At 43.0% G+C, this 138,858-nt stretch overlaps 2 protein-coding genes and 1 non-coding gene across 12 annotated transcripts; 1 reads left to right on the top strand and 2 right to left on the bottom strand.

Moving 5' to 3' along the window:
* FAH (fumarylacetoacetate hydrolase) lies at positions 11,340 to 51,297 on the bottom strand. Its single transcript, XM_003356648.4, has 14 exons — positions 51,013 to 51,297; positions 45,974 to 46,084; positions 43,306 to 43,427; positions 42,722 to 42,771; positions 36,097 to 36,187; positions 28,192 to 28,289; positions 28,032 to 28,084; positions 25,920 to 26,019; positions 25,042 to 25,172; positions 22,523 to 22,598; positions 20,163 to 20,209; positions 17,702 to 17,803; positions 16,931 to 17,048; positions 11,340 to 11,564 (listed from the first exon to the last, which is right to left on the bottom strand). The coding sequence occupies exons 1-14, from the start codon at positions 51,091 to 51,093 to the stop codon at positions 11,485 to 11,487; spliced, it is 1,260 nt and encodes a 419-aa protein (XP_003356696.1). The 5' UTR covers positions 51,094 to 51,297; the 3' UTR covers positions 11,340 to 11,484.
* Positions 31,466 to 31,537, top strand: TRNAK-UUU. The gene has a single exon. It is a non-coding gene; the product is annotated as a tRNA-Lys (tRNA).
* On the bottom strand, positions 64,419 to 131,728 carry ZFAND6 (zinc finger AN1-type containing 6). 10 transcript variants are annotated; one of them, XR_002345773.1, is made up of 8 exons: positions 131,161 to 131,324; positions 95,225 to 95,385; positions 88,555 to 88,676; positions 79,752 to 79,922; positions 78,413 to 78,521; positions 77,258 to 77,358; positions 67,720 to 67,833; positions 64,419 to 65,341 (listed from the first exon to the last, which is right to left on the bottom strand). XR_002345773.1 is itself a non-coding variant. In XM_013988996.2 (8 exons), exons 4-8 carry the CDS (start codon positions 79,903 to 79,905, stop codon positions 65,193 to 65,195), a joined length of 687 nt encoding a protein of 228 aa, XP_013844450.1. In that variant the 5' UTR covers positions 79,906 to 79,922; positions 88,555 to 88,676; positions 95,225 to 95,385; positions 131,442 to 131,551; the 3' UTR covers positions 64,423 to 65,192. The 10 variants fall into 10 exon arrangements, 9 of the variants coding, with proteins under 9 accessions (XP_020954516.1, XP_003482264.1, XP_013844450.1 ...); XM_013988996.2 differs by lacking the exon at positions 131,161 to 131,324 and adding an exon at positions 131,442 to 131,551 and having other exon boundaries at positions 64,423 to 65,341; positions 78,413 to 78,581; XM_021098855.1 differs by lacking the exon at positions 131,161 to 131,324 and adding an exon at positions 131,442 to 131,529 and having other exon boundaries at positions 64,423 to 65,341.

Genomic DNA, 138,858 nt, shown 5'->3' with positions numbered 1-138,858 from the left:
CCACAGCTCACAGCAACACCAGATCTTAACCCATTGAGCAAGGCCAGGGGTTGAACTCACATCCTCATGGATACTAGTCAGGTTCTCAACCCACTGAGCCACAATGGAAGCTTCCTAATTCTCACCTTCTGCCCTCCAATTTCCTATTCCATTGGCCAGAAACACCAGAAGCTAAAGGACAGGGGACCCTGGGTAATACAGTTCATATATATCAGCAAACTAGAGCAAATGCAAACTAACCAGTACCACCCACCCCTCTCAACACCAGGCATCCATTCATCAACTCTGCTTGGATGGGAAAATATCAGTCCCCAACATCAAGGAAACACAGAGCCTCATCAACAACCATTTTGTCTGAGGTTGCAATTAATTTAGTCTCACTCCTCCCAGAACTTACATTGTAACATAGCCTCCTCCAGGCAAATAAATGAAACAATATAAAACACAGATACCTTCTTCTATGGCTGGTCATGTGGCCTAAGTTGAACACCACATTCTTTTTTTTTTTTTTGCTTTTTAGGGCCACACCTGTGGCATGTGAGGCTCCCAGGCTAGGGGTCTAATCAGAGCTGCAGCCACCGGCCTATACCACAGCCACAGCAACACCAAATCCGAGCCACATCTGTGACCTACACCACAGATTACAGAAATGCTGGATCCTTAACCCACAGAGCGAGGCCAGGAATTGAACCTGCATCCTCATGGATCCCAGTCAGGTTTGTTACCCACTGAACCATGAAGGGAATTCCAAACATCACATTCTTCTGCCACCCGTTCCACATTCTCTCCATCTTCTGGCCGCCCCTCTGCTGTTGGAGTATTGTATCCAGTGGGAGGAACCGAGTCTTTGTTCACAGAGGATCCAAATGCTTGGTGCCTGTCTCTTTTGGTTGTTGGTTTGTACAGATACCAAAGAGCATGAAGAGGCCTCGAAGGACTCCCTGGAAGCATTTCCGAGTCCTTGGGAGAAAAGAAGTGTCTAAGACAGCACTGCTTATGCTGTGTGTGAGGATAGATCCATCACTATCATTGGAGAGTTTGTGAGATGCTAAATTCATGCCCCTACCCCAGCCTGACAGAGAAGGATTCCCCGGTGAACCCTTGGGGAACCTCCTTGTCCCCACTGTATAGCAGCAACCCCTTTTACCCCTCAGATACTGAAGTAAGTCACCCTGACAGCACAGGGGTCCCCTTCGCCTGCTAGTGCAAGATGAGGACACCCAAATGGTTAGGACTTTCCAAACCCCCTAAGTCCAAGGTTACAAGGATGGAGTTCTCATTGTGGCTCAGTGGGTTAAGAACCCAACTAGTATCCATGAGGTGGCAGGTTCGATCCCAGCCTCCCTCAGTGGGTTAAGGATCTGGCATTACTGCAAGTTGTGGTGTAGGTCACAGACGCAGCTCGGATCCTGCATTGCTGTGGCTGTGGTGTAGGCCAGTAGCTGCTGCTCCAACTCGACTCCTAGCCAGGGAAATTCCATATGCCACAGGCGCAGTCCTAAAAAGACAAAAAAAAAATTCAACAACTGGGTTGTTAGGTATAATAATGAGAGGAATCACTTCCAGTTCCATTCTTCAGTTCCGAGACTGGCATCATCTAGCTGGGTGGGGGTGGGGTGGGGGAGATGCCACCACACACTGACCTCCGGTTTAAGGTAAATATGGTATATACGGTAAATACGGTAAATAGGTAAATAATAGGTCAGTCACCATAGCTGAGCCTTCCACAAGACATTCTAAATTGCACTCATGCTAGCTGCTTCCAGGTGATGAGGCCGGGGTAAACCAGTGAATTTCTTCGGCATGAACCCACTGCTGTACTTCCTTTACAAATGAGTTCTTTGGCTGAAGGTCATGTTTGAGAGATATGCTGAGATGAATGAAACACCACAAATGGTCAGCAAAGCAGAGGTGGCTAATCCATATCCAAAACATGGATCAATCCCCATCACCCTCCATGATGGAAGGGGTCCAGTATAATCAACTCGCAACCAGGTGGCTGGCCGGTCTCTTAGAACCCACCCCTGGAGAATGATGCTGTGTGTTAGGGGCTAGGCACAGACCTCATCCTGGGCAGGTTGCATATGCAGAAGTGATGGAAACCAATCAGATGAGCCTTAGCAAGGGAAAGCCCATGTTGTTAAAGCCGTGTTTGACCTGTTCTTTCCACGACGGTCACTTTGCTCACGGTACCACTGAGCACACACCAGTGTGGAGAGGGGAAGAGACTGACAGCCACAGTTGGGTCATTGTGTCCCCTTGATTATTGAAAGCCTTCTCTGTCGTGGATGCCTTTGGTAGGCATTTAGGTGGTGCATGAATAGCTTCACCTTCAGAGCTCCTTCAAAGACATCCTTCTACATACATCTTCTCCCCAAGACTAACTTGAATTCCCTCCTCCAATCTCATATAGTTGAGTTAGCACCATGCTGCTCCTATCAGAAGAATCTGCTCCGTACAGCATCTTTATCTGCCATGGACACTTCCTATAGCATTGCGTCCGCCGGGTCTTAAGGCTCAAGGGGTAAAGTAGCTTTCATCATAGCCTGGACTGTTCTAGAGCCTTTCATTTCTCTGGGTCCCATTCAAATCCAGTTATGATGTACCAGTGAATGCAGCAGAGTAGTACAATCCTGAGGTGTACCACTGTCTCCTGCCTGATGAAGGTGAACTCTTTTTTAATTATCTTTATTGATTGGGATGCAATAGGAAGTATTTTCTGGTACAGTGGTTCTCAACCTTTAGCATGCATCAGAATCACCTGGAAGCCTTGTTCTAACACAGCTTCTGGGCCCCAATCCCAGAATTTTTAATTCAGTTGGTCTTCTTATCAGTCCTTTAATTTGTCAGTCGAAGTCTTCTAATTTGTATTTCTAACAAGTTTCAAGGTCCTTGCCTTAGCTAAGAGACATTCCTAACATGCGCCAGTAACTGGCACTGCGTATTTACCTGACACTGCAGCCCTGCAACCCAGACCTTGGACCAGATCCTTAGCTGTGTCTGTCCTGTGGCTAAGGGAAAGGATTTTACCACTGCAGACATGCCTTCTGCTACTCCACCTGACGCTTCAGTTACGAAGTCAAGATCTGGAGTTTATCTATGGCCTTCTCTAGGGCCATCAACAGAAGCCCACCCATCCTAGAATCCATGTAACCATCAGTGTTTCCATAGCAACGAAGTGCCAATGACTTACTTCTCTTAAGGCTTTATTCTCCGCCCCCCACCCCCGCCCCAGCAAAGATGGGTTTATTGGGGAATAGCAATTTGGGGCTGCAACCATGGTAAACCATGTGCAAATCCCTGCACTGCAAGGGAAGAAGAAGAATGATTTTATAGAGAAAAGGAAGTTAAGAGGGCTATAGCAAACAGACTATGCGGCTTTTCATTGGCTGAGTCCTTGCCAGGAAAGAAGAGTCTTTCCTCTTCCTGTTGGGCTCTGCTATCCCTGCAGGGAGTGAGAACTTCCCCTTCTGGTCTCTCAATTCTATTTAACTGGGATTTAAATAGAACCATATCTTCTTCATCCCTTCAACAGGTGACAGACTCTTGCTCCATATCAGTAGTATTGTGAGTAATGCTGCTAAAAACATGGATCGAAGATCTCTCTTTGAAACAGGGGGACGCCCCGGATGCACTGAGCCTGAAGCACAACTGCTGAGGCTGCATGCGGCCGGCTCGCTAGACCTGATTAAAAAGCTGCTCAACTCTGTGCCCCTGGAGAAGTGACCATGGACTGCAGCAGTCAGTGTCTGGCCCAGTTTGTTCCCGTGAGGTATGGGGAGCTGGAAGCAATGCCTGCCCACAGCCCTGTCAGTGTGTGACTCCTCTGAAAAGCACCATTTAATAAGGCTTTATTCTCAAGCTGCAGTCCATCCTATGCCACCACTGATAATATTTTAATAACTGTGATGGCATCACATGCCACGGATTATTAATCCCCCCACCCCAAGCATGGAGGTTTCCCTGTGCTTATCAAACATGCAAGAAACCCAATTCCAGAATCTTATTTTCAGAGCCTACCAATTGCTTTGTTAGTCAAGAAGCAATCGAAGGAGCTCCCATGGTGGCTCAGCAGATTAATAACCCAACTAGCATCCACGAGGAGGCAGGTTCCATCCTGGGCTTTGCTCAGTGAGTAAAGGATCCAGAGTCGCCACAAGCTGGGCTCCACTGTCTCTCCATCCTTCTACACCAAGGCTCGGGGTGACCTTGCTAAGTCCTGTTGTACTCCCTTCTGCAAGAAAAGGAGTGTCCTCTGTCTGGCCTAATACAATAATTAAGAGGGACCACTGAACGCAGCATCCTTCACCCTAACTACACAGAGAAGCAGCTGGTTAATAAACCCTCCCCAATAATTATGCTCTATATTAGAAGCCACCCCCACTTCACAGCAGTCAGCCCCGCAGGTGGGGAGATGTTGGGTCTCACCCTTAAGGTAGAATGGGGGCTCGGGGGAGTTCCCGTTGTGGCTCAGTGGTTAACGAATCTGACTAGGAACCATGAGGTTTCAGGTTCAATCCCTGGCCTTGCTCAGTGGGTTAAGAATCCGGCATTGCCGTGAGCTGTAGTGTAGGGTGCAGATGCTGCTCAGATCCCTCATTGCTGCATTGCTATGCCTGTGGTGTAGGCGGGAGGCTACAGCTCCGATTAGACCCCTAGCCTGGGAACCTCCATATGCTGCAGGCATGGCCCTAGAAAAAGACCAAAAAAAAAAAAAAAAAGAAAAAAGAATGGGGGCTCTGGCTCGCTCTGAATATACACCAAGGAAAGAATTACCCCAGAGGCTGAAAGACAGGATGATAGCCAGGAGGCAGAAACCAAGGCTACATAAACAATGCTGCCAGGACCATCCTTCCGGAAGCACAGGAGTCTTTCCTTCTCCTGGATTCCAAATTCAGCTCTAATAAAATCTGAAAGAAGAGTTTGGTGTTGAGCTCATAGCTATGAAATAGGGGACTTTGTGAGGTGAGGCCAGACACATTTACGAGCAGCTATTGCGTAAAGGGTTTGGAACACAAAGATGAGTCAGACACAGCCCTACCCTTGAAAAGCTCACTTCCATGGGGCAAAACCAAAGCCTGGGTGTTCCCGAAGTGGCTCAACAGTTAACAAACACGCCTAGTAACCATGAGGACTCAGGTTCGATCCCAGGCCTCGCTCAGTGGGCTAAAGATCCAGCGATGCCATGGGCTGTGGTGTAGGTTGCCACTTGAGGCTTGGATCTCACGTTGCTGTGGCTGTGGTGTAGGCCGGTGGCTACAGCTCCAATTTGACCCCTAGCCTGGGAACCTCCATATGCCTCAAGTGTGGTCCTAAGAGGTAAAAAAAAAAGGAAGAAGACCAAAAAAGCCCAAAGCTCCAACCATCATTCCCTAATTTGTCAGCCTGAGAAAAGTGTTGCCCTAGGGGTTTGAAGTCGTGGAATCCAGTCTCAGCTCTGCCACTCACTTGCTATGTGAAATGAACAAGACACTTCATTTCGAGAAAACGATGTCCGAGACAGCTTGGGGTCCAGAGATGGAGGGAGAAAGCAATATTGCCTTCCCTGGGACCCACGCTTCAGAGGACCCAGCATATCACAAACAGACACACACAAACGAATGCATTCAAGATTACACGGGCCCTCTCTCCTTGGGACTCGGCCTGATGTGGCCCCCCCTGTTTCCTACTTTTCCTCTCAAGAGTAATACAGCCCAGGGGTCAGGGGAATGCCCCTTCACAGCTCTGTCTGGGCCGTGTCCTCAGAATAAACATGCCCACGTGAGTGCCACATGGCTGTGCGCTGGGTCACTGTCAGCTGCTGGAGCTGGGCGCTGCCTCCCTCCTGCAGGGGAGTAGAATCACCTTCCTAAGAGAAAAGGCTGGTTAGCACCTTAAATCCTTCCAGCATGAATGCAACTGATTCTGGCCCCAACCAGTGTCATGTCTCAGTTCTACCAAAAATTCATTTTTTGCTTGTTTTCCAGTTTGTGATTCTGGCATGGTATTTACAACAGCTGCCCACGGCAATCAGGGCATATTTTGTTAGGGGAACTAATTTATATTAACCTATATATACATAGAAGTCTTGACCTGATATAAATGGAGAGGGATATTAATTCTTTACTTTGGCAACCAGATGGGCATTGAACACTAGGACTGTGAATAGTTTTATTTTTATAAAAAGCATTTCGTAGGATTTAATTAAGTTTAAAAAAATAAATTTAAACCTTTCGACTTGATTTAAATGTTTGATGTGAAAAGTTAGTGTTCTTTAATTATAATTTGTATCCTCCTTTTAATTTTAATCGGTAATTTTGAATGTCAAAGAAAAATAACTGGAAATGACTATTAAGTAAATTTTTCAATTTTTAACAAGCAGGATTTTTATGAAAATATTTATGTTTCAGGAGTTCCTGTCATGGCGCAGTGGAAACGAATCTGACTAGGAACCATGAGGTTTCGGGTTTGATCCCTGGCTTTGCTCAGTGGGATAAGGATCTGGCGTTGCCGTGAGCTGTGGTGTAGGTTGCAGACGCGGCTTGGATCCCACGTTGCTGTGGCTCTGGCGTAGGCCGGTGGCTACAGCTCCGATTAGACCCCTAGCCTGGGAACCTCCATATGCTGAGGGAGTGGCCCCAGAAAAGGCAAAAAGACAAAAAAACAAAAAACAAAAAACAAAAAAACCAAAAAAAAGAAAATATTTGTTTTATACACTTTAAGTATAACTCAGCTTATAATAACTTATATTAGCCTATAATAAAGTCCAAATTATGTGAAAAGTTAAGACAGGATAATTAGTGATTCTAATGAAATAAGGCAAGGAAAATTAATTTAAAAAATAAAACGTTAGGAGTTCCCACTGTGGTGTAGTGGGTTAATATCTGGGAGATAATTAGGGACAAGGATTATATTGTATTCATAGGTCCACCCTTAAGTGACCAAGAATACAAATACAGAACCCCTTATATCTCAATATTTAAGAGATATAAGTCAAGCTGCAAACTGATAAATATACTCTATTCTCCTTCCTTGACGTACAAGTTTTTATAATTACAAAACAAAAATATTTGCAAAGCTATGGTTTTTATGTGATTGAACAACACTTCCGTGCTAATTTTTCCGTGTTAAAAGGCTCCCTGGCCCTGGCACATGGTGCCTGCTGGGCCTAGGGCGGTGGAGGGCCTGTGAGTCCAAACCCCACCCCCGCCCTGCTGCCCCTGCATAAACACCCTCTGTTAGTATGGCCCAGTCTAGAGAAACAGAGGCTGGAGCTGTGAGATCGCACGCGGGTTTATGCACCAACGGAGTGGCTGGGGGTGGGGAGGAGCACTGAGCAGAGAGAACTCAGGCCCTCCACTAATGGGGCAAGGGCTTTTTTATAGTTAGGGTTTCGTGAGAGAGGTCACAAAGTCTCAAGGAGAAAGGGGAAGGGGGCTTGGGAAACAGGGAAGGAGGATTTAGGTTATTAAACGTGGATTTTTCACAGTCCTTTTGGCTCTGTTCATTTTGAGGTTTAAAGCTCCCTCAATAATCTTGGTTCTGGGGTCTTCATCCGTGCTGGAGTCTGTCTCCTGTGTGTTTGGGCATCTGGAGTCTGGGTGGGATCTTGAAGGCATGGCTGTTTTATATCCTCCATTTGGTCTTCTGCCTCCAGTTTATAGATACCACCTAACACCCTCCAGCATAACCTCCCGCCGACTCCCATCCCTCCAGAAATGCCTCTGGGCTTGTTCCTCCTGGTCAGGTGATGTTTAAAATGGATCCTAGTCTCAGTTGCATATTCATCCATTTACACTTGACATAGGCCACGGGTTCAAACAGGAAGCATCAGTGAAGTGTGAATTAATAAGGAAAAGATGGCGATAATTACGGCCAATTTGCCTTGGGATGGCCATCACCCCATCTGTCAGCTCCATCTCTCTGATCAAAAAGTCTCTAGTTCTTAACATATCCTTGCTAAAAAGATAAAATTTAGCCATCAAAGTCATTTTTGTCTGCTTCGTGATTATTATACACAGATAGGTTTCACTGAGCTCAGTTCCTGAACTACAGACTATGAAATTCACCTGTCATCTGGGGCCAGCCAGGGGAAATTCTGGAGATCAAGGCTGGAAAATAAAGAGGCTCGTGTTGCTGAAGGTCAAGGTGAAGTAATCGCTGGAGAAAGCCCATGCCAGATTCCCTCTTAACCTCTGTCCCTTGTGTGTCTCGGACTGGCGGAGAGTTTGCTCAGCATCACGAGCCCCTAAGCCCATTAAATGCACAGTGAGGGGGAGAAGCATGTGATTTCCTGTGATGTCCGTAGCTGACAGCCGCATTCTCTGGTGCCCGTGGGCAAGTGGATTGATATTGATTTTAAATGACCTTTGTCCATGACCTTGGGGCCTCCAGTGACAATCTGCCATGTGCAATAACCCTTTAGGCCTACTTAGGTGAGAAGCTCAGGCAGGCTGATGCCAAGAGACAGAGCTAAAGGGACAATCCTGAAATAGGGTGGAAACTGGGATTTCAGGGGGGTCAGCAGGAGCAGAGGTAGCCCTGGGAGCACTAAGCCCCGAGGAATTAAGGGCAAAACAAAACAAAACAAAACCAAGGAAGACTGGCAATCCAGATTCAGAGAATACACGTTTGGATCAATCTTATCCAGACAGTAGGGCTCTGAGAGACCCTGGTGACTCTACAGGATTCCCAGTGAAATCAGCCAAGGAGTACCCACAGTAGTGCAACGGGATTGGCGGTGTCTCTGCACACCTGGACACAGGTTCAATGCCTGGCCCAGCACAGTGGGTTAAAGGATCCAGCATTGCCATAGCTATGGTGTAGGTCCCAGCTGCAGCTTGGAGCTGATCCCTGGTGGGACCTGCCTACACCACAGGGCAGCCAAAAAAGGAAAACAAAAAACAAACACACAAAAAACTTTAAAGCAGCAAGCATTGGAGAATATGGTGCCTGGGTGCAGTTTCAGGAAATAAAGTCAGCTGTGCAAGAGCAGAGTTCACCTTCAGAGCATGAAGACTGTGCATCCCAACCTGTGAGAGGCAGAGACTACTAACTGCCCACCCCCCAGCTCCAGGAGTCATTCTCCTCTGCTTTAGCAACCAAGCTCTGATGGTAAATGGGGGAAGCAATGTGTTCAGTTATAAGACTATATTCCTAGCCTTTCTTGCAATGAGGTGTGGTCTTGCGACTAAGTTCTCACCAATAAAATGTAAGAAAAATGAGGGACAAGACTTGGAAGTCTGCTCAAAAGGTATTCTGCTTAGCTAGAAGGAGGCCCTTCAGCCCCCCATCCTCCCAACCCTCACCTCTTTATTTTCTTTCTGTAGGCCTGGAACTTGGATGTATTGGCTGGAGCCCCAGCAGCCTTTTGTACCATGAGGCGACCTTGAGGTTGAAAACCATGTGCTGAAGATGCAGAGCTTGGGTTCCTAATGTTTGTGTTGCCATACAAACGCTAGACTTCCTGGCCACAAAATACTTTCAGATGAGAAAGAAATACCAGCCTCCTTAATGTTCCATAGACTTGATAAACATGTTTCATCCTCAGGGCTTTGCACTGGCTAGTAGCCCTCTGCCTGGAACACTCTACCCCCAGATGTTCATCCGGCTTGATCCCTTATTTCCTTCAGCTCTCCAGTGAAAAAATGCTAAGAACCTAAGCCACTAAGGCCTTCTCTGACCACAGTTTATAATAGCATCCACATCCCCCACTGTTCCTTAGAACCTCCTACCTTCCATCACACCACACATGTTTTCCTTGTCCATTTGTTTCCTGCATCCCTCCAACGGAAAGTAATCATCATAAGGGCAGAGGTTGGGGCTCTTCTATGACTGCGGCACCTCTTGTGCCTAGAACAGTGCCTGACACAGAGAATGCACTCAGTAAAGATTTGGTGAATGAGGAGTTCCCGTTGTGGTGCAGTGGAAACGAATCTAACTAGTATCCATGAGGACACAGGTTCAATCACTGGCCTCACACAGTGAGTCAGGGATCTGGTGTTGCTCTGAGCTGTGGTGTAGGCTGCAGGTGTGGCTTGGATTCTGTGTTGCTGCGGCTGTAGTGTAGGCTGGCAGCTGCAGCTCAAATTCAACCCCTAGCCTAGGAACTTCCATATGCTGAGAGTGCAGCCCTAAAAAGCAAAGAAAAAAAAAAAAAAGATTTGGTGAATAGATGGATGGATGGATGGATGGATGGATGGATGGATGAATAGCGTGATCTGATGGGCTGACTCTGCAGGCTCAGTCATCCTCTCAGGTCATGGTGTGGGTTCCATCAGGCCAAGATGAGTCGCTGGGCATCCTCTTCCACTGTGGTCACCAGGAACCAGGCTGGGATGGGGGTTGCCTGTGTTCAGTGGGAAGGGCAGAGGAGTTGGGGCAGGGCCCTCTTCCCTGACCCTGGTAAGCTTGCAAGGGGCGAACAGCCAGCCCCTGGCCTTTTTCCTGCCTTCTCATAGTTCAGGTGTGTGCACCCATGACTTGGGGGCTCAGCCTAAGGTTCATAATGTGCTGACACAGTTACAGGGCGCTTAAGCCACATCAGCATCCCATGTACATCCATCAGTCCACTCCCCAAATTACCAGATGTGAGGGGTAATGTGATGGATGAATTTATGTGTCCACTTGGCTGAGCCATGGTACCCGGATACTTGGTCAAACATTAGTTGAGATGTTGCTGTGAAAGTATTTTTCAGATGAGATGAACATTTAAGTCGGAACTTTGGCTAAAGCAGATTGTCTCCATAATATGGTGGGCTTCATCTAATTAGTTGACGGTTTTAAGAGATAAAAAGCCTGCTCTCCCTGAAAGAAGGGAGGATTCTGCCGCAGATGGCTTTCAGACTCAAATTGCAACTCCTCCCTGGGTCTGGAGTCGGCTGGCCCGCCCTGCAGATTTTGGAGTTGCTGACCTCCACAACCACATGAACCAATTCATTCCTTAAAATCAATGTCTTTCTATAGACACGCAGTCTATTGATTCTGTTTCTCTGGAGGACCCTAATATAGGTGGCAACCTTTTTCCAGATTCCAGGGACTACTGGGAGGCCTGGGATGTCTGATAAGAAAGTCCCACGCGGACTCTCAGCCTCATTAATAAAACCCAGAAAACTTGAAGTTCCCTCGTGGTTAAGGATCCAATGTCATTGAAGGGACTTAGGTCGCTGCTATGGCATGGGTTCAATCTCTGGCTGGGGAACTTCAGCATGCCATGAATATGGCAAAAAAACAAAATCGAAAACTGAAAACCAAGAACCAAAACTAGAAGACAAATCAGTGAGGGTCTGCCCAGGAAATGGTACATGCGGTGACCCACTGGCTCAACCCAAGAACACAAGGAGACACTGCACACTCACAGCGGGCTGGGCTCAGAGCATGAAGACAGAGCGATGGCTTTAATACTGAATGAAGAGCCAGGGCTACCGCCACAGAGGGGACCCTGGTCCTCCCAGGGAGCTGGAGGGTGGTGCTCAAGGCTTTGTTTCCAGGAGAACAGAGAGCACGTCACGCCGGCGAGAGGGCGGGCAGCACTTTTCCCGTACACTGGCCAAAGCCGACACGGTAACCGTCCCCCTGGCAGTGCCCTGCAACAGAGGAGGACAGGGGTCAGCCACGAAGCCACTGGGCTCAGGGGAACCAAAGCCCAAGTTGACACAGTGCCGGTCAGCACATGGCTGGACTCCAGGCAGGAAGGCAGAATGACAGAATATATATATATATATATTTTTTTCTTTTTCTTTTTGCTATTTCTAGGGCCACTCCCACAGCATATGGAGGTTCCCAGGCTAGGGGTCTAATCGGAGCTGTAGCCACCGGCCTACGCCAGAGCCACAGCAACACGGGATCCGAGCCGCGTCTGCGACCTACACCACAGCTCATGGCAACGCTGGATCCTTAACCCACTAAGTGAGGCCAGGGATCGAACCCGCAACCTCATGGTTCCTAGATGGATTCATTAACCACTGTGCCATGAAGGGAACTCCGACAGAATATATTTTCAACAAACAACCCCCACTGCAGCAGCGGAACTGCAGGAGCACCGAGATAGAACTCTAGGCTCTCCCTGTAGTCAGGGACCCTCAGAAGCACTGCAAGGATGGCTCCGTGGCCTTCTTCCTTGAGAGCTGCAAACACGGATTGGGGGGGGTCCTCCTCTCCACCCATCCCCCAGAGCTGGGGGCTCCATCAGTCACAGCTCCTTCCTGCGCTGGGTTACAGCTGCGTGGCCGCGACCAGCAAACAGCACCTGCTGAGGTCCAGAGTACAGACGCACAAGTACACTTTCCACCTGGTAGGAATGTCGGCCACTTCCTTCCCACTTTACCGCATGGAAGGCAGATGGCCCCGGATGGGGCGTCTCAAGCTCAGCAATAGTGACGTTTTGAGCCAGATGATTCGTTCTCATGAGAGGCCGTCCTGTGCACTTAGGATGTTTAGCAGCATCTCTGGCCACAATGCAGGGACAACCTAAATTGTCCCTCGATGTTGCCAAATGTCCCCCAAGATGCTCTGGTTGAGACCACTGGCCCAGAGGGAAAAGCAGTGACCCTCTGCACTCAGCTGAGGACGAAGCCCGGGATCTCCCCAGCCCCGGGCGGATGTTCTCCAGTCCGGAGAAGAGATGCTGGGGGCAGGTGCATTCAGACAGGGACAGAGGACCCCGAGAAGCCAGAGCACAAGGAAAGTCTGCACCCAAGTCAGAGCGTGTCACCGAGCCCTGAGCAGAGGGGATAACCAGTTCCCCAACCTTCTGGGCTGGGCTCCATCAACCACGGAAATAGAAGGAAACATTCACTCAACTCCTCTGAAATATTCTCTGAAACATTCGCTCGTTGTGCTGATCTCACTGGCCCTTCAGTGGAAACTGACCCTCTGCCCTACTCCCCACTCCATCCCACCACTAGGAATGAGAATCCATAGCGACAGCTTCCCAGAATGCCAGGCCTGCAAGCACACGGGGATGCACCCCTCACCTCCCAAAGGAGGAGACCCCGAGGTCCAGAGACAGGGGCCAGTCCCAGCTGAGTCAGTGGCAGAGCCGGGCCTGAAACCAGGGGTGTCTCTGCCACCAGAGCTTCCAGGCAGTCCTGACTGTCTTATGCAACTAAATGAAGCTAAAGGAAATGATCTGGGAAAGAAAACAGAAGGGCTTGCAATTGTAGGGAAGCGAAGTGATGCACTTTGCCTCCCAGGGGAGTTGGCTGCATTCCAGCGCTGTGTGATTCTGATCCAGCGATTGACCTCTCTGGACCTCCGAGGGTCCAACTATACATGGGAATTAAATGTGGCAGTGCAGGTTAAGTGCCGTGCTTGGTACCTAGCACACAGTAGGTTGCTGTTGTGGATGTTAGTATTGTCTTCAAACTGGCTCTTTGTGTCTTAGTTAAAGATTACTGGTAAATAGCCTTAGGCTACACTTCTGGGTCTAGGTGGATATGAGTTGATACACAAACTCTTTGCTTCTCTTACATTCCTAAGGAAATAGTCAAAGCAATATCAGCATAACAGAAAAGTCTGCTGCAATGCTAGAAACAAGCCAGGAATTTCTAAAAGAGATGGCACTTGTGCTGGGCCTTAGAAGACATGGAGGATTAAGAACGGTGGGAGCTGGAGTTCCTGTTGTGGCTCAGTGGTAATGAATCTGACCAGTATCCATGAGGATGCAGGTTCGATCTCTGGCCTCCTCGCTCAGTGGGTTAAGGATCTGGTGTTGCCATGACCTATGGTGTAGGTCACAGACGTGGCTTGGATCCTGTGTTGCTGCGGCTGTGTCATAGGCCAGGGGCTGTAGCTCCAGTTTGACCCCTAGCCTGGGAACCCCAGGTGTGGCACTAGTGACAGGTGTGGCCCTAAAAGACAAAAAGAAAAAAGGGCATGGACCCTGGAGCTCAACCACCTCAGTTCAAATCCTCGTTTCTATGCAACCTCATGGTTCCTAGTCAGATTCGTCTCTGCTGCACCACAACAGGAACTCCTAAGTTAAATGTTAATAAAAAGGAAAAAGGGATTTCATACTGGAGAGTATCCCTGACAAACTCTAGGGAGTCACTGGAGCCGAGACTTGAACACTCTGCTCCCCTGCGGGAAGGAGGACATGTGGGGAAGTGGATGGGGTTGGGGGGTCAGCGTGCCCATTGTGTCCCTTTGCTGAGATCACCAGTGTTGACAAGAGTGCTGTGCCCTCACCTGCCATGACCCCTCTGGGTCCCTCTTTCTGAAAGCCACACTGGGCTTCCATGGCTCTTTTCTAGCCCTCCTCCTGCTCCTCTGGTGGCACCTGCTCAGATGCCATCTTGTCACCTCCCTGCTCTCAGCACTGGTGACTGACTGCTCTCCAAATCGGTTCCTAACCACTGGAAATGTAATAGAGGATTCAGAAGTGCCACCAGCAGCCAATACATGCAGCTCTTCCTATAGATGAGACACTGTGCCGAGTGCATTACATGTAATAGACCTCATCTTCCTTACAAAGAAGGTTCTCTGACTAATAACCCTTAGAACATGGGTTCGATCCCTGGACTCGCTCAGTGGGTTAAGGATCCGACGTTGCCGTGAGCTGTGGTGTAGGTCGCAGACATAGCTCAGCTTCCCTGTTGCTGTGGCTGTGGTGTAGGCTGGCAGCTGTAGCTCCCATTCGACCCCTGGTCTGGGAACCTCCATATGCCATGGGTGTGGCCCTAAAAAGCAAAAAAAAAAAAACAACAAAATTTAACTTAGACCTCTTCTACTGCCGAATTATAATCTTTATTCTTGTGCCAGGGAATTCCACCAATCTATTCCCATTTCCCTCTTCTCTTGCCAACATGGGCTTCTTCAGATTCAAGGAACTGGCTTTCTCTAGCTTCTCTGCCTGGCCTCCCCAGATCCTTCTGGAGCAAAGCCCTGTATACAAACAACACGTCAGTGACCCTCGCAGCCTCCTGGCTCCTTTCTCCCACCTTCCCTGGCTCAAATGCCAAGAGCACTTGCACATCCCATCTGCCTAAGTACCGGTCTCATTTCTTCTGGGTCCTGGCCAGCTGCCGGGTCCACAGCAGCTTAGTTGGGAGCCTCTATTACAGTGACAAGAGAAAGCTGAAGCCACGATTTTCTCCTCTCCCATCCCATCTGCTTCCTTCCTTTTCTCAAACCAAAACTTCAAGAAATGCTTTCACTTGGAGTTCTCGTCGTGGCACAATGGTTAACCATGCGGAACCATGAGGTTGCAGGTTTGATCCCTGGCCTCGCTCAGTGGGTTAAGGATCCAGTGTTGCCATGAGCTGTGCTGTAGGTCACAGACACGGCTTAGATCTTGCACTGCTGTGGCTCTGGCGTAGGCCAGTGGGTACAGCTCCGATTAGACCCCTAGCCTGGGAATCTCCATATGCTGCGGGAGCGGCTCAAGAAAAGGCAAAAAAAGAAAAAAAAAAGAAAAAGAAAAAAGAAAGAAAGAAAGAAATGCTTTCAATCAACCCATAGGACCATGACCGAGGGCCTGCAGTAGGTCCGACAAGCACGAGAGGAACTCCGGAACAAAGCTGGCAAGGGAATCCAAAGACCCAGACTGCATCCTGGCTTCATCCGTGTGCGACTTTCGGCCAGTAACCTACCTCCTATCAACCTATATTTTCTACTCTGTAAAATCAGGGCAATGATCTTATGCAAGGGCTACTGTAAGGACAAAACAAAATAAAGGAAGTAGACACGGGTGGCCCCTGCAGATATTCCGTAACTGTTAGTCAAATTGGCATTAGAAAGGGTATCACAAGGCTGTAGAAAGAGGAGAAGCAAAACGAGTACCTATTGGTTAATGCTGGGTATCATTTGCTGCTGTCTTGAGCTCTGCTTGCATTTTCTCTACCAAATCCACTTCATTTAATCAACCTACCAGGAGTTCCCATTGTGGCTCAGCAGGTTAGGAACCTGACTAGTACCCATGAGGTTGCGGGTTCGATCCTTGGCCTCACCCAGTGGGTTAAGGATTTGGCGTTGCCATGAGCTGTGGTTTAGGTCGCAGACGCGGCTTGGATCCCACGTTGCTGTGGCTGTGGTGTAGACCGGCAGCTATAGCTCTGATTCAACCCCTAGCCTGGGAACTTTCATATGCTGAGGGTGGGGCCCTAAAAGACAGGGAAAAAAAAAAAAAAGATGAGTAAACTGAGCGTCGGAAAGGTTAAATAACTTGAGGATGGTCACAGGGCAAAGGGGACCTGGGGGTCCCACGTGAGTCTGTGTGACTGTGAAGCACGTGCTGCTGACCATGGCGGTGCCTCCATCTCCAGCAATAATACATGGGGGGCAGAAGAGCCCCCTGAGATGTAAGGGGTGCCCTAACCTCCTCAGAACGGGCTGCTGAGAAATCTCAGTCACTAACTCAGGCCCAGGGTCACAGGACTCGAGGTCATAGGGCACAGGGTCTCTGTACTGCCAAGTGCAGAGCAATGGGAACCTGACATTATTTTATAATTTCTCTCAAGCAGAAGGGAGACAAAACAGGACCTCTGTGGTCTTTTTGGTCCAGGGAGACTCAGGTTTTGTTTTGTTTTTTCTTTTTCTTTTTACAGGTGCACCTGCAGCATATGGAGGTTTCCAGGCTAAGGGTCAAATCGGAGATGCAGCTGCTGGCCTACACCACAGCCACAGCCACACGGGATCTGAATCACATCTGCAACCGCAACCACAGCTCACGCCAATGCCAGATCCTTAACCTATTGAGCGAGGCCAGGGATCGAACTGGCATCCTCACAGAGACAACAGTGTGTTCTTAACCCGCTGAGCCACAACAGGAACTCTGAGGCTCAGATTTAAAGTTCCAGGCAGCCAGGCCTGGGACACAGGCCAGAACAAGCAGACACAGACTTGGGGAATGTGGCCATGGGAACGAGATGGAACAGATGGCCTCCTGGCCAGACAGTGAAGACGGTGCAGCAGGCGAGGAGGAGACAAAGCCTGCAGGCCTCAGAGCCCTCACCTGTTATGATGACTTCGTCCCCGTCCAGCAGAAACTTCCTGGTCTGTCCATTCCCCAGCTCTATGGCCTTTGTTCCCCTCCACGACAGCTCCAGCATGGAGCCAAAGCTTTCTGGCTCCTTCACAGCAGGAAAAAGAAAGCATCGTACGTATTCACATCATGATGAGCATGAGAAATCCGGTGTGGATGGTGCTTATCAGGGCACCGGGAAGGGGCAGGAGACCCCTGGTACTCAGAGACCCCGCGTTGGCCTGCCTGCTCTGCTCACTTCATTCAGCACTCAGAGGGCGGCCAGACCAGCACGCCCCAGCCACTGCCCGCTCTGGAGGCTGGAGCTCACCCAGATATGGTTATGCCTGACTCCTCCCCATGGGAAGAGACTTCCCATCAGAAAGAGCCTGCAGTCATGACCTTGTAGGAGGTGCTGCTACTACATGCACCACCTCTAGTCATTGCCAAGGGCTGGGCGTGGGGGCACCTCATCCTGGGCAGGTGCAGTGCGAGATGGTGACGACCAGACACTGTGGCAGTTTCCTGACCCTCCCCAAGCAGATAGACGCAGCCTCCAAGCCCTGTATCAGGCTCTTTTGAAATACGGAGAAGAAGCCCATTCTGTACCCAGAGATGGGGGAAGCTCTGGGTAGGACAGAGGGTAAGATATACCTGCCTCAGTATGGAATTCCTTCTCGAGGAAGATCTGAGGGCCCTTCTGTCTCTGTGGGGAATATGGGTGCTCCAGGTGGGCAGCCCCCAGGGCCATTAGATACTCACCGGCCCGCTGATGGTTCCAGAACCCAAGAGGTCCCCAGGCTGCAGGTTGCAGCCATTGACAGAGTGGTGAGTGAGCTGCTGCAACATCGTCCAGTACATGTACTGCGGGCGAAGGACAGAGGTTAGGACAGGCAGAGGGCGGGGGGCTTCCCCCAGGGCCCGGGAGGCAGCCCGCACAGCCCACCCCACTCACTTGGCCCTCCCTGGGCTCTCCAGCCCCTAACACAAGGACGAGCTGTCCTCCCGCCGTTACCCAGGGCCCTTTTCCATCTCTCTCCCCGCCCCCTCACCAGCTACAGCCCCAGCACCTTTGCCCCTTCCAGCCCTCCCCTAACCCACCTTCTCCAAGAAGCCCCCCGGAGCAGTGACCTCACTGCTCAGACCCTCTATCTACAACGTGCCCGTCTGTCCATACTTACACCCTGTCCTGCCACTGCCCCTGAGCCCTAAGTTGACAAGGCCTGGGTTCTCATCACAGCAGAAGTTTCCCATGAGCAGAGACCTCACTTGCATTCTCCCACTATGGACGTTGGAACAGACACGGGGCAATGGGGCCGAAGGATGCAGACAGGACGTCAGAGCAGGTTGAGGAATGAAGGCGTGCTAAGGGAGGTGGGGCTGTGGGGGAAGGGGGCCAAGGACCGCATGTCCAACAAGAGGCTCAGAGGCTGCACGCCTGTGCCCCTCCAAGTCCACAGCTTCTCAGGCCTGCCACTCCTGGAGCTGCACATCCAGATAAAGGAAACCTTAGAAATGGATGCCTGCCCAAGAGCCCCCCCATGGAGGCACCTTTATTCCTTCTTAGCAACCTAATGCACCCAGAAATAAATCAGGAGACTAAAGGCAATACGAATACATTGATTTAGAGGGTGTTCAAATGGTCAACAGGCATGTGACAAGGTGCCCTGATGCACTGGTTTTTAGGGAGATGCAAGCTGAAATCGCAATCCCCCAGAACGGCTGAAATGAAAAGGCCAACAACATCACGTGGACCAGCTGAAATGCTCCTGTGCTGCTAGGGGAGTATAAACTGGAACAAGCACTTTGGAAAAGTATATGGAAGTTCTCCTTGGCTGAGTATGGATATATATCCTCTATGACCCAGCAATTCTATTCCTGGATATCCACCCAACAAACATGCACGTACATGCACCAAAAGACATGAACTAGAATGTTCACAGTAACTGTACCAAAAAAGTGGAGACTACCCAAATGCCCATCAAGAATAGAATGGAAAAATCCACTGTGGAACATTTATACAGTGAACACGACACAAAAGCAAGAATAATGAACTATCACTGCAAACAGAAACACAATTTTAAAACAAAAGAAGCCAGACAGAAAAGAATATGTAACATAAGATTCCACTTTTTTTTTTGTCTTTTTTTTTTTTTTTTTTTGCCATTTCTTGGGCTGCTCCCACGGCATATGGAGGTTCCCAGGCCAGGGATCAAATCGGGGCTGTAGCCACCAGGCCTACGCCAGAGCCACAGCAACAAGGGATCTGAGCTGCACCTGCAACCTACACCACAGCTCAGGGCAACGCCGGATCCTTAACCCACTGAGCAAGGTCAGGGATCGAACCCACAACCTCATGGTTCTTAGTCAGATTCGTTAACCACTGAGCCATGACAGGAACTCCCATATGATTCCATTTTTATAAAAATTTTAAAACAGAAAAAAATGAATGTGTGGTAATAGAAGTTAGGAGAGAGGTTCCCCTTATTGGGGACAGTGATGATGTGACTGGAAGGGGGCACTAAGGGGAGGCTAAGATCCTGGAAATTACTCTTCTCTTGATCTGGGTGCTGGTTGCAGAGAGATGTTGCTTTTATGAGAATTCATCAAGCTGTACACTTTCAATCTGTGCATTATCATTTTTATTTATTTTACTTTGTCTTTTTAGGGCAGCACCCATGGCATATAGAGGTTCCCAGGTTAGGGGTTGAATCGGAGCTACGGCTGCCAGCCTACACCACAGCCACAGCAACGCTGGATCTGAGACGCATCTGTGACCTACACCACAGCTCATGGCAACGCCAGATCCTTAACCCACTGAGCAAGGCCAGGGATTGAACTTACATCCTCATGGATACTAGTCGGGTTTGTTACTGCTGGGCCACAACTGGAACTCCCTATTTTTGTGTTTGCTTCAATTACAAAAATAAGTCACTGATCAATCCAGCCCATGGCAGGACAAGAGAAACCAGAGATTAGACCCTTACAGGAATATCTATTATTCTTCAAGAAAACCATTGGCCATGTCCATGCAGCCTCCATTTAGTGAGGTCTCTGTGACCTCCTGGCCTCTTTGGAAAGAAAAAAAGCCATGGAAGCTCTAGGTCCACATGCTGACCCATCATTATATCCCCAAATGGGTTCTATTCCCCTAGTCCTGCCAGGAAGAAAGATCTCCTTCCCTTACCTCCAAAAGCACAGTTTGCCCAGCTTCAAAGCTTACCTTAAAGTTGGACCTGCATATGGTAGCCGCTTGGCTCATTCCTTCTCCTGTTGTGAAGACAAGTAACACCGACAGAGAGACTTAATTCCATTAAATAAGGAGGACGGGAAATCCACCTTATAAGGTGAGCTCTTTTGTGACTTAAGCTTCCCATTGTCTAACGTGATTCCACCTAAAAAGTCCATGAGACAATATGCTCATAGGATATCAGGGCTAAGAGGCTTCCAGAGAAAGAGCTGGTCCAGGGAGGGCAAATAGATGCACACAAGACACCACTTTCTCCTCCCACACCCACGGCAGACAGTGCGAATTGATCACAGTACTGGTTTCCTCCGAGGTCAGATGTGGCCTCGGAATCCCTTAACACAATGCTCCCGGAAGCCAGTAGTCAACGGGGGATAGTGTGTAAGGTGAAACTTACTTGCCATACCCCTCAGAGCCCCTTGGACAGCTGGGGCCATCTGTCCCCTGCCACACTCCTCCAATGACGGACAATTCCTACTATACAATTTACTTCAACAATAGTTATTAAACAAGTACACACCTACTACCCACGAGGTACCATGCTACTGCTGTACCACTTCTGAACAGTGCTAATAATCAGAAAGCTCTTCTACTGCCCCATAACTGGCCTTCCTCCCTTGGCCCTGGCTTCCCTTCTGAGGCTGCATGCAACAGGTGTACTTCTCGACATCATGAAGGCTCAGGGTCCCCCCAGCCTGCCCCACCCAGATCCTAACTCAGAACAAGAACTCCATGCTCAGGACTGGTATGGGATCTTGAAAACCATCTGTGCCCTGGGTCCTCCCTCTTCTAGCTCTTTCTACATCTCCAGATATTTCTTCTTCTTCTTCTTCTTCTTTTTTTTTTTTTGTCTCTTTAGGGCCACACCCATGGCATATGGAAGTTCCCAGGCTAGAGGTCCAATCGAAGCTGAGGCCACTGGTCTATGCCACAGCCACACCAACGTGAGATCCGAGCCACGTCTGTGACCAACACCACAGTTCGTGGCAATGCTGGATCCTTAACCCACTGAGTGAGGCCAGGGATCAAACCCACATCCTCATGGATGCTAGTTGGGCTTCATTAACCACTGAGCCAGGACGGGAACTCCTGCACTTCTTGATCATCTTATCCCTTCCCCTAGAAGCTCAGGCAGGCAGGGTGGAAATTAGCATTTGTGGCAGGAAAGGACACTAGCCTAGAGCTTGTGACTCTTGACCGTAGTCTCAGCCTCACCATCAACCAGCTATGGGACTCTGGGGTGAATCCCTTTTTCCTCTCTGAGCCTCACTTTCTCAATGGGTAACATGAAGGAGTGGGGCAGCAGTCTTCCAGGGGTGCTACGGCACTTCCTAGCAGCCCTTTCCTGCATACTGCGTCCTACTCCTGCGATGGCAGCTCCTTCCTCCTGGCGGACACTGAGCCTGCTGCCAGGATCACCTCCATGAAGGGCGGAGCCCCTAGAACGTACAGTGGGAAAGCCCCAGAGAGCCTGGGGTATCTAAACAGGACAAAAGGAGAAGAAAATCTGGGAAGAAAAGAGACTGGACAGAGTGTGGCCTGGAGGGTCTGTGGGCATCCCCAGCCCTGGGTGCTCCCACCAGGAATGGAAAATGACACCTGATACCTCTCAGGCACAGGCGCTGTTCTAGACCTTGACATGAATCCACTCGCTTAACCCATCACAGTTATACCATGAAGTCAATGCCATCTGTATCCCAGTTTACAGATGACAAACTGGCACAGACAGATTCAGGAACGTGCCCAAAGTTGGGCAGGGGCAGAATTAAGACTCGAACCCCAGCTGTGGCCTGCACGGCCAGGCTCTTTACCACTAACGCTCCGCTGGCCTATTAATTAACGCAGTGTAGCCAAGCGGCCTCGGGGGACGTGGGCCCTGCCTGCCAGGTGCCCAGAGCTGACCCAGGTCAACACTGGGTGCGCTGGCTGTGGGGCCCCAGAGGGCAGGGCCGGGCCAGCGAGGACTGGCTTTCAAACGTGCCCTGGATGAAATGTGCCACCCAAAGGGAGCAGAGGCTGGCAGGCTCTGGCTGGGGAGGCTGGAGAGGGGATTCAAGCAGAGGGTGGAGGCCCCAGACTCCATGGTTTCTGGTCCTCAGAGCTGAGAGCCCGGTGACATGAGGCTAATGCCACATGGGCCCAGTGTGGCTCCCTTTGAGCACAAGGATGTCCCTTCCCCTCCACTCTCCTTTACACGAACCCCACGTTCTCCCAGGCCATGGAATTTGACACCCTCTCATCCCCACCCCCAGGAGCTCAGGAGCCACATACCCACCAAGTACTTGGGCACATGGGCCCTCTGGCCCCTGTCGCACCCTGCGATCCCAAAACAGTACCTTTCAGGGCGACAGAGAGGTTGATGTCGAACATGTAGGGCTGGTCGTGGCGGAGATATGGCAGAGGCTTGGGGTCCTGAGAGGGCAGAGCAGAGCACAGAGTCATGGGCAGGCGGGCTGAGCTGGCCCAGGCCGGGCCTGCAGCAGAGCCACGGTGCTCAGGCACAGAGGACCTGAGGATGAAGAGGCCGCTCCTCTCCAGGGACCAGCACTGTGTCCCGGGACAATGAGGGCTGAGGGTGGTCATATGAGCTGGGCTCTGGGAAAGAAGCCGAGGAAGAGGCAGCAGCAGGTCAAAGGTACAGAAGCCGCATCAGAGAGGTCCCCAAAAAGCTGAAGGAGCATGCTGGGGAAGTGGGGGATGGTGGGAAGGTGGGGACAGTGGGAAGGGGGACAGTGGGAAGGTGGGGAGAGTGAGAAGGTAGGAACAGTGGGAAGGGGGACAGTGGGAAGGTGAGGACTGTGGGAAAGTGGGGACAGTGGGAAGGTGGGGACAGTGGGAAGGTGGGAACAGGGGGAAGGTGGGGAGAGTGAGAAGGTGGGGACAGTGGGTAGGGGGACAGTGGGAAGGGGGACAGTGGGAAGGTGGGGACAGTGGGAAGGGGGACAATGGGAAGGTGGGGACAGTGGGAAGGGGGACAGTGGGAAGGTGGGGAGAGTGGGAAAGATGGGGACAGTGGGAAGGTGCAGACAGTGGGAAGGTCAGAGATGGGGGAAAAAGCAAGGCCCGTGGGAAAGGCCGGGGCAGCAGAAAGGGATGGTGGCCGGCAGGGACAGGCCCCAGCTGTGGAGGCAGATTCGACAGCCAGGCCAGAAGGTCGGCACCTTGGCCAAAAGCATTGTTTTCCCAAAGAGCAATATGTGAATCTAGTGGTACATGAGATAACATAGGGTGATTTGGTTTTAATAGCTCTCTTTCTTTTTAGGTTGAACTTGGTGGCAAGTGATACCAATGGGACATAAAGTTCCTTTTCTAAATACACTGTTAGAATTTTCAAATGGAAGCTGGAGTTCCCGCCGTGGTGCAGCGGAAACAAATCCGACTAGGAACCACGGGGTTGCGGGTTCGATCCCTAGCCTTGCTCAGTGGGTTAAGGATCCGGCATTACTGTGAGCTGTGGTGTAGGTTGCAGATGCGGCTCAGATCTGGCGCTGCTGTGGCTGTGGTGTAGGCCAGCAGCTGTAGCTCCAATTAGACCCCTAGCCTGGGAACCTCCATATGCCACAAGTGCAGCCCTAAAAATTTTAGCAAAAAAAAAAAAAAAAAAGTCTTCAAATGGAAGCTGCTTTTAGGCATTAAAGAAATAAGAGTTCAGAATTGGCAAGAGCCATGAGAGTTGCATGTAATGGTATTCAGGAAAGGCTGGCGTAAAGAGAGATGGAGCCCAGAGAGCCCTGGCAACGGTACAGGGGCGCCTGTGAACGGAGAGCTGGACCAGGGATGGAGCCTGGAGGGGACGAGCAGGGGGTGCAGCAGCAGGCTAGACAGTCCCCGTGGGGGTGGGCTGCAGAAGAAGGCACAGGTGGGGGCTCACCAAGGAGGGAAGAAGGGACATGTCTCAGCGACTGAACACAATGGCTGTGCAGGAGTGGTCAAGGAGGGAGCAAGGGGACAAGCATGAGAGGCCTGCGGGAGCTTCACGGGAAACTGGTCTGCAAGGACCTTGAGCACAGCTCCGTGAGACGGAGGCAGGGCTGAGGGGTGTCCAGGAACATGGGCGGGTGGCCTGGGTGAGGGAGCCTTGTGTGTTGGGGCGGGAGGGGTCGTGGGGGGAGGCCAAGAGCAAGGTAAGAAGCTCAGGGGAGGGGTGGGAGGAGGGGCAGAGGCTGAGCGCTCAGCTAGGGCTGCCCTCTGGGCTGTTGGAGCATCCTGGGACTCTGGGAGACATGGGGGAACAGGGACAGGTCATGTCAGAAGCCAGGGGGAGTGACTGCCTAGGAAGAGTAGGGGGATGCCGAGGCATCCACGCTGAAGAGGGCACAGGGCCACAGGCAACCACCAAGGTCACAGGGCACAGTGGTGAGACCACTGGCGGTGACCGGGTAAAGGCAGCTGCCAGGCTGCAATGGACTGAGGCATGAGGGCTGAGGCTGAGACGCCCCTGGATGGTGGCATGGGCACAGGAGGCTCTGGACCAGGACTCCTGGCTGCCTGACTCCACACTGCAATCTATCAGTTGGGCTCCAGGGGGCACCATTGCACAGAACACAACCTAGGGACCTGGGAAGTTGTGCCATGTGGTGATTCTGGCAGGGACCTCTTCTGCCAACTGGCCAGTTCTTATGGCCTCAGAGCATTCTGAAGTTTACAAAATTCCACGCTTTCCTCCAAGAACCATGCAGGGGGCACGGAAAGCACAAGGTAGAATGATTGATGCCATGCCTGCTTAGAGACCCCCAGCATGAGGCCATGATGGGGCACAGAGCTTACCCTCCAGACCCTCTCCATGCCTGGTGGGCAAACAGCCTCGGAGTCAGAGGGGCCTGGGTTTGGGACTTCCTGCACAGGGTATGCTTACCTGCTCTGGGTTGGGCACAGCAAAGGGCATGAGGGCATCCATGGGCACCACCCATGGGGATATGGTGGTTCCAAAACTCTTCCCGAGGAACGGCCCAAGAGGGACATACTCCCACTTCTGAATGTCTCGAGCTACAGGAGAAGGGCGGGGAAGGGCTTACAAACGCTGACCGGGTCTTGTACCAAGTCCCTCCTCGCCTTGACCGAGGGGCACAGATGCTCAGCACAGCCTCCCCCCACCCCTGGTGCTCGGGCCCCAACCAGGCTGGCAGCCCCAGGTTCAAGGACATAGGTGCTTTGAGGTCGCTGTGCCAGGTTGCAGCAAAGAGAAAGATGTCCCAAGGGCAGTCAGCACAGCTTCCCCTGAAGGGGCTGGAAGCTCATCCTTATACCTGAGGTGACACTTCCTGGGACTCGCGGCCCCATCTTCCTCTGTATATGGCCTCAGGGTTGACACAGGCTCAGAAACAGGGCTGCTTGTTTGAAATTTCAGCTCCACAACTAGCTGAAATCTCTGTGCCTCATTCCTCGCCTATAAAAGGGGAGTAATAATATGGCCCGATCCAAGCAGGGACTCAGGAGAAGAGTCCACGTGGGGTGTTCAGCACAGAGCCTGGAGCATAACAGCTCAGAAACGTTAGCTGGGACATCCAGTCTTATCCTTATTCAACTTACAAGAAACTTGGAGCTCAGAGCTGGGAAGTCTGTTTGATACCCAAGCCTGAGCTCTCAGCCACTGTACCACCTGCTGCCTTTGTCTGGCACCGGGCCCAGGCGACCATCCCTGGCATCTGTGAAAGTGTCCCAGGTACCCAGCCTTCCCCCAGAGCAGTGTGTGCACAGGAAACAGCTCCAGGAAGCCCAGCGCCCCATAATTACCACTCCAGTCGTTCATAAGGACCATTCCAAAAATGTGCTCGTGGGCCTTGGAGATGGGGATGGGCTCTCCAAGTCTGTTCCCAGGGCCTACAAAGAAAGCCTGACATGGGGGAAAGCTGATGAGAATCTGGCTCTGACCTGCTGCCCCAGGTCACTTCCCTGGAGGGCAAAGGTCAGGCAGTTCCAAACAGTAGCCGGGGACCTGGACAGCCACCGGGGCCTGGCAAGGCTACAAATCCACCATATTTCCAACATCCTAAAGGACCCCTGAGTGGACAGATAGCCACCCTGGGAAGCGGTGAGCAGCTGTATGCCAGTGCCTCCTGAGGCCCCCTCACGGCCCCTGAGCACCGGCCCCTGCATCGACCTCCTCCCACGCCTCTGCTCCTTCCCCTCCATCCCGTTCTCACTCTGCATTTTAAGCTTTGACAGCTACACAAGCCTTGTGTTTGTGTCATGAAAAATGAAAAGGCTGCCTCCATGATGCAGCCAAGAGAGTCTGTCACGGCAAACCCCACACCCCACCCCTCACCCACAGCCTCTGAGGAAACACCATCAACATAAAATCACAAGAAACACTGAGTTAGCAAATACAGACAGATCGCTCCCAGGGGAAAATCCAGGGTTAAGGAGTTCCCGTCGTGGCTCAGTGGTTAACGAATCCGACTAGGAACCATGAGGTTGCAGGTTCAATCCCTGGCCTTGTTCAGTGGGTTAAGGATCCAGCGTTGCCGTGAGCTGTGGTGTAGGTCGCAGACAAGGCTCAAATCCCGCATTGCTGTGGCTCTGGTGTAGGCCGGTGGCTACAGCTCCTATTTGACCCCTCGCCTGGGAACCTCCATATGCCGCAAGAGCGGCCCAAGAAATGGCAAACACACACACACACCCACAAAAAAATATCCAAGGTTAAGTTCCTGCCAGCCTCTGGTCCCAACATTTGCATCAATGAATCAGTACACAGCCTGGCTTTATGTGTGTTTCTATTTAAGGACACTTCTTTCAACATACCAGGCCAACCTTGGTGATATTTCAGGTTTAGGTCCAGAGCACTGCAATTAAGCAAAGATCTCAATAAAGTGAGGTTTGCCAGTGCTTATAAAAATTATGTTTAGGAGTTCCCCTTGTGCTCAGGGTTAAAAACTAGTATCCATGAGGATTTGGGTTTGAGCCCTGGTCTTGCTCAGTAGGTTAAGGATCCAGCACTGCCGTGAGCTGTGGTGTTGGTCTCAGATGCAGCTCAGATCTGGCCTTGCTGTGGCCGTGGTGTAGGCCGGCAGCTGCAGCTCTGATTTGACCCCTAGCCTGGAAATTTCCATATGCCACAAGTGCGGCCCTAAAAGGCCATAAAAAGAAAAAAAGAAAAAAAAAAAAAGACCACTGATCTTAGATCGCCATGATAGATACAATAATGATGAAAAAGTTTGAAATATTAGAAGAATTACCAAAATGTGACACAGAGACACGGCGTGGGCAACAGACTTTGCTTGACGAGGGGTTGCCGCAAACCTTCAATATGTGAAAAATGCAACATCTGCAAAGCACAGCATAGCAAAGTGCAGGAAGATGAGGTCGGCCTGCATGTTGTTAATTCGTGATCATGAACTCATGGCCACGGGCACTATCAGGTCCCAAATACAGCTTATCCAGTGCACACCTTTTCTCCACTGGGCACATCACAACTTTCTTGTGCTTAGGAACACCACACAGCAAAAAGCACGTCAACAAAAAGCACAAAATTCAAAATAACATGGCCCTGAAAAGACACTTGTTTGCATGATAGCGGTTGAAATATAAAGGCAGAGCATGGCCTTGCTCAACCTCAGGTGGGAACATGTAAATCAAATTTTTTGCCAGTCCATGCGTATCCTTGAATGACCCCCCAAAACTCTGAGAATATTGATTTCCGGGTTACAAACTGACTGCGAGTAGGTGAATTCACAAATACAGAATCCGTGCATAGTGAGGATGGACAGTACTTCTGAAGCCAGAGCTGTCATTGACGTGGCTGAGACAGGGGAACAGCCCATTGCTCAGGGCTGCCATCCCAGAGAGATCTCCTGCCCTAACGTGTATACAGACCCCAGGCCAATAAAACACCAAGACCCAGCTTACCATTTCCAACTCCATGTCCAAGAGTTTGCAGGCACCATACACAGGAGGCTTAGCTAGAACAGCATCAGAAAAAGGGGCTGTAGTGAGTGCCAGGCATGGAACTTGGTATGCGGGGACACAGAGCTGAGCACGGCGGGGCCTGGACTCTGGAGGCACTTACAGTCATCGGGGCGCATCTGTCCCATGGGCCTGCGGATTGGGGTGCCAGACACCACGACAGAGGAGGCACGGCCATGGTAGGCCACCGGTAGATGCAGCCTGATGGAGGGAAGCGCGAGAAAGCATGAACTCTATTACTCATGCAAGATAAATTTCACAATGTTTTAAAATTAAAAAGAAGTCAACAATCGACAGAACATTGTAAATCAACTATAGTAAAAAAATTTTCACTGTGAGCTGTGGTGTAGGTTGCATTCGCAGCTCGGATCCCACGTTACTGTGGATGTGGTGTAGGCTGGCGGCTACAGGTCCAATTCGACCCCTCGCCTGGGAACCTCCATGTGCCGTGTGGTGCAGCCCTAAAAAGGCAAAAATAATTTTTTTCTAAAAAAAAGGGAGTCAACGAATCTGACAAGTAACCAGGAGGTCAAGAGTTCGATTCCTGGCCTTGCTCAGTGGGTTAAGGATCAGGTGTTGCCATGAGCTGTGGTGTAGGCTGGCGGCTGTAGCTTCAATTTGACACCTAGTCTGAGAATTTCCATGTGCCACAGTGCAGCCCTTGAAAGAAAGAAAGAAAGAAGAAGGAAGGAAGGAAGGAAGGAAGGAAGGAAAGGAAAGAAGGAAGGAAGGAAGGAAGGAAGGAAGGAAAGAAAGAAAGAAAGAAAGAAAGAAAGAAAGAAAGAAAGAAAGAAAGAAAGAAAGAAAGAAAGAAAGAAAGAAAGAAAAAGAAAGAAGGAAAAAAAATGGGAGTCAACATACATACACGGTTCAAAATGAAAAGCTACTCCCAAGCATCCATCGGTTAATACATGGGAAAGCAGAACGTGGTCTTTACAAACGATGGATATTGCTCAGCATTAAAAAGAAAGAAAATAATGGCACAGGCCACAACGTGGATAAAGCTTGAGGACACTGCGCTGATGAAATAAGCCAGACATCAAAGCACAAATATTGCATGATTCCACATACATGAGGTACCTAAAGGATTCAAATTCATAGAGATAGAAAGTAGCATGGTGGTTGCCAGGGGCTGGTGGAGGGAAAATGGGGAGTTATTCTTTAATGGCTACAGTTTCAGTTTGAAAAGAGGAAAAACTTCTGGAGATGGATGGTGGTGATGGTTGCACAACAGTATGAATGTACTTGATGCCACTGAACTGTACACATAAAAATGCTTAGGATGGGAGTTCCCACCATGGCGCAAGGGGTTAAGAATCCCACTGCAGGAGTTCCCGTCGTGGCGCAGTGGAAACAAATCTGACTAGGAACTATGAGGTTACGGGTTCAATCCCAGACCTCACTTAGTGGGTTAAGGATCCAGCGTTGCTGTGAGCTGTGGTGTACATTGCAGATGCAGCTCAGATCTGGCATTGCTGTGGCTCTGGTGTGGGCTGGCAGCTGTAGCTCTGATCAGACCCCTAGCCTGGGAATCTCCATATGCCATGTGGCCTCCATATGAGTGTGGCCCTAAAAAGCAAAAAAAAAAAAAAAAAAAAAAAAAAAAAAAAAAAAAAAAAAAAATTCCACTGCAGTGGGGCTTGGGTCACTGCCGGGGTGTGGGTTGGATCCCTGGCCTAGTACCGTGGGTTGAAGGATCTGGTGTTGCCACAGCTGTGGTGTAGGTTACAGCTGTGGCTCAGAGTCAATCCCTGGTCCAGGAACTTCATGTGTCATGGGTGTGGTCATGAAAAAAATTTTTGAATGCTTAAGGTGGTAAATTTTTTATGTGCATTTTACATTTTTTTAAAAAATCAAAACGTCCTTAAATAGTGGGGAAAAGTGAGATTTTCTCCTAGTCTTGTCTCCAGCATCAATACGGTGCTGATGCAGACTCATGCAGAATAACAGCACCAGTTATTGGGGACATGCTGGCAACATGCTTTTCCTATCATTTCCCTTTTCATGTTCCCTCCACAACTGCCCTGCACAGCAGACCATGTTATCAGACAGCACTGAGCAAATGCAGGCTTGGAGAGTATCCGTGGCTTGGCTGAGGTGACCCAGGATGAAGTCCTGGTGGATGTCGGGATTCAAACCCCTGCCTCTCCAGCAGCAAAGTTCTGCTACTTTCCCTTTAGCCCCCTCGCTACCAAATACAAGGGGACCCTGGAACTAGATCATAATGCTCAGAACAGAAGAGTCACCCAGGGCAGCAGGAACACTGTCAAGAGCTGTTTATAAGACAGAAATATGGTGGAATTTCCACTGTGGCTCAGCAGTAGCCAACCTGACTAGTATCCATGAGGATGCAGGTTCGATTCCTGGCCTCGCTCAGTGGGTTAAAGGATCTGGCGTTGCCGTGAGCTGCGGTGTAGGTCGCAGATGTAGCTGGGATCCCAAGTTGCTGTGGCTGTGGCTGTGGTGCAGGCTGGCAGCTGCAGCTCCGATTCAACCCCTAGCCTGGGAACCTCCATATGCCACAGGAGTGGCCCTAAAAAGAGAGAAAAAAAAAAAAAAAAAAAAAAAAGAAAGAAAGAAATATAGGAGAGGAAAGGACTGCCAAGGACCCTAAGGCAATTTAAAACAGTCCGGAACTGCTAGGAATGGGCCAGCTGAACAAGCTGAGACCCATATATGGTTAAAATGTAGAACATGAGAACTAAAAGTTGAAAAAGGTTTTTGCATAACGAGATAAGTTAGACCCTGTAAGGGGTTGAATGGTGGTTCCCCAGAAGTGCATCCACATCCTGACCCCTAGAAAATATGGATCCTGAGTTGCTGGTGGCTCTGGTGTAGGCCGGCAGCTACAGCTTCGATTAGACCCCTAGCCTGGGAACCTCCATATGCTGTGGGTGCGGCCCTAAAAAAGGCAAAAAGACAAAGAAAAAAGAAAGAAAAAGAAAAAAGAAAATATGGATTTGACCTTATTTGGAAAAAGGGATTAAGTTAAGGCTCTTGAAATGAGGTCATCCTGGACCATCCAGTTGGGCCCTAGATCCAGTGACAAGTGTCTTTACGAGAGACAGAAGAAGAGACACAGAGAAGAGGTGAAGGCCATGTGCAGACAGAGGCAGAGCCTGCCACAGTGATGCCCAGGAAGGATGGCCTGCAGCCACCAGAGCTGGATGGGCCAGGAAGCTGCTTGTCCCCTAGAGCCTTCAGAGGGAGAGGGGCCCTGCTAAAACCTTGATTCTGGACTTGTGGCCTCCAGAACAGCAGGATAATAAATTTCCGTTGTTGCAAGCCACCCGACACATGGTAGTTTGTTACGGCAGCCCAGGAAACAGACACAGACCCACACCTCACATCACACACAAAAGGAAATTCCAGGGAGTTTCCTGGTGGCCCAGTGGTTAGGATTCTGTGCTTTTACCACAGAGGTCTGGGTTCAATCCCCAGTCTGGGAACTGAGGTCCCACATCAAGCTGTTGCTGCATGCCACAGCCAAAAAAAAAAAAAAAGAGAGAGAGAGAGAGATGGATTGTGATCTAAATTTGTAAAAAGTAAGACTGAAACACGTAGTAGGAAAAGAATACCCCCCCAAACTTCAAATTCTTGGCATAGAGAAAGCCCGAGCACGACATAGAAGTAAATGCCATAAAGAGAATGACTGACATGTTTGACTTTATAAAAATGTCAAGCTTCTGCATCAAGGAAAATAGCAAATAAAGTAAAAAGATGTCACACTGGGGGAAAGGATGTGCAATGCATCACAAGAAAGGGTTAAGTTCTATTAAATATGAAAGTCTCTCAAATTATTAAGAGAGCAGTGACCATGCAGAAAATTGGCAGAGAGTAAGCAAGATATCTGTGAAGGAAAATCTGAGCAGCTGACCATGGTTTTGCCTCTGAAGAGGCAAAGGAGGATGAAGGACACGGTGGGAGAAACTTGCTTTGTTTGCACTGTTTACCTATAAATTCCTTTTGCATTCTGGACCATTCATACACACCGATGATCTTTTGGCTGCTTTTAGTTTTTTAAATATTTGCAATTTTATTTTGCAGTATTTATGCTATACAAAAAGATATAAAACAAATAACCACATGGCACCAAAAGGCTTTCTAAGCCGATGAAATGCCCCCTTCACAGTCCTCCTGGACTCTTCCCTCTGCTTCCCGCCCCTCCTGCCCCGTCCCTAGAGGGAGTCACACCTGGAATTTGCTGTCCCTCATTCCTCTATATTTCCATACACTTTTACCACCAACTTGTATTTCCTCTTTTTTTCTTTTCCTTTCTTTCTTTCGCCACACCCATGGCAGGTGGAAGTACCCAGAGCCAGGGATCAAACCTACACACAGCAGTGACTGGAGCCACTGCAGTGACAATGCCAGATCCCTAGCCCACTGTGCCACAAGAGAACTCCCTGTCTAGTGTTCTTTGCATCTGGTGAGATAAATGCCAGTTCACTGTGCTTTTGCCTTGCAGAACCTCATCCAAAAAATCTATTTTGGGAGCTCCTGTCATGGCTCAGTGGAAACGAATCTGGCTAGCATCCATGAGGATGAAGGTTCAATCCGGGCCTCGATCAGTTGGTTAAGGATCCGGTGTTGCCGTGAGCTATGGTGTAGGCCGCAGATGTGGCTCAGATCCCACGTTGCTGTGGCTGTGGTGTAGGCCAGCAGTTGTAGTTCCAATTCGACTCCTAGCCTGGGAACCTCCATGTGCTGCAGGTGTGGCCCTAAAAAAAAAAAAAAGAAGAAACAAAAAAAAGAAGAAGAAAGAAAGAAAAAAATCTATTTGGTAAATTGGGGTAGACAAGTTTATTTACACAGAGCGATGTCAATGGTAAATTAAAGGGAAAAATGCAAATGTCAGTCAGCATGGTCTCATTTTGTTAACTAAAGAAATAAAATGCTCCTGCTGTAGAGCACACGGAGCTACATCTAGTCACTTGTGATAGAACATGATGGAGGATAATGTGAGAAAAAGAATGTGTGCACCTGGATCACTTTGCTGTACAGCAGAAATTGACAGAACATTGTACATCAACTACAATAGAAAAAAATAAAAATCTTTAAAAAAAGAAATAAAACGCATGTGTGCGTGTGTGGGTGTGCACACTTGGAACCTGGAGAGGTGGAGGCGATGGGGCCAACTACCACTCAAGTAAGGACCTCTGGAGAGTGAGCTGGGGGTCTCCCTCTTCTCCCCCTTTGTCTCTTACTGGCTTAAGTTATAAAATACAACTGCGTGCACTTACATTACGTGCAATTATTCAAACAACACAGAAGCTAGTCAGCAATGTCCATCCAGCCCCTCCCTTGAGGGGAGTAATGGTCTGGAGCCTATTATTCTGGACCTTTCTCTATGCACCTACCAGCCTGTGCAAATGTGTGTGTGTCTGTGTATGTGCATCATGTGTATGCATATATGTGTATGTATAAGAGTGTGTACGTGTGTCTCTGTATGTGTATTATGTATATGTATAAGGGTGTCTGCGTGTGTCTATGTGTGTATGTACATATGTGTATGTATAAGTGTGTCCAAGTGTGTCTGTGTACGTGTAGCATGTGTATGTCTAAGTGTGTCTGTGTGTACGTGTGTGCTTTATGTACGTATGTGTGTAGGTGTATGTATGTGTATGTAGACATGTATGAGTGTGGGTGTGTGTGTCTCAGGCTGAATAATAGGCCCTCAGAACATCTCCAGATCCTAAGCCCTGGAACTGGTGGGTGTCTACAGCAAAAGACACCTGCAGATGTGATGAAGTCAATGATCTTGAGATGGGGGAGAGTATTCTGGATTATCCAGGTGGTCCTTATAAAGGGGAGGCAAGAAGGTCAAAGGAGGAAGTAGAATAATTGCAAATGGAAGCAAGAGGTTGGAGTTATCTGAGGAAGAGGCCCCCAGCCAGGGAATGTGGGAGCCCTGAAAGCTGAAGAAGACAAGGGAATGGATTCTTCCCCTGGAGCTTCCAGGAGCAACCAGCACAGCCAGCACCTTGACTTTGGCCCAATGAGACTGATTTCGGACTTCTGGCCTCCTGAACTATGAGAGAATATATTCCCATTGCTTTAAGCCACCAAGTTTGTGGTCATTTGTTACAGCACAACAGGAAACTAATAAGTAGGTATGTACATATATTTTCATGTGTCTTTTTATAAATATGAGAACTCACTTAATATATCATGCATAGGAGTTCCTGTCGTGGCGCAGTGGTTAACGAATCCAACTAGGAACCATGAGGTTGCGGGTTCGGTCCCTGCCCTTGCTCAGTGGGTTAACGATCCGGCGTTGCCGTGAGCTGTGGTGTAGGTTGCAGACGCGGCTCGGATCCTGCGTTGCTCTGGCTCTGGCGTAGGCCGAAGGCTACAGCTCCGATTCGACCCCTAGCCTGGGAACCTCCATGTGCCGCAGGAGCGGCCCAAGAAATAGCAAAAAGACAAAAAAAAAAAAATATATATATATATATATATATCATGCATATATGCCTCCTGATCCTAAATCTTCCTTTCAATAGCTGTGAAATACTTCAGGTTGTGAACAGACCATAATTTTTCAACTCTTCCACCAGCAAGCATTCAGACTGCTTCCAGCTTCAGGCCCTTCCTTTAGAAAGACTGCTGGTAAACATCTTTATCCTTGAATACAAACATTTCCGTGGGATAGAGCCATGAAAGTGAGATTGGGCCTCCAATGGGATGCACATTTAAATTTTTAGTGTTCTGCCTTATGTATTTTATGTTTGGGTTAATCGCAGTGAGTATCTATCACCTTTATAATCAAGGATACACGCATAAAGAAGAAAAGGCACAGACCCCTTGCATCACACATAGTGAAAGAAAGCCTGTGTCCTCTTATCCTGCAAAAGCAAATGCACCGAGCCTCCTCCACTTGGCCTTGCTCCCTGCAGTCCTGGATTCACCTCAGCCTTGTTCTGCAACCTTGGCCTGGTTGCTTAACTTCTCTGGATCGTAACCTGCTCTCTCCCGTTTTCTTCCTCCTCTGCTCTCTTGGTTCTGAGAGAGCCTGCTCTTCCTGGCACAGCCTACCTGAAACACTCAGAAGTCTCTGCCCACTCCAGTGACTGTGCGTGTGGCCCAGGGCACCTGGCCTGGGCTGTGCCTCTGCCAACACACGACAAAGGGGCAGAAACTGCAGCTTTGTGTTCTAGGCCTGAGCAATGGCCTTGACTGGGTTTTAGGAGGCAGCCTCTAAAAGGCAAGGACAACTCAGGCAAGGATACTTCTCTGAGCCTGTTTCCCCCCCTGTGAAATGGGGCTACCAGGTACAGCCCTGGGGACCCACGAACTCCTATGAGGATCAAATAAATACAAGGAGCTCCCGTTGTGAGCTTGAGAAATACACAGCCCCGGGCCCACTTGAGGATTCTCATCCATCAGAAGATTCGAAGTACGGAGAAAGCTGGGATTTAAGACTTGCCCATATGGAGTTCCCGTCACAGCTCAGCAGTGAACAAACCCGACTAGTATCCACAAGGAGGCTGGTTCGATCCCTGGCTTTGCTCAGTGGGTTAAGGGTCCCACATTGCTGTGAGCTGTGGTGTAGGTCACAGACACAGCTCGGATCCCGAGTTGCTGTGGCTCTGGTGTAGGCCAGTAGCTGTAGCTCCGATTAGACCCCTAGCCTGGGAACCTCCATGTGTCGCGACTGAGGCCCTAAAAAGACAAAAGCCAAAAAAAAAAAAAAAGACTTGCCCATAGAACCTGGATTCACAGCTTACAAATAAAAGGATCTGGAAGGATCTTAGTGACTCAGGGGATCTAATTCCAGTTCTCTAGATCAAAGAGCTTAAAGGACTGCCCCACGATCCCACAGCTGGTCCAAGGCTGAGCCAAGAAGACCAGAGGCTGAGACCACCTTTCCCAGAAGTGGGGACATCATTACTGACTGATTTCTACCCCAATTTCTTTAACCTGAGAGGACCTGGTGGCCCTGGGACAACATGCTGCTGGACACGGGAAGGCAAACTAGAACTCAGCCAGACACTGGTCTGGGACATACCAATTGGGCATCAGTGCAGTCTCCTTGCCCCTGAACATGACTCCGACGTTTGTGGCGTGCTGCCGGGAGGAATAGAAGTCTGTGTAGTCACCTGCGGAGGAAAGGCCGGGAGAGGCCATCAGTGACCTGGCTGCTGTAGGACTCGGAGAAGGGCCAGTCCAGGGAGGGGCGGGGCGGGAGAACACAGAGGGAGGGCAGGCAGGAGCCAGGAGCACACGCCTAACATGTGTGCGTCCCAAAGCTCCGTGCAAAATGCAACACAAATTCGCCTAAGAATTTTAGAACTTCCAGCTGAGAAATGAAAAAGAAATAAGGACCCAAGACTTTCTGAAACAGACAATGTCATTTGCACATGAATGGTAGACACACACACCCCCACCCCTCCCTCCTACCCACAGGCCAGCTCACTAGGCTTTTGCTCAAGCTGTGCCTGCCAGGGGACCAGCCTCTCCCTCATGTCCCTGGTGTCCCCCTTGCCCGTGAAGCCACACTCTCCCTAGCAGGACCTCTCCTCCTCCCAATCCCCTCATGGGAGGGAGCCCGTCCTGGGGCAGGCTTGAGGGCCCACTTGTGTCCCGGTCACATGTATGCAGATCGTATCCCTCTGCTAGACTATAGCCTCTTCAGAGCTGCCCAGGCCAGGCCTCGTTTTGTTTGACTCTGTCTCAGTGCCAAGAACAAGGCTCATCAGTGCCCGGTGATGACCAAGAACTGAGCGAACCGGGTGGATGGCATGCTGTAGGCACAGGCTCCCACAAGGCAGTGAACTGCTCAAATACGCAGGAAAAACAAGCTGGGACAGCTTCCTATTTATTTTCCTAAACCTCTCCTTCCTGCCAAAACAAAAATTTTTTTTATCTTTATAGGACCTCACCCATAACATATGGAGGTTCCCAGGCTAGGGGTCAAATTGGAGCTGTAGCCGCCAGCCTACACCACAGCCACAGCAATGCCAGATCCGAGCCACGTCTGCGACCTACACCACAGCCCACAGCAACGCTGGATCCTTAACCCCTGAGGAAGGCCAGGGATTGAACCCGCAACCTCATGGTTACTAGTTGGATTCGTTTCCACCCAGTCACAATGGAAACTGCCCCCGTCCCAGAAATTTCTTTTAATAGATAAAGCTGTGTAGGCCAGTACCAATAGCCTAGACTAGAAATGGAATCGGTGAAGGATGGATGAGAGGAGAGAAAAATCTGCAAGGGTTGATTAGAGCAGGGGTGACCTGAGGCTTGTTCCTGCTTCCCATCTTGGTCCCAAGGCACAGAGACAACAGCTGAGATACTTTTTAGAAGAATAAATCCATGACAAGAAAACAACTGGGAGCTTGGGGTTAGTAGATGCAAACTATTACATTTAGAATGGACAAGAAATGAGGTCCGACTATATCCAGGAAACTATATCCAATCTTTGGGGATAGACCATGATGGAAGATACTATAAGAAAAGAAATATGTATATATGTATGACTGGGTCACTGTGCTGTACTGCAGAAATTAGCAAAACATTGCAAATCAACTATACTTTAATTTTTTAAAAAATACGTAAAAAGAGGGAGTTCCAGTTGCGGCTCAGGGGTAACAAATCCAACTGGTATCCATGAGAATTTGGGTTCGATCCCTGGCCTCTCTCAGTGGGTTAAGTGTCCAGTGTTGCTGTGAGCTGTGTAGGTCGTAGATGCAGCTCGGATCTGGCATTGCTGTGGCTGTGGTGTAGGCCGGCAGCTACAGCTCCAATTTCACCTCTAGTCTGGGAACCTCCACATGCCCCACGTGAGGCACTGAAAAAAAAAAAAGTAAAAAGAAAACAAGAAGGTACCATCAGCCAACCAGAAATAACAAGGAATCCCTGAAAGCCAAGTGGCTGCCAGAAAACAGCACAGCCCTGTGTGTACATGAGACGGAGAGAGAGTGGCAAAGAGGGTCTGGGTGATTAGCCTGTGCCCCCCAATTTCTCCTTTACCCAGCTTTTCCCAAGCAGCCTCAGTAGAAGAGGGGGCCCAGGTTGAAGAGCTGGTCCGGAGATCTGACTCAGTGCCTCCAGAGGACCAGAGCAGCCCCATAGCCGGGAAACAGAACCAGAGCTCCCCACCGAAAGTACATTCTGACCCTTTCCTTGGGGACGGCTACAGGAAAACCACACCCACAGACACCTAATTGGAGGCATTTTCTACGCAAATAAAGATGAGCACGAGAATCACCAGGCATCAGGAGAATCCTCACCGGGAGAGAGGTACCAATTCAACTCGCAAAAGAAATGAAAGGAAGGAAATAGAAATAATAGAGACACCAGAAGGAGACTGAAAAAGAAGCATCCTTTAATATACCTAATTTTAAAAAAAGAAAAGATGTTTCATCCATGAATCCAGAACAGGTTGTTTGAGGAAGTCCCCTCGTGGCGCAGTGGGTTAAGGATCCAGTATTGCCCCAGCTATGGTGCAGGCCGCAACTGGGGCGTGGGTTCAATCCTTGGCCCAGGAATTTTCTCATGCCACAAGTGCAGCCAAAAAATAATAAGTAACAGACTGATTGTGAAAAATTAATCCTCAGATCTTAAAAATGCAAAGTGTTCCCGTTGTGGCTCAGTGGTAATTCACCTGACTGTGGGTTCAATCCCTGGCTCAGTGGGTTAAGGATCCGGCGTTACTGTGAGCTGTAATGTAGGTCATAGGCATGGCTCAGATCCTGCATTGCTGTGGCAGGAGGTTGGCAGCTGTAGCTCTGATTTGACCCCAAGCCTGGGAACTTCTATATGCTGTGGGTGCAGCCCTAAAAAGAAAAAAAAAAAAAGGAAAGTGAGGAGTTCCTACTGTGGCATAGTGGGTTAAGAATCTGGACTGCAGCAGCTTGGGTCACTGCAGAGGTGCAGGTTCCATCCCAGGCCAGGCTCAGTGGGTTCAAGGATCTGGCATGGCCACAGCTGCAGTGTAGGTTGCACCTGTGGCTCAGATTCAATCCCTGGCTCAGGAACTTTCATATACTGTGGGTGCAGCCATAAAATTTTTTAAAAAATGGAAAATGAAAAGCGGCTGGACGGTGCCCCCGTCAGACTCAAGGAGGATGGTCCTGGGCTCCTATGTGCCCTCCCCTCCCAGGAGTCAGCCTGCTCAGTTCCTGTCATTTGACTGAAGCTGGACATGCTTCCCCTCGGCCCTCTTGTGGGATGGAAAGCATGCAAGACACAGACAATCATATATAGAAAAGAAAAGCAAAATAAAAGTCTGTGTTCCAGTTCTTCTCTTAAAAACAAGAAACATGGGAGTTCCCGTCGTGGCTCAGCAGTAATGAGCCTGACTAGTGTCCATGAGGTTGTGGGTTCAATCCCTGGCCTTGGTGGGTTAAGGATCCGGCGTGGCCGTGAGCTGTGGCGTAGGTCACAGACATGGCTTGGATCCCATGTTGCTGTGGCTGTGGTATAGGCCGGTGGCTACAGCTCCGACTGGAGCCTGGGAACCTGCATATACTTCGAGTGGGGCCCTAAAAAGACAAAAACAAAAACAAACAAACCAAAAAACCCAGAAACATGGAAGTGAGTGGGTTTTATTTGATAAAATCATAGGTCTGAGGGCCAGAAGGAGCCTGGTTAAAACTATACCTTCAGGTAGATAATTCTATTCTCATTTCATACATGAGTGAGGCCCACATATCAAACAACAGGCCCGAACCTACTAGATTTGATTTCTGACTCTGCTGTTTCCTGGCTGTGTGTGGCCTTGGAAAAGTTCCTTTGCCGCTCTAGAACTCAGGTTCTCCATTGGGAATAATAATGCCAATCACAGGCGTATCTATACAGTAAAGGGATTAATATATCTCAAGTCCTTATCATAGTGCCTGGCACATAGTAGGCCCCAAATAAAATTCCCTTCCTTGCCCCTACTGGGAGTTGCTGTTGCCCTGCCATGGCTGTGCCAACGGAATTGCTCCTTAGAGAGGATCAAGGCAGACGCAGAGACTGAGTCTTTTTCAGATAATAATCTTTTCGAAAGTTATAAGAACATGTCTTACATACTATAAAGTGCAGTGTAAGTGTAGGTCACTCTGGCATTTACTTTAATTTTTTATTTTATTTTATTTATTTATTTATTTATGTCTTTTGAGGTCCGCAGCCACCGCATATGGAGGTTCCCAGGCCAGGGGTCTAATCGGAGCTACCAGCCTACGCCACAGCCACAGCCACAGCCACGCCAGATCTGAGTCGCATCTGTGACCTACATACCACAGCTCATGGCAATGCTGGATCCTTAACCCACTGAGTGAGGCCAGGGATTGAACCCGCAACCTCATGGTTCCTAGTTGGATTCATTTCTGCTGCGCCAAGACGGGAACTCCTGGCATTTACTTTAAAGTAACACTTCATTGCTGCATTTTACAACAAGGCCCAACTGCCTTGGTAGGAGCCCTGGGCAGAACCAGCATAGCATTTCAGAACATTCCTGCCAAATTACAAGAAAATTAACAATTTCTGCCCCCTTGTTTGTTTTCACGATCTATATGCCAGTCCACATCATGATCACTTCAAAAGGATTGGAAAAGATGGTGTCCAGGCCAGGCTGTGAGGCAGAGACAGGAAGACCCCCACACACACACCCCGACACCCCGGCAGGTGCTTACAACCCAGTTTAGGGGGCAGCGCCTGCTGTTCCAAAAGGCTAAAAATAATATTGGAGACGATGTCATGTACTTGATACCACTGAGCTGGACACTTAACAATCATAAAGGCAGTCGATGTTACGTAACTGCGTATTTCACCACAATTTTAAAAACAGTTTTCAAAGACCTCCTGAACGACGAAGCTGATTTTCATTTAATAAAAAAATACATGTTATGAAAAAAGCAGTATGAGGAAAAGAACAACAGTACTACGGGGGGACATTCCAGCTGAGAGAGACACAGAAGACCTGCATGTGGTGTGATTCTACGCATGTGAAATTCTAGGAGAGGTGCGACTATGGGCACAGACAGGCAGTGGTTGCGCAGGGGTGAGAACAGGGGTTGTCTACAAACAGACTTTTTGTGGTGACAGAGTGTTTTCAAATGTGATGCCTACACAACGGTATATTGTCTAAAACTCATTAAAGTGTACACTCCCGGTGGGGAAATCGTGGAAAACGTAAATTACACCTTAGTAAGGAGTTCCCGTTGTGGCTCAGTGGTTAACGAATCTGACTAGCATCCATGAGGACACAAGTTCGATCCCTGGCCTCGCTCAGTGGCTTAAGGATCCAGCGTCGCTGTGGCCGTGGTGTAGGCTGGCAGCTGTAGCTCCAATTCGACCCCTAGCCTGGGAACCTCCATACGCCATGGGTGCAGCCTTAAAAAAGAAAGGACACACACACACACACACACACAAAAAGATGTTTAAAAGGGGAAGGGTTCAGGAAGTTCCCTTTGTGGCTCAGCACTAATGAGCCCAAGTAGTATCCATAAGGACTTGGGTTCAATCGCTGGCCCCACTCAGTGGGTTAAGGATCTGGCATTGCCATGAGCTATGGTGTAGGCTGCAGATGTGGCTCAGATCTGGCATTGCTGTGGTTGTGGTGTAGGCCAGAGGCTATAGCTCCGATTCAATCCCTAGTCTGGGAACCTCCATATGCCACAGGTGCAGCTCTTAAAAAAAAAAAAAAAAAAGCACAAATAAATAAATACATAAATGGGAAAGGCTTCAGAAATAAATCTGAAAAGATAAGAACCGGAGGAGGTCCCTGGTGGTCTTGTGGTTAGGATTCAGCCTATTCGCCCCTGCAGCCCAGGTTCAATCCCTGGTCTGGGAACTGAGACCCCCACATCAAACTGCTATATGCCACAGCCAAATAAAAAAGCCAGAGAAGAGAAGAAAATGAAAGGGGGTGGGGAGATGGGAGGAGAAGTCTGGGAGCCAGCGGCTGCTGAGCACAAGGCAGACGTTCCATTCTCGCCATCCCTGGATTTCAACTGGAGCCATGTGCTTCCAAGCACAGCATCTCCCTGCCTTTAATCCTCAAACCATAGAGGAGGGTCAGCAACACACTGAACCTGTGTGTGCCGGTCTTTGGAAGGAAATTATCCTCCCAGGCAGGCCTCCCGGGCTGTGCTAGGACACAGGCCCCAGAAACGGGGACAGAGGCAGCAGGAAGGCCTGCCAGGGCCTCCCCAAGGGACCAGCCAGCCTCTCAGCACCCGGAGCCCAGGCAAAGCCAGCAGGCAAGCACCCCCGGCTCCTGGGCAAAGATCTCCCCGATCTGGACTCTCTCTGCTTCAGGCCAAGAAAGTCTGGACAAGTCCAACTTCCTGACTCAAATGCCAGTCAGACATCCAGCCAGCGGCTCCAACTGAGGCCCTTCAGGACCCTCTGGCCTCTTTCCTCAAATCTGCTGACTCGCAGACTGAGCTCAGAGCATCACCCCACAGCCTCTTGAGAAGACAGAGTGATGTGCTGCACAAGAAGCCAGGTAGCCAACTGCAAATCTGGGCAGCCAGTGACTCCCCTAGGCGAGAGCACAGGCCTTTAGAAACGGCCTAGCTCCCCGATGGGGAGAGGACCCCTCCTCTGTGAACTCCCTCACCAGGAAGCGGGGACCAGCACCCCTGGGCAGCCACCTTGGCCCATTAAAGTCCTCGGTGTCCTGGTAAAGAGACTGTACTCACCTATGGCGGCAGGAAGATGCATCGTGGCGGAGGCCTGGGAGGTGAATGCGCTGAAACACAGAACGAGCAGCTTCAAGGTCAACAAGCAGCCAAGCGGGGCCCCTGCTCTGGTCACCCACCCACATGCTCAGCCCAGACCATTCCTAGAATCCTGCTCACTACTGCCAGTGAGCACATCCAGGTTGGCCTGGGGCCAGAGCTGGCTGAGATGGGGCCACAGCAGGGAGGGCATCCACCCACTAAAGGCAAGGTGCCGCTCTCCTGCTTCTTTGTTCCACTCTAGGAAACGGGCTAAATTAGCCCTGCTCTGGAACCCAGACATGGACACGAATGATGCTGATGAGGAATGGCTGAGTGAGCAAGGGCGTGGGCCAACGGGCCAGGCCTGGACTGGATACCCCACTCCAGGCAGAGAGGTAATCTCATTTGGCCCAGAGACATCTCACCAATATGCAGCCCAGGCAGGGGCTAGATGAGCCAAGGCAGCCAAGAAGTGACTAAGAATGTCCTCGATTAGCATGCTGTCCTCTTCTGCCCAGCCAAGTGCCCTTCATTCCACCAGCCAAGGTCCATGGGCTCCTTACCGCTTCCGAAGTTCTGTGTCATCTCTGAGCCTGGCTTGGCTGGCAGATAGTAGGTTTTGCAAGAATGCTCTTGCTTCCTTCCAGGCAGCCTGGCCCAGGCCCATGAAGCTGTTAAGAGTTGGCTAGGACCAAACACATGAAAAGATGCTCAATATCACTAATTATTAGAGAAATGCAAATCAAAACTACCATGAGGTACCACCTTACACCAGCCAGAATGGCCATCATTAGAGAGCCTATAAACGATAAGTGCTAGAGAGGGTATAGAGAAAAGGGAACCCTCTCACGCTGCTGGTGGGAATGTAAATCGGTGCAGCCACGATGGAAAACAGTATGGAGTTTCCTCAAAAAACCTAAAAATAGGAGTTCCCATTGTGGTTCAGCGATTAATGAATCTGACTAGCATCCCATGAGGACACAGGTTCAATCCCTGACCATGCTCAGTGGGTTAAGGATCCAGCATTGCCAAGGCTGTGGTGTAGGCCAGCAGCTACAGCTCCGATCTGACCCCTAGCCTGGGAACTTCCATATGCTGCGGGTGTGGCCCTAAAAAAACAAAAAAAATAAAAATAAAAATAGAATTACCATATGATCCAGTAATCCCACTCCTGGGCATGTATCCAGGAGAATACCATGACTTGAAAAGAAGATGTACCCCAATGTTCATTAAAGCAACATATACAATAGCCAAGATAGGGAAGCAACCTAAATGTCCATTGACAGAGAAATGGATAAAGAAGATGTGGTACATGTATCCAATGGAATGTTACTCAGCCGTAAAAAGAAAGAAATCGTGGCATTTGCAGCAACATGGATGGACACAGCAATTATCATGCTAAGTGACAGTGAGAGACAAACATCATATGATATCACATATGGAATCTAAAAAAAGGATACAAGTGCACTTATTTGCAAAACAGAAACAGACTCACAGACTTTGAAAAACTTATGGTTACCAGAGGGGACAGGTAAGGGGGAAAGAGGGGTGGACTGAGGGTTTGGGATGGAAATGTTCTAAAATTAGGTTGTGATGATGACTCTACAACTATAAATATAATAAAATTCACTGAAATATTTTTTTTAAAAAAAGAGAATGAAAAAAGTTTTTTAAAAAAAGGAGTTCCCATCATGGCTAAGCTGTAACGAACCCAACTAGTATCCATGAGGATGCAGGTTCGCTCCCTGGCCTCACTCAGTGGGTTAAGGATCCAGCATTGCCAGGAGCTGTGGTGTAGGTAGCAGATGCGGCTCGGATCTGGTGTTGCTATGGCTGTGGTGTAGGCCAATTGGACCCCTAGCCTGGGAACTTCCATGTGCTGCAGGTGCAGCCCTTAAAAAAAAAAAAAAAAAAAAAAAAAAAAAAAAAAAAAAAAAAAGAGTTGGCTAAAACTAAGACAGCGAGGAAGAAAGATCATACATGGGAAGCCCTTTGTGCTACCTCTCTGTTGACAGGAGAGGCTGACCAGCTTTCTGACGCCCTGAAATGAGAGATGTGTCCAAAGGACCTGGCACATAGAAGGTGCTCAATAAATACCACCTTCTTCCTGATCCACAGAATGGGACGATGCCCTTCAAAGCACCCAACCATTCAGAGGGGAGTAAATTCACGTCCATCATTCATATATGTGGGCTTCAGGCTGACGCCTAAATGGTGGTAACACAGAAGCACTGGGCCCAGCTGTCCATTCCTCTCGGGCTGCATCAACCAACCTGGAGGGCAGGGCTCGTGGTTCCCTCCCTTGGAGGGCCCAGCAGAAGCCTGGAACAGGCAGACGCTCAATCAACTTAAAATAAGGAAATGAACCAGTTACTGGAGAGCCTCACATCAGAGACAATCAGGAAAGACCCAGGACTGCAGAGAGCCTGACACTATTCTCACCTAGGAAGCCATCCTGTGGTGTCTCAAGCCTGCCCCATCTCATCCAAACAAAATTCCTGGGACCTCTGAAGTTACTACCTTCATCAGAAATGGAAGGCAGGAGTTCCTGCTCCATCTTGGGCGCCCTGGAATACAGGTTCGATCCCCTGCCCAGCACAGTGGGTTAAGGATCCAGAATTGCTACAGCTGCAGCCTAGGTTGATACTACGGCTCGGATTGATCCCTGTCCTGGGAACTCCATATGCCACAGGGCAGCCAAAATAGAAAAAAAAAAAAAAAAAAAAAAAAAAAAGATGAACTTCCCATGCTGGCCCAGCAGAGATGAATCCAGCTAGAATCCATTAGGATGAGGGTTTGATCCCTGGCCACATTCAGTGGTGTGGGGATCTGGCATTGCCGTGAGCTGTGGTGTAGGTCGAAGATGCAGCTCTGGATCCCACATTGCTGTGGCCGTGGTGTAGGCTGGCAGCTGTAGCTCCGATTCACCTGCTAGCCTTGGATCTTCCATATGCTGCGAGTGCGGTCTTAAAAGAAAAAATAAATAAATAAATAAACTAGAAACAAATAATGTAGGGAAGGCGGGATGGCAGGAAGAAAGAAGAAAGAAAGAGAGAGAAAGAAAAGAAGGAAAGAAAGGAAGGAAGGAAGGAAGGAAGGAAAGAAGGAAGAAAGGAAGGAAAGAAGGAAGGAAGGAAGGAAGGAAGGAAGGAAAATAAATGGAAGGCAACAAGCACTTTCTTGGTGGCATTTGCACTGAGATCCAGGACAAGCCATGTCACAGTGTCCTACCTGATCAAAGACATCTTGGTGTTTGGAGAGGACAGGCCCAGTGAAGAGGTGCTTTATGACACTGAGGTCCAGGATCTGGTCACCAATCGCCACGCCGATCCTCGGTCTTGACTGGGAGAAAGATGGTATGGTCAGAGCTGGGGAAGCCTCAGCCAGGCTTGGCTCATTTACCTGGGAAGCGCGTCTATTTAAGAGCATACACGTCCCCATTTGTTTATTTATTTACTTGCTTTTTCTTTTTTTTCTTTAGGGCCGTACCCACAGCTTATGGAGGTTCCCAAGCTTGGGGTCTAATTGGAGCTGTAGCTGCCAGCCTACACCACAGCCACAGCAACGCGGGATCCGAGCAGCATCTGCAATGTACACCACAGCTCACAGCAACGCCGGATCCTTAACCCGCGGAGCCAGGGATCAAACCCGCAACTACATGGTTTCTAGTCAGATTCGTTTCTGCTGCGCCACGACGGGAACTCCCAAGTTCCCGTTTGGATGGCCCTCCATGGAGAGGGGCTGAGGAACTGGATCCTTAGCACCATACCCCAGCTCCCTTTGCCTCTTAAAGAACTGAAACTGCCCCTGTGATCTCTGGCCAGGGAGAATTTGGTGCCGTCTCCACCTCTAGAATATGAAGGGAATGTTCTATGTTCCTTGAATGGAAAATAAATCAAACACACCTTGTGGTGGGGCAGTTGCTAGAAGCCTAGTCCAAGCCAGGTATCCAAGCAAAGTCCCCAGTAAAGTTCCTCAGGTAGCCCTCAGGTGAGTGCCCCTCGCCCCAGGCAACTGGATTACTTCTCAGGCTTAACCCAGGCGTTCCCTCGGGGCAATTCCTTTGCACAGTTCCAGGGAGTTTAGACGTCAGGCCACTGGCTGGCTCATCTCCAGCACGTGACTGCTCATTTCGGGGGCCATCTCTCCATGCATGTCAGCCCCTGGGACCAGAGGTAGACCAGAGCCTCACTCTCACCTGGCCCTGAGGCCCCAGGCAGACCCCAGTTCCACTGCTGGCTCCCTGGGCCTCAGTCTCTGCCCGGCTGGAATGTGTCAACAGCTGTGACAGGCAATGAGCTGGGCTACCTGGCCCCCAGTGTCTGCCCACTCGGGGGTTGTGCAAGGGCAGACCCTCGGGCCATTTCTCTGCCCCTGCCCCTGCCCTAACACCCAGCAGAAGGTAGGAAGGAGCTGACAGCACTGAGCAGCCTCCAAGCCCTAATCACCAGCACGGCTACCTGTTTCCTTGGCTGCAAGCAAAGGCAGAAGCGGCCCTTGGATCCCAAACCCTGACCTGAGGACCTGAGGGAGTGAGCCCCTCTATTTCAACTGTTGGGAGTCTTCTCTTCCGTGCTAGACTCAGGACCCCTGAGGTCCTGCCTACCCCGTCATTCACCATCCTTTCACTTTGGACAAGCTCTCGGGTCTGCCTGCTCAGGGCCTCGGGGTCCCATGTATAACTAGAGGGAAATAAATTAGGAAGAGATAGCCCATTTGTCTAATTATGAGAACCCATGAGCATCACCTCTGCATTTTTTTTTTTTTTTTTTGGTCTTTTGTCCTTTTAGGGCCACACCCATGGCATATGGAGGTTCCCAGGCCAGGGGTCAAATCAGAGCTACACCAGAGCCACAGCAACGCCAGATCCGAGCTGCATCTGCGACCTACACCACAGCTCACAGCTCACGGCTCACGGCGACACCAGATCCTTAACCCACTGAGCGAGGCCAGGGATCAAACCCACAACCTTATGGTTCCTAGTTGGATTCATTTCTGCTGCGCCACGATGGGAACTCCGCCTCTGCTTTAGAACGTTTGGTAATATCCCACACAGAGTGGCCCAAAGGAAAGCTTTACCCACCTCCCAGCTTGACAAAGAGGGAAAAGCATGGGGTTAGGGAGATCACGGGTGTGGAGTGCAGCCCCAAATCGGCCTCTTAATGGCTGTGAGACCTGGGACAGGATTCTTGGCCTCGCTGAGCCTCAGTTTCCTCCTTTGTAAAATGGGGACAACAGCACAACAGCAGGATAGAGTGTGAATTCCATTAATGAATATCTGTAAATCTCTTGTCATGAGACCAGACACAGGGTAGACAAAAACACTTAGATAGAAACATGAATGGACCCTCTGCTTCACACCAGCAGTACACCAAGGCTGCAAAAGCACTGAGGGGTTAGGGAGAGACTTGCTTTCCACCCTCCAGAAGCAAAAGAAAGCACACAGTGTGGTGACAGATAAGAACTGTGGCTGGAATTCTAGGGGGAGCTCGTTCAGTGAGGGTGCTTAGGCAACGTCTCTCCGAGGAGGTGACATTTAAGATGGGTCCCAAAGAGTGAGAAGAAATCAGCAGATAGAGAGCAGGAAATAAAAAAAAAAAAAAAAAAAAAAAAAAAAAAGCGGAGTTCCCGTCGTGGTGCAGTGGTTAACGAATCCGACTAGGAACCATGAGGTTGCGGGTTCGGTCCCTGCCCCTTGCTCAGTGGGTTAACGATCCGGCGTTGCCGTGAGCTGTGGTGCAGGTTGCAGACGCGGCTCGGATCCTGCGTTGCTGTGGCTCTGTCGTAGGCCGGTGGCTACAGCTCCGATTTGACCCCTAGCCTGGGAACCTCCATATGCTGCGGGAGCGGCCCAAGAAATGGCAACAACAACAAAAAGACAAAAGACAAAAAAAAAAAAAAAAAAAGCATTCCAGAGAGAAGGAACAATATGTGCTAAGGGCCTGAGGGAGGAAACTGCTGTAGAATGTTCCAGAAACTGAAAGGCAACCAGTGTGGCTGGAGAGAGCAGAGAGCCTGGAAGCAGAGGCAGGGCTAGGACCACAGGGACTTTAACGACTTGGTCTTCGGCTCCAGGCTATTGCAGCACCTGCTCCTCAGGCTGTCCCAGTCTGAGGAGAGAGCCAGGATCTGCTCTACTCACCCAAGAGCAACCCAAGATGGAGGGAGGGTGTCTCGTGTGTCTTTGATCTCCAACTCCCAGCCCAGAGTCAGGCCCAGAGCTGGGGTTCATAAGCGTTCACTGAATAAAAGAATGAATAAAATGAAAACTGGATTGGGAGTTCCTGCAGCTCCAATTCGACCCCCAGCCTGGGAACTTCCATATGCTGCACGTAGGGCCCTAAAAAGTAAAAATAAAAAAATACAATAAAATAAAAGGAAAACTGGGTTGATTCGCAATTGTTCCCCCAAGACTATGAACGGCTGGCCACCAGCATGGAGGAGAGGAGGCTTTGCCTTGGCAACTAGACCAGCCTGGAGAGGCAGCCACCACCCTTGGAATGGCCAGTGATTGCAGCGACAGCTTCAGACACAGGCTGCTGCACTTGAAGGCCCTCAGCCTTCTGGAATGCCACCTCCCAGCCCTCAGCACTGGTTTCAGAGGACAGTGGTACCCAGAGCTCCCTAGGGGCTGTCTCTGCCCATTCTAACATGAAACAGCAGGAATGTGGTGTCAGAAGGCTACTACTAGCCACCCTCTGAGAGGCGTTCATTCCAGAGTCTTCTGGAAAAGCAATTCAGAGCATCCTACCCACCTCTCACAAGGCTTCTGCCTGATGGACTTGTGCCCCGAGGGAAGGCGAGGACACTCTGCTGAGGGCAGAGTGTCAGAGGCCAGCAGAGGGAGGGCTCCTCTCCAGCAGAGCACATTGGTTAACACGGTTAAGGTTTAACATGCGTCATTTGCGGACTTCTAGGAGACTGTTAACTTTCTGTGTTCTTGCAACATCTGGCCAGGCCTGGCAGTTGTGCAACCACACACTGAATCTTTTAGACCTTGGCAAATGCTGTACTTGAGGCCAATGATCACCCACGGGGGGCAGGGAACCCACTCTTCAGGAAGGGGCTTCCTGCTAGAAGCTCCATCTAGCCAACAGGGCGAAGCAGATTCTGGGCTTCTCTGCTTTACAGAGTGAATTAAGACTTTACCTTGAAAGTTGGGGGCAGAAATCTAAGCCAAAAATACAAATAAATCCAAGGGAAACTGCTTTCCCCACTCTGGGAAGCTTCTTATATGTTTGTTGATAAACTCCCAGTTTTCAAAGATTTCTTTCTGCCAAGCAGACTACACGCTCTAAAGCGAAATTTCCTTTCTCTGCCTCAAAGGGCTTCTGAACAGTGAGGGAGCCCAGGGAGCCCTGGGAGCTGCAAGAAGACCAGCTGGAGGCAAAGAAACTTGACTTCTTAGACTATTAGATCCCAAGGCACTCACCCCTCTGAGCTACTAAAAATATTGAGTTGATCAGTATTTCCTGAGTTCTAGGGTTAGGGACTAACCTGGGAGTTGAGCAACTGGCCGTATAGTCTCTGGGGGAAGGAAACAAAGCCAAATGACTTTGGGGTTGACTGTGAGTTCAACTCCTCTGTAATAATAATCAAACTTGCTCTGTTTGCCTGAGGAGGTGATTCATATGTTTTCTCTTATTTTGCATTTAATTCTCACATAAACCTGTAGAAACTGAGGCTGAGAGTTTCAATAACTTGCACATCTAGAGGTTGCCAGGAGGAATATGAATCCACCAAGCACTCTCCACGATCTACGCAAAAGAAAAAAGGTGGGAGTTCCCGTTGTGGCACAGCGAAAACGAATCTGACTAGTATCCATGAGGATGCGGGTTCACCCCTGGCCTTGCTCAGTGGGTTAAGGATCCAGCGTTGCTGTGAGCTTCAATGTAGGTGGCAGACTTAGCTCAGATCCTGCGTGGCTGTGGCTGTGGTGTAGACCGGCAGCTGCAGCTCCGATTAGACCCCTAGCCTGGGAACTTCCATATGCCCGGGGTGCAGCCCTAAAAAAGCACACACACACAAAAGGAATAAGGCCCCTGCCTCCACCCTACCTCCCAACGCACCCCCAGGGGTGAAAACGAGAGACACAGCTCTCAAGGCCCCAAATAGCACTGGGGATCTTCGCAAGAAGTTTCTAGCATAGAAATGACCAGCTCAACGTCCTGCTTTATCTGACCAGGGCGGAGCCACAAAGAGGAGTGGGGGTTCTGGGCGAAGGGGACGCCCTCCCTCCCGGCGCCCGGAAGCCGAGCATGGCAGCTCACGTTGCCTGTAGTGGAGAAGACGCCGTAGGGCAGGTTGTGGATAGGGAAGTCAGAATCCTCGGCCACAGGGACGAAGGACATGCTGGCGAGCACCGAGCAGAGAAGCTGGCTGCGGGTTGCGGGCTGCGGGCGATCAGCGGGCCGGGACTCGCCGAGGTGGTCAGGCCGGGTCACGCCCCCTGAGGACCCCGCCCCATCAGGCCCGCCCCACCAGAGTTGACCCCTTGACCCAGCAGGGCCCGGCCCGCCCTACCCGAGGGCTCCGCCTCTCCTCGAGCCCCGCCCCTCCACAAGGCCCGCTCACCAAGAGGCCCCATCCCCATTAGCCCCGCCCCTCCATGAGGCCTGTTTCTCCGCAAACTCCACCCCTGGACAACCCCTCCTCCCCCTCCCACTCCAGTTTCGCTCATACGCTAGCAGCCCCACCTCCTCATTGAGAGCCCTCCTCCCCGAGTCCACCTCCCAGGAGGCCTTGGTCCAGTTGCTGGTGCAGGGTCCTCGGTCCTACCGAGAGCGATGCCAACCTGGCATTTAAGGCTCTGCCGGGGGTGACTTCAGCCTCGTTTTCCCTCGGTTGTGTGCCCTGCTTTTCAGCTCAACAAAAGTCTTGTTGGTTTCCTGGATACAGCAGACACTTTGACGCCAGATGCTACCTCCTGAGCTGGAACATTGCTTCCAGTCCAGTCCAGTCTTTTCTGCTTTCATAAACCATGCTAATCTGTCAGCTATGGCACTTTGACTTTATCAGTGAAAGGATCATGCCTGTTTGGAAGGCTTAAATTAATGAAAATTAATATTCTAAAAAATATCACTCACCTGGGAGTTCCTGTTGTGGCTCAGCGGTAAGGAACCTGACAAGTATCCATGAGGATGTGGGTTTGATCCCTGGTTCTGCTCAGCAGGTTAAAGATCCAGGGTTGAGGTGAGCTGCAGTGTAGGTCACAGATGCGGCTCAGATCCCAAGCTGGCTGTGGCTGTGTCTTAGGCAGGCAACTGCACCTCCAATTCCACCCCTAGCCTGGGAACTTCCAGATGCCGCAGTTACGGCCCTAATACACACACACACACACACACACACACACAGCGTATGTATATATATATATAGATAGATTATAAAATACCTGTTTATTGCATATACCAGTGTTAAAATGACATTGGCAAGTTGTTTGATGTTGGGCAAGTTACTTAACCTCTTTCTGGCTCAGCTTTCTTCCCTGTATAAGGTTGATAAAACTTCCTACTTCACAGAGTTGATATGAGAATTAAATTAACTGTGGAGCACTTGCACCTGACATACAGAAATTCTAGGTGTTTGTGTGTAAAGATTAAAAGGGGAGACTGAGGAGTTCCCATCGTGGCACAACGGAAATAAATCAAACTAGGAACCATGAGGTTTCAGGCTCAATCCCTGACCTTGCTCCGTGGGTTAAGGATCAGGCATTGCCATGAGTTCTGGTCTGTGGTGCAGACGTGGCTCGGATCCTCTGTGGCTGCGGTGAAGGCTGGGAGCTGTAACTCTGATTCGACCCCTAGCCTGGGAACTTCCATATATCACAGGTGTGGCCCTAAAAATCAAAATAAATAAATAAATAATAAAAGGGGAGACTGAGAAAAAGAAAGAAGGGAGGGGAAGAGAGGGAGAAAAAAATGAAGGAAGGGAGCAGGAGAGGAAAAACAAATTCACATCTTTTTTTTTCTGAAGAACATATATATTCTTTATTTTTATTTATTTTTTTAATTGTTATTTCCCCAATACAAATTTTTTTCTACTGTACAGCATGGTGACCCCGTTACACATACACGTATATATTCTTTTTCTCACATTATCATGCTCCATCAGAAGTGACTAGACATAGTTCCCAGTCAAATCCACATCTTAATCCTCTTTCCAACACTGGTAACTATATAGCTTAAAGGATGAAGATTTGTGATCCACCTCTGACAGTAGAGTGTTTAGCTTTGGGCAAGTCAAACTCTCCAGTTATCAGTTCTCTCATCTGTAAAACAGAGGTAATAATAACACCTACTCTACGATTTTTGTGCTGGTCAAATGATGCCTGGCACAGAGTTGGTTATTAATTAACTATCTTTTTTCCCCCAGGGGCATCCAGCCAGAAAGCTCACCATTCCTTTGTTTCTGGATTTTGCTTTTCTTGATGAAGACAATCAGAAAAGAAGAGAACACAACTATAAAGGTAAAGTGGTCCGCACTAATTGAAAATATGTTTATCATATAAATGCAAATTTCTTAAAAACCAAGTAAAATTGTTCGGTTTTTTTTTTTTTTTTTTTTTTTTTTTTTTTTTTTTTTTTGTAATTTTGAGGGCCGAACCCTCGGCATGTGGAGGTTCCCAGGCTAGGGGTCTAATTGGAGCTACAGGGGCCAGCCTACACCACAGCCACAGCAACGTGGGATCCAAGCCGCATCTGCCACCTAAACCACAGCTCATGGCAGTGCTGGATCCTTAACCCACTGAGCAAGGCCAGGGATCAAACCCGCAACCTCATGGTTACTAGTCGGGTTCCTTAACCACTGAGCCATGATGGTAACTCCCAAAATTGTTCTTTTAAAGTGAGTTAAAATTATAAAATATAGGCTGCACATACTTATCAATACACAAAGTGGCATTTGAAACTGATTTTCAATTAATTTGCTTGGGAATTCTTACCACATTAGAGTCAAAAGTTAATGAGTTAATTAATGGATACACAAGCAGAGCTGACTGAAAATAAATTTGAAGACAAATTTAAGCCAGAATCCTAGAAATTATTTTTAAAGGACCTTTAAAGTTTGCAGAACCACTCCAAGGTTTGTAGAAATAGCCCCTTCCCTGGAGTTCCCGTCGTGGCGCAGTGGTTAATGAACCCGACTAGGAACCGTGAGGTTTCGGGTTCGGTCCCTGCCCTTGCTCAGTGGGTTAATGATCCGGGCAACGCCGTGAGCTGTGGTGTAGGTTGCAGACGCGGCTCGGATCCCGCGTTGCTGTGGCTCTGGTGCGTAGGCCGGTGGCTACAGCTCCAATTTGACCCCTAGCCTGGGAACCTCCATATGCCAAGGGAGCGGCCCAAAGAAATAGCAAAAAGACAAAAAAAACAAAACAAACAAACAAACAAAAACCCTTCCCTTCAAAAACATTTTAAAATGGATAATAAATAGAAGGACCTAAAAGAAAATAAGTTTTACGTTCTTTGGCTACACTGTCTTGCCCCCATCTCCTCTCATCCACTATCCTCCTCCTTAAATCAGATTAAATTATCTTCTTTCTTCAAGCATACATAAGTCAACTGCCAGTCCCCAATTTTTTGTTTGTTTGTTTGTTTTTGTCTTCTTAGGACCGCACCCAAGGCGCATGGAAGTTCCCAGGCTAGGGGTCTAGTCAGAGCTAATCAGAGCTACGCCTGCCAGCCTACACCACAGCCAGGCCAGATCGCTCACAGCAACACCGAATCCCCAACCCACTGGGCAAAACCTGGATCGAACCCACAACCTCATGGTTCCCAGTCGGACTCCTTTCTGCTGCACCACAGTGGGAACTCCCCCAGTCCCAAGTTTTCAAAAAGTTCCTCTCTGTCTTCCTTTCTCTGTCCTCACCTCTAAAACAGCTCTGACTTTTCAACAAGATCAGCAGTAAAGTGTGTACTAGAGAGCTTTTAATTAGAATAAAGTATTAAAATGGTGATTGACTGATATAAAGAAAGAAGGGGTGGAGGAGGTTCCGTTGTGGTGCAGCAGAAACGAATCCAACTAGGAACCATGAGGTTGCGGGTTCAATTCCTGGCCTCACTCAGTGGGTTAAGGATCCGTCGTTGCTGTGAGCTGTGGCGTAGGTTGCAGATGCAGCTCGGATCCTGTGTTGCTGTGGCTGTGGCCAGTAGCTGTGGCTCTGATTAGAGCCTTAGCCTAGGAACCTCCATATGCCACAGGTGTGGCCCTAAAAAAAGACAAAAAGGACAAAAAAAGAAAAAGAAGGGATGGAAAGGGGGAGGAGAAGGGAGGGGAGGAAAAGGAAAGAAGAGAAAAAATAGAAAGGACGGAAAGGAGGGAGGGAGCGAAGGAAGAAAAGAAAGGGTGAGTTTAAGGTTTGTGTGTAATCACTCTTGTCCAGTCTGCTAGAATTTTTGAAATAATGTCACAGCCAGGGCCCTGGGAGCACACATGAGTGTTATCTGTGCGGGTGCTTCAGAAACACTTTTTTTTTTTTCTTTTTTGGCTCCGGCCAGGGCAGGCAGAAGTTCCTGGGCCAGGGATCAAATCCTCTCCACAGCACTAACAATGTCAGATCCTTTACTGCTAAGCCACCAGGGAACTCCAAGGCACACTTTTAGCCAGGCAGAATGATCCCAGATCCTAGAGCAGTTACAAAAGTAGGCAGAAGTCAGGCAAGCCTAAATTTTGCAGCGCTAGACAGAGAATATAGCCAATGTTTTATAATAGATGTAAATGGACTATAACCTTTAAAAATTGTGAATCAGGTATTCCCATTGTGGCTCAGTGGTAATGAACTTGACTAGTATCCATGAGGACTCAGGTTCAGTCCCTGGCCTTACTTGTGGGTGAAGGATCTGACACTGCCAAGAGCTGTGGTGTAGGTAGCAGATGTGGCTCGGATCTGACATTGCTGTGACTGTGGTGTAGGCCGGCAGCTGCAGCTCTGATTTGATGCCTAGCCTGGGAACTTCCATATGCCAAGGATGAGGCCCTAAAAAGACAAAAAAAAAAAAAAAAAAAAAAAAAAAAAAAAATTGTGAATCACTATATTGTGCACAGTAACATCTAATAGTGTACATCAACTAAACTTTAATTAAAAAAAAAAATCTCTGCAGAGTTAGAGAGGCTCCCCTGCACTTTGGCTTAGAGGGAGGAGAGGCTGGATGTCGTGAGATAAGAGGGCCTGAAACCAGAAGGCCTGAGATGAGGAGGCACTGCAAGTAAGGCTGACTGCTGAAGCCGCTCCCTGGGCCTGGAGGTGGCTACCCTGTGACCACCCTGTAAGGGGCTCCATCTTGCCCGGCCTCTTGGCCCTCATCTCCCGCCCCGAGTGTCTCTGCCAAGGGTGGACCTCGGTTTTGGTTAAATCTCCTCTGGGGAGGGATGAAGGGCAGTCTCTGGCAGAGATAGGTGATCTGACTCATTCTGGCAGGTTCTAGAAAGGGGAAAAAGAAAGAGGAGCATGTCCCAACTCTGTTTTGTGGTCTTTTAAGAGGCTTTCCAGGCAGCACCTAATACCTACTGAATTCTAAAGACTCTTTAGTGTCGAGACAATGAGTTATTTACTTGTTCTGTATGGCTCTGCCCTTCCCCTTAGAGGCAGGAACTCTTTTTTGATCTGTGTGCAGCTTTGTCAATGCCCAGCAAAACATGTGGCACAGAATAAGTGCTCGATAAATATTTAAGTAAATAATAGGAAATTGCTGACTAAAGGCAATTAATCAATAACCAAGGAGCTCCCGCTCACCCCCAACTCCCATGCTAGGCACTGGGGATACTTATTTACTGAGCATGTGCTCTCTGAGGGATGAGGGGCCAGGAGCTTCCACTGAATACACAAGAGCTAATGAAAGCTTAGATGATAAAAGCTAAGCCAAGAGAAAACCGAAAAACCTTTTGGAGGGAAGGAGGTGGGGCTGATATGTGCGTGTGTGGGAAGGGGTGTGGGCATGAGATAGTTGAAAAGGGAGTAAGATTTCTGAGTTTTAAAATAGACTTGCCAACCCACTAATTATATATAGTGTCTGAAAACACCAAATCTGTTCTCTGTTTGGAAAACAACATTGGAAGTAACTGGCAAATCGCTGTATTTTCTTTTCTTTCTCCTCTTTCAGGAGAGAGTGTGTTGAACATGTATATTGCAACCATAAAAAAGAATTTTAAAGAAAAAATATTGCCCATGATCCCACCATATCCTACAGTTGTCACTTTTTCATGTTATTTGCTCATTACGTTTGTATGTACATGATTTTTCCATCTTTGTAAATTTTACAGAGAGGCAACTTTTCAGTTTGTCCTTAGGTTTTTCTGCTGAATATTTTTCCTTGTGGCCAAATAGACTTCATTCTCATTTTCATTGGCTGAAGAAATTTCAGTGCTTGGGATCGTAATCGAAGTGGAGCCATGAAGACAGGCAGGCACCAAACTTTTCCTTTTCTTATACTGTTGCCAGAGGGTAAATTCCTGGGTGGCAGTGTGGATGCTTTCTGGACTGGAAGTGAGGGTTTTTGTTTGTCTGCTGCTTTTTTGGTTTTGGGTTGTTTTTGTTTGGTTTGGGGGGTGTTTTGTTTTGCTGTTTTGTTTTGGCTGCATCTGTGGCACCTGGAGGTTCCGAGGCTAGGGGTCGAATCAGAGCTATAGCTGCGGGGCTATACCACAGCCACAGCAACGTCAGATCCGAGCCACATCTGCAGCCTACACCACAGCTCACATCAGTGCTGGATCCTTAACACACTAAACAAGGCCAGGGATCGAACCTGTGTCCTCATGGATACTAGTCAGATTTGTTTCTGGTGAGCCAAGACAGGAACTCCTGTTTTTTTGTTATTATTTATTTATTTTTGCTGTGCCTGCAGCATACAAAAGTTCCTGGGCCAGGGATCCAACCACCCCACAGGAGTGACCCAGACCACAACAGTGACAATGCGGGACCCTTAACCCACAGTGAATTTTGGGACCTCCATTATGAAGGGCTGGTTTGAGCCTCTGTTGTGCTAAAATGCAGCAACAGCCACACTGTTGCCACAAGTGTGTCCCTGCCTTCTTTATAAGAGAACTGGAAAGGGCTTTCTGAATCAGGCACAGATGTCTTTGCAAGGCTCTGAGAGGCTGGCAACTGCCATTCAGATAAGCAGGGTGTGGACACTGCCTGCACAGGGAGCAGGGGAGTGGCCTTTCTGGAGCAACCTTCAAGAATCCATCCATTCCGCTTCTCCTCATCCTAGGAATTTCACTTGCACTTGAATCACTTGAGTCTAGTTCCGGGGTCCTCTAAACGTTGAACTTCCTGAAGAGAACAATGTCTCTTGTGTTTGCACATGATATGTGTCTCTCTGATGCTAAAATGTATGATATACATGCCAAACACATGGTGTCCCCTCCGAAATGTGTACAATAACCATTTTTGAGCATGAGCCTTAAGAAGACAAGGCATTTGCTTCATTTGCTTGGTTTTAATCTTAGTTCCCTTTTTGGACTACCCTGAAGCACAGCCAAATGAACCAGCTCAACCAAGGCCGGGTATTTTGCAAAACAAATTTCTTCCTCCTGCCCTCTTTCATTCTGTCTTTAGTCAGCTTTCATTGTTTCAGGTATTATAGTATCCCTGCTCTGATGGAATACTGCCTCAAAGCCTTTTTTTTTTTTTTCTGTCTTTTGTCTTTTTAGGGCCACACCTGCAGCATACAAGACCCAGGCTAGGGGTTGAATCGGAGCTGTAGCTGCTGGCCTACCCCACAGCCATAGCAACTCAGGATCTGAGCCACGATTGCTACCTACGCCACAGCTGATAGCAATGCCAGATCCTTATGGATACTAGTTGGGTTTGTTAACCACTGAGCCCCAACGGGAACTCCCTCAAGGCCATTTTGTTTTTAAGCTGGATCCAAAAGACCCACAAACAATAAGCAGCCTGTTAAATAGAGTATCACTGACAACTGACTTGATAATCATGTGTACCACACCATGGGTTTTTGTTTGTTGTCAAAGCTCATGCAGCTTTTCAGATTTTCCTTCCCTGTGATTCCTAATGGATACTTATAACTCTATGTTCTTGTATGAACACATATGGAAGTTTTCCCAACCCCATTTTTCCTTTTCCCATCTGAATTTTCAAGGTGTTTTTGAGCTACAGGCTGTGCATCCCATCCTGCACCCAGAAATGCAGAGAAATTTCGCCATTTTACATGTATTCCTTATCCAACCTGTTTGGCAGAGTTGAATAGATAATTCTCAGTGCCTCTCTCCCCAAACATTGCCTTCCTCTGTCAACAGTAAACTGCCGGGAGTTCCCATCGTGACTCAGTGGATTAAGAACCTGACATGGTGTCTGAGAGGATGCGAGTTCTATCCCTACCCTCCCTCAGTGGCTTAAAGATCCAGCATTGCAGCAAGTTGCAGCATAGGTTGGAGATGCAGCCTCAGCTCCATTTCAAGTGCTCGCCTGGAAACTTCCATATGCCACAGGTGTGGCCTTAAAAAACACAAAACCAGTAACTGTCAACTGAAACACGTATCTCGTAAACATCTCTGCTCCTTCCTTCGTAAGAGATCCCAGGAATGAAGCACCAAGCTTAGGCCTGCTTTTCTCTCACTTGAGGCTTCCAGACCCAAAGCTTTACTCCTTGTCTGTCATTTGCCTTCCCTGCTTAATATTCCAATCCCCCGCCCTCTCCCCCTTGCTGAGCAGACTGGGGACGTTCTGATTCTTCATGTCTGCCTTGCCCATATTCTCTTTTGAGGGGGTGGTTCAACTCTACTGTTTCCTCCATCGGTTCCTGGGGCTCCTGCCTGTGCATCGGGAGATAGCAGCACAGTTTCCCCAGACATGATACACTGGGCTAGACTATCGCTAACAGAATGCTCTGCGGGAGCTCCCCATGTGGTGCAATAGAAACGAATCCCCCTAGTATCCATGAGGATGTGAGTTCGATCCCTGCCCTCGCTCAGTGGGTTAAGGATCAGGTGTTGCCGTGAGCTGTGGTGTAGGTTGCAGACGAAGCTCGGATCTGGTGTAACTGTGGCTGTGGTGTAGGCCGGCAGCTGTAGCTCCAATTAAACCCTTAGCCTGGGAATTTCCATATGCCACGGGTGTGGGCCCTAAAAAAAAAAAAAAAAAGAAAAAAAGAAAAAAGAAAAAAAATGGAATGTTGTGCAATGAAGATGTTCTGTGTCTGCGCTATCCAACAGGGAGCCCCTGGAGCATTTGAAGTGTGACAAGTGAATGATGACTCAAAGTCTTCTTTTATTTATTAACTGATTTAATTTAAAAAGCCACATATAGCTAGTGGTTACTCTACTAGACAGTACACCTATAGATGGTGCTGTTTGTAGTGGTGTTGCATGGCCCTGAAATTTAACATGACTTTTCTTTAAAAAAAAAAAAAGGTGAAAGGTTTGCTATGCTACCTAGAAGTAAACCAAACCAGAGAGCCAGAAGCAGCAGGCCAGACATCTTCTGTAGGGGTCTCTACAGGGCTGTCCAAACTGACCATCAGAGGAGCATCACTTTGCGTTTTTGTTTTTTAACTAATAGACGCTTACAGAAAAATTAAGCAGGAAGTACAGAGAGTTCCCATATAATCCCTAGCCCAATAGTTTCCTCTGCTAACATCTTGGATTTGTATGGTACATTTGTTATTAATTGATAAACCAGCATTGATACAACTACCCTGGAGTGCAATTGCTAGATTCTAAGCTAAGACTACACGATTAACTTTAAGAAACTGCCAGGAGTTCCTTTCATGGCTTAGTGGTTAACAAATGAGACTAGTATCTATGAGGACGGCGGTTCGATTCCTGGCCTTGCTTAGTGGGTTAAGGATCCCGCATTGCCGTGAGCTGTGGTGTAGGTTGCAGATGTGGCTCGGATCTGGTGTTGCTGTGGCTGTGTAGGCTGGCAGTTGCAGCTCCGATTTGACCCTTAGCCTGGGAACTTCCATATGGCCCTAAAGAGACAAAAAAAAAAAAAAAAAAAAAAAAAAAAGAGAGAAACTGCCAGACTTTGTTCTGTCACGTTTCATTTCTATCACCCAGGAATGAGTTCTTGTTACTCCAATCCTCAATAGCATTTGATGTTGTCAGTGTTTTCAATTTTAGCTATTCTAATAGGTATGAGGTGCTATTTCATTTTAATTTGCAATTCTCCAGGGACATATTGATGAAATCTTCTCATTTGTTTATTTGCCATCTATATATCTTTGGTGTCCAGATATTTTGCCGATTTTTTAGATTTTTATTTTTATTATACTTCATTGATGTTCTGTCAATTTCTGCTGTACAACAACGTGACCCAGTCATATATATACATGTGTGTGTGTGTGTGTGTGTATATATATTCTCACATTAGCACATTTTTTAATTTTTTTTTTTTTCCTTTTCTTTTTAGGGCCGCACCTGTGGCACATGGAAGTTCCCAGGCTAGGGGTCAAATCTGAACTGTAGCTGCTGGCCTATGCCACAGACACAACAACGCCAGATCCAAGCCACGTTTGAGACCTACACTGCAGCTCATGGCAACCCCAGATCCTTATCCACTGAGCAAGGTTGGGTTCCTAACCCACTGAACCACAATGGGAACTCCGGGGTTGTTTCCTTATAGTTGAGTTATTTTTATATTTAGGGTAAATGTCCTGTATCAGATGTTTTGCTTAATATTTTCCCCCAGTCTGTGGCATATCTTTTCTCTTAACAATTACTTTGTAGAGCAATTTTTAAGTAGGTCTAACATCAATTTTTTTCTTTCATGAATTACGGTTTTGGTGTTTTATCTTAAAAAACCATCAAACAACTAACAACCTATATTAGAAATAGTCAGCCATACTGGTACGTTACTCAGAACTAAAGTCCCAATTAAGCAATTTGTATAATGATCTTTAAGGATTATCTCCTTTGACTTACTTACATGTGTTTTGGATTTTTTTTCCCCTAAATAAAAGTAGAATCAATCAATCATATGCCTAAAAAAAAAAAAATCACCCAAACTCTGAATTTTAATATGTTGTCATGAGACTTTGGACCTCAGGTACAGGAAATTGGGTTAATCATAATTCTTGGTTCATGACACTCTTGGCAATGGTTCACACATGGCCTGCTTTTACTTATGTTTAATATAAGTATCCCAAACCTACTTTCAAAAAAGTTGAGGTCTTGACCACATGGTACCACATCCCTTGCCCCTGCTCAGATGTCAGAATTTTACTAAACTTTTTTATGTGACCATGTTGTATGTTTTGAGACTTTCACAAGGGATTTTGTTTTTTGTCTTGGCTGCGCCCTCATATGGAAGTTCCTGGGCCAGGGATGGAACCCATGCCTCAGCAATGGCTCAAGCCACTACAGTGACACCAGATTCTTAACCTGCTGTGCCACAGAGGAACTCCTAGGGATCAGTAATTTTTTTCTTTTTTTACAGCCCCACCTGCAGCTTATGGAAGTTTCTGGGCCAGGGGCTGAATGGGAGCTGCAGCTGCCGGCCCATGCCACAGCCATGGCAGTACACATCTACGACCTACACCACAGGTTGTGGCAATGCCAGATCACCAACCTACTGAGCGAAGCCGGGGATCCACATGCTCACGGAAATGTTGGGTCCTTAACTTGCTGAGCCCTAACAGAAACACTAGGGGTCACTAGTTTTGATCACTGTATATTCCACTGTGAGGATGTATCCCATTCTATTCATCCATCCTTCAATACGGACTTGAGAGGCTTCTAGATTTTTACTTGGTGTAAACAATGCTATGAAAATTCCTGTACATCTCTTGCCTATGTTCAAGTTTTTCTTGGGGATACAGTTAGGAGTGAAATTTCTGCATTACAGAATGCGTGAAACTTTAAAAGATATTACCAAACTGTCTGAAGGACTGAAGCATTTTTAGTTAACATCCGCAAGCTTTACGAGATTATGTGGAATCCCTCTAATACTAGATGCTGTCAGATTTTTACATTTTTGCCAATTGAATGGGTATAAAATAGTGTCTTATTGTGGTCCTGATTTGTATTTTAACTTCTCCTGGTTTGTAACTTGGCTTTTCACTTGCTTTTTTTCTTTTTGCAGCCACAGCTGTGGCATGTGGAATTTCCCTGGCCTGCAACTTGTGGCAACACTGGATCCTTATCCCACCGAGTGAGGCCAGGGATCGAACCCGAACCCTCACAGAGACAATGTCGGGACTTTAACCCACTGAACCACAACAGGAACTCTCAGAATTTGTTCTTTTTTTTCTTTTTTGTCTTTTTGCTATTTCTTGGGCCACTCCCGCGGCATATGGAGGTTCCCAGGCTAGGGGTCCAATCGGAGCTGTAGCCACCAGCCTACGCCAGAGCCACAGCAACGCAGGATCCGAGCCGTGTCTGCAACCTACACCACAGCTCATGGCAACGCCGGATCGTTAACCCACTGAGCAAGGGCAGGGACCGAACCCGCAACCTCATGGTTCCTAGTCGGATTCGTTAACCACTGCGCCACGACGGGAACTCCTCTTCTGGTTTTCTAGTTGTCGTTGCTGTAAAGAAATGCAACTGACTTCTGAGAATTAATGATATACCTACCTACCTAACGAAGTCGTGTATTTCTGGTACTTTCTCTTTAGATAAGTTTAGGTTTTCTTGAAAAATGAACACGTAATGTACAAATAATGAGTGTTTCCTCCTTTCTATTCCTTGACTTCCTCCTTCCTTGACTTACTCTATTGGCTAGAATCTCCAACACAATTTTGAATGTAAGTAGTGAGAGTGGAAAACTAGCCCTTTATTTCTGACTTGAAAGAGAATGGATTTTCCTCATTTTGGAAGATGCTTGGTTTTTATTTGTTTTTCTTTTTAGGGCCACACTTGCAACATATGGAAGTTTCCAGGCTATGGGGGGAATCAGAGCTGCAGCTGTGACCTATGCTGCAGCTTGCTGAAACTGCAGATCCTTAACCCACTGAGTGAGGCCAGGGATTGAAGTCCCTTCCTCATGAATATGAGTCGGGTTTTTAACCTGTTGAGTCACAACGGGAACTCTCCGTTTGGTTTTACATAGAAACTATCGCCTTAAAGGAAATTCCTTTCTAGTCCTAATTTATCAAGAGTTTATCTTGAATGGGTGTTAAATTCTATTAAATACTTTAACTGGATCTATTGGGATAATCATTATAGTTTTTCTCTTATTTACAGATTTTAATGCTAAACATCATTACATACAAAGACTATACATACTAAGAATATACAAGTAGTAAATAAACAGCAATCTATATTGTAAAATATTATTTTAAATCTGCTTTACATATTTCACATTTTTTTTTAAAAGGCCAGCTGCCAGGTTAAGTTTGAAAGCCACAGGACAAATGGTCTTTTGGAGGTCTTTCTACTCCGCAATTTTCCAACTGCCAAGTCTGAGTTATGTTCTTTCAGTTTCTCTAATCTAACCAGAAAAAAACAAAACAAAACTTCTACTAGATGCTAATTCAGTGTGACAAAGTGCAGAACAGAGAATCAGATAAGAACTAGAAAATGTGACATCTGAGTGATAGAAAAGTTCTTGGCTTTAAAGAAATGCTGACATCTTCAACTCACAGAAATTTAAGACTACATTTATCATCAAAAGATCAGCCACAAATAGATGTGAGTCTGTCTCAAAACACTAGTAAAATAGAAAACTAAAGGACCAAAATGAACTACCAGAAAGAGTAACAGAGAAAAAGTAATACAAGGGAACATTATATTTTTCCTTTTTATTTAATCAAAGACTGGTGGATAAACATAAATACAGCACAATTACTTCAGATCATTCTTCATATTGTATACACACAGACCGATGAACGTAACCTGAAAGAAACCTGCAGTCAGCAATGAAATGCATACAGCTTTTCCTTCCCTCGCTCAAAAAAATTAAAAACACACAAACTTGGAATCTCATCAGCACACACTCTCTTGTGACAAATGATTCCGACATAAATAGTGGGTGCAAAGAAACTATATGCTAACATATGTATAACCTTTGTTAATGAAAAACAGAAGCAGCCATAATGATTAAGATACATTCAGTTACTGATAACTAGTTGTACCCTAAAGGGTATTATCAAAAGAGAAATCGTGCTGCAGAGAAAAGCTATATTTACATACACAATGAGAAAATAAACTGCAAGATCAACGCATGCATGTTTAATACTGGAAAAAAATCACAGCCCTCTGAAATTTCTCCACGTTTGTTATAAAAGCCCTCTGCACTCAACTAAAATTAAAATGATCTTAAAAGGATAATACTTGTAAAGTTTACTTAAGTCTTTTCAGCCACAGAAACTGCAATGGAAATAAATGTTCAGAGTCATTTTCAAAACAAAAACAAAAATCTATTCTTCTGATGACATGCATGATTAAAAGGTCTATGCAAGATACATTGCTCTACATTCCCAATGACTAGGAAAAAAAACCTCAAGTCAATTTTTAGTTTGCAGATGGTCAAAGGATTTTGTATTCCAGCAGGAGTTCAAATCTTCTGGATCTTTTCACCAACAACTACTGGATTTTCTTTTCTGATTTTCTCAGCAGCATCAGCTTTGTAATTGTAAGAGCAATTGTGTACATCTGAGTAACGGTGTACACCACAGTAAACATTTCCACACCGGCATTCAAACCCTGAAAGTAGAGTAATACATCTAATATGAGTTGAATGGAAGGTCTAAATATTAAATTCTTTAACATAATTAATGTTAAAAAGATCATGTATTTAGAGCAGCAATCTAAAGAATTATCCTAAACAAACAGAAGAAAAAGAGCAGTTTCACGACGTAATATAATAACACTCTCAAAATTCACTAGCCGATTAGCTTCATTTCTTGTTCCCACCTACAAATACAGGTTTGTTCCAAAACAAGTCATAACCACTTCCCTGAGCTCAAGCTTTTTCACCTGTGACATAGCCACAATTACTTCCTATCAAAATCAGGACTGCTAAATTGAAAATGCGAAGCATTTCTCAAATACTACAATGTGAAAAAAATAAGCATGTTGTCAGAAGGTAATCTTAAGATTTAATTAAGAAAGACGAAACTTCTGACAGAACTGTTAACAAATAAAACAATGTATTAGCTTTCCCTGGTTAACCTCCAATGGAGATGCACACTGTAATCTGGCTGAGTGATTAATAAGAGCATGAGATCTAGTCAGACTGCCTAGGCATGAATCTACTTATTAACGTAGGCAAATTACTTAGCCTACGTGAGCCTCAGTTTCTGCATCTGTAGCTTTAGAATTAGTTACTGTAAGAATTAAATGAGGAAGTAGTAAGTGCTTAACACATAGTAAATATGTAATAAGTGCTATTTTAGGGAAATGCCTAAAGAATTGAACCCAAAAGGGATATAATATATGCAGTATGGCTAGTCTTTAAATAAAACCAGTCCTGCACACTCAAATTCGAATTTTATGGTATGACAGAATTGTGAGAAATTTGATGTAAACTCCCTTTACATTTTTTTATAACTTCAAAAACATACTCTGTAATTTCATAATAATGAATGAAAAATGAAGCCAAGAATAACACTAGACTGACAAGATGGAACAAGATGAAAATTACTATGTCACAGCCTTCTAATCATGAAACCTAAGTTGCTGAGATTTTAAGACAGTACTTGATACTAAATATACACAGAGTTTGAAATGCCTTATTTGTTCATGTTTGTATTCTTTAAAAAAACACATTTGTCAAGGCTTAAGCCAGTCTTTTTTTTTTATATGAATGGTTTTGTTGATTATAAAAATAACACGCATTTATTTTAGAAAATCTGAAAAAAAAATAGGTCATAAAAGAGATTAGATGAAGATGAGCTAAACTACTCTCAAAATACTTAGGGAAAAATATATACATATTTCTTTTTTTTATTACTCAATGAATTTTATTACATTTATAGTTGTACAATGATCACCAGGCATGGGCCAATCTTAAACATCACTGATATCAGACTGTAATTTCCTTTCCTCTTTATCTCCAATCTACTCCTTAAACAGAGAAATTTTCTTAAAACATAATTTTATTCAAAATCTTATCACTTTTCTCAGCTCTTATGACCATTTTTTATACAAAGTATTCAGCACAATGCCTGGCACAGAGTAAACAATAAATGGTAGCTATTTATAAATGCAACAGTTCTCCACCAATTGGCCACAGTACACATCATTAGCCTTATCGCTCTGTCTGTCTGATGGTGGTATCCAACACCCATCTTCACATATTTTGTGCTCTATCTCCCATTTAATGATCCCTAAACATGCCCTATTCTTTCCTTTCTCTGAGCATGTGTTCAAGCTGTTTTTTTTTTTTCTGTCTGAAATGTCCCTATTTCCATCAGTTATGTCCTTCCTCATCTTTTAAGACCCAGCTGAAACATTCTACCTTCATGGTATTTTCTTTGATGAGTCTCTCTGCTCTTCTTCTTCCACATAATTATGCCCATCCTTGAATTCCCAAAGCAATGTGACTCACTTAAATGTACGTTCTTTGCCCAAGCAGTATTGCCAACATTTTTTTCCTCCCTCTCTTAACAATATTATCTAACAGCTCTGTTGTGGTGGTCAACATGTATAGATTACTGCTGTCAGCACAGGGCTATCACCACACATATATGACCTCTCTGAACCCTCCGAACCTATGACTAACTATTTTACATAGAGAAAGTACTTTGCAGCTCACCAAGTACTTAAATATTCTCTCTCACAAGATTTCAGCTCTCACAAGTCAGGAGCCACACCTCTGCCCTTTTATAGCATGACACGCTGACCTTACTTGTCTAGTACTCTCAAACTTGTCTGAAATGAGTTTTTAAAAGAAAAACTATTTGTCTCACTTCTAGGGATACGATTAAAGCTACTTTCATTTAAGAAAATTCAGAAGGTGAAGTATATCCAGTATTAACTCTCATGGGAACAGAAACAATCTTAATTGAAGCCAGGAATAGTATGTCATGCCTCATCTTAAATAAAATCTTAACTTTAAACCATGTGATTTAAGCCCTTACCAGTAAGTCCCACTTTCTTCCTGCACATGAAACAGCGATTCTTTTTTTGTTTTGGTTTTTCAAGAGACTTGCTTTGCTCTTCAGATGGCTGCTGTGCCGTATCTGATACTGAAGCTGACAAAAATAGGAAGATGGTAATATTTAATTATTCAATGAGGTTTTGATATTTGGATAGTTGTTACTCACTGCCCCCATCTGTTTATTCAGAAGGTAACTGAGTAATTTATTTATTTACTAGCATGGAAAGATAATCACATTATTTATTTACTAGCCTGGAAAGATAAGTTACAAAGTAGTTTATACAATGTTACCCCTTTTTGTTAAATGTATATATGTATGTTATGTACACATGTATACACACATACAGAAATTCTAGAATTATATTAACATGTTTTAATAGTGTCTCTAGAAAGTGCTACATTTTCTAATAATTATGTACTTGACCAATAAAAAAACATACAACACAAATACTACTTTGGTGTTCTAACGAAGTATGTAAGAAAATGGTTACATGCAAACTTCTAAATATTGTTGAGCTCAGAATGATGTAGATTTCAAAGAGAACAAGGGAAAAGAGGCTGAAATCAAGATTCAGTGGAATACTAAGTATGTTCAAAATTCTCAGAATGTTTATAAAACCTTTTAAAATGTTAGGAATAAGATAATAAATTGATTTAGGTAGTGAAACCAAGGACAGCTGTACTAAGATTCAGGTCAGATTACTGCCCTTAAATCCTAACTAATGTGACCCCTATCCCTCCCAATCCCCCCACCCCCTCACCCCTTTCACAACTACCCCTGGCTCTCCAAAATGCTGTTACTAGAGTTAGAATCTATAATGGGACCTAGGGGACATGGCACCTTGTTCTAAAATAGTGACTTGCTGGGGATCAAGTTCTTAACCTTTCCAATTTTATCACCAACTAGTCCTTCTTTAGGAATCTCCTACTCAATCAGCCTCTGGGACTATGCCGGGGACCACACTGTTCATACTGTTTACAACCAATTCAAAAGGGCTTTCTTCCTCTCATTTTCTCTAGGTCAAGTACCCTTTCTCGCAGGAAATCCTATCTCAATTCTCCTGCAGCTTTTCACTCTGATTACCCACAGTGAATTATACATATAATTAAATATTACATATTTAAAATCCCTTTACATAGTCTCTACCAAATACTGGGCACTTCATACGAGCCCCTTCTTTAATCCATGCTTCACATACTGCATCCGAATCATCCGCCTCACATGAAAATCTGTAAGATGTGCCCTCCAATGTTTAAAATTCTTTGACAACTCATCAGCCCCAGGAAAAATAAAAGGATTTTTCTCATCCTCTAGCCTCGTCTTTCATTTCTTCAATGACATTCCATGCTACCTTACAGTCATACTGAAGTATCTGCAGTTTCCCTGACTATACCAAATTCTCTCACCCCTGGGCTCTTGTAAAAGTTGAACTTTCTATGTGGTATACGTTTGCTATGCCCTTCTTGTCCTTCCTCCCTACCTAGCTAATTCCAAAATGTCTTTTTCGTTTAAGCTTCTATTATCAACTCTTACTCTATTCTGTCCTCAACAACTTAGAATATAGGAAACCCTACTATGCCCCAACAACACTTTCCACACTATTATAAATCCCCGTTTGACTTAACCTGGTCTCAATAGTGAGTTCTTTGAGGGCAGGAATCTGTCCTTTTCATCTCTGTTAGTAATACAGACCCCAGTGCCTCCTACCACATAGCAGGCACTCAATAAACTGCTGAACTGAACTAGTGTTGAGTTACTTACCTGTTGTATTTATATGTCCCATTTCCCCAACTACACTGTGAGTCTGCTGAGGAGAGGGATAGCATCTTACCCCCTGTTTGAACTTCAGCACCTATCACAGTGAACTATAGTAGTAGATGATCATATTTGATATAATGGATTCTAACTTGTTTATGTTAACACTATCTCATATTTTAACAATATATGACAAAAGGCAAAACACCACAAACCAACAAGTAAATATGCATGAATGAAGAACTCTGTAGTATGATTACTCCACCCAGACATTTTGAAGCTCGATGGGGGACAGTTCTACCAAAATATAAATTTTATTTTTATAACAGAACATAGATACATAAAGCTTTTTTTTTCTTTTTATGGCCACACCTACAGCATATGGAAGTTCCCAGGCTAGGGCTGAATTGGAGCTGCAGCTGCCGGCCTACACCACAACCATGATAACACCAGATCTGAGCTACATGTGAGACCTACGCTGCAGCTTGCAGCAACACCGTGTTCTTAACCGACTGGGCGAGGCCAGGGATTGAACCTGCATCTTCATGGACACTAGTCAGGTTCTTAATCTGCTGAACCACAGTGGGACCTCCTAAAAATTTTGGTTATTATTAATTTTGTAGCTGCACCCATGGCATGTGGGAATTCTTGGGCCAGGGATAGAACACGTGCCACAGTGGAACCCAAGCTGCTGCAGTAACAACACTGGATCCTTGACTTGCTAAGCCATAAGAGAACTCCAAACTTTTTATTTTTTAATAAATAAATATCCTTAGAATATATGCTCCATGAGAGCAAGCCTGTCTTATTTACTGTTTTATGCCCAGCCCCTAGAACACTATCAGATAAGGTTTGGCTGTGTGTAAAGAGGTCAAAAATAGTTAATTTGCAATCAGAAAAGAATATATTTATTATTTTTGAAGTCAAGGATCAGTTGGCAATCTAAAGCCATAAACTAGAGTTCAAACTTGAGACTGACCAATGTACACTACATCCCCATCAGATTAAGGGAACCTCAGTTTACCTAAAACTAGTGGCTGGTAGCTTGAATTAAAATATTTTCTAAAGGAATTCAGAAGATATACTAATGCTGCAAAAGTCGGTGATTCTCAGAAATTATTCCTATTTCCCCAATTTTTATGTGAGATTTAAGATCAAAGCATACCTTATCAAACTCTAAGTTGTGCAAGAGGAAACAATTCAATCTTTTATTTATTTATTTATTTTTTTGTCTTTTTGTTGTTGTTGTTGTTGTTATTGTTGCTATTTCTTGGGCCGCTCCCGCGGCATATGGAGGTTCCCAGGCTAGGGGTCGAATTGGAGCTGCAGCCACCGGCCTACGCCAGAGCCACAGCAACGCAGGATCCGAGCCGCGTCTGCGACCTACACCACAGCTCACGGCAACGCCGGATCGTTAACCCACTGAGCAAGAGCAGGGACCGAACCCGCAACCTCATGGTTCCTAGTCGGATTCGTTAACCACTGCGCCACGACGGGAACTCCCCAATTCAATCTTTTAAAAGGGCCATGCAATAGAAACCGGCTAAGGGCCAAAGGGATCATACTCTTACTGAACCTAAAGCCAAAATAAGGACAGTTTCCTCAGAACTAGCCTACTGGCCACTACTTTCTAAAGATACTTCAAACATCACTGGGCAGGTAAAATTAGTTTAACTACCCACTTTGAGGACCACATTCAAGAGGAACAAGGCCCTCTTGCTCTGGATCCTGGGGGAAAAATAGAAAGAAAAAGAAAAAGGAAAAGGTACACAAATATTAACAATGAGTACATAAAGCTACCTAGTACTACCTCTGTTTGGGGGCATATTCAAATGTAAGGTGAAAAATAAAATTTAACATGCGATGACATTAATAGGTACCCCTCGAACATCATCTTACAGTAGATACGTTATCTATGTAATATAATACATAGCCTTTCTTCGAAAAGTCATGAGAAGTCTCATTCAAGGATCAGACTAAGTATTCTGAGGTTGGGGACTACCTCTGCTCACCACTGTATATCCAGTGCTTACAGAGGCTGGTTGCTCAACAGACAGTGAATGAAGGTACATTCTACAATGACTCATTGAGATAAAATTCATTTCCCTTCTCTGGACCTCATTTTCTTACATGCAAAATAAGGAGGACTAAATGATCTTTAAGTTACTCTCAGCTTGAAAATCCAACAAAATGGAAAAAAAATTTTAAAAATTCAAGGGAAAAATTAGCCTGCATAGTGGCAGAGTCTAAAAAAATATAATGAAAATCATATATTTAACTTTATATTTTCTAGCAGGCATGTTAAGTAGTAAAAATAGATTATCATTTAAAAACATGACTTAAAAGTATTAACAGATGGAGTTCCTGCTGTGGCGAAGCGGAAATGGATCCAACTAGGAACCATGAGGTTGCAGGTTTGATCCCTGACCTCGCTCAGTGGGTTAAGGATCTGGCATTGCCTTGAGCTGTGGTGTAGGTCGTAGATTCGGCTCAGATCTGATGCTGCTGTGGCTGTAGAGTAGGCCGGCCGCTGTTCCAACTGGACCCCTAGCCTGAGAACCTCCATATGCCTTGGGTGAGGCCTTAAAAAAAGCAGAAAACAGGAGTTCCCGTCGTGGTGCAGTGGTTAACGAATCCAACTGGGAACCATGAGGTTGCGGGTTCGATCCCTGGCCTTGCTCAGCGGGCTAAGGATCTGGCGTTGCCGTGAGCTGTGGTGTAGGTCGCAGATGCGGCTCGGATCCCGTGTTGCTGTGGCTCTGGCATAGGCTGGCAGCTACAGCTCCGATTAGACCCCTAGCCTGGGAACCTCCATATGCCACGGGAGCAGCCCAAGAAATGGCCCCTAGCCTGGGAACCTCCATATGCCGCGGGAGCAGCCCAAGAAATGGCAAAAAGACAAAAAAAAAAAAAAAAAAAAAAAAAACAACAAAAAAAGCAGAAAACAAAACAAAACAGATTTCGGACTAGCCACGTTTCAAGTGCTCAACAGCTACATGAGGTTGGTGGCCAATGTCCTGAACAGAACAGGTCTATAAATGAGACCAGTTTGGTTTTTTTTTCCCCAAAGTCATGAAAATTTATTTGTTTTCCCTTAAAAGTTTTATAGTTTTAGCTTTTACATTTGGTCTTTCATGTATTTTGTGTTTTTTGTATGGTATGAAGTAGGGATCCACCTTCACTTGTTTTAATGGTTGAGAATCAGCTGTTGAAGACTATTTTTTCCCTACTGAATGATCTTGGCACCCCTGTTATAAAATCAATTGCCTATAAATTTCTGGACTCTCAGTTCTACCCTATTATTGATGTGGCTATCCTCATGCTAGTACCACGTAGGCTTTTTTTGTTTGTTTTTGTTTTTTAGGGCCGCACCTGAGGCATGTGGAGATTCCCAAGCTAGGGGTTGAATCAGAGCTACTGCTGATGGCCTACACCATAGCCACAGCAATGCAGGATCTGAGCCGAGTCTGTGACCTACACCGCAGCTCACGGCAACGCCAGATCCTTAATCCACTGAGCGAGGTCAGGGATCAAACCTGCAACCTCATGGTTACTAGTCGAATTCATTTCCGCTGTGCCACAACGGGAACTCCAAGTACCACATAGTCTTGATTATTACAGCTTGTATTAAGGTTTGAAATTGAGAAGTGTTAGTCCTCCAACTTTGTCCAGAGTGTTTTTTGGTATTACCACCCACCCTTTAAAAAAACTGGTCTCTGATTTTTTAAATCCATACAAAGATTTCTAATTTTTACTCCAAAGGGACTATTCCTTTCTGATTGTTCTGAATCACTGATCCAACAGTTCAACTTTGTATGAAGTAAACCTGCAGAGCTGAAAAGAGCATGAGAATTCAAATTCACTTTGCCATTCAGTGCAGCAATCCCCTCTAGCATGTTCCTGACGATAACTCAGCTCTCTTAAAATGCTTCAGTGATGCAGAGCTCATCACCTTAGTAGTGATTTCATTCTACTACTGGAAAGGCTTCAAAAGTCTCTTAGTCTAAGCCTCCTCTAACTCACAAATCACTGACAGTATACAGAATAAGAATATCCTTTGTAGTTTACAAATTGTATTTCATCTCCATTATTTCACTGATTTCTAATAACCTATAAGGTGGACATAAGTCTCCTTTAAAAGAAGGGAAAATAAGGTTCAGAGAAGTAGAGATGTCAAGATACGAGAACAAAACCTCTGAATCCAAATTCCATATTCTTTCTAATATGCTTCAATATCTGAGGGACTGAGAGATTAACTCAAGCATCCTGTTCAATAAGCCAAGGAGTATGATAGCATGCACCAAAAAAAAGGTTTTTTTAAAGCTAAGCTTTTATAAATTATAAATATGTCATTCCTCAGTGATACTCTGTGAGGTACTGCTATGTACTAAATTAAGAGGTATAACTAAATGAGAAAGATACAGCAATATGCTAAATTCTCAGTCAAACAAGAGAAAAATTCTTCAGAGTCATGAGAACAAAATGAAAGCAGTACCACCCACCTGGCGGCAAATATCCTAATTATAAGCAGATTACCTACAGAGAAAAAGTTGCTTCAAGGACACTGTTCTGAAAATACCAATAAAAAAACTGTTAGGAAATTACAGCTTAGGCACATAGCTGCCATTTATGTATTCTTTTCCATCTGGGACCTTCTTTCCATCTAAATAAACTTCCCTTGAGGGATAAAAATGGAATGAATAATGACAAAGAAAATAGACACCTGGGTAGGTCACCAAACCAGATGACCCTAGGCTGGCAACTATCTAGTGGAAAGAATGGCTTAGCATCAAGTGCCTAGGTTTCAGTTCCAGTTCAAATGATCACAGAACTTGAGTCAAAGAATTTTTCTCTTTCTGTCCATTTATTAAGTAGATGGAAAAAATATTGTATGCATCTGTTCCTATCAAATAGGGAAATTGCAAGTATACTATATACATAGATATACACATATCTGAGTGCATATCTATAACAGATACTTTTTTTGTTGTTGTTGTTGGTCTTTTTGCCTTTTCTAGGGCCACACATGTGGCATGTGGAGGTTCCCAGGCTAGGGGTCTAATCGGAGCTGTAGCCACCGGCCTACGCCAGAACCACAGCAACTCGGGATCTGAGCCGCATCTGTGACCTACACCACAACTCATGGCAATGCCGAATCCTTAATCCACTGAGCAAGGCCAGGGATCAAACCTGTATCCTCACGGATACTAGTTGGATGTTTCCACTGCCCCACAATGGGAACTCCCCGAAAGGATATTAATTCAAGATACTGAAAGATACTTTTAGAAACTAGGCTGTTGAGGAGTTCCTGCTGTAGCGCAGTGGTTAACGAATCCGACTAGGAACCATGAGGTTGTGGGTTCAATCCCTGGCCTTGCTAAGGGGGTTAAGGATCCGGTGTTGCCGTGAGCTGCAGTGTAGGTTGCAGACTCGGCTCGGATCCCACGTTGCTTTGGCTCTGGCATAGGCCAGTGGCTATAGCTCCGATTCAACCCCTAGCCTGGGAACCTCCATATGCCACAGGAGCGGCTCAAGAAATGGCAAAAAGCCAAAAAGCCAAAAAAAAAAAAAAAGAAAGAAAGAAAGAAAGTAAAAAAAGAAACTAGGCTGTTGAGATTTTACACATTGAAAACTAATCCTCTCAAACTCAGATAAAACTTATCCCTAATTGTTCAAAGAGTCTGCTATGCTGAAATTATGAATGCTAAGTTTTTAAAAGAGCCTTAACAATTAATACTAGCTTAACTTAAAAATCACTGAAATCACATGTGGAAAAAGGAGTTGGTGAATTCCCATTGTGGCTCAGTGAGTTACAAACCCAACTGGTATCCATGAGGAGGCAGGTTTGAGCCGTGGCCTTGCTCAATGGAGCAAGGATCCAGGGCTGCCCTGAGCCGTGGTATAGGTCACACGTTGCTATAACAGATCCCACGCTGCTGTGGCTGTGGTGTAGGCCAGCAGCTGTAGCTCCGATTCCACACCTAGCCTGGGAACTTCTACGTGCTGCTGGTGTGGCCCTAGAAAAGCAAAACCCAAACAGATAGTCCCCCTCTCCCCTCAGTTTCTTCTAAAATGGCATCGAGACCACCTTTTACATTAACGTATCTACGATGAGGTGGAGAAAATGATACTGTTTTCCATACACCATAAATGGCACTTCGTATTATGATAGTTTCACCAACCTAACAATCTTCATTAGTTTGTAAAACTTATAGAACTGCTATTTTATCCTTAAGCAGCACATATTTTCCCACTACCAACATTCTAAAATTTGTTTAAAATAAGACATAAATAAAATCTCCATGGTCAGCCTGTTCTCATTCTTCCTTGCTTATTAGCTCCCTCTCAAAACTGCTTACAACCTACAACTGCGCTTTTAGTTTTGAAATCTGACCGCTTCGAATTTGTTCTAAAATCTCATCTATTACTTTTTTCAACCTCCCTGTCAACAGCATGCACAGCATTCCCATTTCAATTATCATACAATCAAAAGCTTGAATACTATCACCTGTCTTCCTTCCTATGTCTAACGGATAATTAAAATCTTGGTAATTTTTCTATTTCTGGGCTTTTAAAATATCCTATATCTATGCGCATCCTTAAACTTTTTTAGTAACTAAAAAAATGAAATTATTTACTTGTAACATTCATAATAATATACTAGAATATTTATGTTGGTCAGTCAGTAAGTACATTTCCATGCTATAGCAAAATCTATAAATAGGCAAATTATGCCAGTCATTTGTTGGGCATGAAATCATAGGAAGGGGAGCTAGCTAGCTTAACTAAATTTAAACTTTGGCAAACCTCAGCTAAGATTGCCAGATTTATCTGTTGCCACCATGTGAACACCACATACAGTGTAAAGTTTCATTGGTCAGGGCATCTTCTCCCTTTAAATCATGCCATAGGTAAAATGACACACAGCTCATCGTTGGGCTGGTCTTCCCAGAGTATCCTTCTCAATTAGCACAGTTTCCAAACACTGGTAGAATATAATCTAGCACAGATTTTTAAACAGCATCCTAAATGCCTCCTCTACTATCTCTCTGTCCATCAGGGAAGCCTTCATACACGTTTTCAAATCTTCCTAGATCCACTTCGTTTTGTCCACATAATGGACATACAAAGGGCGGGGCAAGAATAAGAGATACCATGCTATAAAAGGAACTGAATGTGACTGGTGTGCTCAAAGTACACATGGGAAAAAGGGGGTCGCTGTCAGTAAAAATAGTTACTCAAGACAATCTGAATCAAAAGTAAGAGATTCCTTGGAAGTTCCTTTTTGGCAAAGCGGGTTAAGGATCCAGCATTGCCACAGCTGTGACGCAGGTTGCAAGTGCAGCATGGGGTACATCTCTGGCCTGGGAACTTCCATATGCTGCTGGTGCAGAAAATATTCTTCTCAAACCAGCAGCCCCAGTTTGCTTCTAGAGGAAATAGCATTTAGGTTAAACTGGGCAAAACGGTAAAAGAGAACAGTGTAACACCACCACACATTCATTCGATTATATTTCTCAAACGAAGCAAAATTTAAATTTTCTATGTTTATGCTTATGACCTAATTATATATAATTAAAAAAAAAGTTCCCATCATTTCAGTCAATATTTGAGAATATAAAATATTCTGCTCATAAAGACAATAAATGTGAAATATGTATCTTAGGCAGGTAATTTAAAAACGTGCACCTAGGATACTGCCTCCCTTGTAACACTCAAGTGTTAAATAAATGAAAAAATATACACTAGTTCATGTGCAAACCTTGCAGGTCTTCTGTTTCAGGTATTGCTTTATCCACAGATGTACTGTCCACTTGGGATGATGCTACAGATTCTGATAAAAGTGACTGATTTGGTACAGGGCTAGAAAAGTAAAAATATTTAATTTTAAAACATGATCTCTATGTATGAATAGTAACTAAAGTGATATAGTATGCGTTCAACATATCTAAATAAGAATTAACACAGAGATACTTTTTTATAACTTAAAACGTTATAAATATAGAACTTTGAAATTTGAAGCCAATTTGGACCAGAAATTTATTGCTTTGAAATAAAGCAACAGAAGTTTCCTTTGTGGCTTAAAAGGTTAATAATCCAGTCTTGTTGCAAGCTGTGGCTCAGGTCAAAAATTGGCTGTTGGTGTTGCTGTCGAGTAGGCCCATAGCTGCAGCTCTGATTTGACCCCCTAGCCTGCAAACTTCCATATGCTGCAGGTGTGACCATAAAAAGGAAAAAGAAAAGAAAAAGAAAAAAAAGAATAAAGCAATAGTATATGTCCATTGTGTATGAATTCACTAAATGAAAATTAGCATGACAAAGACACACTTCAGGAACCCTAATACCAAGTTTATATGATACACTGGCATAGCAAATCTGAACATCTTCCACCATGAGCCAGAAAAAGGAACTACAGAGTAGAAATTTAACATCTGTTTCCTAACAACAGAGTAAGAATGAAACAAACATTTCTGTATTTTCAGGCTTCTAACTATGTGACTTCAAAGTTAAAAAGAAAAATATACTATAATACAAATAAGTATCAGTACCACACCATGATACTAAGTAAAAAGAATCTGTGACAAGACTGTATTTCTAATACAAAGTACTAGTACTTGCAGAATAAGCCTATGACTAGAAGAACTTAAATGTTTCAAAGGACTTCGAGTGTTGGTCAGGATATATATTATGAAGAGAAATAAAGAAAAAGCCGTCTGAAAAGGAAATCAGACTTCAAAGACAATTCCTTCCTCCCACTCCAATGTAAAACCAATTAAAAGACTTCGGACTAGTCAGTAATAACAAGACAGATACAACTTTGTGCCAGTTAACCCTTCTTAACAGAACTGACCACATATGGAATATATTCTTTATTTTTCAATAGCTTTCCAATCACAATTCAGAGGTTACATCCTACCTTGGCTGCAAAGATGAAGATGTAGAGTCTAACGTTGACTGAGCTTCTGGGACACTGCCATCTGTGCACTGAACTGGTAAAGACTCAGACAGACTACTGACAGAAGGTGCTGTAACAGGACCATATCTCGTATTAGTGATTCTGTACCCTGAGCCGGCCAACACCTCATCTAGAAAAATCAAGATCAGTTTTCCACAAAACATGGTATATGGACTTTGTTATACTATGTAATATGCTAGTTCATTACTTTAAAGTTTTTTTCAATAGTTTTGCAATGAGAAGAATGCTAATTTTAACCAAGAAAGAAACCATATAAAAATGTATGTTTAAAAAACTAAACTTCTATTTCCAATGACTATCACCCAACTCTTTCACAAACATCTTTCACGTGCTAGTGCGCAAATGAGAGATTTAAAATAAAAAAGATAAGCAATAAGTAAATAAGCAGACTAACAGTAAGGCAAAAGTTCAGAATTAAAATCTGTGCTCAGGTTATATTATTTTCCTTGTTCTTCATAAGGCAGAAATGTAGATGATAATTTAAAAAAGATAATTTATATTCATTTGATCTTTAAGAAAATTTAAAGTTTTGACTAAATTGTTCTAACTTTTGGCTTGAACATGAAGCAATGATGAGAAAGACTCCACACACAATGTTAAATGAACCAATAGCCTGCACTTTTGTTAGCCACAAAAACCTATATACACTTAACTTATATGAGAACCATCCTATATGAATACTTTTAACACTTTACTTATGCAAAGCTTAAACTCAAATCCTCATGATCCTTCTTACACAACTACTGAAACAAAGCCACTTCAATTCTAGAAGACATTTTGACACAAAAATGAACAGAGAACTCAAGTGAACTGGGGCTGAATAACCCTTTCTCTTGAGTCAGACTGCTATACCTTACCTTCCTAATGGGGAAAGACTTTCTTTAAAGTCACTGGTGGCAAATCATAATTCACTCTTTCCTTCTACAACTATCTTGGCTTCAAATGTCATCCTAGATAAAAGAACCAGTATCTTCTTACAGCCCTCATTCCCTTACACCTTACTTTCCAAGATAGTTACACATTCTTGAAGTATGCCTCTGTTTTATTAAGATAGAGTTCTCTAGCACAGCAAGTAGGACTATGAGATGGATTTACAGTAGTTCTTTTCAATTGGTAAAGATACTCTTATTCTTCTATCCCTACTACTGATAATCACAATGTATGTATGTAGTAAAAGAAGTACAACGTGAAGGCAGAAAAAGGTATTGGCTATGGCACCCTGTGCTATCCAAGTGTATCTCAATTATGAACAGTGCTGTATTTTAACAGAATTACTTACCAGGTGGGCTTATTCTACCATTACTACTATTCTGTCTTTGAAGATGTTCTTTATAGCATACTGAACACATGCCGTTTGTACGAGGGTTTCCATAAAATCCGCAGCCAGTGGAACAAAGCATAGGCACTTGGCTGTGATTAGTTTCTTGAGCCATGTTCCTCTGATGCACACCTGAAATTTACACAGAATTAGCAAAGTACTCAGATACACACACTGCAATCATACATTATCCAAATTTGCTTTATATGATAAAGGCAACTCCACATACACTACTCTTTACACCGCTCTGTGCAGCTGTCTCAAGACCTAGGGCTCAGGCAGAGACAGAAATAAAGATCAAAAGGATACAAATTATACTTTTATCTCCAACCCACTCTAAAGGAGTAGGTCTGCACTGGTGTAGAAACATCAGGAACTAGAGAAAAGCATCTGTCCTGAAGACTCCACATCATCAGACTGTTAAGGAAAATCCTTAAGTCTAGTGCAGTTTGGACTTCAGTAATGAGAAATACACACTATACAGTTGTGCTAATTGTTGAATTATTAACTTCTAAGCATTTAAACTTTTGCTTAAAGTTCACATTTTAACTTGCATAATTTTTTCTGTTTAAAAAGCATTTAGGAGTTCCCGTCGTGGCGCAGTGGTTAACGAATCCGACTAGGAACCATGAGGTTGCGGGTTTGGTCCCTGCCCTTACTCAGTGGGTTAAGGGTCCGGCGTTGCTGTGAGCTGTGGTGTAGGTCTCAGACGCGGCTTGGATCCCTCGTTGCTGTGGGTCTGGCGTAGGCCGGTGGCTGCAGCTCCGATTTGACCCCTAGCCTGGGAACCTCCATATGCGCGGAGCGGCCCAAGAAATAGCAAAAAGACAATAAATAAATAAATAAAAAGCATTTAATGTAATATCAGTGCTGGTGAAGATGTGGAGAAATGGGCAGAACACTGGTGAAATAAGAAACTGGGTCAACTTTTTGGAAAGCTATGTGGCAATCTACCTTAAAAGCCTTATAAAAAGAGCCTTCTGCCCCTCTGACCCCATCATCATCTTCTTCAATAGAATAACGTGGGTATAATCAGAAATGTATGTGTGTGCGTGTATATACATATACATACACCATACACAAGGGATGTGTTCCACGGCACATTTATAATGCTGACAAACTTAATTTAAATGCCTAACATTAGGAGAATGGATTTTTTCCAAAAGTTTAGCACTCAATAAAAATATTTTATAATACTTTAAGAAGGAGGAAAATGCTGATAATGAATGAAAAAGCATAGTATGAAATATATATACAATTTGTTGTCAATGAGGACAAAAAGAGCATCAATTATCAATAAGGACAGAAAACATATCCGAGAATGGCAAAGCCAATTGATTTTACCTTCTCTGTACTTTTAAAATCTCTTAAATGATGATACTACTTACCTAATTGGGAACAAAATATTTATTTATTTTTAAAGTATTTAATATTTAAAAACTAACAGGCGGAGGTACTGTTTGCGAAGTACATAAGGCAATAATCAATTACAGCAGATGGAAGAACCCCATGCGCCATTTCTCCCATAAAGCAAGTACTTCTTTGGCATGAATAACATGACAGAAGGTAATAACAGGCTCTATCTTATTTTTTTTTTTAAAGCCTCCCAAATGAAATGAAGGTTACTCCAAAATAGATGTGTGTGTATTTACAGATGAGTCTAAGTACAAAGATCATAAAGGATAAGACTAACCAAAGAAGGATAATGTTTTGTCACTGAAGTTTCCTTGAATTGATAAACAATGAAGGAAGCATTCACTGTCTACCATTAATAGATTTTTTTCTTTCACCTAAATTACTTGAAAAGACTGCTGGGCACCCTCCCCAACAGTATTTCAATGCAAAGTGCCGAGCCAAGAGCAATAATGAATGCACTGGACTGGATTACAAAACAAAGCAGTAGGCTTAGCACTTGCCTTTAAAAAGAAATGCCCCATACTTTTAAAGTTCTGCCCTTTCCTGCAGTTCTGTAAATATATGTATCAAATAACTTTAAAAAAACATTAACAATGGTTGCATAGAAAAGCTAATGTCAAACTTTTGCTGATTTTAGGGGCCTATATTCAGGAGAGAGAGTTTGTTTGGTTTAGAATCAGGGTAACTGCTTAAAGTCATGTGTATAGCTAATAAGTGATGGAGCTGGGATTCAGTAGAGGTGGTCTAGCTCTCAAGTCCATGCTCTAAAATAGTGGTTCTGTAAGTGTGCTCCATGGACCCCCTGGAGAGGTCAAAACTGATTTCACACTAACGCTAACTAGTTAATTTGCCTTTCCACTGTGTCGACATGTGCATTAGTGGTGCAAAAGTAATTGTGGGTAAACAACTAGAGACTCAGCAAGGAGCCAAATAAGGACAGTGTCATCAAAGTAAACTAATAGTTGTATTCTTATTGCCACGCTGTTACAGTAAAATTATTACTAACTTTATTCAATCTTGACCCCGAACACAGGTTTTGATAATATTTTGTGTGATAAACTGGGAAGTACACATAAAGCATTTCTGCTGCATAGAGAAGTATAATGGCTGAAGAAAAAGCACTTGTATAATTATTTGAGTTACAAGCTAACCAAGTCACCTTTTTCACAGAGCAGATTTTTTTCTTTCTTTCCTTTTTTTTTGTCTTTTCTAGGGCTGCACCCACAGCATATGGAGGTTCCCAGGCCAGGGGTCTAATCGGAGCTGTAGACTCTCGCCTACGCCAGAGCCATAGCAACGGGTATCTGAGCCATGTCTGTGACCCACACCATAGCTCAGAGCAATGCTGGATCCTTAACCCACTGAGCGAGGCCAGGGACAGAACCTGAAACCTCATGGTTCCAAGTCAGAATCGTTAACCACTGAGCCATGACGGGAACTCTCATGTTTTTTATTTCAATGAACTGACAAAAACTCTGATTATTCAGACTTGAGTATACATATGGAAGATATTTTCTAAAAAATTAATAAGTGAGACTATCATTTAAGAAAAATGACTAATACTATTTACTGCCAACGACAATGTTCAAGTGAAAAAAACTTGACAAGTTATCTCCAATTTTTTTTTTTTTTCTTTTTAGGGCCACACCTGCGGCAACATGGAGTTTCCCAGACTAGGGGTCCAACTGGAGCCACAGCTGCCAGCCTAAGCCACAGCCACACACAGCAACTTGGAATCCGAGCCACGTCTGTGACCTACACCACAGCTCACAGCAACACGCCACAGCCACAGCCACTTAGGATCCAAGCCACATCTGCAACCTATATCACGACTCACAGCAACACCATATCCCTAACCCACTAAGGTCAGGAATTGAACCTGCAACCTTGTGGTTCCTAGTCGGATTTGTTTCTGCTGTGCTACAATGGGAATTCCCAAGTTTTTGCCAATTTTTAGAGTTTCTGATAAGATCAGTGGTGATACTAGGGACATGCAAGTAGGTTGGTAATACTATCAACATTTGGAAGATGTTCTATTATCAACATTTGGAAGACCTGCGTAAGTCAGTAAATCAATATTTTCCAAGTGACCAATGTAGGATGGTATAAAATTATTCATGTACAAAAGATTCATTCAAAATGAAAGGTAGACCAGTGAATTTTAAATAGAACAAAAAGGTTTTACATAGTGAGATTCTACACTGTAACTATCCTTTTAAGAAATTACGAATTGTCACATTTTGATGTAATGTCAAAGGAAAGCAACCTCTATTATAGGATAAGATTGTTAATATACTCCTTCCTTTCCAACTACATATCTGTATGATACCAGTTTGTATTTTTATCATTGTAACATACTGAATTCAGAGTTAACAATGAGAACTTGCTGTTTGCTATTAAGCCAGACCTTAAAGAGATCTATAAAAAATTAACCATGTCGGAGTTCCCGTCGTGGCGCAGTGGTTAACGAATCCGACTAGGAACCATGAGGTTGCAAGTTCGATCCCTGCCCTTGCTCAGTGGGTTAATGATCCGGCATTGCTGTGAGCTGTGGTGTGGGTCGCCGATGCGGCTCGGATCCTGCATTGCTGTGGCTCTGGCGTAGGCCAGTGGCTACAGCTCCGATTTGACCCCTAGCCTGGGAACCTCCATATGCCGTGGGAGTGGCCCAAGAAATAGCAAAAAAAAAAAAAAAAAAAAAAAAAATTAACCATGTCACTTTTCTCACTAAACTATTTGAGAGGGGAAAGAGAAGTGGTTATTTTTCATAAAATATTTTAGAATAAATTAATAAATATTTTGTAATTTTTCTCACTTTAATTCATAAATAGATAACTGTATATCTGTTGAAATAAAATTTTATGGAGGCAGGAAGCCAACTAGGGAAAAAAAGTCTCCTTGGGGGTTATGGGGCAGTGAAGAAAAAAAGATTGAGCAACACTGTTCTAAATCAACAACTATTCTATGCTGCCTATTAATGACATTAAAATGATATGTTTTAAAAATTAAAGAACCTTCCCCACTGGTACTGATCAATTTTTCAGGATATGCTCACAATTACAAGCATCCAGAAAAGATAAACACCTGATTTCCATAAAACCTCAAGTAAATAGTCATAGATTAAAAGTATAATATGACCACCAAGATCTCTATATCACAATCTCTGCTTTTGAATAGTAAGATTAAAATATAAGACATGTCTGCTGTATAGCACTGGGAACTATATCTAGCCACTTGTGATGGAACATGATGGGAGGAAAATGTGAGAAAAAGAATGTATGTATGTATGTGTGACTGGGTCACTTTTCTGTAAAGGAGAAAATTCACAGAACACTGTAAACCAACTATAATGGAAAAAATAAAAAATCATACACACACACACACACATATATATAAAACATGTAACATTAGCAATTTCCCCAAGCCAAACTGCCCTGCACAACAACAAATTAACAATGATTTTCATAGTTCAAAAGCTTTCTTGTAACAAACTATTATCCTGGCAGATAAAAAGCACAAAGGATTTCACAGGTTACTTAAAAAAAGAGAGGAAGGAAAAAAAAAAGAGAGAGAAAAGAAGGCATTCCTGCTATGGCACAATTGGGATAAGGTGTGGTCTTGGGAGCCCTGGGACCAGATTCAGTCCCCAGTCCAAAACAGTGGGTTAATTAAGGATCTGGTGTTGCAGTTTAGGTTGCAGTTACAGCTCAGATTTGATCCCTGGCTGGGGACCTCCGAATGCTGAGGGGCGGCCAAAAAAGAAAACAAAACATATCTTTCCACCAAGATTCAGTAGTGGCAAAGATGGGGTAGCTATGGAGAAACTGAAATTCTTCCTCCCCCTGCTACTGTACCTTTTTGGTATATAGACAAATTGAAGGCCCACCTCCCTGGCTTTCAGGAAGGAAAAGAGGAAAGAGGATGAGAAGGCAGAACAATTCCTTAATTGCTCTATGTATTAAGGGATTATAAAACTACAAATCCAAGGAGGTAAAGAATGAGATTACCATATATATATACACAGGAAAATGGATTAGCGTGGTATATTAAAAAAAAATTACAGAGAATTCAGAAAATATGATTTCTGGCTTTTAATAACATTTATAATCAAAACCAGAATTCACTGTCTTCTCTACCTCTCTTTGAATAGTACTGTTATTCAGAGCTTACTATGAGCCAAAAACTGTTTTTATTGCTTTATTTATATTATCTCATTTAATTTTCTCCTGACCCCTATGATGTTAGTACTACTGATAGCCCATTTTAAAATGAACTGGTATTCAGAGACCAAATAACCTGCTCAAGGTCACATAACTAGTAAGCAACTAGGTCAGTGTCTTTTTTTTTTTTTTTCATCTAAAAAAACAGAATGACTTCCAAAATCCATTCTGTCCCTTCCAAACCTGTAAGCTCATAAGCATTCATAAATTCTTATTCTTTTCATTTAAAGATAATTTAAAATTTCATCCATTTATTCAACTTTAAGATATTCTGGTTAATTATTAACTTAACCAAGTTCTTGAGAAAATCTGTTTTTCCTTTAATTCTTTTAACCTAAGAAGTTAATACAAAAAATTCAATATCAAATATTTTAAGACTGCAAAGAAAATTCATTACCAATTATTAAAATTCTGACAAAAGAACAATGGATGGATGTAACACAGACTCAATTATAACTGCAAACACATGTCTATGAAACGTATTTTTTTCTGCTTCATCCTCCAGCGTTAAGTCACCAAGTCTGATGATTTTCATTTTGAAGTACTCTTTTCTTTTGCATCTCAATTCTGATTCTCATCACTTCACATCTTGGTTATTTTAACCATTTTTTTCTTTCTGTTTTACTGCTTCTCCTCACAATCCACTTATTTAAAATCTCCTAAAACATAGTTCTCATCATATTACTTCTGTTTTAGTTACTCAATAATTGCCCCCCAAAAGATAATACACCTGGCATTCATGCTCTTCATAGTTTACCCCAACCAGCCCAATTTCCCCAGAAAGTATGCTGAATGAAAAGTGAATAGGCTTGGGAGTTCCCATCGTGGCTCAGTGGATAACGAATCCAACTAGGAACCATGAAGTTTCAGGTTTGATCTCTGGTCTTGCTCAGTGGGTTAAGGATCCAGCGCTGCCATGAGCTGTGGTGTAGGCTGTAGACACGGCTTGGATCCCATGTTGCTGTGGCTATGGTGTAGGCCAGAGGCTACAGCTCTGATTGGAACCTCCATAGGCGCAGGAGTGGCCCTAGAAAAGGCAAAAAGAAAAAAGAAAAAAAAAGAAAAGTGAATAGGCTTGGTATCAGATCCCAGCTTTGCTGATTCTATTACCTATAAGAGCTTGGACATGTTACTAAACTTCTCTAAGTCTGAATTCCTTAAGAGGGTGCTCATTTTTATCTAACTAAATGAAGTAATAAGACAATGTATACAGAAAGCACCTATAGTGCACATAGCAGAAACTCAGTTAACTGCCCTAACTCTGTTCTTCCTAAAGCAGAAAGTTCTCTGCTCCCATGTGTTTGAAACAAATCATGCTCATTGCTGGAAACAAGCTTCTAGCTCACACTGCTCCTTCCTTCATAAATGCTATTTGTATCTTCACTCTGCCTGTTAACAATTCTGTTTGGGTATCAGCTTAAATTCTACTTCTGGGTCCAGGGGTTCCCAGGTGGCCTAATGGTTAAGGATTTGGCTTTGTCACTGCCGTAGCTCAGGTTCAATCCCTGGCCTGGAAGTTTGGAATGCTGCGTGTGTGGCCCAAACAAGCAAACAAACTTCTGGGTCCATTTCTGTCTACCCTGATCCTCCTCTGCTTGTTATTCCTACAGAAGCTATCTGTAGCACCTTTTGGGGGCACTTAAGCTTACCATCACTCAAGTGCTTTTTAGGTATACAAATCACCTCTCAGTTGAAACTATTTCTTCTTCAAATCCCCTTTATGCCTAATATGAATACTACAAAATATTTTGTGGAATAAACACATTTCATTATTTTTAGAAGTATTCACGTCAGGCAAAAAAATGGGTATTTTCCATTGAAAAGGGGAGAAAACAGATTGGTAAAAAATGTTTCAACAACAGTATTTATAATCCATATACTGAAACTGTCGTTAAGCAAGAATGATCAGTAACCCAAGCCAGTTATAAAAGGCATATATAATTTTTGATTCCACTGCTCCTCTCCCCTTCACGAAATAAATAGGGAGGATATATAATTTACAAGGATGAGTTTATCTACAGAAGTTGTGAACTAACAAACAAGTTAAATCTGACCCACAGGCATGTTTTGTTAGCCAGCATGCATTAATTTTTAAAATTTGTTAATATTCAGAAATTGGGAAATGTCATATGAAAAAATCCCAGATTTCTAGCTTCTTTGGAAAAACAGCAAGACCCTACAACAGTGGGTTGATGTTCCCCAAAATAAAGCCCATCAGTTAGGACCCCTTTTAGAGCCTATACTCTTCAAGTTCATCTTTGTTTTCGGTTACCTGACTAATCTTATGAGCATCAGCGTTTTTAACTCTTAGGTTAATACCTACAGCCTTTTAAATTTGGAACCTTCACTACTATAAATTTCAGGAAAAGGAAAAAAATACACATAACAGACTGAGTTAAATAAGGCACATTAAACTTGGAACTAGTACCAAGCAGGCTCAAAGTGATAAGATTACTACTTATCCTCTGGCCCTTTTAATCATTGGAAAACCATTCAGAATTGGCTTATCCTCTTAGCAGTTGTATCAAATGGAGATCCCAGAAAAGAGCAAAGTAGAATTCATGCTCTATTCTACTACAGTTTTTGTTTCCTAATAATAATTGATCAAAAGAAGAATACTCACGGAGTTCCCGTCGTGGCTCAGTGGTTAACAAATCCGACTAGGAACCATGAGGTGGTGGGTTCGATCCCTGACCTCGCTCAGTGGGTTAAGGATCCGGCATTGCCGTGAGCTGTGGTGTAGGTTGCAGATGTGGCTCGGATCCCAAGTTGTTGTGGCTCTGGCACAGGCTGGCAGCTACAGCTCTGATTAGACCCCAAGCCTGGGAACCTCCAGATGCTGTGGGAACGGCCCTAGGAAAGGCAAAAAGACACACACACACACACACACACACAAAAGAATACTCTCCCTAAGTGTTTGAGATTAATATCTCCTGGTAGCACACAGTAATTTCCCATAGAGTTCTAAACACTTGGATCTATCAGCTATCATATGGGCAATATACACATGTTCTGGGAGTCAAGAACCTTGGCAGAGATCATAAAAAATCTAGGCGAGTTCATAAAGCAAATAGATAAGAAAGTATTGACTTGATATACAACAGTTGGGACAAACAAATGCTACTCACTCTGATAAAAGTATAGGGACTTTGGATTAGGGTTCCTACTGTACTAAGGATGCTTTGTAGTTCTCACTCTGTAACAGTCCTCAGTTCCCTATGTCAGGTTGTCTTTCCTGATGTTGCTTGGGCTGAAAGACAAAAAGGCGCGAGTCCAGCTAACATGAGGATAACATCTGTGGGAATAGTACATATTCCTTCCCAGCAAATAACTAATTCATCAACTTCAACACAGGAGGTTATATAAGGATAAGAGACCCCAAAGCTAACTGTAGTGTAGACAAATCTCACTTTCCCAATTACTGACATAAGGAAAGTTTTCATTGACTGGCATGACAAATCTCACAAAAAGAGGCCGCTACAATGCTTCCAGTTGAAGAAGACAGGTTTTACAAAAGCTCTGATTGGCATTCCCATCTTAGATGATTTAAATTTGTTGCAATCTACCCAACAATGTGTAAATCAGGGTTTGGCAAACTTTCCTGTAAATAACCAGACAGTAAATATTTTAGGCTTCATGGTCATACTGAAGTCTCTGTTACAACTACTCAATTCAGCTGCTATCATGAAAAAGCATCTATAGACAATACGTAAACAAATGAACATGGCTGTGTTCCAATAAAACTATACTTATGGCCACCAAAATGTGAATTTCATAGAATTTTCACATTACAAATGTTCCTCTGTTTTTTTTTCCCTAACAACTTAAAAATGCAAAAACTATTCTGAACTCATGGGCTGAACAAAAATAGATGACAAGCCGAGAAAGTCTGCCCGACCTCTGGATTAAATAAGTAAATGACTTCGAGGATAGGTGGATATAGGACTCAAGCATAGGTAATATTAACTGTGGGATTCTCTAATCTGAAGCAATGTAAATTTTAAGTATTATTTGCTCTTGGTAAGCCTCATCTCTTAAAGTATATATTCATCACCCCACAGGGGGAAAGACTACAAAAGGCAACGTTTCATCAAAATCTGTATCACCAGGTACACTTTACATGGAGAATTATAGCTATAATGTGAAAAATTACAGTAATGTTCTTGGTACAAGTTGTCCTCTATTTAGCACACTGTTTTCCATTCACCAAGGCTAAATAAAATTCACAATGTCTTAATTATAAAATCATTCAAACAGTTTCTCTGTGGTTAAGAGGATTTAAGGACCTGGCATCTGTCACTGTTGTGGCTCAGGTTCGATGCCCGGCCCAGGAACGTCCACCAAAGGCATTTAATAACTGAACCTGGAAGATACCTGTATTCCTGAAACTGGTAAGTTCTGTCCGCCTTGTATGTTTTCATTCCTTACTCTTCTAGGTAGCAGAGCCTCTCTTTTCTGTGGGAAGATCATTTCATTTGCTTTGGGTAGGCCTAACCCCTCCTTCTCAGGGCCAGACCTGCCTTAAGCCTGGCATGTGACTCCATCTGAGCTAATCATTCCTCCACGGATTTTACTGGTACTACCGGGAAAGAGGCTGACTTTACTAGAACTACACTGAAGACAATATAAACCTGGTGCTGCTGGTGGCCATCTCTGCCACAATGGAAAAAGAGTCCACATAACAATTTATTTAAAAAGGTAAGCAAAGCCAAAATGGGTAGGAAGGAGACAGCCAAGACAAAGAAAGGTTGAATTCCTGCACCCACTTTGCTGAGGACAGCTCCATCCCTTAGACTTCCAAGTTATGTAAACAAATTCTAGTTTTGCTTTAATTTGATTTGGGTTTCTGCTGCTTGCAATTCAAAATCCTTACAAATTTTATAGTAAAGCTGCTCTACTAAAACTTTGAAACCGACCAGAATAATCAATCAATGAATATCAAAATGATACTCCATTAATTCAATTGAGATGTACAATAGCAAAGAAATGTACAAAAGAAACAAACAACTCCCATTCTTTTCTTCTTTTTATCTTTTGTTTTGTTTTGTTTTTTTTTCCAGGGCTGCACCTGTGGCATATGGAGGTTCCCAGTCTAGGGCTCCAATCAGAGCTGCAGCTGCCAGTCTACACCAGAGCTACAGCAACAGGGGATCCGAGACGCATCTGTGACCTACACCACAGCTCATGGCAACACTGGATCCTTAACTAACTGAGCGAGGCCAGGGATCGAACCTGCAACCTCATGGTTCCTAGTCGGATTCGTTTCCACTGCACAATGGGAACCTCCTTTTCTTCTTTAAACATACAAAAGTATACAAAGTCCCAAATGTAAAGCTTAAATTTTCACAAGTTGAACACAACTGGGTAATTAGCACCACACCATCAGTATCCCCTAAAAGCTTCCTCATGCCCTTTTCCAAATATTATCTTTTCCCCAAGGATAATTACTATGCTAACTTCTAATGCCCCAGATTAGCTTTTCCTGTTTTTGAACTTTTAGTAAATGGAATTATACAGTGTATACACATTTTGTCTGGGTTCTCTCAAAACTGTTTTTAAGATTCAATCATGCTAATGTGACTAACTGTAGTCCATTTCTTCTCATTGCTATCTAGTAGAATACACTGTATGAATAAACCACTATCTATTCTAGTGATGATACGGATTTGGCAAGTTTCTTCCAGCTTGTGACTATTACAAATATTGCTGTTATGAACATCACTGTATGTCTTTTAACTACCATACATACGCATCTCTGCTCATTATACACCTAGGGTTATGTATGTTCGCCTTTAAGTAGATGCTACCAGCTTCCCAAAGTGGTTATACAAACTTACACTCTCCTGGCAACATTAGAGCCACTGGCTATGTATAAGCATTCTAGTTACCCCATCTTACCAGTACTTAGTACTGTCTGCTGTACTGGGCAAAATGATGGCCCCAAAGACATTTATGTCCTAATCCCTGCAACCTCTGAATATTACCATATGTGGCAAAAATGATTAAGTTAACGATCTTAAGGGGAGGAGCTTATCTTGGATTATTCAGATGGGCCTAGGATGCAAGAGGCAAAGAAGGTGATGTGAAAACAGAAGCAAAGGCTAGAGTAACCTGGCCATAAAGCAATCTGCCTAATTTAGGATACCAAACATAATACTTTTACAACTAAAAGCTATCAATTTTATGTTCTCAAATTGACCTAGGTTTCATATTGCACACCTTAAAGAATTAGACACATAGTTATTATCTACACAGGGCAACCCAACACACTTTTTTGGGAAATGGGGAACCCGCTCAAATTTTCCCATGGTTTCCATATTCATGGGCTTTCATTCACTTTTCTTCTCCAAAAGACTAACATAAAATAAGCTCCATGTATGCAAGATCCATGTGCATGACCCTTCTTTTTATTCCCTCCTCTTTGGCCTTAAACCTTATAATTCTACATGCAGACTTTGTGCTTCACCTCCCTGCCCCCAACTCCTTTAAGAAATCTTTTCTCCTAAGGCAACTCCAACTCAGTTTCCAATATTTGTAAAAGATTCTTTCTCCCTGACTTCCTCCATTGTGTATGGTCAATCTCTATATTTAAATCCCTCCTGTTTTTCTGAAACTTTGACACCACTTTTTGTTTTTTAAGACCACACCCACTGCATATGGAAGTTCCCAGGCTAGAGGTCAAATGAGAGCTACAGCTCCCGGCCTACACCACAGCCACAGCAATGTAGGATCCAGGCTTCATCTGCGACTTACACCACAGCTCAGAGGCAATACTAGATCCTTAACCCACTCAGCAAGGCCAAGAATCAAACCCGTATCCTCATGGATACCAATCGGGCTCATTACTGCTGAGCCACAACAACAACTTCTGACAACACTTTGTATATAAATAACTGGCTTTACTATTTAGTTTTATTTAATATTATTTATATAGTGCTTTATGTGCCAAGCGCTGTTCTAAGCAATTATAAATATCGACTCTTTTAATCCTTATAACAATCCTATGAAATAGGTATCATTACCACCTTTATTTCACAGATGAGGAAACTGAAGCATGGAGAGGTTAAAATAAATTGCTCAAAGTCACAGCTTAAGTGACGGAACCAAGAGTCAACCTAAGCAGCCTGGCTTGAGTCCATGCCCTAAACTGGTAGTTCCCAAAGCTTATCTACGGACCCCTTGGGGATCCCTGCAACCCTTTCAGAAGTCCAGAAGGTCAAAACTATTTTTAATAAAAACAAGAACTTGAGGAGTTCCGGTCATAGTACAGTGGGCTGAAAATTTGACTGCAGTGGCTTGGTTTGCTACGGAGGCACGGGCTTGATCCCCCGCCCAGTACAGTGGATTAAAAGGATCTGGTTTTGCCAGTTTCAGGCAGGTCTCAACCGCAGCTCAGATTCAATTCCACGTCTGGGAACTTCCACATGGCGTGGGTATGGACATAATATTAAAAACAAAACCAAAATAAACCCCATAAGAACTTATTTGCCTTTTCACGGTGTTGACTGACAGTGTAAAAGCAATGGAGGGTAAAACAAGCTAAGGCAGTAGCACCAAACTTTTACCAGCAGTCAACAGTCATTTGTGTTCTTACCACCCTCGCCCACCTCAAGCACCACTTTCACTTACCAATATTCTTGATGAAATAATAAATGTATTAATTTTATTAAATCTTGAAACTAACTAGAGTTCACTGCATTCTCCTTTGACCTCTTCTGGGATTCTGGCACCCTAGAGTAAAGTCTTCCTCATTCTAGTTTCCTACCCGCACACCCCAAACTAAAGTCTACACTTGGACAGAATCTGGGCACATAGCTCTTGGTCAGTTTCTCACATTAGAGAAAGGCCTACTAAGGAAATACACCAATTCAGAGTTATGAGAGCTATTTATAGTAATCAACATAAAATTTCAATATGAACTGAAATATGAACAATGAACAGATAATATGGATGTAAAGACTCAGCAATAGAGTGAAAAACTACATTAAATACACAAAACAATTATTTAGTTTTTTAGGGTATGTATCTCCAACACTGTTTATTATGAGTTGGTAATTTTTCTCTAAAGGGACTGATAGTAAATAACTTAGGCTTTGTGTGCTATATAGTCTATGGTAACTACTCCCACTTTGGTAGTAAGAAAGAAGCCACAACTGTTACGTAAAACTTTATTTACAAAAAGAGGTGGCCATTGGCCCTAGTTCACCAATTCCTTTTTTCCCTTTTTCTTTTTGTCTTTTTAGGGCCCCACCTGTGGCATATGGAGGTTCCCAGCCTAGGGGTTGAACTGGAGCTACTGGTTCAGGCCTACACTACAGCAATGCCAGATCCAAGACACATCTGTGACCTATGCCACAGCTCGCAGCAACACCAGATCTTTAACCCACTGAGCAAAGCCAGGGATCGAACCTGCATTCTCACAGATACTAGTCAGATTTGTTTCAGCTGAGCCACTAAGATGCAAGAAAAATACAGTTTCGGAACACATAGGGGTATAAAAAAAATAGATGCCCCAAATGAATGCTTACTTTACAATGTGATATGTTCATAGCCTCCTCATGGATACTAGTCAAGTTTGTTACTGCTGAGCCACGATGGGAACTCCCAACAGTGAGTTCTTACAGAACATAAAACCATGTTTCTACTCTTTGGTACACTCCCCAACACCTACCATATTTCTAAACACAACAGCAAGAATAATGATCAGTGTTGAAATTCAGACTCTTTTAGGCTTTAGTAGAATCATCCCCAACAGAGGAAATTCTCTTACAACAAAATCACTGATACCTAGACCTTCCTGAAAGACTTAACACCATCCATAACACTGCTAGTCTTTCAAAGGTGCTTCTAGATTAGAAAACATTCTACCAGCATCTAAATGTTAAAAAATGACTCACGTTAATCCACGAAGCAGACACTACTGACAGAACTCAAAACCTGCAACACTGCATAATTCACCCATCCATGCCTTTATTTTAAAAATAACATAGGAATTCCCGTCGTGGTGCAGTGGTTAACGAATCTGACTGGGAACCGTGAGGTTGCAGGTTCGATCCCTGGCCTTGCTCAGTGGGTTAAGGATTTGGCGTTGCCGTGAGCTATGGTGTAGGTTGCAGATGCGGCTCGGATCTGGCATTTCTATGACTGAGGTGTAGGCCGGCGGCTACAGCTCTGATTAGACCTCTAGCCTGGGAACCTCCATGTGCTGCGGGAAGCAACCCTAGAAAAGACAAAAAGACAAAAAAAATTTAAAAAAAAATATGTTATAATGACTTTAAAAATCACTTTTCCTAAAACCCACTTAGGGAATAAAAGTTCTTTTATCTTGACATATATGCTCTTTCTGATTAAACAGAACAATTAAAAAATTATTAATTATAATTTAAATTATTAAATTATTTCCAAGAGCAATTTTCTATATTCACATCTAACATCATATTCCCAAAATACTTTTTTATGATTGGTCAAAATACTACCCTTAAAAGGCTGAAATCAACTGCAAAATAAACAGCAACCTAAAGAACTACATATTCTTTTGCTTCACAATAATAGAATGATGATGAAAAAAGATGCACGGTCACTAATGATATTTAGTTATTAAGTTTTAGTCTCAGAAATACTTTATAAATAAAAATGTACCACCCACTCCACCCTGAAGTATCTTATCCACCGGAAAAAAAAACTAACCCTAAAAAATATCTCATGATGCTGACTTAAGTGCATCTTTAAACACTTTAGATTAAAATGTTTAAGTTATTATGCCTAATTACATAGGGTTACAGGCTTAAGTCTACTCACACAGTTGAGGGTGATGAGCAAACAGCTGTCCTGTATCTTGAGACAGACATTAGCTTCCTGCCTTCCCTATCCTCATAAGCAGCTACTTAAAGTTTGAGTTTTATGCAAGAAAACATTTTAAAGCCTTCAGTGTTTTACTGCAGCAGACTTCAGATTCATTCCTGTAACACATTTAACATGAAATAGAGTTGAGACAGTTAAAATTGATTATGTACATTTTAATTGTCTAAAATTTTAAGGAGTGCTTTTATAAAAAGGGCTGCTATGTAAAATTAAGAAAAACATTTCATTTGGCATCTGACACCAACGTATAATATAACACTATGTAACTTTAACATAAAGATTTTTCTTTATCAGACCACAGGCTAGGTAGGTAAGGAAGAGTAACTTCTTATCATTTGTACCCAAAGTAAGCAAAACTAGGTATTTTTCTATTTGTTTTTTTTAAAGCTTAGCTAATTTCCTTAGCACAAACAGCCACCAATTACAGAACAGTTTTTACAAAGAGACAGTCAATGGGGTGTCTTCAGTATCCCCAAAATATCCCTTGGGGCCTGTCTGATTCAGGAGAAAGAAATTCTTGGCCCTTTTGTGGCAGACAGAGAAGCTGTATTGCTGACATGTACAATGAAGGCTTGTAGCACATTTCCCCCCAGATTCAAATTTCTATAGTACCATTATTCCTGTATAAGTGTTATAGAAGGCTTGTCTGGAAAATAAAACTGCATTCAGTCAAAATACCTTGATAACTACTTTTCCCCTATATGTATATTATTAACCTTGATTTCCAAAGTAAGTTTTAGGAAAAGTTTTACGATTTCAGAGTAAATTTACTATTAATATTAACGATATGGGTTTTTTCTTTTTAATGATTTTTCTTTTTTTCCCAACAATATGGTTTAAAACATCATGAAAAATAGAATCCAAACACTCAAAATTCACTGGCTAATTTTTAAAGTATTATTTAATGCTGAAAAATTAATTGCATATTTGCTATGCTACAGAAGACTAAAGTTTTTAGAGTTTGTTCAAAATAACTCAAATGTTTCTTTTGTCTTTTTTTTTTTTTTTCCTAGGGCCACTTCCCACAGCATATGGAGGTTCTCAGGCTAGAGGTCTAATCGGAGCTGTAGCTGCCGGCCTACGCCAGAGCCACAGCAATGCAGGATCCGAGCCGCGTCTGCAACCTATACCACAGCTCACGGCAACGCCAGATCCTTAACCCACTGAGCAAGGCCAGGGATTGAACCTGCAACCTCATGGTTCCTAGTCGGATTCGTTAATCACTGCGCCACGACAGGAACTCCCAAAATAACTCAAATGTTTCTTTATAATCTTCTTACATTGTACATATAAATAATTTAAGAAATAATTCAAAACCTTATGAAAAGTTGTAACTTGATAGAGTAATTTTCATATTAAGTTAAAATATTTATTCAAGAGTCTAACTGTGCTTCAGTATTATTTATTAAAACTTTCTGCCTTTCACCGCAGGTTTAAATAAGCCTACAGTAAAATACAACAGCTTAAAAGTAAACTGCACCAATCTTAGGGCTGTAAAACAGAAGCATGCTTTCTATATAATAATAATAATAATTAACATTAATTGAGTGATTATGGGGAAAGAGACACATTCCTAGAATTTTACACACACGTTTAAACCTCTTTCCACCCTAAATGTAGGTGCAATTACTACCAACTCTTTTCAGATTATGGAATTGAAGTTTAGCAATATTAGGAACTAATAGAACTAATTAAGTGACAGAGATAGGACTTGAATCCAATTTGTCTCCAAAGCCTGGTGCTCTTAGGCATTAAACTAGATTACAAGCAACAGCAAGTCACTATACTAATCAAATCATTTTGAAATTATGGAATGGGTATCTGCATTTGGTACTTTATGTTAAGTATGATACTGATGAATAAGTGTTATCAGGAAACAAACAGGATGGTTATAAATTCAGGAAAGCTATTTCTCACAAGAAACAACTGTTGGAAAGACTGTTGGAAATGGGAGTATAGTAGCCAAAAGACAAAAGGAAATGCATTTTGAAAGGCTGTTAGAGAGGAGTAAAAAAGGACCAGGCTTATCTCATGTGACATAAAAGTAGAGAATATGAAAAAATGTGTCAAAGCCACAGAAGACAAATTCTAGTTCAAAACAAAATACTTACTAAAGCTAAGGAATTCAACAGCGGGAAGAGACTCCCTCCTATATTACTGAGTTTGTGCAATTAAATATTTGAACTTCAACCACCATACTGATAATGGATTCAGGCAAAATTACCAAAGAATGTTAAAAGTCTTTGTAAATGAAAGTTTGATGAGGAAGAGCATATAGTGAGTCTCAAAGTACCTCCCCATAAGTTACCTATTGGAGAAGGAAAAATAAAAACTTTTAAGGGGAAGAACCTGGAAATTACTAAATTAAAAGATCAAAACTGGTATCACTGACAAAGGGACAAATGGATCTGATGTGATACTCGGAGAAGCACACAGCACGAACGTAGCATTACTGCCAAAACCACTGCATTTCCTAAATTTAATCACAAGCACACATCAGACAAACCCAAATTGAGAGAGGTTCTCTAAGGTTAATAATAAGTGAATCTCACCAAGGGGAATTATTCGTATTATTAATACACCTTTCTATAAATTTGAAATTACTTCAAAATAAACCCTAAGAAAAATGAATATTTGGACATGATGTTCTAAGGATTCTGACCAAACACCTAACAAAAGCAAGCCAATCTTATTTCCTATCTTCCCTCAAACCCCAATAAAATAGCAATCTCAACTGATTTGCGATTATATATATATAATGAATTATAAGAAATAGTGCTTTCAGAGTTCCCTTCGTGGCTCAGTGGAAACGAATCTGACTAGTAAAGATGAGGATGCAGATTTGATCCCTGGCCTTGCTCAGTGGCTTAAGCATCCAGCATTGCTGTGAACTGTGGTGTAGGTCACAGATGTGGCTCGGATCCCAAGTTGCTGTGGCTGTGGTGTAGGCCTGCAGCTACAGCTCTGATTGGAGCCCTAGCCTGGGAACCTCCATATGCCACAGGTGCAGCCCTAAAAAGACAAAGAGAAGAAAAAAGAGAAAGAAATAGTGCTTTCACTTAAAACATCAGATCTGAGTGCTAACGAGTCAAATAAAATATCTGCCTCTTTCCAATCTTGTTATTCTCCTGCAGTTAGAGACAAACTTCTCCAATATGGTATGACTGTTCTTCAACTGGATATTCAGTAACAGGTGTATTCTTGCTAAAAACTTCAAATTAACTTAGTTTCCGGTTATGCCAGGTGGCAAAGCAGTACTAAAGCAAGAGCTAATGAGTGATCAATAATATAACAGGAAAACATTAAAACAAACATCCTACCCCAAGGAAAACTCTGTAATGCCAATAAGAAGTCAACAAAGGACACTGACTATAGTTCTCTCCTGAGTAGTTTTTTATATTTTAAAATAAATTTCTAAAAAATTATCCTCATTTAGATAGATATAAGCAGAAAAACAAACTTTCTTACCTTCCCTGTATATCCACCTTTTTTTTTCTTTTGGTCACAACCACAGCCATGTGGAAGCCCCAGGGGCCAAGAATCCAACTGCACCACAGCAGCAACCCAAGCTGCTGCAGTGACTTCAGAGCCCTAACCCGATGAGCCTCAAGAGAACTCCTATATCCACGTATATCATTTCAATAACTTGAAAATGACTTGATACCTTAAACAAGATCAACTTAGACTGCTTTTTAAAACAACACTTATCATTTTACAATAGCATAAAGCCTGAAATGGAGCTTGAACGTGTTTATCAACAATTTTTAAAGTTGTGTGTGTTCTAAGGGAGGGAAGCTTATAATTCTGAGAAGTTCTACTAAACATTAATTACAAGTCTTAGATTTTAAGGTACAACCGACATTTAGTAATTTATTGCATTTCAACAAAACACATCTCTCAAATAAAGGTAGCATCTTACTCCTTTCATCAAGAATTACTTCTGAATGTTTCCCAATTCTTCACAAAATTCAGAAAAAGCAGTTTCCCCACACTTCCTTGCTCCATCATGTTACAAAATAATTCATGTTCCTGAGGACTTTATCACATAAAAATTTTCTTAAAAGTCCTTTTCCTGAAAAGATTAGTAACTAGTATTTAAACATAAAACCTAAAGATTAAAAACTTGTAATAAATTGGTCAATTTGAGGCCATGTCTTCAGAGAACTAAAAGAATTTTAAAGTATTTTAAGAAAAATTATAATCTATTTAAAACATTTTTAGGGAGTTCCCATTGTGATGCAGCGGAAATGAATCCGACTAGTATCCATGAGGATGAGGGTTTGATCCCTGGCCTCGGTTAGTGTGTGGGGGATCCGGCATTGCCCTGAGCTGTGGTGTAGGTCGCAGATTCGGCTGGGATCCCGTGTTGCTTGCCTGTGGTGTAGGCTTACTACAAGGTTAAAATGTTCAAAGTAATAGCTATTTAAAGAGTAGCCTTTCATTTAATGTTTCTCAATTCTATTAGTATAATGGTTACATCTTTGGTTGCCAAGATAAAATACTCTAGGGGAAATACCCTCAATAAACCTATTCACTTATCACTGACTATATGCAGAATTGTGAGGAATATAAAAACGTAAGAAAACAAATCTGGTCTCAATGAGTTAGGTGAGGTCCTTTGCCTCGTAACTCTTACCATTAAAAGTCTGACTAAATAAAACTGTTACTACTACCTAATAAAAATGCTAATATTGAATTACTGATGTTTTAAATACATTGTTTTGTTCACTGAGAATATATAGTTGATTAGAAAAAAAAAGTTTCCAGAGTTCCCATTGTGGCTCAGTTGTTAACGAATCCAACTAGGAACCGTGAGGTTAAGGGTTCAATCCCTGGCCTTGCTCAGTGGGTTAAGGATCCCGAGTTAAGGATTCTGGCTGCGGTGTAAGCCGGCGGCTACAGCTCTGATTAGACCCCTAGCCTGAGAACTTCCTTATGCCGCGGGAGCAGCCCTAGAAAAGGCAAAAAGACAAAAAAAAAAAAAAAAAAAAAAGTTTCCAACAAATATTGAACCATTTTTTGTCTATAAATCCTCTTGCATTTATCCTAGTATGAAATAGTTACATTGCAGTTAAATACTATCTGTTGCAAGTGGGATAAAAATATATGGAGAAAATTAAAGATAAAAACACCACTACTTAGAAACAAAGTACATGTTAACACACAAGCCACTTTCTTGGACAAAGACCATATAATTCAGCCCATCACATCTTGATAATACTAAATTTTAGAGGCCATCTGTCTTGTTCACTACTATATTTCTAGTACCTGGCATACCTGTATAGAATAGGTGTTCTAGGCACTCAAATGTTTCTATAATGGATTAACACTTGACATATTTATCCACATCATAAAAACAAACCCTGAACCCCTACATATCAATTATAGGAAGTCCCCTCACCTATGTAAAAATCAAATTACCAGAGTCTTTTCCATTTTTAACTTTTAGGATCAATCTGGGAATGCTTTAACAGTGTAGAACATACTAATCCAGTTTAAATTAGCTCCTTTCCTTCTTCCAGGCCATTATAATAGTCAGAAGATTAATCTATGACAATCTAAAAATAATATGCCAGATGCTAAGTCTGTGTTTAAAACTCTCTAATTTTTTTTTGTGTGTGTGTATGTCTTTTTAGAGTTGCACCCTCCGGCATATGGAGGTTCCCAGGCTAGGGGTCAAATTGGAGCTGTAGCTGCAGGCCTTCATCACAGCCACAGCAACACCAGATCCTCACCACAGCTCACGGTAACTCCGGATCCTTAGCTCACTGAACAAGGCCAGGGATCGAACCCTCATCCTCATGGATACTAGTTGGGTTCGTTAACCACTCAGCCATGATGGGAACTTTTTAATTTGCACTATATTCTAATATTTCAATGTAAGCCATAGATCATTTAGGAAAAACATAAAAACTACATATAAGCACAATAAAGTAGTCTCTTTCACATCATTAAAACGGACTGCGTGTAAATTTTCATTACTTCTAGTACTAAAAACCCACCAGTAATTTAATTTTCAAGTCTCCCTTAATCAAGGAAAAAAGCAGGATATTAGCTTTAAAACTACTTAAGAGGGAGTTCCCTTCATGGCTCAGCAGAAATCAATCTGACTAGTATTCATGAGGATGCGGGTTGGATTCCTAGCCTTGCTCAGTGGGTTAAGGATCTGGCATTGTTGTAAGCTGTGGTACAGGTTGCAGACACGGCTCAGATCTGGTATGGCTGTGGCGTAGGCCAGCAGCTGTAGCTCAGATTTGACGCCTAGCCTGGGTACTTCCATATGCCTCGGATGCAGCCCTCAAAAGCAAAAAAACAAAAACAAAAACAAAACTACTTAAGAGTCAACACTGCATTGATCTTGTCTCAACTTGTATAGAGATCATCTCAATAATTTTAAGTTATACCTGATTTATAATTGTTTGGCAGGCCTAATTCATTCCTTCCGAGATCAGGCTTTTCTGTTCCTATGTGTAGTTATGAAACAGAATAAATTATTAGGCAACAAACTCTTTGAAGCCATTTAGCATTCAGCTGAAAATTGTTTCTACTTCATCAACAATGAGCCCTATAATAAATAGCTCCTGATTTACTGGTCTTTAATCTGCTGGATGGAGTCCAAAGCTCCAATACTGGCCTCAATATATTGCCAGGAAGTTCAAGTCCTAATGACCTGGTTTTAAGTCATATAAAACCAAAGATCAAGGAGAGTATGATTTAAAATTTCAAGAGATAAGTAAGTTTAAAAAGTCTTCAGTTTGGGGAGCTCCCGTTGTGGGCTCAGTGGGTTTAGAACCTGACGTTGTCTCTGTGAGGTTTCAGGTTTGATCCCTGGACTCCCTCAGTGGCTTAAGGATCAGATATTGCCACAAGCTGTGGCAGAGGTCACAACTGTGGCTTGGATCTGGTGGCTGTGGTGTAGGCATGCTATTTGACCCCCTAGCCCGGGGACTTCAAAATGCTGCAAGTGTGGTCAGAAGAAGAAGAAAAAAAGTCTCAGTTTTCCTCACAGGCAGAACACTCTGACATAAATCACAGCAATATTTTTTTGGATTCTTCTCAAAGGAAATAAAAGCAAAAATAAACAAATGGGACCTAATTACTCTTTTTTTTTTTTTGTCTTTTTGCCATTTTCTTGGGCACTCCTGCAGTATATGGAGGTTCCCATGCTAGGGGTTGAATCAGAGCTATAGCCGCTGGCCTAAGCCAGAGCCACAGCAACGTGGTATCCGAACCGAGTCTGCAACCCACACCACAGCTCACGGCAACACCGGATCCTTAACCCACTGAGCAAGGCCAGGGATCGAACCCACAACCTCATGGTTCTTAGTTGGATTCGTTAGCCACTGAGCCACGGCGGGAACTCTGACCTAATTACTCTTAAAAGCTTCTGCACAGCAAAGGAAACCATCGACAAAATGAAGACAACCTACTGAATGGAAGAAAATATTTGCAAGTGATATGACTGACAAGGATATCCAACATATATAAAACAGCTCATATAACTCAACTTTAAAACACCAAATAACCAGATTTTAAAATGGGCAGAATAACTGAATAGACATTTTTCCAAAGAGAGAATGCAGATGGCCAACAAGCACATGAAAAGATGCTCAACATTGCTAACCATCAGGGCAATATAAATTGAAACCACAATGAGATATGCTATCATCTCACACCTATCAGAATGGCTATCATCAAAAAACCCACATTGTGCTGTGGCACAATGGAATCAGGGACATCTCTGATCCTGGGATGCAGGTTCATTCCCCAGCCAAGCACAGTGGGTTAAGGATCCAGCATTTTGGCAGCCGCAATGTAGGTTGCAACTGCAGCTCAGATCTGATCCCTGGCCTGGGATCTCCACATGCCGTGGCGGGGTGGGGGTGGGGGGTGGGGCAAAAAGGAAAAAAAAAAAAAAAAACAAATAAATGTTGGTGAGGATGTTGAGAAAAGGGAACTCTCATACGCTGTTGGTGGGAATATAAATTGGTGAAGCCACTGTGGAAAAAACGTGGTTTCTCAAAAAAACTAAAAATAGAACTACTATATATCCCAGTAATTCCACTCCTGGGTATATATACTAAAAACCCCCACAAAAACACTAATTTGAACATGCATCCCAATGTTCATAACAGCATATTTACGACTGTCAAGATATAGAAGCAACCTAAGTGTCCATTGAGATGAATAAAGATGTGGTAGATACATACAACAGAACACTACTCAGCCATAAAAAAGAATGAAATTTTGCCATTTGCAGCAACATGGATGGACTGGGAGGACATTATACTAAGTGAAATAAGACAAAAAGACAAATATATGATATTGGTTGTATGTGGAAACTAAAAAAATACAACTAGTGAATACAACAAAAAAAAGTCCACTTTACAAAAATAGAGAACAAACTAGTGGTTACTAGTGGGCAGAGAAAAGGGGGGACGGGTAGTATAGAGGGACAGGGGATTAAAAGGTACAAACTACTAGGTATAAAATAAGCTACAAGGATATACTGTACAACACAGGAAATATAAGCAAAAATTTTATAACTACAAATGGAGTATAAACTTTAAAAACTGAATCATATGCTGTACACCTGTAACTTACATAAAGATTAAAGATCAGCTATATTTCAACATAAATAAATAAATAAAAAATTCGACAGGAAAAAAAAAGTGTGGAGTTCCCCGATGGCCTAGTAGGTTAAGGATGCAGTGCTGTCACTGCTGTGGCTTGAGTTGCAGCCACAGCAAGAGTTCAATCCCTGGCCTGGGAACTTCTGCATGCAGCTGGTGGAGCCAAAAGGAAAAAGAAAAAAAGTCTGAGTACTCCTGAATTAATCACTAAACATGGATTTCCCTATATAACTTTTACATCAGTGTTTCTCAAATACAGATTAACAGCATCAGAAAACTGCAAATTCCTAGGTCCCACCTCATACCTAATGAATCAATTTCTAGAGGCTGAGCCCAAGGATCAGCACTCCCTAACAAGCTCACAAGGAATTCTTATGTTCAAGTTTGAGAACGACTACTTTACATACATACTGGGAGATATTTTAGCACAGAACCACAGTCAGTACATATTTACAGCTGAAAAGAAAATGGTTCCAAATTCCTGGAAAGGTGATAATAACTTTAGAATAATTTAGAGCAACTTAAATTAGGCCAAAAGATGCACGGCAAAAGAAATCTGTCAAAAAGCATTGGTTTTCCACTATAAACTCGGATGAACCACTATGTACCCTTTTAGCAAAAGCCTTTTGTCGTCTAGATACAAGAAAATGTGGTCAGTAAAACTACAGAAGCTGGTAGGGAACCACTGAGTTTTCCTTTCAACATTTAATAATCATGATAACTAAAATAAGGAGAGTATTAATGTAGAGATGTGCTTCTCAGGTTTTAGGACAAAAAAAAACTATGAGTAAAATTTTAGGGCAGTAGCAGTTAAAGCACACAGGAAGAATTATCAAGATGCTGTCTTGAACTAATACAGTACTCTACTCCTGGGTGATGATGGTCTATTTTACATATTTTGCTGAACTGCTGGAGAGACACTGTGATACCCCAGAAAAACAACAAAGGAACTTTCAATTTCAAGATTATGAAGTAAGTTTCTCTCAAACTCCTGCAGTAACAAGGAGAACAAGAAATAGGAACATAAATGCTATCTTCAATGAAACATGGGACAACTATAACCCTGAACCAGAATATATTTATGACCATGGTATGTGAGTGAAGGGATGGCAAATGATTTAGTAAAGTGAAGAAAAGCCAAATCTAAGTAACTGGTTGAAAGGAAAGAAACCGATACAGTATGATCCATTTGCACCACTGAAATCCAGAGGTTGTTAGAAAAACGAAAATTTGTATAAAGAAAATTTAGATCAACCTTTTACTCACCAATCCCCTTGAACATGAAAGAGTTCAAAGAGCAAGCAGAAAAGAAGTTTCTCAGGCAAAACAGTGCACAGAAATAGGAGGACTGGAACCACTATTTTTTTTCAAAGTCTCTTTGTAGCAAGCACTGTACCAGACCCTATAAATACCTTCTTGAAATTATCCTTTAGTGGAGTTCCTGTCCTAGCTCAGTGGAAACAAAATGTGACTAGCATCTATGAGGACTCAGGTTTGATCCCTGGCCTTGCTCAGTGGGTTAAGGATCCAGTGTTGCCCTGAGCTGTGGTGCAGGTCACAGACACAGCTCAGATCCTACATTGCCGAGGCTCTGGTGTAGGCCGGCGGCTACAGCTCCAATTTGACCTCCTAGCCTGGGAACTTTCATATATTGCGGGTGCAACCCTAAAAAGATAAAAAAAAATTATCATTTAAGGAGTTATAATTTTCAGCACATCACATTTAAAGTATGTATGCAATATACACTTCTCTTGTAGATCTATATTTAGCTTGTTTAATTTATAAAAACCGTCTACCAGACAATCTAAATGGCAAAGCCAGCCCTCACTGACTTAGCTCCAGTTTGGGTACCATAGCTATAGATGAAGTGGTCATTTAGGCCAAACTAAGCTGTGTAACTAAGGTTCTTTCAGATCTATGGTATAAAATGGAAATGCTGTGGCAGCTGCAAAAAAAAAAAAAAAAAAAAAAAAAAAAAAAAAAAAAAAAGAGAGAAAAATGAATAAATATATTACAGAAAAAAAATTCTTGGTGTCATGCTGTCTTTCTCAGTCATTTCCAGAGGGCGAGGACCAATCCACATGAGAATACTGTCACAGCTTCCTTCCTACACTAACAGAAGAGACAAAACAAGCCCTTCTTCACCAAGATGGCCTATTTTTCATAAAGAACTGAGAATTTTACAAGCTTTCCCATTTGTTGTTTTTATGAAAAAAAAAAAAGGTACAGAAATGTTTGACTTCATAAAACAAAGTTACCACATATCCATCCATTATGTCTATATAATTTTAAGGTGTTCCCATTTTGCAGAGAATGAGAACCTCTATGGTTAATGTGGGTTTTTTTTTTCCTGCTTTTTCTCAACTTCTAGAACTAACTATGCAATAAAGATTTCCATCAAAGATGGAACGTCCATTCAGAATACATATTCTGATTAGGCAAATGTAAATTATGAAATAATTAGACCACCTGGGACTATCATCATTTAAAAAAGCTCAGATGTAACTAACATCTCCTAGAAGCTCTGGGGTACAATTATCTTGCTACCTACATTCTATGTACTTTGAACATTACTTAATACCGTTTTCATCTCCTTTAACTGTTTGAGAAGCTAGGACTAACAAATGACAGGTAATACAAAAAATATTTCACTTGTAGTACAAAATAATTCTACTCTTCTATCAATCAACACTGTTTCCTTTCCCTCTGCTCAAAACCCTGACATTTAGACTCATTTAACATGCAGGATTTCTGAAATTTTGCATTTCATGATTTGCAAGTATGAAATCTATTTGTGTTTCTAAAGATATTCATACATATTTTTTGTTTTGTCTTAAAAGGTACCACAAATGTGAAATCAAATGGCTACAATCTGTAAGCCAGGATATTGTTCTCTCCTTACTAATAAACACCCTCAATTTGTGTAGCATTCTCATATTAAGAGTTAAAACACTGCAAATATAAAACAGCTTCTATTCCAGAATGTCAACTGAATAATCACTGTGATTAGGTCTTAACCTGAGAAATAAGCTTTCTGCATTATCAGATAGTAAAATTTTAAATTCTAGAATTTTATCACCTGTTAAAATAGTCTCAGTGAGGTAGTAAAGATGCCTATGTACTGAATATTGAGATGTTTCTTATTAGAGACAATCAAACCAAGGATACTGATGACAAATCAGCAAGGCTTTTTTTCCCCCTATTTTTCTAAAATATTTCACTCTTGATTTTCATGAGAAGATAGTATTATGAAAAATAATATTAAAAACTTTATGTGGAATTCATTCTGTAAAAGGAATCGGGCAAGAGGTCCTAGGAACCCATTTCCTTCAAAGGGATAATTATTCTGAGAAAACTATCAAAATTACTGGAAGAATAAAATATGGCTTGGAGTGTAATCATACACAAGCTAGCAACTAAACATCTACCTATATTTACCAGAGATTCTTGTGATGCTTTCCCTATCATCCACACTTTCTCTAGTTTCAAGTGCCTCCCCAATGCCCCATTTTCCTTGATTTAAAAAAAAAATCACCTACCTAATAGTTACTGACATCTTACTGGCTAAAAAGACAATACGAGACTAAGGAAATCTTAATTTGGAATTACTTCCTTTGATGATTTCTCTTCCTCCTGCTTGTCAAATAGGGATCACACCTATGACCACTATTTTTTGAATCAAAACCTAGGATATGTGATCTAACAACAAGATAAAATTTTCAACATTTTATTGAAAAAAACATGTACTTTTACAAGGCTACCGAAAAGAGCTACCTCAAAATTCTGTACTGGCTACCTCAAATTTCTGTACTGCTTCCAAGTAAGTGATTGTATTTTACAGATGCCAAAAAGTTGGTATTTCTGAAATATTTCAAAAGTTTAGAAAGCCAATAAAACAATACTTGAGGGGGAGTTCCTGATGTGATGTAGTGTGTTAATGATCTCGCTTGTCTCTCTGGAGGTCCCGGACTCAGTACAGTGGGTTAAGGATCTGGCATTGCTGCAGCTGTAGCATAGGTCGCAGCTCCAGCTCAGATTCAATCTGGCCTGGGATCTTCCATATGCTGCAGGAACTGCTGAAAAAGGAAAAAAAACCAAAAACCTTGAAAACTAGAATGTCCAAAGCTGTATGACTCCTGGACCCATACCTCAAAACCCCATCAATTATCTGTCTTTTTATGTACAAAGCTCAAGTTTCAAAGCTCTAACCAGCAGCTCTGAGCAAATATCTTCTAAATATGACTCTGGCCCCTATCTTTCTCCAGAGTTCTCTTTTTGCTAATTGCCTACTAGAAATTCACCTAAATGTCTCATCAACTCCTCCAGTAAAAAGATCATGGGACAGGACAAACTAAGACAAGTTAGTAGCTAAACTGGAGTAGAAGGACAAAATAAAAGAATAGAATTGAGAGGGTCCACGGCAAATTCTTTACCTGCACTGTCTAATCTTCACAATAATATCCCTTACAGGTAGGTACTATTATCACCTCCACTTTAGAGATGAGGAAACTGAGGCTTAATGAGATTATGGAACTTGCTCAGGTCAAACAGTAAGTGATAAAGAGAGGATCTGAATCCAGAGTCTGATTCCAAAGCCCAAGCACCCATACTTGCTAAAACCCCAGTAAGAGATGAGATATAGATTCTGACATGTGAGTTGTAGTTAATGGTCAATTAAAGAGGCATTTCTGGAATACCCAGTATGTGCCAGACATAAGAAAAACAAAAACAAAACAAAATGAAAAAAAATCTGGATTTAAATTCCTTTTCTACCACTTAACAGCTACGTAACCTGAGCGAATCTCCAGCTTACCTCTCAAATGATTCAGAAAATAACATGCTTATATTTGCACATACACACACATAAAGAAACAAAGAGAGAAAATGATCAAGTAAATAGGACAAAGCGTAACAATTGAGAATCTAGAAAAAGGGAATGGGGGCTCTTTGTATTGTTCATGCAACTTCTATACTGCAATTAAATCAACATAAAAAGTTACAGAAAAATTCACAGTATTAATCAAAACATAAAATTCCATGACTTTCTCTGGTAGCATTCAGCAACTTACGTTTAGAAGAAGAGTTTATAAATGGGAGAACGGGTCTAAGACTAGAAACTAAGAACACTAGGAAGAAAAGTTATTGAAGAGGGAACTGAAGGTAGAGAAAAAAAGAAACAAGAGGTTTTGAGAGGTCTTGATAAAACTGAAGACTAAGTATGGTGGGAAAAAAGAGAGTGAGAACTGGAATGACAGGAGGCTACAGCCAGAAAAACAGATTAGCATTCACCATTAGAGTTATTAGTCATTTAAGAAATGCAAATTAACCCACAATGCGATGATTTTCCACATCTACTAGAATGGTTAAATATTAAAAAACTGACCATACCAAGTATTGGTGAGGGTGAAGAAAAAAACTCATGCCTTACTGGTGAAAATGTAAGACTACAGGAACTCAGACAGTTTAGCCATTTCTTATAAAGTTAAATGTGCAATTATCACATGAACCAGTAATTCCACTTCTAAGTTTCCCTAAGAGCACCAAAAATGTATGCTGCACAAAAACTTACACATAAGCGTTCACAGTGTCATTATTCGGACTAGCAAAAAACTGGAAACAATCCAAGTGTCCATCAATTGGCATATGGATAAATAAAACATGGTATATATTTACACGATGATTATTATTTGGCACTAAAAAAGGACTAGGCCAAGAAAATTTGATGGGGCAGAAAGGACAGTCTTTTCAACAAATGGTGCCAGGAAAATTAGATATTCAGGTGCAAACGAATGAAGCTGCACCCTTACCTTATACCACATGCAAAAATTAACTGAAAAGGAATCAAAGACTTAAACATAATAGCTAAAACTATAAAACTTCTAGGAGAAAACATATGGTAAAAGATAAATGTTTATATGTTTATATAAACACTGAATTTGGCAATGACTTCTTGGACATGACACCAAAAGCACAAGCAACAAAAGAAAAAACAGATAATTTGGACATTATCAAAATTAAAAATTTTTTTCCATCAAAGGGTACTATCAACGAGTAAAAAGGCAACCCACAGAATGGGAGAAAATATTTGCAAATGATTTACCTGGTAGGTAATTAATATCTAGAATATATAAAGAACTCCAACTCAACAACAAAAAATCCAAATAACTTAATTCAAAAATAGGCAAAGGATTTGGACACAACCCCAAAGAAGGTACACCCAAGCATGGCCAATAAGCACATGAAAAGATGCCCAACATCACTAATCATTAGGAAATGCAAATCAAAACCACAATGAGATACCACTTCATACCATTACAAAGGCAAGTATATTTTGGCGAGTATGTAGAGTGACTGGAACCCTTGTGCACTGGGAATATAAAATGGCGCAGCCTCTATAGAAAACAGTTTGGGAGTTCCCGTCGTGGCGCAATGGTTAACGAATCCGACTAGGAACCATGAGGTTGCAGGTTCGGTCCCTGCCCTTGCTCAGTGGGTTAACGATCCGGCGTTGCCGTGAGCTGTGATGTAGGTTGCAGACGCGGCTCGGATCCCGCGTTGCTGTGGCTCTGGCGTAGGCCGGTGGCTACAGCTCCGATTAGACCCCTAGCCTGGGAACCTCCATATGCCGCGGGAGCGGCCCAAGAAATAGCAACAACAACAACAACAAAAAGACAAAAAGACAAAAAAAAAAAAAAAAAAAAAAAAAAAGAAAACAGTTTGGCAGTTCCTCAAAAAGTCAAATACAGAATTACCATAGGCTGCAGTAATTCTACTTCTGGGTATACACCCAAAAGATTTGAAAGCGAGAACTGGAACAGATATTTATTTATATACCAATGTTTAGAGCAGCATTACTTGTAATAGCCAACAGACAGAAACAACCCAAATATCCATGGATGGATGAATGGATAAACAAAGTATGACATATATACATACAACGGAATTTTTTTTTTTTTTGCCTTTTAGGGCTGCACCTGAGGCATACGAGAAAGTCCCCAAGCTAGAGGTCAAATGGGAGCTACAGCTGCCAGCCTATATCACAGCCACAGCAATGCCAGATCCGAGCCACATCTGCCACCTACACCACACCCCATGACAATGCCAGATCCCCTACCCACTGAACAAGGCCAGGGACAGAAACCACATTCTCATGGACACTAGTCAGATTCATTTCTGCTGCACCACAATGGGAATTCCCATACAATGGAATATTATTTAGCCTTGAAAAGGAGTGAAATTCTCATACACTGCTACAAGACAAAGAAACCTTGAAGACACTATGCTAAGTGAAATAAGCCAGACACAAAAGGATAAATACTGTATGACCCAGTTAATGATAAATGTTGCAATAGGGGTATACTTCAAAAATATCCTAGGTAAGTAGCCATACTCAAAAGAGCACATATTTTATGATTCCATTTATATGAAATGCTGAGAAAGCAGTCTTTGTTACCCAGGACTGGGGATGGAAATGTGACCTGTTTAAAAGCAGGGTCAAAGGGTTTTTTTTGGAATAATGGAAATGTTCTAAAACTAGAATGTGGTAGTAATCACACAACTCTTCAAATTTATTAAAAATTACTGAACACTTATTAAATGGGTGAATTTTATGGTATGTAAATTATAACCTCAATAAAGAAAAAAATTTGCACTTACCAAATTGGAAATCACTAAAAAAAATGAACATACCTATGGGTTTATCATGCAGATAAACCAGCCTTTACATACTTCCTTGGTGAGAATATAAAGCAGTGCAACTTTTCTCCAGAACAAGTTAAAAATAAATACACATTTTGACTCTAAATTCCACTTCTATGAATTATCCTAAGGATATACTAATGGGAGCACTGTTTCTCAGAGTGAAAAAACTTAGTCTCAAAATAAAAAGGATAGAGGGTTGGTGAAACTATGGTACTTCATACAATAGAACACTACGGTGCCATTAACAATGATGTCATCACTTAGATTATGCAAGCATCTTTAGTGAAGGGGCTGTTTCCTTTAATGTTATATCTTTAACAACTGGCACACTGCCTAGCACATAGCAAGTATTCATTTGTTTTGAGTGAATAAAGAATAATTACATGGAAAGATTTCACGATAAACCCTAAAATATCTCTCTCTCACACACAAACAAATACACAGTATCTGGGTTTTTAAAACACTATTTGCATTATGATTCCTTATTACAAAATCATAAACATGTAGAGGAAAATTTAAACATATACATATAGAGGAAAAAAGGTTAGAAAAATGTAGAGGCAAAATACCTGTTTTCATCTTTTTTTTTTTTGTCTTTTTGTCATTTCTAGGGCTTCCCTCGGCATATGGAGGTTCCCAGGCTAAGGGTCTAATTGGAGCTGCAGCCGCTGGCCTACACCAGAGCCACAGCAACACGGGATCCGAGCTGCGTCTGCAGTCTACACCACAGCTCACAGCAACGCTTTGCAGCAATACCGGATCCTTAACCCACTGAGCAAGGCCAGGGATCAAACCCACAACCTCATGGTTCCTAGTCAGATTTGTTAACCACCGAGCCACGACAGGAACTCCCTGTTTTCATCTCTTAGTAGCTAGATTATGAGTGGTTTTTTTTTGGGGGGGGGGGTCTATCTATTTCCTTAATTTTTAGTAAGTATCATATATTATACTTCTATACAGAAAAAAATTCCTGGGGTGAAATTGTTTCAAGCAAAGACAAAGTCTTAGGCTTGGTCTTTAGAATAGATTGCTAAAGCTCTGTGGAGACAGAAGTCAAAGGAGTTAAAAGAAAAAACAAAACTGTTAAATATTTATGGAGTTCCTGCTATGTCTCAACAGGTTAAGAACCTGACACAGTGTCTGTGAAGATGTGGGTTCGATCCCTGGCCTTGTCGAGTGCGTTGAGGATCCGGTATTGCTGCAAGCTGCAGCTCAGATCTGCTGTGGCTGTGGCATAGGCCGGCAGCTGCAGCTTTGATTCCTAGCCTGGGAACTTCCATATGCCGCAGGTATGGCCAGAAAAAAAAAAAAAAAAAAGTTTTAAAATTTATTCAATAAATATTAATTAAGCACATTTGTGTGCCAGCTACTGTTCTAGACTTTGAGGATACAGGAATACATTTAAAAAAAAAAAATCCTTGTATTCACAGGAGTGGAAAGTCAGTTAGATGGTTAAATGAGATAAAAATGAAAATATGAGGATGGTGTAGAAAAAATAAAGGACAGGAGATATATCCATGACAGAAGAATCACAGGGTTTTTGCCTAGAAGAGCAATGGTGTGACAAAGGGAGCTGGAGAATACAGACCTCACTGCCCTCTTAACTGCCCTTTTAACCTCTTGGAGTATGTAAAAATCAACAGCTACCACCTGAGAAGCCCACAGGAAAGCGGCAGGCTTTATTTTAGGAAAGCAAGTGACAGAGGAGTATTCTGTGAAGAGTTAGGTATCCGAAGCAACCAAAATGTCTTTCAGTAGGGAAATGGATTAACACACACACTGTGGTACATCTACACAATGGAGTATTAGTCAAAGCTAAAAAGAAACAAGCTATCACACCATGAAAAGACATGAACTTTAAATGCATGTTACTAAGAGAAAAAAAAAACTGAAAATACTACATATGGTGATTCCAACTATATGACATTCTAAAAAAGGCAAAACTATGGAGACATTAAAAAAGATAAGTGGTTGTCAGGGGTGGAGGAGGTGAGGGGAGGTATAAACAGGAGGGATAAAAGGATTTTTAGAGCAGTGACAGTATTCTGTATGATACTATAATGATGCATATATGTCCTTATACATTTGCCCAAACCTACAGAATATACAACACCAAGAGTAAACTATGGACTTTGGGTGATAATGATGTGTGAATGTAAGCTGATCAATTTTAACAAATGTACCCCTCCAGTGAGAAGGGATGTTGATAATGGGAGAGGCTATGACTGTGTGGTAGTACACAGCTTCTCAGGTGGTAGCTATTGATTCTTACATACTCTACCTTCAATTCTGCTGTGAACCTAAAAACTGCTCTAAAAAAAATTTAAGATTTAAAGAAAGTTAATGTGTCTGATACAGTGTTCAATGAGTTTTAACTGTTAAATTATCCTCTTAACATCATAGGGAGTTCCCCTCGTGGCGCAGCAGAAACGAGTCCAACTAGGAACCAGGAGGTTTCGGGTTTGATCCCTGTCCCTGCTCAGTGGGTTAAGGATCTGGTGTTGCCGTAAGCTGTGGTGTAGGTCACAGACACAGCTCGGATCTGGCGTGGCTGTGGTTGTGGCTATGGCTGTGGCGTGGGCCAGCAGCTACAGCTCCGACTGGACCCCTGGCCTGGGAACCTCCATATGCCTTGGGTGCAGCCCTAGAAAGACAAAAACAAAAACAAAAAAAAAAACCCCAAACATCATGGTCACCACTTCTAGAAGCCTTCAATAGTTCACCACTACTCACGGCGACATCCAGAGTACATCCTCTATGCCTCTTCACCACCCGAGGAATCCCAGGAAGTTGGAGCTTACTGGACAAGGGGAAAATCACATGGTACCTGCTAAACCAGGAAAACGGATGAGAGCACCTAGAGTCTCTCTACTACTCTTTTGCTTTGCCATTTCAAGGCAGTTCCTTTCCAGGTGAATAGAATAAAGCTTTTCTTCTATATCCAAAATAAATGCTTTAAAATTTTTTAAAATGAAGAAGGTGAAAGCTCTGTGTCATTCAGGCAGTCCCAAACATCAAGAGACATCTCCGGTTTTACTTTGCTAATTCCTAACATCCTAGCTTACAGTGATCTTTTTCCCTGCTGAGCTTCTACAGCAATCTTGTTTTTTTTTTTTTTTTTTAAAGGGCCGCACCCATGGCATATGGAAGTTCCCAGGGGGTAGGGGTCGAATTGGAGCCACAGGCACAGCAACACTGGATCCAAGTCGAGTCTGTGGAGTCTGTAACCTACACTACAGCTCACCACAATGCTGGATCCTTAACCCACTGAGCGAGGTCAGGGATCGAACTTGTGTCCTCATGGATGCTAGTCAGATTTGTTTCCGCTGACTCCTACAGCAATCATTTTTAACAAACCACAATTTGGCACTCAGTAATATACAGTACTGACTTACAGGACAGGAAATATTCCCACGTCACAACTCTGTCAAATAGAAAGGGAACCTCCTTCAGAAAAGGACCAATCTTCGAGCACTTTGCAAGTTCACCTGATTAGTCAACTAGGTCTGACAACCTGAATAACCTCTATGCACACAGCTTACAGAGAATTTGCTTTTGAGAAGTTCTCTGGTGGCCCAGCAGATTAAGGATCTGGCGTTTTCATTGCCGTGTTTCAGGTCACTGCTGTGGTGCAGATTCGATCCCTGGCCAAGGAACGTAATACATAAAAATATTTGCTTATTGAAACAATTATTTTAGGTAATTAACAAAACAGCAGAAATATTCATTTTAAGTAATCTGCCAAGAATTATTTTTTCTACTAAAAGTGCATATATTTTATAAAGTTCTGTAGCTATGAAGATTTGGTTCTCATTGGGAAGAAACACATTATATATTTTAAACAATTATCTAAAAATTTAAGAGAAATGACATCTATTTTCAAAGCAAATATGTTCTTTTAAAATTTCCGATGTTTAATTATTATACAAATATATTTAAAATTTATCAAAAGAGCTGTTATTCAGTATTTTTTTTTAAAGCAAAAAATTACTTTAATAGTAAAGTATGCCAAATTAAAACCTGATAGCATGGAATTTTCCACCTCTAAAACACTTTAATGGTAAAGATAAAAACTTTGGTTTTATAATTGGCAACATCAAGTTTCTTTCAAAGCTACAGATAAAAAGGTTTTTTGGTCCAAAGGTGGTCTTTTGCCTAGAATATGTTGGTGGGAGATGGTGGTGATAGAGAAAAGAAATATTTAAAATAAAAATGATTCCAAATAAACCATTTCTCAGTTTACCTCAATTTTCTTTCTGGGCAAAATTAGCCTCAGTATTTAATTTTTTTGATAATATTAGAAATAAAAGAATATATGTAGCCTATATTTCCCTACCTATAAGTTACTAACACATGCCTTGCATTCACAGGTAGATGCTTTATACACCTGGATGCAAAAGTGAACTCAAGGTTCTGGCTAATAGCTATTTAAGGAGGTCATTAACATTTCAAATAGCTCAAATAAAGTGCTTTCACACTTTGCCTAATCTTCCTCTTACACAGCTAGGTTTCAAGCTTTTATTAAATGTGAGGAATTCAACAGCTTTGAAATTCAAAACTAATTGCATATGAAAAACTACCTTTATTTTCTCCATGTCTCATTCTTTTATTTTTTTATATTCTAGGGATGGTAAAATGTCATTTTTGGAGTGCTCCAAAAAATTGTCAGATATAAAGGTACAAAAACTACCTTTATTTTCTCCATGCATTCTTTTATTTTTTTATATTCTAGGTATGGTAAAATGTCATTTTTGGAGGGCTCCAAAAAACTGTCTTTGAAAATGTGTGGGGAGTTCCCATCATGGCACAGCGGAAAGGAATCTGACCAGGAACCACGAGGTTGCGGGTTCGATCCCCAGCCTTGCTCAGTGGGTTAAGGATCTGGCGTTGCCATGAGTTATGGTGTAGGTTGCAGATCCCATGTTGCTATGGCTCTGGCATAAGCCAGTGGCTACAGCTCCAACTGGACCCCTAGCCTGGGAACCTCCATATGCAGCAGGAGTGGCCCAAGAAATGGCAAAAAGACACACACACACAAAAAAAGACTCTTCTCCATCTAGAAAACTGGATTCTACCCTGCAAATGAAACCAGTGTACTGAAAGGATACTCCCTGGTTCTGTCAACCATAGATCAGTAGAGCAGAAGTACAGCCGAGAAACAATGAAAGATTATCTGTTCTCAAAGTTCTAATGTTCCCAGAGTAATAGAAGAATAGGTAAATCTCTATGTTGGGTACCCATTAAAATGTAATCTTCAGTCATATTTGAAATAACTTTCACTAAAACTGTTATATTTACAATTACAGTCATCTCTACCTGGCAGCAAATAGGATGAATCTGTTAGGAAGAAAATTAAATACATCTTCTCAAATTCAGAACAAAAGGAATATGACATGAATATTTAAGCATCATATAAATTTTAAATATTGCTCTATTCATGAAGTATTAAGATTACCTGAATAAAATTCTGAGAGCTAACAATTTTAAACATAGCAAATATATTTCATAATAATTTCACTAATTAAAAGTGATGAGTTTTAAGTTTCTTCCCTTCCATTCCAAATGTTAAGAAAACCAAAGAATCAGGAAAAATCAAACTAAGCCATGACAGACAAAACAGACGTTAAAAAAAAAAACAAAAACAAAACTCAATGACCAAACTTAATGATTCCCGAAAAGAAACACAGTAACCGACATAAGCTCTGAAAGTTAGATACTAAATTTATCAGCAAAAATTTACAGAAAATAAATTATTTAAACTGCAAAATAAGCTACACTATTTAATTCAAGGTTAAACATGCTCAACTACTCAAGTAGTTAAACCTTTAAATTCAAGGTTAAAATACTCAACTACTCATGCTCAAGTAAGTTAGAACTTAACCCATGACTAATCATTGGCTCCTATTTATAAATTAAAATTACCGGTTTTCTATGTCTTGAATTTTGTTTTTAAACAGCTTTTTACGTTTATTCTTGAACATTAGTTAACAAATTCTTATCCTGAACAGTTGTAGCCTATTTAACAGATTATCTGGCAAGAGTATACACAATGCAGAAGTTACTGCCAAACAAAGAATGCTCTTAAAGACAAACAGAAACAACACAGGTTTAGTAACACACTCTATGTGTATAAACTCACCTTACCTTCAGTTGAAAACCTATGAAATACTGGAAAGGTGCTGATATACCATTTTAAAACCTAGATCTATACAGACTAAATTCTGTCTCTATATTGTCCTTTAAAAAATAAGAAATATACAAATAGTGATAAAGGTTATTCATACCCGCTCAGAGACAATTACTACAGCTCCCTCTATAAAAATGTTCCTGATACACTTCCTTAGAATAAAATACTTCTTCTGGTATATGCTCACCAGAAGACAATGTACTGAGGAACAATGGTGTAAACAATGCCAATGTGAAATATTAAGCCCTGTACTTAACTGAAAGCAATGCATACAAGTAATATAAGCAACAAAGATATAACTGCTCACTTAAGTGGGTAAAAATTTTTCCCAATTTCCTTCAACTGATTTTAATGACCAGAAAATGGATTTAGATCCTGCTACATCTTGGAAAATGGAATTTAAAATAGGCTATTAGTTTAGGTAAAAACTAATCAACAAGTCAGAGAGCTTCAGAGACACACTTTAACAGAAAGAACACTTAAGGGACTACCCGTTAGAGAAATTTTGCAGCACATTCTTCTGGTGGCAATATAAATTGGGAATAACCTTTCTGAAAAGCGATTTGGCCACTTAAGTGTTTATATCCTTTGATCTAGGTAAGCCCACTTCAGGGTATATTTCCAAAAGAAATAAAAAGGAAAATATGTTTAAATGTACACAGCGGTTTAGTTCAATGCAGTACTATTTAAAATGGTGAAAAATTTAGAAACAAGCTAAATGTAAAACAGGCAAAAGACTAGGTAAATTAAAGTCCCATTAACCTAAGAGAATTATGTAACAAATGAAAACAATTTCAATAACAGATGATACAGTTTAATGATACAGTTTAATGAAAAATATTACACCGTATTTATAATTATGAGGAAAATATAAAAATATAGTAAGGTACAGACTGAAAGAGGAAAAAAATAAGACCTCCTCACCATGATCTTCTTGTGGATATTTGGGTGACTTTTCTTGATTTTATTATTATTGTTACAGTATTGCTTAAGCAATAGATAGAGCAGAAAAGCATTAATTTGAAAACTTTTGCGGAAGTTCCTGTTGTGGCACAGTGGTTAATGAATCCGACTAGGAACCAGGAGGTTGCGGGTTTGATCCCTGGCCTTGCTCAGTGGGTTAAGGATCCAGCATTGCCATGAGCTGTGGTGTAGGTCGCAGAGGCGGCTCAGATCCCATGTTGCTATGGCTATGGTGTACGCTGGCAGCTACAGCTCTGATTAGACCCCCTAGACCCTAGCCTGGGAGCCTCCATATGCGGCAGGAGCAGCCCTAGAAAAGAAAAAAAATAAATAAATAAAAACAAAAACTTTTTTGCATAATCTGGAAGCAGCATAGCAAATACAAGCATACTCACTGAAAAGCTTAGGTGGCACTTGAGCCAATTATTCAAATTATTCTGTACCTTAATTTCTATGAGATCAAAGAGCAACAATATAAAGAAAAGAGTCTCTAAATGAAACTTCTGGCACTTAAACACTATAATTATTTCATAAGTAAGAAACGTCAATAGATTCACAGATACGCTTTAAAAGTTTTGGTAGCCTACTTACAGCCCCTAAAAAAATAAATTCATTCATTTCCTGTTTCAAAATGGTGTTAATTATTTTATCTCCACCTTTGAAAGAAATGAAATTTGAAAGTTTTACCTTGTTCTATATAAAATTAATCAATGATTTAAAAAAAACTAAATTATGAGTATATTAAAAATGCCAACATACTGCTAATTTAAAATATACTAAAGTTTTAAAAAGGGAGAGGCATCCTGGGGGCCAAAAAATATATACATATATATATAAATAGTTGGCATTTCAATTCTTTATAAAGAACAAATTTAAGCCTACCACATTTATGTGTCTTTTAGCAACTTAGTAACATCTTAAGTTTAAGGAAAATGACATATCAATAGGTCTCCTCAAGATGTCATTTATAAAAACTGACAAATGACTCCTCAAACATCCAATCTAAAAGAAAAACATTTATCTGGAGATGATTTTTATTAAAGCATTTTTTTAATGACACTTAAATTCTGAACTAAAAATAATGATAAAAGAAAGTCAAGTTTGATTCTCTGAACACCTATTTCCTGTCCAAACAGCCCTTTTGTTCTGCTTCCCTGCTTAATTTTAATGTTCAGTTTGCATCAGGAAATAGCAACAATGACAAAACCTAGCAAACACAGAAGCATAAAGGAGCAAAAGTGTAAAATAAAGGATCATTAAAAGATTAGAACAAAAATCCTACCAACAAAACCTCCACAATTTTCTGTTTGCTTCACCTCAGATTAACTTCACTTGAAGCTGTACTCCAAAGCAACCAAACCTGAATACCAAGCTCCACCTTCTCTAATTCTAGTGGCTGAAGAGTAAAATCTCCTCCCTGTTAGTGAAACTGATAATTGTGATTGGATACAGCTAATATCCATTATTTTAAAGAACTTTTCCTTGCTAGCAGGTTAGGTTAAACACACTAACCCCCCCCTGGATAAGCTGGTTTCTTAAAGAAACAGTAGGTAATGTTTCAGTTTTCCTATCATTTACTATTTGCTTACTCTTTTGTCTGGACAAAAAATAAATAAACCAACTAATTGCAAAAAAAAACCTCACAGAAGAAGCACTAATTTGCAGTTCAGTGACCAACTGTTTAAAATACAATGCTTTTTAAACTAAATCAAGTGATATTTTTAGAGAACCTGAAGGTGAAGTTATGCTTTACAAAGACTCCTTTTTCAACAGAGTTCATATTTTGTATGAAAATTTTAAAACGGCAACAAAAAATCCATTGCAAAATTTTGCTAAGAACAACAAAACAGTATTTTCTCTAAGACTTAAACATAAGACCACAACTTAAGTGAAAATATATAGCACGAAAATACTGAATGCAAAGGATTTACTTCTAAGCTTTCAAATCCACCTGATCTCAGTATCACAGGAACGGAGTAAAATTTTCAATGACATCAAAGATTGATACTTCTACTTAAAACTGAAGAAAAAAATGAGGCAGAAATATTATTTCTATGCTACCACATGGGTACGGGTCTGACAATGTGTTCTGCAAGGTTAATGCTTATCCTTTGCAAATGGATACTTAAAAAAGGAAAAGGCAACTTGTTCTAATGAACATGTTCAGGTATAAAGTTTGGGATGGTTTCTTTTTTCTAAAATTATTATTATTTTTAATGTGAAAGGTAGACACTATTTTGCACTCTACTTAAGTATTACTTTAAGGTCGCATGGGAACCCTAAGGTACAGTTGAAGGTATATTCCTCTTAAAATACTCAGTTAATATTAAATGTTGTTTTTACTACAGAAATTCTAGAGAAATTCTGATTTTTCAACAAAAAAGACCTGATTTTTGCAACAAAAAAGTGTAGTCACTTTGTACATTACTAAATCTGTTATATTTTATTACGTTTAATTAGAACTGTTTATGTTTTTAGCAGTGTGGCCCACTATTACTCTAACATTAATCATTATCCGATTGAATGGCATTTAAATAATACCTCCACCAAAAACTGACTGATGAAAACAAATTTAAAATTAAAACAAATTAGAGGAGTTCCTCCATAAAATATACTTTCAGTAACTTTATGCAAGAATTTTTAATTGAAATTTAGTTTTCTAAGTTCAAAATTTTGCAAGCATTTTTCCTCAAAGAAAATTCATGTATCAGAACAACATAAGGCCAACAAACTTGTTTTGAATACAAAGAGAAGTCTTTGTAAGAAACTGAAAATTCACATAATTGTAACTAGACATGAATATGGAGTAAAACCCTGCAGAAGCCCAAACAGCTGCATAATCTATTATGCCTTTTAAGTGGACAAATTGAAAGAGCCAATTCACAGAGGTCTAGTCCCAAGATCCTTTGCAAGGATCCACTGCTTTGAATGCCCAGTACTTCATGAGTCAAGTTCAGGGTTTCTTCCCACTGTGTGGAAACTTGCAAAAGGATACTGGACAGAGAATTGGTACAGATACAAACTATTAAAAACATACATAACTTGAGTAACAGCATAAAAGCTGAGTTACATCATAAAACAAGTTTTAGATGGCCAAAATTTTACAAGGTTATAGAAAAAGAGATACTATGTTTGAATTTTAAAATTTGACAAGCATACAATTAGGAGACAGTTATGGGAACCAAATGAACCTTTGCTCTAAAATAAATTTTTCATGTCAAAATAAACTATTTATGTAAAACAAACACATAACACATATACTAATCTAATACCAACACCACTCTCAATATATAGCCAGAAGAAAAGAGAAATATAGACTTAGCTACTCCAGGACCTACTTGAAAGAACTTCAAGTTGATAAATATCATTTTAGGGGACTCTCAGGTTAAAATTAAGGGTATTTTATTCTGCTTCTAAATCAGCAGCAGAAGAAAACAGTAAAAATAAATAAAAGGAAAGCAATACCACAACTGAGATTATTTGAAAACAATATTGCTTCACAGGAACTAGGAGGCTGCAAAAGCTTCAAGGTTCCCTGATTGCATGTAACAATACCACTTTTTAAACATCAAGTATTCAAAGGCTGTACTGTATACTCTTTGTAGGAATTCAGAGGTTTTCCTAAACCTATCAACTAAAAACAGTTTAGAAGACAACAAACCACTGAACAACTTGATCTCATTTCACTTTTGATTAAAAAGGCCCTATGTAAAGAATCAATACCTAAACTAGTAAGAATAACTTCTGGTACGTACAGAACAGGGTGAAAACTTCCATAGAATTTTTAAGAACTGAGAATAGCTCAAACTATCCTCCCTACAACAAAAATTAATCCTTGGCAGTATCTCTGGGCATTACAAGTAGTTTAGGCAGTAGCTGGTGAAAGGACCAACCTGACATTAGCAAAACATGACTAGGGTCACTAAGGATAAAGTATGAAAACTATCAACTAACGGAGGAAAAAAAAAAAAAAAAAATTTCCCGGACTAATACATAGTGTCTACAAAAGTAAGGTATGTATTTGAGTTTGTAATTCCTGATGAGTATCTTCTAAACTCTAGAGAAAAAAAAAAAACAAAACACATGGTGAGTAATGGGAGAAGAGGGCGGATGGTGATAGTCCTCTCAGCAAAATACAAAACACAAAGGAAACATTAAGGAAAAAAACAGATAAGAAAGCATAAACTGGAGTTCCCCCAGTAACCTAGCTGTTAAGGATCTGGCATTGTCACTGCTGTGGCTTGGGTCACTGCTGTGGCACAGGTTTGATCCCTGGCCTGGGAACTTCCTCATGCCACTGACATGGCCAAAAACAATCTTAGAAAGGAACAGAGGAGTTCCCGTCGTGGCGCAGTGGTTAACGAATCCGGCTAGGAACCATGAGGTTGCGGGTTCGGTCCCTGCGCTTGCTCAGTGGGTTAACGATCTGGCCTTGCCGTGAGCTGTGGTGTAGGTTGCAGACGCGGCTCAGATCCTGCGTTGCTGTGGCTCTGGCGTAGGCCGGTGGCTACAGCTCCGTATTAGACCCCTAGCCTGGGAACCTCCATATGCCATGGAAGCGGCCCAAAGAAATAGCAAAAAAAAAAAAAAAAAAAGACAAAAAAAAAAAGAGAAAGGAACAGAGATCTGAATATTGAGACTGAAGTAAAGGATAAAGCCTTCATAATCCAGATATAATAGACACAAATTTTCATGTGCCAAACACACACAATAGATTATCAAAAGTAAACCACCAGACACAGAAAAATGAGAGAAAACAGGCAGATTTTAAATTCTCACTGTTTTTAGCAGCCTAAGCCAGAAAAAACCCAAAAGATTAGAAAATGAGTGATGCACAGCAATTATTTAATAAGATTAATCTTTTATACATTATCAAAAGAAAAGCTTCTTTTCTCAACAGTCATAGAAAAAAATTGAAATTACTGTCACAAAGAAAATCAACAATTTTAAAAGGCAAAAGTTGAACAGATAGCATTCTCTGATGATTACACAATGACATTCAAAGCTAACAGAAAAGTTTATTCATTCATAAACTTTTTGAACATCTACTACATGCCAGGCACCACTAGTGGCTGTGGCTGTCCCTTCATCGTAGAAACTTAACAGTCTAGAATCAGACCGATGCTGTCCAGCAGAAATATAAAGTTAAACCATAGACAATTTTCAATTTTCTAGCAGCCACATTAAAACATCAAAATAAACTGTAATAACATAAAACATGTAAAAGAACATTATTTCAATGTGTAATCTATTTTAAAAGTTGAGCTATTTTCTCCATTTTTATGATAAAAATCAAGTTGGTATGTCATATTTATAACCCATCTTTAATTCACTTTCTATATTTCAACAGCCAGATGTGGCTACATAAACTTAAATAAAATACCATAGCTATAACACATGCTTATTTATAAATTAAGATAAATTTCCATCTCTGCTGTCCATTAGAATAGTCACTAGCCACATGTGGTTACTGAGCACCTGAAATGTGACTAGTAAGACTGAGGATACAAATTTTTGATATTTGTCTTTTTAGGGCTGCACCCACCCTCTTAACCTGGAGGTTCCCAGGCTAGGGGTCAAATCAGAGCTGTAGCCGATGGCCTACACCACAGCTCACAGCAATGCCATAACTCACTGAGTCAAGCCAGGGATTGAACCTGTGTCCTCATGGATGCTAGTCAGGTTCGTTAACCACTGAGCCATGACAAGAACTCCCAAAATTTTGGTATTTCATCTTAGCTAATTTAAATGGCCACAAGTGGCTAGTACCACAAGTGGCTAGTACCTACCAGATTGGAAAGCACAGCTCTATAAGGAAAAAATGCTGAAACAAATCACAAGCATTTAATGAATCACAGCTGTTAGAAGTATTTACAAAAGAAATGTCCAACATGAAATGAGTATATATGGCCAACATAAGAATTTAACCTCTTTTGCCAGCATTAAGGAAATCACAATTAAGCAAAAGAGGATAGCATATGCAAAGATCTTGTGTGAGAGAAAAGTGAAAATACAGTAGAAATAATGAAGGAAAGTACTAAGGAACAAAATAATCCAAGTTATTTGTAGAAGACTGAATCAGATCCCAGAATATAAATAGGATAGGAAGGTAGCTGTGAAGTGGATGCAGCCTTACCACCTGGAAATAATAAAACACTTCTAAATAAGTCTTGCAGTAAAGTTGGTCCCACTCTCCTCATTCAGTAAACTCCAGTTATTCCAATCTCTGGTCAAACCCTACATCAAGCCAGGTACTTTTCGTCCTCTTTGTGCTACCAGTTCCTTTCATTTGGGAAAACCCCTTGCCCCTGAACTTTCCTGATCTTAGAACTCACAATCACAATTTCAAATTTTCTGCACAAGCTTTGAGGCAGTAATCCAACTGGAAGATATAGGGCAGGGGGTGGAGGGAACTGACCCTGCTTGCAAGGCAATTTTTATAAAAAAAACTTCACAGAAAAAAAGCAGTGGGGAAGTCAAAAACTCCTCAAACACACCGTACCACCACCACTAACTTTTGATGTCAAATCCTCAGAGTGACAGTCTCAGAACATCCAACCAGCACCTTCCAATCTCATCAGCATATCCTATTTCTTTTCTTCTGAGCACTTGTCAAAATCTGAAAATTCTTTATTCATTGGTCTGTCAATAGCCTAGCTTTTCCAATAGATTATAAACTCCATGAAAGCAAAGACTCTGTAATCATTCATCATTGTATCCTCAGCACTCAGCACAATGTCCAACTGGTATGGAACAGTGGTTGAAAGAATAAGAACTGCAACTGCAGAATTTTAATAAAAATATTACATGTCAAAATTGAAGGAACACAGCTAAAACCACGTTCAAAGGAAAACTTAACGGCATTAAATTTTTTTCATTAGGAGGTCCCTTCATGGCTCAGTAGTTAATGAACCTGACTAGGATCCATGAGGTTGCAGGTTCTATTCCTGGCCTTGCTCAGTGGGTTAAGCAAGGTATAGGCCTCAGATGCGGCTTGGATCCCATGTTGCTATGGCTGTGGCGTAGGCCCGCAGCTGTAGCTCTGATTCGACCCCTAGCCTGGGAACTTCCATATGCTGTGGGTGCAGCCCCATAAAGAAAAAAAAAAAAAAATTTTTTTTTTCATTATAAAAAGGAAACATTAAGTGTAGGAATAACACACTTTAAAATTTTTACTTGATTGACTGATGTGTCTTTGCCACAACAGGAACTCCAATTTTTTTTAAATTAAAAAATTTAAAACCCAAAACAACCTGAGGACCCTAAGGAATCAATCAAAAAACCTGAGGACTAACAAAGCAACAACCAAAAACTGGGGGGTGGGGTGGGGGAGGAGGAACAATAACAAAAAGAAAACACATTATTCCTCTCATTTACTAAATCAATGTGCACTGTTATCATTGGTGTTGAATAAAAACTTAAAAAAATGAAATATAATTATATTTAGTATATGATAAATGTAGCTTTATTTGAAGGCAAAAGAAGTTTATTTTAATGGGGTTGGGATAATTGATTAACTATTATAAAAAAAAAGAGTTATTTCACTTCACATATTCTGTCAAAATAAATCCTAGGTGAATATAAAGAGATGTGAAAAATGATATCATAAAAGAATTAGAAGAAAACAATTATGTAAGAGGGAGAATCCCATTAAACATGAAAGAAGCCATAAAAAGAGTATTAACCTAAACTTCTTAAAAGGTAAAAACTCTTCCACATTGTTTTAAAAAAATACTTTAAACAAATAAAAGGCCAGGGAAAATGCTTGCAATATGTGTCAAAGGGCTGCTATCCTAAGTATTAAAAAAGGCTAAAAAGGGTATCACAAATATAACACTGCCCTAAATGAGCCGAATACAAGCTAGATGATGTCCCATATCAGTATTTCTATTCATTATCAAAATTAATCTAAGAAATGTATAATAAATCTTATGAAAAGGGAAAGATGGAAAGAAAATGCTCTGTCTTGGTAAAGATATGGGAGAAATGTGTATTCTCTCACATTTTTAGTCAAACTTTATGCTGGTCTGCTCAACTTTATGCTATTTAATGTTAGTCAAACTTTTAAGACAAGATTTGTCAGTATTTATGTAAAGACCAAAAAAGTTCATTATGCTTTGACTAAACAATTTTAAGAGACTGAAACCTAAAAAAAATGAGAGATACATAAAAGATTTAGGTCTTAAGATGTTTTTCACCACATTGTAACAAGTGAAAAAAAGGATAAAGTAACAAGTTATACACAACAAGTAGCAAGTTAAATTAAAGGACTTCCCATAAGATGAAACAGTACATACCTTTACAAAAAATCATATATTTTATATATAGAGATCTAATGGTAAACATGAGGAAATCTTTGCCCTCAAGTAGTTCACATTCAAGCTGGGGATACAGACAACCAATCAATCATGTCAGAAGCTAGGTTCTAAAAGGAAATGAGGAAGGGTAACAGATCTGTCAGAGAAGGTGGTCTCCTCCTGAGTAGAAGGCATCTCAGGAGGAGTGACATTTGAGCAAAATACGATTTAGTGTTCCAGGCAGAAGAAATAACAATTCTAAGAGAACTAAGGGGCATGCTCATGAACTCCCAGTATTGCTGGAGGTTCATGAGTCAGGGGAGGGTGGTAAGAGATAAGTCTATGAAGCTGGCAGGCCCTATAGTTGAGAGCAGTATCGCCCAAACTGCAGCCACAAGTCTTGCATGACTACTGTGCACTTGAACAAGGCTAGCCCTAAAAGTAAGTACTTTAAGTGGTAGACATACAAGAAATGTGAAGACAGTCTGAAATAAATGAAGGTAAAATATCCCATAAATAATTTCTGATACTGATTACTTGCTAAATCCAATATTTTGGGTTAAAAAATATCTTACCTGTTTTTTCTTTTTGCAAATGTGGCTATCAGAAAATTTTAAATTATTTACGTGGCTCCCATTTATAGCTCCTATTATATTTTCATTGGACATTAGTGATCTAAGGTATAAGGGTCATAGCAAAAAGTTTGAATTTATTTTGTGTACTAAAAAGTCATGGAAGGTTTTGAGTCTGAGAACAAGATAATCTAATCTATGCATTTAAATAGTTTTTCTGAACAGGAAGTAGGGGGAGAATGCTGAAGATAAGATACCAGTTAGGTGACTACTATTACCATCTTAAGTACAGAAAGGTGTTGAAACAGATCATATTTGGGCTAAGTTTTAAAGACAGGAGTTCCCGTCGTGGCGCAGTGGTTAACGAATCCAACTAGGAACCATGAGGTTTCGGGTTCGGTCCCTGGCCTTGCTCAGTGGGTTAATGATACGGCGTTGCCGTGAGCTGTGGTGTAGGTTGCAGACTCGGCTCGGATCCCGCGTTGCTGTGGCTCTGGCGTAGGCCAGTGGCTACAGCTTCGATTCGACCCCTAGCCTGGGAACCTCCATATGCCATGGAAGCGGCCCAAGAAATAGCAAAAAGACAAAAAAATAAAATAAAATAAAATAAAATAAAAATAAAGACAGAAGCACCCTACTATTGTTTAGAATTCAATTTTTAGTTGTCTAGGATATGAAGAATACACACAAACAGAACGACTAGGGGTATACCTACCAAAATGTCAATGTTTGTTCTTTGTAATTTTTCTGAAAGTTTGAAAAAAAAATGTCCTTATAATCAAATACAAAAATGAGGTGCTTTGTTTCGGTTTTTGGGGGTTTTTTCCTTTTTTTTTCTTTTTGCTTTTTAGGGATGCACCTGCCCCATATGGATTCCCAGGCTAGGGGTCAAATCAGAGCTGCTGCTCCTCTACACCACAGCCACCGCAACACTGGATCCAAGCCGCTGCTTCAACCCACACTACAGCTCATGGAAACACCAGATCCTTAACCCACTGAGTGAGGCCAGGGATCAAACCTGAAGCCTCCTGGATACTAGTCAGGCTCATTACCACTAAGCCACAACAGGAACTCCAGAGGGTTCTTTTTTTTTTTTTTTTTTTAAGCAGGATAAAACAGCCCTATGAAACCAAAGCACCCTGTTATTTGTCTGTAGGTTACATACACTGTTTAAAATAAAGTCAAATCATCTCATACTCCCATGTCTCTAAATAAAAAGAGCTTACTCAAAGATATAAACTCCTATTACTTACACACACCATTTTCAGGAGGTTAATATTGCTCCCTAATTGGTCTTTGCATTGCTATTAGCATGATAAATAAAACAACCTACTATAGAAGCACAACTTGGGGCACCCCCAAATCTAAGGCTAAAGAAATAAAAAATATTTAAATCTGTTGTTAATATACTCTGATAAATACTCACCACACATCATTCTCCAAAAATGGTTCAAAAGGGCACACTCGGTGTAATTCCACAGAACACCTTGGCCCGAGTCCTTTTCTTTAAAGGCTCTGCCATTTGATAGGTGTTTCCCTTAACTAAAGTCTGCATAACCGAGAGGATAAACTTCAGACAGGTTTCTTTTATAGGCGTAAGCTAAGGTAGAAGAAAAGTTTTACATAATCTGACTGATAGTACAAAGGGGAAGAGGGGAACAGAGAAGGAGTGATTTTTTTTTTTTTTTACATCCAATCAAGTGTGTTTTTCTACTACGGTTACTCTTTGCACTGAAAAAGGAGACAACAAATAGTGCCAAATCCAAGATTCATTATTTACAGATTAACAGGCATCTTGGTTTCTCACGCAAATGTTTAAAAACTACCAACCAATCACTATGGCTATGAATCTTCCACTGAAACATAAAAGAGAATCTTCAAGTTTCTCATTCATTTCATTTCTAGTATTTGAATCTATTTTACTCCTGACAACTAAAACTTTCCAACGCAATCTACATTATTTACACGAGAGACAACTCTTGTACTTGTGCACCAGGAGCCAGGAAACAAGAAATGTTCACAGAGCACAGTTGGCTGACAGCAAAACAAATCAAAAACATAATATAGAGGCCCATAAATTACAGAAGATTAACACAATACTGTACAGCAAGGGAGCAAGTGAACTACAGTCACAATTACTATTTTTATAAAGCTGAAAAGCAAACAAAACAACAAACTGAGCATACAAAATTTACGTGATGAAACTTTTAAAAAAAACCCCAATGAAATGGTAAACAAAACCCACCAGACTGAAATGATTACCTCAGTAAGGAGAGGCCAGGCTTATAGCACAGATAAGAAATTCATAAACAGATGCAAATTTTGGTAATGTTCCAGTTCTTGGTTTGGGGGTGGAAATCATGGATTTTTATTATATTTTAGCTCATTAAACTGTACTGTGTATGGTATACTTTAACACTGCATTGTGTGTATTCATACTTTTGTGGTATTAAATACATTTTGAATACTTGGATTTTTTAAAAAGTGGCTTTATGGAGCTATAATTGACATAGAATAAACTGCACATACTTCCAAGTGTGAAATGTGATTTGTTTTGACACAGGAAATCATCACTACAATCAAGATAATAAACCGACAGCTCCTAAATATTTCTCCTGTACACCTTCGTGACTCGTCCCCCTTAAATATATTTTAAAATGTGACAGAAAAAGTTAAAAGCAAGTTGTTTGGTAAATTTAAGTGTGCATATTTTGCAGAAAAAGAACTTTTTCCCCTGAAGCTCTGGACTATGGGTAACTCGGCAAGTGTCCTAAAACATAATTATTACATAACTAGCTTTAAACGTGTATGGTATTTTACATTTAAAAAAATCAAATTTCGAACTTCATTTGAAAGGGGAATTTAAACCTCTTTCTCAGAGGATTAAAATGAGAAACTAACCAGTTTTTTTTTTTTTTTACTGCCAAACAACTTTAAATAAATGGTCTGTATGTAACCCTAAGCCCTTAACTTCTTCACACTGTTGAACTACTTTCTAGTTTGAAGATCAATCATCACAGCATCTTAATCCTGTAGCTCTGCACAAAATTTCAACATAAACTTAGAATCATTTCCAACACAATGTTCTTCTGAACTTGTTTACGTAGCTAGAAGGCAACTCGAAAATACTATTTGGGAGGAGAGAAAATGCAGAGGTCCTGGGCCCTCCAAAGAGGAGCAGAGGAGAAAGAGACCAACCCCGGAAGCCCTCTTGTAACCCGACTTGCTAGACTTTCCCCCCCCTCGCTGGTTTTTGAAAACACAGCAGGTGAAAAACATTCCAAAAAGGACTCGGGCTCGGAGACGCGGAGACGTGCGGGGGGAGGGGGGGAACCTTGACTGGGTCTGGTGACAGGGACGCTCCCGACGGTGCCCGGGGTCCCTAAGACCCTCACCCGCAAAATGCCCGGAATGGGGTCGCGGCGGCGAGCGTCGCGGCTCCCGAGGCCCGCCGACAGTGGGGGTCCCGACCTTGGTGCGCCAACCCCCCCCACCCCGCCCCCGGCGGGAAGCTCAGTACCGCGAGCGCTGGGCGCTCGTCTGAGGGGGTCAGCCGCGCCTCGGCCCCTGCCCCCGGGGCCGGGAAGCCCCTCGCCCCTCAGCAAACGCCTGGCCCTGGCCCGCGAGCCAGCGGCCGGCGGCGGGCCCACCACCTGCTGCGCCCGCCGGCCGCCCTCCGCTTCCGGCTCGCCCGCGCCGGGAGGGGCCGGGGGCGGGCCTCGCCTCAGCCCGGTGGGGGAAGGGAGCGGGGGGGGAGGGGAGGCGCAGGGGCGCCCGGGCCCCGCGGGCAGCGCTCCTCACCTGGCGGCGGCCCTCTCCGCCTGACGCGCTGCCCGCCGCCGCCGGTCGCCGCCGGTGAATGGGGACAGGTGAGGCCGCCGAACCCCTGCTCGCTCCGGCCCCGCCGCCGCCGCCAGCCCCTCCGTCCGCTGTTTATTAAACTTTTCTGTTTGGTTGTTCGGCCTGTGACGCGACCGCCGGGGAGAGCTCCAGGATTGGCCGATGCAGGGCGCTGACGCGGCAACCCCCTCCCGCAGCCTAATTATTACCGGCCCGGGAGCAGCCGCAGGCCTGAGCCGGCGGGGAGGGGCGGGGCCAGAGCTCTGAGTGCGCGGCGATTGGCCAGAGCCCAGAGAAGAGGCGGGGCGGAACGAGAGGAGACGCTCCTCCGCCCTCTCTGCCTCCACTGCCCCCTGGGAGCCCCCTCCCACCCAGGTCTCTCTCCCTCCCACAGCCGCGGGCTGACAGTTCGAGGGGTCGCGTGGAGATTCGATGAACCGGGCGCTGTAGATCCAGGTTCCCTCTGCTCCCTCGAAGGGAGTGGCATGTTCTGGTCCCCGAATGAGGCGCCGGAGTTTCGCTCCACCTGCCAGTTGTGCAAGAAGGAATTCTGAGCTCTCCCCACGTGCAGTCTTGTGCCCCCCCCCCCATCTTTGCAAGCGCAAAGTCTAAGGTCTGGGTGCATACACGAAGGCAGTACCCTGCCCAACCCTGAACCATGGCTTGGAAAGAGAAGCAAGACTCGAAGCGCGCGTGCACACCTGTGTCACACACTCACACACGGACCCACACGCCTCCACAAGCACCTGGTTCCCAGCCTTTTCAAAAGCGCGTGTCCACTTCCCAGCAGAGTGGTACAGGCCGTGTTACTGCGCGGGGGGCTTGGGGTGATGAGGAGAATGACTCCCCAGCAGTTTCTCAGCCTTCCGGCTCACGCGCAGCACAAGAAGTACAAGACCATAGTTCGAGGTCATTCAGTCCTACAGTGATTGAGGGTTTCGGATGACGCCAGCAGGTAGGAGGCGGACGGAGTCCTGAGGATCCTCTTGTATTTTTATATTTGATGTTTTGTTCATGAATTTTTTGGAATTAATTCGAATTATACTTTAACATATAGATTTAAAATGTTATCTTGATTACTTAGCTTTTTAGTACCTCTTTAAATTTGAAGGGATTATCTCACTATCCTCACCCTAATGGCATCTCAACTGGGGGAGAGAGATTTTGACCTGTGTCACAGTAAGGTATTTTGCAGTAGGCCTTTGGGATAAGAAGCAGTTAATTATGGAGGAGAAGATATGGGGCCAGAAAGAAGTTTTCAAGGAGAAGGTGGCATTGGCTTTTGGCACTGAAGAGTGCTTACAACCTAACCTGCTGGGAACCAAAAGAATCATTTTCCTACTCTCCTAAAGAGGCTGGAAGATTGGAGTTCCTGTCGTGGCTCAGCGGAAACAAATTTGACTAGCATCCATGATGACGCAGGTTGGATCTTTGGCCTCTCTCAATGGGCTAAGAATCCAGTGTTTCCATGAGCTGTGGTGTAGGTCTAAGATGCGGCTCAGATCCCGTGTTGCTGTGGCTGTGGTGTGGGCCAGTGGCTATAGCTCCGATTTGACCCCTAGCCTGGGAACCTCCATATGTGTGGGTGTGGCCCTAAAAAGAAAAAAGGAAAAAAAAAAAAAAAAAAGAGGCTGGAAAATGCAGGGTGGGGTTTGAAGAATAGAATGTGAAGTGTTGTGAGGTGACCAACAGATGCATCAGGGGGCCAGGACCTGTAAAGTTAAGTCTAGTATAAGCAAAGGGAGGGGGACAGTGGTAAACTGGAGAGTCTCGCCTAGGGCATAAAAGTATTCAAAATGTGGTTTGTGGTTTTAAAAGGCATTCAAATTTAATTAAAAAATAAATAAAACAAACAATGGACTAACCTGACAAAAGAGGATTTTGCCCAAGGACATGGTCCCTGACAGCCTGGAAACCAGGTTATAGTGGAGACTGAAGAATAGTTTTAGGCTCTATTATTACAGGTCTTCAAAACCAAATTGAGTAGTTTACTGAGTGGGACCTGAGAAACTATTATAGAACCAGAACTGTTCGGAGGGAAGAAATGGTGAATTATGACAATTTGGTGGATTCTTCTGGTACTAGGAATAATTTTGCAGCCTGGGCCACCTGGGGTACTTTCAGCTGTTCATTGCCCTCTTATCACCAGGTAGTAGGACTACGTGGAAAAAATTTAGGATTTTGGCTGTCATTCAGATCCCTCCTCAGCCTCATTGCTCAGTGACTTGGAGCAATACTCAAAACCTCCCTGGCTCTCAACTTTTATGAATGTGGAAAGCTTCAGCCAACAAAACAAAGATCACTACCTTTTCAGATGTTTCATTCTAATGGAGGAGATAGAAATTAAAAAAAAAATAATAATAAGTATTTGGAGTTCCCATCGTGGCTCAGCGGTAATGAACCTGACTAGTACCCTTGAGGATGCGGGTTCGATCCCTGGCCTCCCTCAGTGGATTAAGGATCAGGTGTAGCCGTAATCTATGGTGTAGGTCACAGATGCAGCTGGGATCTGGCCTTGCTGTGGCTGTGGAGTAGGCTGGCAGCTATAGCTCCCATTCGACCCTAGCCTGGGAACGTCCATATGCCACGGGTGTGGCCCTAGAAAAGACAAAAAAAAATTGTAAGTGATGTAGATGGAAGAAAAAGCAGAGCAGGGGTAGAGGCTGGGGGAGGGTGGGTTGCACAGTTAAACAGGGCAGTCAAGGTAGGCTTCATTGAAGTGAGGTTTGAATAGAATTGTAAGAGGTGAGGGTGAGGTCACGAGTAAATGAGAGCAGATCATTCCAGACTGAGAAAACTATTAGAACAGGGGCCACATGGCAGGAACAGCTAGGAAGTTGGTGTTCCTGGAGCCAGGTGACCTGGGTGGGGAGAGTAGCAGAGGGAGTTAGGAAGGTAGGAGGACCTGCTCATGTAGGGCCTTATGGGTCATTGACTTTTATTGTGAGTAAAAGGTGGAACCAGTGCATGGCTTTGAGCAAGAAAAGTAACATGATCTGACGTGGATTTTAAAGGATCATTCTGCCTGTTGTGTGGAGAGTATAGACTAAAAGGGCAAAGTGGGTGGAAGCAGGAACACCTATTAGGAGGGTATAGTCTGCCGCCACGTGAGAGATAAGGGTGACTTGGACCAGGTGGCAACATTGGAGGCAGTGAGAAGTGGTCAAATTCTGGATGTATTTCCAGAATTTCCTGATAGACGGCATGTAGGATGGCAGAGAGAGGAGTCAAAGGTTACATTGAGGTTTTTTGCCTTGTACAACTGAGAGGTGGAGAAGGAGGGAATCAGGAGATACTTTTTGCACACATTGCATTGGAGATTGCTTTTCCAGAACTGAGTGGAGATGTCGGGTAGGCTGTTGGATGTATAACACTGGGGTTCTGGGCACAGGTGTGGGGAAGGTATAAGTTTCAGAGTGGGCATCATGTAAATGGTACTCAAAGCCATAAGGACACTCAGGGAGTGAGCACAAAGAAGAGCAATGACTGAGCCCTGGGGACTCTGACATTAAGAGTTCACAGAGAAGTGCAGGGGAGAGCAAGAAGGGGGAAACAGAGGTGGGACGAAAACAGAAAGAGTCTGGTGTCCCTGGAAACCAGGTGAAAAGATACCTCAAGGAGGGAGTATTGGGAGTTCCCTGGTGGCTCAGTGGGTTAAGGGTCCAGCATTGTCACTGCTGTGGTGCAGGTTTGATCCCTGGCCCAGGGACTTCAGCATGCTGCAGGCATGGCTGCACACACACACACCATAAAAAAAAAAAAAAAAAAAAAAAAAAAAAAAAAAAAAAGGAGGAAGGAGGGAGTGTCAAAAGCTGCTCATAATTCAAGTATGAAGAGGACTAAGAGTTGATTGTTGCATTTAGTGACATGGACGTCACCTTGGAGAATATAGCTTCGGTGGAGAGCAAAACCCTGATGAGAGTAGCAATATACCTTACTTATTAGGGATTTGGTGGGGGGCTGTTAATGCAATAATATATGTGAAAGATCTTCATGAACTGGCAAGGATATGAGCACATTCATATGGATTTTAGCTTAAATTTCTTTTCATTGGGATTTTTGCCCAGCTTATTATATTAACCTAACACACTTGAGTATTCATGTGTATTTGTTATCCATTTGTGGAAGCTGGGTTTACATGGCCTGTTTTGCTGCCCTTCGTTCTAAGTCTGTACTGAGAGATTACACCATTGCTTAGTGATTTGGAATTCACACAGACCACTGCCACTAATTATTCTCTGGTCTTAAGAAAATCATGTAAAATGGAGGAAAAACCTACAGTAAAGGGGTGTTATGTAAATTAAAATATACTACATTTGTGTTCATCCAATGAGGTTTTTGTGCTGACTCTCTACCAACCTGTGTTGTTAAATCCCGGGATACAGCAAGAAGTAAGAGATAGGAGTTCCCACTGTGGCTCAGCAGGTTAAGAACCTGACTAGTATCCATGAGAATGAGGGTTTGATCCCTGGCCTCATCCAGTGGGTTAAGGATCCGGTGCTGCTGCAAGCTACACCCTGCAGCAGAGGTCACAGATGCAGCCCAGATCTGCTGTGGTTGTGGGTTAGGCTGGCAGCTGAAGCTCCAATTCAACCCCTAGCCTGGGAACTTCCATATGCAGCAGTTGTAGCCCTAAAAAGAAAAAAAAAAGTAAGAGAAATAAAGGCCCCCCGCCCCATGTTTAACACTTCTCATTGGCAGTTTACATAAATATACACTTATAGCACGGATGCAGAATAGATGCTCAATAAATGATAATTTGCATTATTATCTCCAGGCCTTCTTCTTATCTGTGCTCCAGACTACAACATCCAGTGTCGGCTCATCAGAGGTGGTCACTATGGCCAAGATTCATTTTCTTACCCGGAACACATTCTCGCCTCCTGTAGTCCCAATTTTGTTGGTGACACCATGTTTCCAGTTATTAAGGCTATTACCTCACCTTTTCCTTTCTTAAAAAAAAATAATTTTTTAAAACAGGATCATTGAGGAATTCCCATCGTGGCGCAGTGGTTAACAAATCTGACTAGGAACCATGAGGTTGCAGGTTCGGTCCCTGCCCTTGCTCAGTGGGTTAAGGATCCGGTGTTGCCGTGAGCTGTGGTGTAGGTCGCAGATGCAGCTCGGATCCCGCGTTGCTGTGGCTCTGGTATAGGCCAGGTAGCTACAGCTCCGATTGGACCCCTAGCCTGGGAACCTCCATATGCCGCGGGAGCGGCCCAAGAAATAGCAAAAAGACACAAAAAAATAAAAAATAAAAAAATAAAACAGGATCATTGAGATTTAATGCACATACCATAGAAGTCACCCATTTAAAGGATACAGTTCAGAGAAAGACAAATATATGCTATGTGGAATCTAAAAAGTAATACAAATGAACTTATTTACAAAACAGCAACAGACCCACGGACATAGAAAAGAAATATATGGTTACCAAAGGGGGGATAAATTGGGAGTGTGAGATCAACAGATATATACACCACTATATATAAAATAAATAAAAGATTAGCTGTATAGCGCAGGGAACTTTATTCAGTGTCTTGTAATAACCTATAATGGAAAAGTTATGCGGTTTGCTGTATACCTGAAACTAACACAATGTTGTAAATCAACTATAGCCAAATTATAAAAAAGGCTGCAACTTAGTCGTTTTTAGTGTATTCACAGAGTTGTGCTAATCACCAATTTTAGAACATTTTATTACCCCCCAAAACAACTGTCTACCCATTAGTCACTCCCTTTTCTCTCCAACCACTAATCTGTTTTGTGTCCATGTAGATTTGCCCATTTTAGACATTTCACAAAAATGGAATCATTACAGTACATGGTCTTTTGTGTCTGACTTCTTTCACTCAGCCTAATGTTTGTGAGGTTCACCCACGTTGTATCAGTACTTCATTCCTTTCTATTGCAAATAGTATTTCATTATGTGGAATACCACATTTTATTTATCCATTCATCAGTTCATGAATATTCGTAGCTGTTTCCACTTTTTGCCTACTATAAATGTACTACTCTGAGCACATGTATACAAGTTTTTGTGGGGACATATGTGTTAATTTCTTTTGAATATATACCTAGGAGTGGAATGATGGTAATACCATGTTTAGCCATTTGAGAAGAACTGCTAGATTTTTTCCCAAAGGGACTATACCATTTTATGCTCCTACCAGCAATGAATGAATTTCACGTTCTCCACGTCTTTGAAAACCCATGTTATTACCTGTCTCCTTGATCATAACCACCCTAGTGAGTATGAAGTGGTATCTTGTGGTTTGGATTTGCATTTCTTAATGGCTAATGATGTTGAGCATCTTTTCATGTGCTTATTGGCCATTTGTAGGTCGTCTTTGAAAAAATGTCTACTCAGATTCTTTGCCCATTTTAAAATTGAGTTATTTATGCTTTTATTGTTAGTTGCAAGAGTTCCTTACCTTTTCTGAATACAAACCATTTATCATATATGTAATTTGCAGTTTTTCCCCTTTTGTGGCTTTTTTCACTTGGTTGATGGTAGCAAAATTGAAAAGTTTAAAATTTTGACTCATCCTTTTCTTAAGTTCTCCCCTCCTCAACAGCCACAAGTTTCACTGCTTCTGCCTTAGAAATATCTCTGAAATGTACCTCCCCACACTGCCCTGTCCAACTGCCTTATTATTTCTCACCTGAATGTAAGCGATAGCCTCTAACTCCTATTCTCTTCTATGCATCCCCCAGCCCCCACCCAATTGAGCCTCCAGCTGCAGGTCACAAATTGAGCAGGTCAGACCTCTGTGGGCTCTGCATTCCTGCTGGAGCTGTTCTCCAACTCCTCCAATAAGAATACCTGGAACAGTAAAGAAATTCAGATTACAAATCCATTACCTGGACACAATGAATCAGAATCTCTAGCAGAGGAGCCTCTAGGTGGTTCTTATTCTCAGAATAGTTTGCTGCATCTTAATGGTCTAAACTAGGGGATATGATTTATGTTCCCCAGGGGACATTTGGCAAATGTCTGGAGACATTTTTGGTGGTTACAATTGGGGGTGGGGGTCCCACATCTTGTGGCACTGGGGATGCTGGTAGACAAAGCACAGGGCAGCCCCCCCACAACAGAGAATTGTCATCTCCAACTGTCAATCATGCCAAGTGGAGAAACCCTGGTAGTATCTACAGGAGAGAAATACAATCTTTTTTTTTTTTTTTTTTGTCCTTCTAGGGCCACAGCCCACGGCATCTGGAGGTTCCCAGGCTAGGGGTCTAATTGGAGCTACAGCTGCCGGCCTACACCACAGCCACAGCAACGCCAGATCTGAGCTGTGTCTGTGACCTACACCACAGCTCATGGCAATGCCGGATCCTTAACCTACTGAGCAAGGCCAGGGATTGAACCCGC

The sequence above is a fragment of the Sus scrofa genome, chromosome 7 (genome assembly GCF_000003025.6).
Source record: "Sus scrofa isolate TJ Tabasco breed Duroc chromosome 7, Sscrofa11.1, whole genome shotgun sequence".
NCBI lineage: Eukaryota > Metazoa > Chordata > Mammalia > Artiodactyla > Suidae > Sus > Sus scrofa.
Note: the sequence above shows the minus strand (reverse complement) of the source record. Positions and strands in the feature narration are given on the sequence as shown.

What these genes read in the sequence shown, in the direction of transcription:
- FAH (XM_003356648.4), bottom strand. Translation starts at nt 51,093, where the DNA reads ATGTCCTTCGTCCCTGTGGCCGAGGATTCTGACTTCCCTATCCACAAC. An exon ending in ACAGATGCGCCCCGATGACT is followed by an intron (nt 28,085 to 28,191) that starts GTAAGTGCCTCC and finishes ATGCTGTTCTAG; the next exon opens with CTAAGCCTCCTGTGTATGGT. An exon ending in CTGTGCCCAACCCAGAGCAG is followed by an intron (nt 22,599 to 25,041) that starts GTAAGCATACCC and finishes CTGCCCTCTCAG; the next exon opens with GACCCCAAGCCTCTGCCATA.
- ZFAND6 (XM_021098854.1), bottom strand. Translation starts at nt 79,905, where the DNA reads ATGGCTCAAGAAACTAATCACAGCCAAGTGCCTATGCTTTGTTCCACT. An exon ending in TGGTAGAATAAGCCCACCTG is followed by an intron (nt 78,582 to 79,751) that starts GTAAGTAATTCT and finishes TGATTTTTCTAG; the next exon opens with ATGAGGTGTTGGCCGGCTCA. An exon ending in GAAGAAAGTGGGACTTACTG is followed by an intron (nt 65,342 to 67,719) that starts GTAAGGGCTTAA and finishes CTCTACTTTCAG; the next exon opens with GGTTTGAATGCCGGTGTGGA.